The 121,896-nt window shown below is 39.8% G+C and overlaps 1 protein-coding gene across 6 annotated transcripts; it reads left to right on the plus strand.

The window, feature by feature from the left end:
- Nucleotides 1-24,504: 24,504 nt before the first annotated feature.
- Nucleotides 24,505-119,216, plus strand: WARS2 (tryptophanyl tRNA synthetase 2, mitochondrial). Of its 6 annotated transcripts, XM_044944485.2 has the most exons (7): nt 24,512-24,621; nt 41,914-41,987; nt 68,662-68,919; nt 98,287-98,367; nt 102,206-102,291; nt 116,241-116,359; nt 118,540-119,216. In XM_044944485.2, exons 3-7 carry the CDS (start codon nt 68,854-68,856, stop codon nt 118,986-118,988), a joined length of 801 nt encoding a protein of 266 aa, XP_044800420.1. In that variant the 5' UTR covers nt 24,512-24,621; nt 41,914-41,987; nt 68,662-68,853; the 3' UTR covers nt 118,989-119,216. The 6 variants fall into 6 exon arrangements, with proteins under 6 accessions (XP_006049425.3, XP_044800421.1, XP_044800420.1 ...); XM_006049363.3 differs by lacking the exon at nt 41,914-41,987 and having other exon boundaries at nt 24,505-24,621; XM_025288013.2 differs by lacking the exon at nt 41,914-41,987 and having other exon boundaries at nt 24,514-24,621; nt 68,821-68,919.
- The last annotated feature ends 2,680 nt before the right edge of the window (nt 119,217-121,896 follow it).

Here is a 121,896-nt window from a genome sequence, read left to right on the forward strand (position 1 = left end):
CCAGAGCACCCATTATGTGTCTGTTCTTTCCCTCAGGTCTGAAGAACAGCAAGTGCTTTTCTTGGCAGGCCTGAGGGCGCTGGTAGGAGGCAGCTGGTCTACCTGTTTTTTAGATAACTAAAAAATTCTTTCAGGCTCAGGGTACAACGCACCAGGGAATCATTTGTTGGTGCCTACCAAAAGAGAGAAAAAAGAAAAAGAAAAAAGAGTAGAGAAAAGGAGGAGAGTGGCAATTTAAAACTCTATAAAAATACAGAGCTCTGTGGGTCCAAACCTGGTGCCTGAACATGGGGGTGAGCAGGAGGTCTCTTTTTCACCCAGGTAATGACTGTGTGAGCCCCATAAGGAGATGGTTAAATGAAACACCGTGATGGCTGCTCTTAAGAGGGGGAAAATATGTCAATCACAGTTTGCCTTTGACACAAGGAAATTCCTTGAAACTGAGAATGGAGAGTGGAAGGGAGGGAGAATGTCTCCTGATGTGGGTGGCCAGGAAACCGGGGGCCGGGAAAGCATGAGAGGAGAGAGGGAGAGAAAGAGAGAGAGAGACAGAGAGGGGAAAAAAACACAGGATTGAATTCTAATCAAAATGCTATGAGGCGTTCACACCAGGCCTTGAGAGAATATTAACAAGGTTACCCGAGGTGGGGGGGGGCCTTTAGCCCCAGGAATTATTAGTGAATATGGAATTATATTTGCACAAACATTACCAGATGCAAGGAGCTAAATGTCCTGCAGATGTGGAAGGAGTCAGTGTATGTTCCAAACTGGCGGCAGCTTTATTTGTTTTACCCTCCTTATGAGAGCCTGGGCAGCACGTTTCTGAGGGGTTACATTTCTGGGATGACCAGCACACCACTAGGCCCCTGCTTCCCAAATGCTGCTTGCACCAGCCTCAAAAATACCTCTGCCCAGGACTATGGGGAAGGGCCCTGAGGGAAGTTTGCAACCTTGCCAGCTTACCTCTACCACCACCAGGTATCACAGGGCTCCAAGGGGGTCATGGGCCTCCAAGAAGGGATTTTCAGAGATGAGAGAGTTGAGAGTCAGATAAATCATCACAAATTCAAAGAGGAGCTTTGAAATCAAATGTAACCAACTGAGGTAAGGGTGGAAAAAAAAACAGCAAAATCTAAGACAAAGAGCTCCTTCTGATGCGCCACCATCAGATTCTCGAGTCTCCGTTTAATTTGGATCCATCACTGCTGAAGGGGTCACATCTTGTCTCTGTGCCTGGACAAGTTGTTGCCTTCAGGAAGTCTCCTGAACTGGTTATTCCAAATCCCTGTCACCATCTTGCTCACTTCAAGCAAGACGTGCCAGTATGAGGGACGGAATTGTTCAACATGTTGATACAACACACAGGGGCTGGTGACCATGAAGCTAATGGCATGAGACCCCTCCAAGGCTCTCCTAGGGACTCTATCAGTATGTGGGCATGGTTATATGCTTTTATAAAGTTTACAAAATTAAGGTATTTAATACCAACTAGTCAATACTGCTCTGACTCCCCTTCTCCCTATCACACTTGCTTTTGTTAGATTAGCTTCGGAGCTGAGTTGAAAATACATTCAGCTTCAGTAAAGTGGGATGTATGATGCATGATACACATCACTTCTGTGTACAGTTGACCCTAGCCACCCAGTTGTAGGAATGGATTCCAGAAACACTCCGAACATTGTCTGTTCACCCAAGGAGCTGAGACCAAAATACATCATGCTGAACTGTGCATGTATCTTACAAAGCCCAGCTCCAAATATGATGATGGAACAAGATTTGACATGGATAGTCAGAAGCTAGTCCAGAAAGACTTATCTAAATTTTACTGTGCTTATATGAAAAACCTTCATAGAAGTTTTCCCAAATTTGACAACAGTTGTAAAATTCTGCCTGATAGCAGAAGCAACAAGTTGTGCTGAAAAAGGTTTCTTAAACTATCAGTAACTAAAAACAAATCTTGATAAGTCATATCAGACATACGTTGAAATGTTTCCATTCTAAGCAATATATTACAAAATTTTTGTCTTATGAAAAGGACATTGGACTATATACACACATATCAAATAGAAATATTTCAGGTAATTAATAAGTTAAAATATTATGTTGTGATGTTTGTGGATTCTGTGGTATTTGTGGGATTTATCGATTTGTTGGTTTTTTTTTTAAGAGCTTTGATGTTGGGTTTTTTTTTTAAGAGCTTTGTTGTTGGGTTTTTTTTTTTTTAAGAGCTTTGTTCTTTTCTCATTCTAAATAAATACCTGCTTTAAATTGATAACCAGAATTGCATATTCTTTTTCTTAAAGAAGATTTCCAATACTATATAAACTTCAGACCCAATATAACCCAGATTTGCCTCTGGTCCACGTACCATGTAAACACACTACTTTCTTGTCACTTATCAGCTCATAAGGTAGGCCTTGTTGGTACCATTTTGAAAAGGAGGAACCTGAGACTTTTAGTCGTGTAGTTTCTATATAGATTTGAATCCAGTCTGTCTTATGCCAAAGGAAGTAAATAAGTGCTATTTCTAACCATTTCCCCCACCCCAGGACACCCTGCTTCCTGAAGTCACCACTCTTTGTTTTATCTCGTCTGGTTTAAATGGATTCTACTGATACCCTGCTCCATGCCACCCCAATCCATCTGCCCTCTGAACCACCTCATTGTTAACAAATATGAAAGATCTCACTGTCGGAAAAACGTTTCTTCATTTCCTTTCCATTACTCTGAAATGTGCCCTGGTGGACCCCTTGGTTGATTTGTCCTTCTTGTGATATTTGACAATTTTTGGTCGTGTTTACACTTCATGGAAAGAAAGAAGAAAGATATTTCAAAGCATCTGGGCTGAAGGACAGAACATCTTTGAAATTTTTTTTAATTGAAATTCAAAACACACCCCCTCCAGGAAGCCCACTAGATTAATTCCAGGCAGCAAAATCCCCCTGCTGACCTCTCATGGTGCCTTTATAATTTATTATTGGCTATATGGAACCATACTAGATGTGTTTGCTTATATCTTTTCTTACTAGAAAACTCAAGATTAATGATGCCTTACAAACTTAAATTTAAATGCATATTTGGATCCCAATTTTTCTGTGGGAACTTAGTCAAATTTTCACAATATATTAGGTAAGGAAATAAAGCCTACTTTTGTCTTTGGCATTCCTCAGTATCCATCATGTTGCTTTCAAATTGAAAAACATGAAAATTCATTTTATGTAAAAACAGAAAACCGCACTTCTATGGTAGAACAAAAGTTCATCAAACTCCTAGTCTGGTTTTCCCAAATTCTAATATGTGGCTTTAGCTCTTTCAGGGTGTAATAGCGGCAAACAAAAATGCTTCAGTTTTTCTCTCTGTAAAATAAGAATTTTGTTATTTCTTTCCCATTTACTTCACAAAAGTCTCATGGGGAATAAGAGTTAAATGATTAATGACCGAAAGCTCTTGGACAAACACAAAATGCTTAATAAAAATAATCCTTCATTGCCACAGTGATAGGCACCAATGACATGATGCTAAACCTTGACCAAGATTGAAGGCAATTCAGATAAACCTTGGGCTCTGTCCATGAATCTAGGTTCCTTTTCCCCTTGTGAAGACAATTGGGGCTCATGTTCCTTGACTTCCTTCACAAAGAGGCCCTACCACGCTCAAACTCAACCCCCCAAGTAACCTGAAATCTTGCTTCCTGGTTGTGGAGAAGCAAAATGTGGGGAACTGTAAAATGCACCATCGTGAGGTCAATATAATTTTATCCTCCCTTTCTCAGGGAACATGCCTGCTCAGTCCATACCACAATATTATTAGGAAAACTATTTGAGATCAGAACTCAATTTTTCATCTAGTGCAAGCCCTTCCCGAGAGAAGCTTTTGCATAACTCTGCAAAGAGTCTCCAAGTGAAATAATGTTTCCTGTCATGACCGAAAGAACTGGGGTGTGCTTGAAGAGTAAATACATCTCTATTGATAGAAACTGCAAAAGTTATTTTAAAAGGGAACAAGGGATTCTGGCATTTCTTAGTTTATCATGTTTAATAACATAATCTCTCCCTGGTCTTCAGGGATAAAACAGCCACATGAAATCATCCAGGACTCAAATCTAATCCCTGAGAAATCCAGAAAACTCAAGATGCATATTTACTCAAACTGCCTTGTCCTAAAATGACTTTTCTTTTATTCCCTTCTTTAACAGGATGAAAGAAAAATAAGAGAAAAGAACCTGTTAAGTTCTTTCCCTTTTCGAGAAAAGAACCACTAAGCTTCGTTATGCATTATGGAATGGGACAATGCAGTACAAAAAGCTTGGGATTTGGAATCAGATAGAATTGAGTTTGGAATCTAAACAAGATCAGTTACTAGATGTGGGACCTTTAATAAAGTTTAACTCCCCTGAATCCATTTCCTTGTCTATTGTGCTCAGTTGCTTCAGTCCTGTCTGACTCTTTGCAACTCCATGGAGTATGTAGCCCACCAGGTTCCTCTGTCCATGGGTTTAGCCAGGTGAGAATACTAAAGTGAGTTGCCATACCCTTTTTCAGAGGATCTTCTCCACCCAGGGATCGAACCTGCGTCTCCTGCACTGCAGGCAGAATCTTTACCACTGAGCCACCAGGGAAGCCCTTTTTTGTCTATAAAAAGGGACTAAAAATCTCTATATCATAGAGCAATAGTGGAGACTGAATGAGATATTTTATAAAGTGCCTGGTAGAGTGCCTCACATAAACAGTCATACATCATAGCTAGTCATCATCATATTAGTGAAGACAATAATATATTCCTGGACTACCAACAAATCTATTATAACAAATCAATAAATTATTTTGAGAATCTACGTGCTGGGCACTACAAAGGAGGAAATAAAATGACTTACAAAATGAAACCTATCCTCAAAAATTTGACCATTCACTTTCAGTTTTGAAAATGTGAGTAAATTATCAGTGACTAGATTTACTTCGCTGTGTTTAAAAAAAAAGAAGAACAATAGCAACAAAAAGCTTAGACAAATATATGAATCAAACAACAGCTCTCAAGATATTGGAAATAACCAATGAAGACTAATGATCTCTGAGTGAGCCCTAGGGTTGCCTAGCTTACTGTCTGAAGAGTTTCCAGTCGGGTGACAGAGAGAGAAGAGTTGAGGAGATGAATTTGGGAGTCCTGGTAAGCTGACAAGGCTAGAATTCTCAGACAGAGAACAAGAGAGGAGAGAACTGCACAGAGAACTGAGAACTGCTGAAATTCCCTTTCAAACTTTCAGTAGGTAGCTGATTAAGCACGTCAGTGAGCAAACTACCTGAGACTAGGTAGTAAACCCGCCTTACGGAATAAGAGCAAACTATTCAGGGGTTCACACAGAGACAGGAAAGTGGCCATTCCCATCAGCCAGCATGGAAAATTTCTTAATTCCTGAGGCTGAGATTAGTAACAAGAAGTTTCTTGCCTCCGTAGTGGGGAAAAAGTAACCCAAGGCTAAATATTGTTGTGGTCCCACTAAACAAAGCCTAGAAGCAAGACCCAAAAGTATCAAACTGTTTCCAAATAGTTTAACCACATCTCAGAACAAAGTGGGATGATATTTTTAAGAGTACAAAAATGTCTGACTTCCCACAAGATAAAAATTCATAATGTTGGGCATCTAATAAAAAATCGCCAAATACGCAAAAAAAAAAAAAAAAGAAAGAAAAAGAAAACCCATAATGAAGGGGAAAACCAACCAATCAAAATATACTAACAATTACATAGATGATAGCACTAATAAAGGACAGTAAAACATTTATGATAACTCTATTCCATTGTTCAATAAAAACCAAAAGAAAGATTGAACAAGTAAAGACAGGGAACATTTTTTTTAGCTGAACCTCTATAGATGAAAACTAAAATGTCTAAAATAAGAAATACCCTAGACAGGATTAACAGCATATTAGGTATCAAGGAAGAAAAGTAGGTGAATTTGGAGACATACCAATAGTAACTATCTATCGATAAAATGAAGCACAGAATTTTTTAAAAGAAAAGAACAAGAGAAAAATAAACCACTCAGGTTACAGTGTTCAAAAGTTACCTTAATTCTTTTTAGCTGCATGGTTATCAACTTGATAAAGGGTTAGGTTTATTTTTTCTGATTGTATTCAATTTGAGGGTTTGCTACTTTCAGTCTTTTCAAATTAATTTATTTTTGAATTTGTAAAACATCAATGTATATTCAAAAATCCAAACTACATTACAGACTTCCCTGGTGGTAGAGTGGTTAAGAATCTGCCTGCCAATGCAGGGAATATAGGTTCAATTCCTGGTCCATGAAGATCCCACATGGCACAGGGCAACGAAGCCCATGCTCCACAACTACTGAAGTCTGAATGCCCTAGAGCCTATGCCCTGCAACAAGAGAAGCCATCGCAATGAAAAGCCCATGCACCATAACGAGAGAGTAGTCCACGCTCGCTGCCACTACAGAAAGCCCACCCACAGCAGGAAAGACCTAGTGCAGTCCAAAATAAATGAATTAATTAGGCTAAGACTACACTAAATATATACTCAGGGAAACCACACTCCCGTCTCTATCTTAATGAGCTCATTACCTACCCCTTACCCTACATCGGGTACCACTGTCATTTTTTATTTTTACTCTCTGTGTCTATTTTGTGCAAAAATAAGCAAAGACACACATGTTTTTATTTTTCCTTCCTTCTAACACAAAACATAATATACTACATATACTTTGTAGCATCTTGCTCTTTTTTGTGTTGTTTTGTTTTTTTTTTTTCACATAACAGGATGTCCTGGAAATCATTTCATAGCAGTTCACAGAGGTCTTCCTCACTGTCCATCATGGCTGCATCAAACTCCATTGAGTGGATATACCATAGCTTACCAATCTCTTGTGGAAGGAAATTATGATTTTTCTGCTTTTTTGCTATCACAAATATTATCACAATGAACAATTTTAATTATACATTGTTTCATTTTTTGTGGCAGAAATATACTGAGTATATATGTATATATCCAAGAGTGTATTAGTCAGCTAGGGTTGCCATAAAAAAATACTACTGACTAGGTAGCTTAATGGAGAAGGCAATGGCATCCCACTCCAGTACTCTTGCCTGGAAAATCCCATGGATGGAGGAGCCTGGTAGGCTGTAGTCCATGGGATCGCTAAGAGTCAGACATGATTGAGCGACTTTACTTTCACTTTTCACTTTCATGCATTGGAGAAGGAAATGGCAACCCACTCCAGTGTTCTTGCCTGGAGAATCCCAAGGACAGGGGAGCCTGCTTGGCTGCCGTCTATGGGGTCACACAGAGTCGGACACAACTGAAGTGACTTAGCAGTAGCAGGTAGCTTAAACAACAGAAATTAATTTTTTCACAGTTGTGGGGGCTGGAAATCCAAGCTTGAGGTGTTGGTGAGTTTGATTTCTTCTGAGGCCTCTCCTTGGCTTGCAGATGGCCACTTTCTTGCTGTGTGCTCACATGGTCTTTCCTCTTTCTGTCTGTTGTCTGTGTCCTAGGATCTCCTTACATGGATAGCAGTTGTACTGGATTAGGGTCTACCTTGTTGTTCAGTTGCTAAATTGTGTCCAACTCTCTGTGATCCCAGGGACTGTAGCCCACCAGGCTCCTCTCTCCATAGGATTCTCCAGGCAAGAATGCTGGAGTGGTTGCCATTTCCTTCTCCAGGGGATCTTCCCAATCCAGGGATCAAACCCATGTCTCCTGTGTCTCTTGCATTGCAGGCGGATTCTTTACCACTGAACCACCTGGGAAGCCCAGGTAGCACCTATATAACCTAACCTCATTTGCCTTAATTATTTCTTAAAAGATCTTATTTGCAAACACAGTCAAATTCTGAAGTACTGGGGGTAAGAATTCAAATATATGAATCCGGAAGGGGACAGTTTCCGGCCCCAAATCAATGCTCAGTCAGTTCAGTTCAGTCGCTCAGTCGTGTCCGACTCTTTGCGACCCCATGAATTGCAGCACGCCAGGCCTCTCTGTCCATCACCAACTCCCGGAGTTCACTCAGACTCAAGTCCATCGAGTCAGTGATGCCATCCAGCCATCTCATCCTCTGTCATCCCCTTCTCCTCCTGCCCCCAATCCCTCCCAGCATCAGAGTCTTTTCCAATGAGTCAACTCTTCCCATGAAGTGGCCAAAGTACTGGAGTTTCAGCTTTAGCATCATTCCTTCCAAAGAAATCCCAGGGCTGATCTCCTTCAGAATGGACTGGGTGGATCTTCTTGCAGTCCAAGGGACTCTCAAGAGTCTTCTCCAACACCACAGTTTAAAAGCATCAATTCTTCTTTGCTCAGCTTTCTTTATAGTCCAACTTTCACATCCGTACATAACCACTGGAAAAACCATAGCCTTGACTAGATAGACCTTCGTTGGCAAAGTAATGTCTCTGCTTTTGAATATGCTATCTAGGTTGGTCATAACTTTCCTTCCAAGGAGTGTCTTTTAATTTCATGGCTGCAATCACCATCTGTAGTGATTTTGGAGCCCAAAAAAATAAAGTCTGACACTGTTTCCACTGTTTCCCCACCTATTTCACATGAAGTGATGGGACCGGATGCCATGATCTTCATTTTCTGAATGTTGAGCTTTAAGACAACTTTGTCACTCTCCTCTTTCGCCTTCATCAAGAGGCTTTTTAGTTCCTCTTCACTTTCTGCCATAAGTGGTGTTATCTACATATCTGAGGTTATTGATATTTCTTCTGGCAATCTTGATTCCAGCTTGTGCTTCTTCCAGTCCAGCGTTTCTCGTGACATACTCTGCATAGAAGTTAAATAAGCAGGGTGACAATATACAGCCTTGACATACTCCTTTTCCTATTTGGAACCAGTCTGTTGTTCCATGTCCAGTTCTACCTGTTGCTTCCTGACCTGCATATAGGTTTCTCAAGAGGCAGGTCAGGTGGTCTGGTATTCCCATCTCTTTAAGAATTTTCCACAGTTTAGCAAGAAGAGATAAGAAAGCCTTCCTCAGCGATCAATGCAAAGAAATAGAGGAAACAACAGAATGGGAAAGACTAGAGATCTCTTCAAGAAAATTAGAGATACCAAGGGAACATTTCATGCAAAGATGGGCTCAATAAAGGACAGAAATGGTATGGACCTAACAGAAGCAGAAAATGTTAAAAAGAGGTGGCAAGAATACACAGAAGAACTGTACAAAAAAGAGCTTCATGACCAAGATAATCATGATGGTACAATCACTCACCTAGAGCCAGACATCCTGGAATGTGAAGTCAAGTGGGCCTTAGAAAGAATCACTACGAACAAAGCTGGTGGAGGTGATGGAATTCCAGTTGACCTATTTCAAATCCTGAAAGATGATGCTGTGAAAGTGCTGCACTCAATACGCCAGCCAATTTGGAAAACTCAGCAGTGGCCACAGGTCTGGAAAAGGTCAGTTTTCATTTCAATCCCAAAGAAAGGCAATGCCAAAGAATGCTCAAACTACCGCACAATTGCACTCATCTCACACGCTAGTAAAGTAATGCTCAAAATTCTCCAAGCCAGGCTTCAGCAATACGTGAACCGTGAACTTCCAGATGTTCAAGCTGTTTTCAGAAAAGGCAGAGGAACCAGAGATCAAATTGCCAACATCCGCTGGATCATGGAAAAAGCAAGAGAGTTCCAGAAAAACATCTATTTCTGCTTTATTAACTATGCCAAAGCCTTTGACTGTGTGGATGACAATAAATTGTGGAAATCAATGCTAGGTACTGTTAAATTCCACTTCATCAGTTTATACAATTTGTGCTACCACCAGCAATCAAGCACTTATTTTTAAATTTCTTAAAGTACAGCTGAAAGAACTATTGCTTAGCCATAGCCACACTAAAGTTTGTTCCTTTCATACTGAAGGTTACAATTTTCTTCCAGCTACTCTAGCTCTCCTTATCTAGGAAAGTCAAGTTTCAGTTCCACTAATCCCAAGTTATTTTCTTATTTACCAAATGCATATGAGATACCTGACATTGTAGAAACATCTTTTGTAGCAGACCAGATTGGACTTTAAACTGTTATGACACAGACGTTTTATCCTGAATTTGGATATTGTTTTACAAAGAATTCTTGCCCTGAAAAAAAAACCTCTTCTACTACAGTAGTGATTCTAAGAGTAGGACATGTGGGTTTTCTCAACTAAAGAAAATGTATAAAGCTGGGGATAGATCCAAGTTTTCCAGTCTATGTGAGGGAAAAGGAACTGAGCAGACTTTATTCCCAAAGAACTTAAAATAAGAAACATAGATTGTACTGTCCTTAAGCTTGTCCTTTGCATTTTACTTGTAGCTTATAAAAAATTTTACAGTAAGCCCTATTCTATGGATAACGACCTCATGGGAAAAAAGCAACACTGCAAGAGATTTACAGCTATCTCTGGGCTCCTGCATCTGGGTACCACAGGTTATCTCCTCCAGTTCTCACAGGTGAGTAGCCTATAAGGTGTATTCCTTTCCCCTCCTTCAGCCTACCTGTATTAGACAAAATTCTGCCTCCGACTTCTCCCTCCCAAATGTCTTCTTTTGAGAATGGTCTCATACTCTGGGCTTTACAAGTGAAATCTTATCCCCAAATGGTTACAAACAAGTATTTGGAAACTTTAATCTTTTTTTAATTACAAAAGAAAACATTGTCACTGTATCAAATATAGTACAGACATGTATGAAAGCAAAAGGTGTAACCCATGAGAGTGTTTATATGTTGTTATTTATAAAAACAAATTTCTAGTGATGAGAGCAGGCGGGAAACATACTTTCATGCCCTGTTGCTGGATGTACACCTAGGTTACCATCTTTGGAGACAAATGAGATAGTTTTCAAGATGCAAATACACATAATTTCAGAATTAGTCATTTTAGTTTTTGAAATTCACCTTGTAGATATTAGATTTATTTTTTATATGTACAAACATGCATTTATAAAGGTGTTCACTGAATCACTGTTTGCAATAGTAACAATCTAAAAGCAATCCAAATGTCTACCAAAAAGAGATTGTATAAACAAATAAAGATAACTCTCATTCAAAGGAAAACTATGAAGCATGTCGTTTTCGTTAAAACTGAGTTATAAGTGTTTACTGATATGTTAAGATGCTTGCGACACAATAAGGGAAAAGATGAAGTTGTGGAGCTTGCAGGGAAAGAAAACACGTGGGTGTTGTGACATCTTTATCCTTTGCATAGAATATTTTCAGAAGGATGCATGACAAATGGCTAATACTTCTTTGGGCAGCAGGATTCAGGATCTCAGACAGGATATTGGAAAAGAGAACTTTTTGCTCTTGTTTTGTATTTTTCTTACAATTTGAATTATTTTTGTTTACCTTTTAAAACTGAAAAAAACCCCAGATATTTCCAAGAAGCCATTTCCATGTTCTTGGGCATGCCTCTTACTCACAGTCCCAAGTTAAGTAAATCATAATGCATTTGTTTCTCATTTTTCCCTGAAAGCTTTTTTTTTCTACAACCTTCCTTTTCAGTAGCCATTCTACATAATGTTAGAAAATGGTTGAGTTTTGTCTAAGATATAGTAGGAGTGGAAGGGGAAAGAAAAGCAAGTTGGGTTTTGTCTTACATAATTCTTTTCTGTGTTATAATAACACGTCTAAACTCCCAGGCAACACACCAAGATATGCTTAAATAAAGAGAGCAAGAAATTTGAGGTGGAGAGCTTGGGATGGAGATACACAGAACATCTGCTTCCCCAACCATGATTCTAAGACTCCTAATTATTTGTTAAATGTTTACTAACTAGATCTTGGAGACCAGGAAATAGTTTTCTCATACTAAAATTACATTACAGCTGTAAAATGTGGATGCTTATTTTGTTATTGGAAAATATCTGACCAGTATTTATTTGAGAAAGATTAAGAACTGCTAGAACTCATTAGAATAAGACTTTATGAAATAGATCTGACCATCTTGAACCTACAAAATTTTTTTTACAGCCCCACAGAAAGATAAATATTGGCTAAACCTCACAGTTGGCCAAGGTGAAAATCAATGCTGTACCATAGGACTATCAGCATCTTATTCTGAGGACTCACAGCTGTATGTCAGAATTGAAACATACACTGGCTGGCCATGTCATTCCACAGTATTAACATCTCCTAAAAGTACTGGATGGCATATGTAAATTAAAATAGAATGAATATTTAATTTCACTTCTAGAATATTTAAAAGTATTTTGCAATTCCCCTGGAGAACTGCAGTCTCTCTGGACTGTTGCAAAGCCAGGACTAGCAATCCCTGCCAGGGAAGACAACTGGCGCCAACTGCTTCTGAGAAGTCAGGGATGGTATGAAATGGCACCAAGACATGTCACCGTCACTTGTTTGATTGGAATTTTAAAAAAATGAATCAAGCAGTTGACCTTTCCAAGTAGGTACCTGAACAGTGTTATTGTTCAAAGATTTCTTAAAAGCCTGCATTGCCAATTCAGTGAAAGCACAGCCTAAGCGCTTCCCCCACCAATTCCAGCAATGGAAAACCATCTGCATTCTGGCTAAGCCCAGAACAATTGAATTCTCTGTGCAGAAACTATCCATTCCTCCCCATTCCTGTATCCCATCCAAACACTGATGTCTGCTTCAGTCTGCAAGGGAATGAGTGCACAGAGGCAGTTTGTTTCAGTTGTGTGAAACATAAACCAAAGTCTGCAGCCCACTTGAGAGTTCTCAAAGCATTTTCCCCTCATATATCCTGTGTTCCTTCTTTACATACAACCACAAATTAGAGGGCAATTAAAATATAATTTTCTATCACGTGTACAACCGACCTTTCCTCCTCAATCTCTCAAATCAGGCTGAAAATTTCATCAGTCCATATTAACTTGAGAATTAGGTGAATATTTTTATGTTTCCTTAGAAATAAAAAGGGCTTCCCAGATAGCATGGTGGTAAAGAATCCACCTGCCCATGCAGGAGGTGCAAGACACAAGTTCGATCCCTGGGTGATAAAGATCCCCTGGAGAAGGAAATGGCAACCTACTCTAGTATTCTTGCCTGGAGAGTTCCATGGACAGAGGAGCCTGGTAGGCTAACAGTCCATGAGGTCTTGAAGAATTGGACATAACTGAGCACACAAAAATAATAAATTAAAATTGAAAGTGATTTGTCAGCCATCCAAAATGAGAATTTGACTTCAGATGTTTCAAAATTTGCCCAAATTAGCATCTACATTGTTTTATAGTATTTAATGCAACTAAGCAATCGTTTACTGAGCATTGCCTGCATGCAAGGCCTGTGCCATACAACCTCAGGAAAACCGGTGGCTGCTCTAGAAAGATCTTGGGAGTCCACAGAGAACACAGACAGTCATTGTGTTGAGACAGAGTGTGAGTGACCCTCTAAGATATGGGAGCATAGGGCACTGAAGGGAGCACCAACTGGCATGCTAACCCCACCTTTGGGAGGAAAACATGTCTCATGGGGCTTTAAAATAGATGGTCACCACATCTTCACAGTATGTTAAGGAGAAACATACTGCTTGGATTATGGGAAATGGTATGAAAGCATCCTGTTTGGTGAAAGCAAATGAAAACATGCATATTTCCTCCTTGACTTTGTCCACGTTCATCATGTTTTTTTCCCAAATCCCTCCCATATCTCATCATGAGCTGTAGTTCCTTTTGAGCCGCACAGGGTGCTGGCTGTAAATAAATTCCCGGGAATAGGGCCTGAAAATGTCTGTGTCGTGCCAGGGAATGGGAGGCAGGGAGTGGAGGGACCAAGGAGGGACAGTCAGACAGCGGGGAGAAGGCACCCACAAAACAGCTGACTCTGGTTAGCAAAACACCCGAGGCCAGGGACAGGCAAACTTGATAAGGATCAGACCACTGAATTGAGATATTACTTTTGGGATTCTCCAATAGCTACCCCTCCATCCCAGTGCTGTCCTCCAGGCAGGGTTAGATTTCCCCCTCTGGGCCTCCACCAAAAGCTTGCTTTCCTCCCTGGTGACACTTGCTTGAGGAGGGACAATCTGATTCTCTGTTCATTTGTTACCCCTAGAAAGCTCTAAGTGTATGTAGTTAAAGAATTTTCTTTTATCTCTAGGATCTACCATAGTATGTGGCTCAGAGTACCTCTCAGAAAATTAATTATTTTTATGGGCTTCCCTGGTAGCTCAGTGGTAAAGAATCTGCCTGTCAGTGCAGGAGATGTGGGTTCAATTACTGGATCGGGAAGATTCCCTGGAGAAGGAAATGGCAACCCACTCCAGTATTCTTGCCCGGCAGTCTCATGAACAGAGGAGCCTGATGGCTACAGTCCATGGGGGGTCGCAAAAGAGTTGGATATGACTAAACAACGAAAACAACAATCTTTTAAGTTAAAAAACACTAGAAATCCACAAATTGAAGCAGAACAAACACACATACTTAATCCCACAGCTCAAAAAAAAAAAAAAAATTACATAGAGATCTAAAAATTCCCTTTTCATATCCTTCTTTTTTCTTTTGCTAAAATAGATTTATATATATATATATATATATATATATATATATATATATAGTAAATGTCGGTTGAGTGAATAAATAAATCTAATAGAGTGGAAGAACCTGAGGGAAGGAATGTCAGATGTTAAGCCAACAATCCAAAGGATCATCTCCCCATCTCAAGATCCTTAATTTCATCACATCTGTAAAGGCCCTTTTGCCACTTTTCTTGGCTTTAGGGTGTAGACGTCTCTGGAGTCTATTATTCTGTCTGGCATAGAGCTTAGGGGGCAGAGAGACAGAAGATTTAAGTCTTACTGTGTCCAGCCTCTCCTTTTAAGGAGCACTCTGACCTCACACACTTTCCCTCTTTTGATCTTAATTTCTTAATCCATAAATAGAGAAATTCATCTAATAAGTGTGTTGCTAGCCACACACTTTCTAAATTTTAGATATAGAATAAAACAGACAAAAGTCCCAGCTCTTATGATGCTTGCATTCTAAAGAATGAGAAAGTAAACTAGAATATGTTAGATGGTGATACACACTGAGGCCTGTTGAGGAGACCAGCGTGTCCAGGGTAGAGCCAGGTGAAAGGAAGGCAATGGGCCCAGAGGCCAGAAAGGGAGGCTGGGAAGAAGAAAGTGGACCATGGGGGCCTTATAGGTCTTGGCAGAGCCTTGGGTTCTTTCCAAATGACATGAGAAGCTACTGGAGGGTTTTGAACAGAGTGGCCATGATTGAACACAATTTTAAAGGCTTACTCTGGCTGCTGGTTGAGAATAAACTGAAGAGGACAAGAATGGATGCAGGGAGACATGTTAGTACCTTATTCTCCTATCTTCACTCCTCTGTTCACCTTTACATGAAGGACACCTTCCCTGTCCTTCATTTGCATATCCATGCTTCCATCACGTGGTTATCCCTCCTAAAGGCATCCAGCTCCTCTTTCCAATTTGAAGTTCCACTTAGTTCCTCCTTCATGAGCCAGCTCAGCACTCATCTCAGAGCTGTAAGGGCACTCAGGAACTCATTATCTTTGGGTGAAGAGAGTGGGGTAAATACCCTGAGGCTGCCTGTCCAAGGTCATAACAAATAGTAGGTAGTGGACCCAGGACTGTCCCTAAAGAAAATTTAAAGATCTTCTTGATGCGAAGATATTTTCCCTGAAGTTGTTTGTGTTTGCAGTTCCCTTCATTAAACTATGAACTGGAAGAGCATCGACACTATCTTATTCATTTTTGTGTACTTACGGCTTAGCATGGTGGCTGGCATAGGCTAGACACCCAGTAAGTTTTTGATAGATGAATAAGTAACAGAATGTCAAACCCTGAAGAATGTGTTTTAGCATCATGTTGTCAAATTTCACCCCACTGTCTCCTGGCATTAACTGTCAGACAACTTTAAGGGTCTAAGAATCTCTGAGACCTAGGTTGAGTGTTCTAGGAAAAGGGGCCTTATTATTTAACAAGTGGAGCTGCAACAGGATTGGGGCAGGATCTTCCTGACACAGTAAAGATCAGAGCTAGAGAACCCTTTCTTTACCTTCCCTCCTTGATTCCCAAGTGGTTCTAAGACAACAGGAATAAAATAAGCAGTAATAAAATAAGCTCTAATGGAGTGTTAGTCTCTGAGGAGAACCCACAGATCTTCTGTGCCTTAGGCATGTGGATTTTGTGTTTATTTAGATGTTTGTAGTTGTCAGTCTATTACAGCTACACTACTCAGTCGTGTCTGACTCTTTACCACCCCATGAACTGCAGCACCCTAGCCTTCCCTGTCCTTCACCATCTCCCGACTACAGTGATAATAGAATTGATCAGTGTAGCTGGGGCTGGCATAAGAGCTGTGCGTGTCGACCAGGAGAGATGTCCCAAGAAGTGCATCTTTGTTCTGTCAAGGGCTTTGGGGACTCATATTTAGTGATCTGGTTGCTAATATTTTAGAAATTGTGGTATCTGAGAATGGTGCCTATGCTATTGTATTTTAACAAGTTTATAAGTAGTCTTCCCTGTAATACTCAGCTTCTCCATGGTGGAATCCATGTCCTGATACTCTGCAGATCCCCAGCGTTTCAGACAGTCTCAGGTTAACAGTAGGTGGTCAACAAGTATGACAAGGAAGTAGGAAGGAAGGATGGGAGAGAGGCAAGAAAGAATGCTGGCTTTCCAAGTCCTTTTGTTTCTGAGGTTTCAGAGTGGGAACCAGAAAACTAGAGCCAAACAAAGGAGGTGATACATATGATAAAATACAAGAAGTATCACATGGTACTTGTAGGGATAGAAAGATTATATTCTTAGTACTTTAGTTTTATGGAGTATGTATGCAGCAGGCACATATTAAATGATTTTTGAAGGCATGAATAGTATGAATCAATAAAAGTAATAGTGCATTTGTCAAACAACTTTACAGCTAAATGGTTCTCCTATCTCCTCCAGTTCTTACTCTGCCTCCAGGCTCTCTCCCTGGCACCAGCTCCCAAACACTACTTCCCCCTAACCCAGTGCATGTGATAATATTAGAAGACTGGTTTGTTAGAAGATATTAGGCAAAAATATTAGAAAATATTTGTTAGAAAATATTAGAAGACTTTGTTTTTAATTTATTATCTAATGATGTTCTCACTGCCAACACTCTCTTCAAGTTAGTCACAACTTGGTTCGATGCCTCCAACACAGTACTCAAGACACAGTTCCTAGATCTTTCATAGACTTACAATGAAATGATTATAGAGTCACTGACGTCCCAGTGGGACTATCTGTCAAAATGGGAAGACAGTTCAGCCTACTGGCCTGTAGATGTATTTGCAAAGCACTAGGAGACCTCTGCAGAGAAGGCAATGGCACCCCACTCCAGTACTCTTGCCTGGAAAATCCCATGGGCGGAGGAGCCCGGTAGGCGGCAGTCCATGGGGTCGTGAAGAGTCGGACACGACTGAGCGACTTCACATTCACTTTTCACTTTCATGCACTGGAGAAGGAAATGGCAACCCACTCCAGTGTTCTTGCCTGGAGAATCCCAGGGACGGGGAAGCCTGGTGGGCTGCTGTCTATGGGGTCACACAGAGTTGGACACGACTGAAGTGACTTAGCAGGAGACCTCTGGGTTGAACATGTAACACCTGCATGAGTATAAGCTTATATAGTTAAGGGCTGGAAGGAGTTTTGAACACGATCTGGTTCAACCACTCCCATTTTTCAAATAAAAAGCAAGCTGAGAGGTTAAGGACTTTCTAATGTCACTATGCTAGTTATGGCAGAGTTGGGACTGGTAATAAAATCCATTCAGTACTCTCATCACTTCCTGGAACAGTCTCTTCTCATACAGTCTCTCCTCTCTTGCTTCCCATTGCTTCCCACCCTCCTGATCGAAGTTTATCCTCTAAGATGCAAAACTGATATGAACAAATCCTTAAAAAGAGATGCTGGCAAACAGAGAACTTGATGATAAATAGGGAGATGATGCAAGCACAAGAGCTGAATCCAGAAATAAATCATATCTTCACATAGTGTTTACTGAAATTGCATTCTGAATAATTTCCATAGAAATTATTTTACCCACCGCAGGAATGTTACTCCATCCCACGGGGATCTGACCAAACAGAAAGAGAAGCAGAATGGAGGAAAAGAAGTAATTGAGATTTATATATAAAACATTAGTTGGAATCTGAGTAATAAGCCTCAACTAATCAGAATATTTTATGCATTCTGCCTTTTAGTGGAAAAAGTGAACCACAAGAAAGAAAGTATATATTAGAGACTTAAAAAATGCTTCCAGGACTTATTTTAGGCTTTACATTTTTTCCCCCAATTCCCTGCACTGTCTCTTTAAACTACCCCACTGGACACTCCCCCTCCTCCTTCTCACAAGTGTTCATTTATTCATTTAATTAATCTGCCAATATTTATGGAACCCTCTCTGATGTCCCAGGTATTAGAGATGAAAACATGGTTTTCCCTCAAGTTTAATGCCCAATTAAATGTTATCCTAAGAAGACTGGGATTTTTTTTCACTTTTTAAAGTTATATTTCTAGTTCTATAAATGGATTGTTCTGTATTGAGCATTTAATTTGGCCTTCCAGATCTATACTGTACCATTCTGCAACATGTTCTGTGCTTCTTGGGGAGTAGGTACCTTCGTGTCCTTTTGCCTTGGAGTTCGAAGAATGACAGAAACCAACAGATCAGAAGATAAGAATGTGGGAGGAGAGACAGGCAAGGCTATTCTCATTCCTCACGCCTGCCAAGCTGTGGGTGTACAGTGGCTACATCCCTCTCCTAAAGATAACAGCACCTGCTAGGTAACCCTCTCCTAAAACTCTTGGATTAGCAGCTGTCCTATAAATCACTGACATAAATATAGTTCTGATCAATATCAAAAAGCAATGTAGTTGGGAGCTAAGTGAACTGCTACCTAAAGTCACAGATCAAGATACTCTGCCTGCCTACCCTCTGAAAAGAGATCTTTGCAAAGCCACTTCATGTTCACAGTTGGGTGTGAAAAGTTTCATATTCTGCTTTTCATAAAGATAACCCTCCCAAACCAGGATGACAAGTAGGCCCAATTTTATTTGGGTGAGAGTAGCTGCCTGGGGCACAGTCCTGAAAAAGTTTTGAGGCCTGTTCTCAATATCTGTATCTCAGTATCATCCATGGATATGGGTCAGGGCATATGCTCTGAAATGCAGATCCTGACTGTATCTGATCTGGGACAATTAGATTCTCTGACAGAAACCAGTTCCTAGAATTCCAAGAGTTACAATGTGGGTCATTTAGCTCTCCTATTTTTTTTATTCATTTTACTTAAGGAAAAAGAGGCACATGATGATTAAATGGTTCACTGAGATCAGTAATGGAACTGCCATGCAAATTTTCTCCAAATTCATGCTCAGTTCTACTTACTGAGGACAAAAAGTGAAAAAAAAAAAAATAGCTGATTTTTAGAGAAATTCGGGTATCTTTTGAGGTTGTTTTTAGAAAGACCAAAACCTAAGAGTTATGTCTAACTTTCTGTGCTCACAGCTAGGATCCTGGAATCACACCAGATAGGTACAGTGTGGGAAGGAATATGATGTAGTTTGATTACACAGACAAAATAGAAAAGAACCTATCTAAAGACACTCCAGGAAGCTTTTGGGGGCCTTGCTATAGTTCTTTTTGTAAAACATAAATTTAGAAGAAGGAAGCCTATTCACCCTAGTGATGAAGTAGCTAAGAGCAAAGTGTGGCGATTTAAAGGAAGAATGACTGTACATATTACATATAGAGCTTGTCTTTGGGGCCACACCACTTGGAAAAGATATGACATGCAAAAACAGACAGCAAAGTAAGATGTTCCTTCAAAACTTTAATTTGCTCATTTCTAAGCTCCATTTCCTGCAAGGAACGTATGTCCTACAATTGTGGGTAAACAGTAGGGGTGGGAAACATTGAAAAAAATCTTACATTTCTCCAAAATTATTCTCACCATTCTCAACCCACTTAATTAAGGAAATTAAGGAAGCAATTCTCTATCTTCTCTGAAAATCTGTATTCTAATATTGAAAAGGCAGTTTGAAAAAGAATATGGAGAGAAAATATAGAAAATGAACAGGAATCCCAGGGCCTGTAACACCCTCATATAAAGAGTCTTCCAGTATTGCACACAAAGAATTCTACAGGTAATGCAGTCAGTTGTCCAAAGATCAATAAATTAATCACTTATGTCTGCTCTGGCTTTCCTATCCTTACCACCTTCTCCCAATCCTGCTCAAAATGTCTTCATTGTTGTGCACTAAGAAAGAGTCCTTAAGGTAAGAAGTTGCATCTGAAAAAGACTATGACCTTGATCCTTAAACTTAAGAAAAAGATACTTTGAGAAAAATTCTACTTTCCAATCCACATCACCTAGCCTCTCCCTTGATTTTTACTAGATGACATCTTCCAGGAAAAAAGTGATAGTACTGCACCCTTAAAACCCTAGCTTTCCTAAAGACCAGATAAGCCTCCTAATTACTACCTTCACTCAAAGAAGATGCTACAACTTGCACTTCCCCCAAAAAACTACTAGGGAAAAACAGCATCTTTGAATGTTAGGGAAGGAAAGATGAGCCCATCAACCCTCTAAGATTCAGCCATTTATTTACTATGAGTTTGAAGTATGACAAGGATGTGCCCTTAGGTAAAACTATCCCCTGCTTGGACCAGCATCAGTCTTAGCTCCTTTAGCTTCACAGTGGTGTCACTTAAACTAGAGCACTCAACTGGAGAACAAATTCTTCCTATTTCTGCTCTTATCTGTTGTGTGATTTTCAGCAAGGTACTGAGTATCTCCGGACCAGTTTCATTAGATATAAAATGAGGTATAGAACTAGAATTAAACCAAAAGTATAAAAGAACATTGTCCAAATCACTGTTATTATTTCCCACGTATTTTAGTGACTCTCGGAAGCTATCTCACTCTAAGGCAGACTCTGCCTCAATTCGATTTAGATCATAATAAAATGAGTCCAGCAAAAGATGGTATGGCCAGAGAACTGCGGTTGTCTCTCCAGATCACGAAGAAAAAGGTTTGCCTTCATTGTGCAATCTCTCCCTTTGTATTTGAAAAACATATTCCATATAAATGAAAGGTCAGAGGTGAATGGACTGCGCTTCAAGTAAGTTTTGAACATAGATGCCATCTAGTCTTTGCATTCTGCAAAATTCTTCTTTAAGTGAATAAATGTGTAGGGTAACTCTCCATTACCTTGATCAGCATCTAATACCAACCTGACACTTAGAATTAAATTAGAGAAAACAAAATTGGATACTTTGAGACTTGAGGGCTTATTACACTACAAGAGCTAAGACTGGACTTAAACTCTTTCCTTATCCCATTTAAATCTAACAAGATATAAACTCTCCATTACTGAGGAATAGAGGTGTGTCTACAGAGGTGGAGGTTTCCCCTTGATGTTCTTGGACAAGGAAACCTAATCCTTTCTTCTGACACACATGGTTGCAATAGAAAGCCTTCCCCAACCGCCAGTCTGGTTTTAATCTATTGTTTCAAGCAAGATGGGATTTGCGGGGAATGTTAAGGAAAGAGCAAAATTACCAGAACTTACTATAAAAGTGTTGATGAGAAATCAAATTTTAAACAAGCACTCAAAAGTGTAAGCATGAACATATGTAGACGTACAGTGCACACTACAACTGTTAGACAATAAAAGGTTTTAATTGTAAGTATATCTGAAGTCTGCTTTTAATACATTTATATCTCATTTTACTAAAGCCCTTTGGCTTACCAAACGATAACCATGGTAAAATAATGCCAATAAATATAGTGGCACCTCATTTAAAAAACACTGTTGAACAATGCAATACTCTGTAAGAGAACTTCCCATGTAATCAAACTAACCCTGCCTTATACAAACCTTTAAAATGTTAACCATTTTACAGAGAAACTTTTCCAAAAGTTACAAATTTTTCTTTAAAAGAGACACTGAATAACAAATCCTTCCCTGAAGATTCAGGATTAAGGTTTAAAATACTTATTAAAATATGCTGAATATACAGCACTTCTTAGAAGAGCAGAAGATGGTGAGCTTTCTGGTGACACTTTCACCAACACCAAAAGGTTTCAGAATGCCATTGTGAAAAAGTGTAAAAGCAAACAAAATTAGCTTGCTTTCAATAGTGTCTTTTCTGCTGTCAGTTGTCCCTTCTGTCTAAAAGTATATCAACCTATCAATTATTTGCTTGTCTCCTTTGTCAAACTAAAATTTATATTTAAAAGGTGTGCCTACTCTGTGCAAGGTATTACATACTAGATGCTAAGGAAATTTAAGAAATACAAAAGGAATCACCATGCTGGTTGAGTGACCTGAGTTACCAGGTCACCACTCTGGTGGGTAACACGATTTATTCTGTGTTTGAAAAGAACTTTTTTTTTTTTTTTTTTGAGGTATAGTTGATTTATAATGTTAATTTCAGGAGTACAGCAAAATGGTTGGGATATATATATATGTGTGTATATATTCTATGCACATACATATATGATATATATATATATGTATACTAGTTGCTCAGTTGTGTCTGACTCATTGCAACCCCATGGACTGTAGTCTGCCAGGCTTCTCTGTCCATGGAATTCTCCAGGCAAGAATAACTGGAGTGGGTTGCCATTCCCTTCTCCAAGGGATCTTCCTAAGTCAGGGATTGAAGCCAGGTCTCCTGCATTGCAGGCAGATTCTTTACCATCTGAGCTACCTGGGAAGCCCCTATACACACACACACACACACACACACACACACACACACACATTTTTTAGAAGATTTTTTTTTCCCTTGTAGTTATTACAAAAGATTCAGCACCCTGTGCTATACAGTAGGTCCTTAAGAAAAGAACTTACTTTTAAAAAATATATACTGAAGTGATTACACTGCTGCTGTCCTGACAGACCTTCTTCAATGGAAGTACGTCTTGGAAATATGTCCCATGAAAATATCATCAGTCATGTTGAGTCTCCAGAGATAAAAGACTAAACTTAACTGTTTGAGGAAGTAGAGTGGGCAGGTCCTGTGACAGCTTTCTGCCAAAACCCTCCTCTTCAACTGTTAGGCATTATCTTATAATCCAGAGGGCTGAGCATGTTAGAAGTTTAATTTTACTAATTCCTAGGGTCATTAAATCTAATTAATAATATACCAGTTAAAAAAAAAACTGTGTTTTATAATGTTAATGCTTTACTGTACACATGAGTATAAAACATCAAGGCATTTATAAAACTGCATGTTTATAAGTTTACATCTTTATAAAGTTCAATCATCACTTCTGCTGGCAAGGTCTCTTTCCTGGGTTTCAGTAATATCACATTTGGGGGACTTTTAAACATATTTTGGCAACTCCCTTCAATTTCTATCATCTGACTACTTTTATTCCACAAACTCTACCTCCTAGTCTCAAAGGTTTTCTTGGATTCAATTACCATCTGTTTTGTAGCTCAGACCTCTTTCCTGAGGTCCAGACCTATCTATCTAATTGGTGCCATATTTTCAAGTACTACAAGCACCTCATATTTAACAGAGACAACCAAACAGATTAGTTCTGTCGAAGAATGAGACTTGATTTCCTTAGTGTTTTTGTTTGTTCTTTTTGCCCTCATTCCTATGATTCCTTCTCTGCTTACTTCTGAATTACATTAATTATGCTTGAACTTCACCAGTACTCTGTACCTCTCTTACGAAATTTTTACTGTATGGTTTTAGTTGAATAGTTTTGTCTTACTTTGTTAATTTCAGTTCCATTAAGTGTATCGGTATCCTTTTATCTCCTGCATTTATCTCCTACCTCTCCCTAATGAATAAATATAACAAAACACATAAATGAATTCTAATGAATCTTTCCCAATATTTTTACTGACAGATTTTGGGGTGCATTAACAGAGGTAGGAGTACCCTGTTAACTCTTCTCATAATTTAAGCTAAAACTCAAAACACTTTCTTCTATCAAGTATCTCCTTCCTTCTGAAGTCTTCTTTAGGGGAGGCTGAAGCACCGCAGTCTTTTACCATCCCACTTTCCCAATGTTGGCATTTACTTCTTTAACACCTAAAACTGCATCATTTATCTGCTACCCCATACACTACTTGAAGGCAAGATCTGTCTTTACACTTTCAATACCTAGCAGACGGCCGGGTTCAGCAAATGTTTGCAGATCAAATGCATTAACGAGGCCACATTGGCCTCAAAAAACCACCTGCTGCCTTCTAAGAGGATTAGGGAGGTCCCACTGCCAGAGAAACTTCTTAAATGCTTGCCTCAGGACGGTTAGGATCCGAAAGGCTTTTTGACTTTCTTCCAGTTTAAAACGCTGTTACTAATATCCCGTCCTTCGAGAAACCTGCGCAAATACTAGGTCTCCATGGCATATACTAAAGTCAAGACACATCCGGTTCCTAACTCACATCTGCTCTGCGAAGGCCGGACTCCCCCAGACACCAGCTCAGAGGACGGCCCCGAGAGCAAGGGCGCATGCGCAGCAAGCAAACGCGCTGCGAATCTGGGATTTCCTCTAACCAGATGTCACTCAAGACAAGACGGCTCCGCCCTTTTCAAGATGGCGCTGCACTCAATGCGGAAAGCGCGTGAGTGCTGGAACTTCATCCGGGCACTTCATCAAGGACCCGACGCTGCTCCCGTTCCCCAGGTAACCAATGCTAGCCCTTCTTCCGCCGGTTTCCCATCTCGCTAGGTCCTTCTCGCCCCTTTCCTCCCTCCTTTTGCTTCACCCTCCCCGTTTTCTCTGGAGAGTACCGAGCTCTTCCGTTCCTAAGGTTGATTCACCTAAGACTGCCTTCCTACTCGGAACGTGAGGACGTTGCAAGGATACGCGTGACGTAACGCGCCCCTGGTGGGAGGTGCGCGCCGCCGCTTGCCCACTTGGCCTTAGTACCTTAGTCTCTGGGCGCCGTAGCTCCACTGTTGCTGGGCAACCCAGGAAGCTCTTTCCTGTGTGACGTTGTCAGACACCAGAGCGCTAGTCCATCCGGCACTGCCCTAGTCCTGATGTTGCTGTTTTTACTTTCCTTTCCCTAACAGTAAGCCAAGGTACCTGGCGGAGAAATTGGAGAAGACACCTCATTAGTAATTACTGTTAAGGAGGTGCACCCTCTTGGCATCCTCTCTCTGGCAGTGCGATACTTGAACAATGTCAATGTACCTTCCACTCTTTATTTCTCCCCATTGTCCGGAAGCAGACCTGTATCTAGAAGGTTCTATGAAGGAATTTAAGCAAGCTTTCCAAAGGTGTGGTCCTGTCTTGGTAGCACTGCTGTTACCAGGCTCCTCTGTCCATGGAATTCTCTAGGCAAGAATATTGGAGTGGGTTGCCATGCTCTCCTCCAGGGTATCTTCACAACCCAGGAACTGAACCCAAGGCTCCCGTATTGCAGGCGGATTCTTTACCATCTGAGCCACCAAGGAAGTGTGACATGACAAATCACGTTATCTCTCTGGACTTCCTTTCTTCAGCAAAATGGGTGGAGGAAGGGTTAGACTGATGACTGTTACTTCACGCTTTGAAAAATGAGTGGCTCCACGATAACGAAGCCAGAGTAAAGCAGTGATATTAATTATCAAAACCCAGATATAAATTCAACTTGCTTTTCTAATCATCCCATAATTACTTAACTTTCTGTACTTAAGTGTTCATAGATATTGGCCTAACCAGATCATTCTGCTGGCTGCTGCTGCTAAGTCGCTTCAGTCGTGTCCGACTCTGTGTGACGGCTCCCCCATCCCTGGGATTCTCCAGGCAAGAACACTGGAGTGGGTTGCCATTTCCTTCTCCAGTGCATGGAAGTAAAAAATGAAAGTGAAGTCACTCAGTCGTGTCTGACTCGTAGCAACCCCATGAACTGCAGCCTACCAGGCTCCTCCATCCATGGGATTTTCCAGGCAAGAGTACTGGAGTGGGGTGCCATTGCCTTCTCCGAGATTATTCTAAGAATAGAGTATATTACACAGGAAAGTTATTTATCAGAACAGTTTTCTAAATATTGTTTTAAATTGCAGGTGGCATAGTTAAGTAAGAATTGATTGCGAATTAGATAAATACAGCAAATATCCCTCTCTTTGAAGTTTGGAGATATGATTCTGTAGTGCCAGAATTGGTTGATTACTGGGAATTGTTGGCGGTCCGGTGGTTAGGACTCTGAGGTGTCACTGCTGAGGGTGTGGGTTCAATCCCTGGTGGGAGAACTAAGATCCCACAAGCAGAGGGTGCAGGGAGATTTGGTTGATTACTATAGTTATATACTATATTTCTAGGTAATAGTAGCATAATAAAACCTGTGAATCCAAAGTTACTAAATCTTAGACCCAAACTTCCTCTCATAACAAACTCAAGAGTTGTGAATGTCATTAGAAACAGAATCAAAGAGAAAAGAAAAACAAACTACAGTCTGCTAATGCTTGTCCCAGGAAGTTTAGGGCATTAAATCATTATAAACGCTAAATAATAGAATTTGAAATCTCTACTATTGTTTCAGTGGCATTTATGAATACAGTTATCTTAATCAACTGTTAATCTAGATTGTTTCAAGATGTAGATTCTTCGAAATAGTGTTCTCAAACCTTTAATTTAGCTTTTGGTAGAATACAAATTAAATATAGGAATGAGCACTTCTTAAAACATAATTCTACATGTAAATTTTAAAATTCTTTTTCAGATTCTTTTCCATTATGGCTTATTGCTGCATATGGGATGTAGTTCCCTGTGCTATACAGTAGGACCGTGTTGTTTATGTGTTTTATATATAGTAGTCTGTATTTGCTAATTCCAAATTCCTAATTTAGCCCTCCACTGCCTCCTATAATTTTCAGTCATTAAAAATGATGGTTTGAAGGACTAGTGCGGTCTTTTGAAAGACCAATTGAGAAAAGATACAAAATTACATTCACAGTGTCATTGTAATATTATATTTGCAAATAAATATTTATGTGAGTATCTATGTACAGGAAAAAGGACTAGAAAGAAACAACTGTTCTTAAATTTTTTGCTTTCTCTTTGGTCTTCCTAAGTAATGGATTAAAAGTGATTTAAGTGTTCTTCTTTAAGCTTTCTGTAGTTTTCACATGTTCTAAATTGAAGAGATACCACTCTCAGACCCAGAAAAAAGTCTTAAAACATAAATCTTCAGATGAATGCATAGCCATTATATCATCTGTGCTATTGTAGATCTCTGAGGGAGAGTTTGTGGGACAGTACTTGTCCCACAGTGCTGTTATTTAAAATGGCCTTAGAAAAGTTAGTAAAATGGCTTTAGAAAATGAAAAATTTATGGCCGTTTTTCCTGTATGTATCTTCTTTTTCACTTGAAAAGCTTCCTTTGAAGTCAAAGAGATTTTGTGAACAGATGCAGAAATATGTGAAGGAAGAATTGGATTCTTAAACCAGATGCATTAGACACTTTTATGATATCTCATAACCTTTGTAGAAAACAAAAATTATTTTGCAGGGCTATAATATAATGGAAAGAAACATATATTTATCACATGAATGATTCTATCAACAAGTAAGAAATAGCAATTTGCTTCTTATTAGTTTTGGCTGTACAGTTACTTCCTGAGGTGAGAAGCAAAAGTGGATGAACCATGGCAGTACTTTGCCAGTGTATTGAGATTCGTAGGTTGTTTTAATGATTTCCTATGAAAGCAAAATCTTGGTTAATAACCATGGCATTGGGGACCTTTAGTTATCTCAAGAGGAGGCTTTTGCCCTTCAAGGCTAAATGTAGAATCAAGTTTAAAATGAAAGCTAGAGAGAAAACAGAAATAATAGTGTATCAAGCCTTACTCATTATGAATGTCTACAATTTATATGAAAGCGGTTTATTTTGCCAGGTGTTATCTGACAGAAAACCATTGAAGTCTGACAAGATGAGAGTAGTTTCGGAGTCAGAGGAATGAAGATCTGACATTTTATGTTTAAACACTGATGGCATTAGGTAAATTTAAGCCTGTCATCTTTGACCAAACCCAGAATCCACACTTACTTAAGCACTAACTTATGATTGTATTGTGCAAAGAGTGAAATATTGACGGTTAGTAGACTTTTGCAAGAATAGTTGTGATCATTCAGGTGAAGTATAAAATGTCCACATTTTATCACTGTTGAACAACACACTTCTTATTAGCTGTCCCATCCTGGACTTGGCCCAGATTAACATACTGTTTCTACTGTTTATGGTCACTAAATGTGACCTATGGTTATTCAATGAAGGAATCATGCCTGCCAAAAAATAGGCAATGTATTAGATTTTTGATCTTGTGTTTAGTTCTTACAACAAGTCTTTTTTTTAAATCGCTCTTTTTTAAAAAGCATTAAAAAAAAAATCATTTGGGATAGAGTCGCAAAATTAGTACAGAGCATTCCTGTATATGCTTCACCAAGCAGCTTCATCTTGCATAATATACTTACCAAAGCCAAGAAATTAACATGGGACAATTGCAGATTTCACCGATTTTTCCACTAGTCTCCTGGCTTAGGATCAAATCTGGGATCCCATACTGCATTTAGTTGTCATGCCTCCCCCAGTCTATGGCACTTCCTCAGTTTTTCATGACCTTGGCCTTTTTGAAGAGAATTGGTTAATTATTTTGTAGAATGTCTCTCAGTTTGGGTTTGTCTGATATTTTTCTCATTAGACTGAGGTTAGACAAGAATCCTCTAGAATACTTCATAACAAGGCTTTAAGATAGGTATTAACACCTTATTTTAAGCATCCAGAAGTAGACTTTAGTTAAGTAACTTGCCTAATGTCACAAAGCTAATTAATTATGGAATTAGGATGGTAAAATTGACTGTTAGCATTTCATTCCAAATTTTGCAATTAGTATTTGTTGTTAGAGATTTCTGTGATCTTAATGGCATTATATTGGGATAGTGTCCCCAGTGACTCTTCCCTTTAGCTTTTCTCTGCCTTGTCCATTGTCTAACCGGCAACATGAACTAATCAGCCTGGAAAGCTGTCAGGACTGCTACGACCCTCTGGAAATTGTGCTAGCTGCTCACTGTGCCAGTTTGATTTGGCTACCTCCTCTCTGTGCTTTTCTTAAATAAGGATGTTGCATGGATGCACTCTAAAGTTCCTTTTAAGCTCAGTCTATGAGTCCATTTGGTTTTTTTTTTTTGGCTGTGGTGGGTCTTCATTAACTACACGTGGGCTTTTCTCTAGCTGCGGTGAGCAGAGGCTCCTCTTCTCTGTGCTGCCTGTGGCTTCTCTTGATGCAGAGGACGGGGCTCTGGATGCATGGGTTTAGTTACCCTGCACCATGTGGAATCCTTCTGGATCAAGGATCAAACCTGTATCCCCTGCATTGGCAGGCAGATTCTTAACCACTGGACCACCAGGGAAGTTCCGAGTCCATTTGTTTAAAATGCTATCTAGGTTAATTTTCCACGTGAACTGACTTAGCTTATTCAAAACAATAGTATTTAAAAATCTTTAAAAATCTCTTTGAGTAGCTGATGAAAACTGAGGATAACTGCTGAATATACAGAGGAGAAAGTGTGAATCAATGCTGAGCATTTATGCTAGCAGCCACAGTCAGGAAATGCTGAAGAGGGTGAGGCTGCTGACTGCCAGAATCTTTCTCAGTATATCTATTGCATGTCTACAGGTTACAGAACTGTCTGTGGAGGCTTATGCAAATGTGTGTGTATGTGTGAGAGCACGTGCATGCTAAGTTGCTTCAGTGGTGTCCAACTCTTTGCAACCCTATGGATCGTAGCCCATCAGGCTCCTCTGTCCATTGGATTCTCCAGGCAAGAGTACTGGAATGGGTTGCCATGCCCTCCTCCAGGGGATCTTCTCAACCAAGGGATCAAACCTGCATCTCTTACATCTCCTGCATTGGCAGGCAGGTTCTTTACCACTAACGCCAACTGGGAAGTCTCTTTCTATATATATCTGTACACACACACACACACACACACACATCTATTTGTATATTTAAGCATATATGTATGCATATCCTTATATCTTTCAGAGAGGGAACTAACAGTTAGCTAAGGCTTGTTATGTGCTAAGCCTTCTTACTATGTACTATACAGCTTTATCTTATTTACTTCTCACAAAAATCCTGTAAATATTATTCTATCCATTTTGTAAAACTGGAAACTAAGGTTTAAAGAGGTTAGGAAATATTCCCATCAGAGAGCTGGTAAATGGCAGTGCCAGGATTCCCACCCAGCCTTCCCTGAGCTCTTCCCACTTGACCAGTGATCTCTTATCAAATAAAATCCTATATGAATCCCTCTTAGATAAAGCAGATAAAAGTAGAGCATTTTTCTCAGAATGGGTGAAAATAATTGCAAATGAAGCAATTGACAAAGGACTAATCTCCAAAATATATTACTACAAGCAGCTCATGCAGCTCAATATCAGAAAAAGAAACAATGCGATCAAAAATGGGAGAAGACCTAAACAGACATTTCTCCAAAGAAGACATTCAGATGGCCAGTAAACACAAACAGTGCTCAACATTGCTCAGTATTAGAGAAATGCCAATCAAAACTACGATGAGGTATTACCTCCTACCAGTCAGAACAGACATCATCAAAAAATGTACAAGCAATAAATGCTGAAGAGGATGTGGAGAAAAGGGAACCGTCTGGCACAGTTGGTGGAAATGTAAACTGATGCAGCCACAGTGGAGAATAGTATGGAGATTTCTTTAAAAAATATAAGGATAAAACTACCATATGACCCAGCAGTCCCACAACTTGGGTTACACCCAGAGAAAGCCATAATTCAAAAAGACACAGTACCACAGTGTTCATTGCAGCACTACTTACTATTTGCAGCAGCTAGGCCATGGAAGCAGTCTAGGTACCCATCGACAAATGAATGGATAAACAAATTGGGGTACATATGTACAATGGAATATTACTCGGCCATAAAAAGGAATGAATTAGAGTCAGTTCTAGTGAGGTGGATGAACCTAGAGCCTGTTATACAGAGTGATGTGAATCAGAAAGAGAAAAATACTGTGTCTTAGTGAATATATATGAAATCTAGGGAAAATGGTAATGATGAACCTGTCTAAAGGGCAGAAATAGAGACAGAGAGAGCAGAAGACACAGAGGGTTGGACAAATTGAGACAGTAGCATTGGAACATATACATTACCATGTGTGAAATAGACAGCCAGTGGGAAATTGCTCTTATAACACAGGGAACTCAGCCCAGTGCTCTGTGACAACCTAGGAGAGTAGGAAGAAGGTTCAAGAGGGAGGGTACATATGTATACTTATGACTGAGTCACGTTGTCATATGTCAAAAACTAGCACAACATTGTAAAGCAATTATGCTCCAATTAAAAATGAGAAGAACTTTTCTGACTTAAGAAATACTAAAGTAGCTATGGCCCCACTTGCTTGGCCCCTCCTTCCCTCCACATACAGCCAGGGACTGCTAAGACAGTGCCACAGTGTCTTGGATTTCTTAAGATAAAGTTTGAAAAATACTTCATCTTCCTTAAATATCCAATTGAGTTTGTTGGCTTAGGACCACATATGATGGATGGATTTTTAAGGAGCTGCTCTATAAATGAGTTGATATGTATGTATTTTATTAATAAAATGCAACCTTTCTCCATTTATCTTAAGCTAGAGTATTTGAGATAATAGCAGTCAGTTTTCTTTCCTTTCTTCTTTCTTTTGTAGCTTCTTTCTTTCATCCAAACACAGTTTGCTTCTGCATAATATGCAGGTCTTATGCACAACCTAGCCTCTGTGCATGCATGCTACGTTGCTTCAGCTGTGTCTGACTCTATGTGAGCCTGTGGATTGTAGCCCGCCAGGCTTCTCTGTCCATGGGATTCTCCAGTCAAGAATACTGGAGTGGGTTGCCATGCCTTCCTCCAGGGGATCTTCCCCACCCAGGGATCGAGCCCAGATCTCTTATGTCTCCTGCACTGGCAGGCAAGTTGTTCACCACTCACCTGGCCTCTAGCCACCTCCCAAAGAGTACTTTCTTCAGCTCTGCTCTTGATCCTGTTTTACCACCGCCTATCAGGGGTTCAGGAATCTCTCTTCTATCAGCATGAGGCCTAAGCCTTCCTCCTGAATTTCCACAGGATAAATGTACAGGCTTACAATAGAAGCTGCTCTGCCCATGTGAGGCACTAGATGCAGAAAGATGATTTATAGGCACAGAGGTGATACATTGACTCCAGCATGACTGAATTTAACCCTGCTCAGGCATTAACAGTTTTCTCTCTATATCATTTCTTAGCAGTGAAAGTGAAGTGTCCGACTCTTTGCAACCCCATCAACTGTAGCCTACCAGGCTCCTCTGTCCACGGAATTTTCCAGGCAAGAGTACTGGAGTGGGTTGCCATTTCCTTCTCTAGGGGATCTTCCCAACCCAGGGATCAAACCCAGGTCTCCTGCATTATAGGCAGATGCTTTACCGTCTCAGCCACCAGGGAAGTCATACCCTACCTCTTATTCCCAGTCAGAAGCTTACACTTTTTCTTAACTACCCTGCTTACTGAGCAAAGCAGGGTCATATCTAGGTTCATCCCAACCCATCATCTGACTGTTTATGGTCTTGTAATCATTTACCAAAATTCATCTACAGCTCTATTTTTTCTTTGGCACAGTCTTCCTTGCATTGAGCCTACTTCTGGTTAGCTAAGAACTGCATTGTCGACTTTGCTTTTGTCTCTTCAAAAGCAGTTGACCACCCTGATTTCTAACCCACAGAGGTTCTCTCAATTTCCACTTTTACATTCCCTGCCCTCTAGGCTGGGACACCAACCAGTGGACAAACAGAGATGTCAGTTTCTCCTTTGCATTCCTGTCCTGGTGTTCTAGTGAAATTCTTCAGTCCCAGGTAACTCCACTGTGGATGGAGCCCCTAATGACCTTGGTTACACTGCTTCTTGTTTAAGGTTCTTGGGATAATGATTGTAGATTTTTCATCAGTGCTTTCAGAAACATAATATAACATAGCATATCACAAATAACAATTTTCAAGTGGAATCTGTTATTTTCATTAATAATATTCTGCTCTAATATAACACTTTGTAGTTTTCAGAATGCTTCCCATATTCTCCTTTAATCTTGAGGACAACATGCAATGTTTTGTTATTTAGCTATCTAAAATTTTTACTTATTGATTAAATTTTCATTGTATCTTCCCATTTTTTTATTATCATCATCATTTATTGTTAGAAGAATCCACTGTATATTTATTTGCCTTTCTCTAAAAAATAAGACAAAAAATTAGCTTCTATGGAACAACACATGGCCTTTTTAAACAGTCAGTTCTACATGTATTTCAGCAGGTGGGAAAACTTTTTAAAACAAAAGTATCCATGTTCTTTCAGTTATCCAAAATCTTGGAATTGTGGAGGCAAGCTTCAAGTGTGTTTCCTTGTAATATATATCCAAAGGAGGGTATGACTTTACAAATGCGTTCTTTAGTAACTAATAGTACATATATTAGTATGTACTAATATATGATATTGAGCATATTTAGTAACTAATAGTACATATATTAGTATGTACTAATATATGATATAGAGCATAATAAATTGAGCATCAGTGCATGCTCAATTTAGGATGATAAAAATAACTGGAACCAAATCAGCACAATATGAAGCTGTCCTGAGGTTGAATGTAACAATTCCCAGAAAAGAAGCCTGGCGATATTGACAGTTTCAATGATGAAATTTTCACTTCCCAGCAGCGGGGGTTTCTTGGAACTGTTTACATATTCAGTATTAGGACATTGCTAAAAAAGATAAACTGAGACACAGGATGGAGTCACCTTTGACCTGAGGCTCAGGCTGAGGACACAGAGGGGACCTGGCCATTCTCTGGAGCTCTCAACCAGCCGGGCCCAACTTTGAGCTGAAGCACAGGGAACTCCTGAGCAGTAGGGCTATTAAAAGCCACACAGCTCTTCTATGCTTGTCCTTTGTTTCTTCTTGGAAAGACTTTGTTCACTCTAGATATACATGTTTCTAGAGCAAAGAATGTTCAGAATTTTGCTTGGCCCTCAAAGAATTTTATTTATTTTTTACCAGTTCTGTAACTATGATGAATTAAATAAGTAAATGTCAGTATGCTTTAAAGTTTTAGTTCAATAGGTATTATTTTCTTATTTGTACTAAAATTAATTCAATGTTTAATTCATTCTGGGACCCTGGTCTGATGGGACTGTGACCATTTCAGTTATTACGGAATATGATGAGAAGGGAAATGATACCAGCACACTTTTATTGAGTGTTTACCATGTACCATACATTGTTTGAAGCACTTGACACGCATTAGCTTGTTTAATCCTAACAATGCAATGAGATCGTTGTTAATATTAGCCCCATTTTATAGATGAAGCTACTGAGAGGTTAAGTAGCTCACCCAAGGTCACATAGCAAGTGTCAGACCCAAGATGGTAACCCTAGGCAGTACTAATTCCAAATTCTGTGTACTAAATGTATTAAATGACGTTAAATTCTGAAGCAAATTACCCGTGTTAATACGCTGATAACTGCCATGCAAACTTTTAAATCTGTTCTGTGAAAGTCACTTATATATCTTGCCATGATAACATGCAGAGTAGAAATTGTAAATCATCCTCTGTTGTTGCTGAACTTACAGTCTTGTTTGGCTCAATGAGTTATGAGAAAGGAGCAAAGCTGTCTTATAAATTTATCTCCGTGTCTCTCTTTGGCTACTGCCACTAGGATTACCCTGTGTAAAATAAGGGCTTTTAACACATAAGTCCCTAGGTGCATGTAGGAAGTTGTGTTTATACACAGTCTATAGCTGCAAGGTCAACCTGTGCACAGCCCTGCAGGCAGAGGGGAGGTGGTGAGTGCTGAAGCTTATGGATGGCCAGGGGACCACTGTCTAGGGTCTAGTTGGGATTTATGGCTAGAATACTTTCTTCAAAAATAACAGAGGTGCAAAGTGAGAAGATGGGAAAGATTAAAGTAATTAGTGTTGTGGGGCATTTCTACAAGGAATGAGTAAGAATTTGATTCAAAAAATTCTCATTCCAAAACGTTCTTAGAGTCTATTATAAATTGAAGTGTTATTACTAATTAGTATATTAGTTGGGATGCTGTTGAGGCTTCACAATTAGCAACATTGAATAGAATTTATTTTACACACCAGACAAAGGGCTTCTCATGAACATTTCCTTATAACTCCCACAAATAGAAACTTTGCATGGACCATTCTATTTTATATTCATTCAGCCTCACTCTTTACTCTAATAGTTTGAGCCCCTTTTGGGGAGCAGGAGAATGTAATTGTGAAGGGAAATGGAGCTGTTTACTTAAATCCCTGATTTGGATTCCTGTCCTCCCAGGGGGAGAATGGTCTGAGCAGCCAGTTCATAAATTTACTGAAAGAGAAAAGAGCCTCTTGGGTTGGGGGTAAGTGTGCAGCGTGAAGGTGGAGTCCCAAGGGAGATGTTAAGGGCCAGATGATGTGGAGCCCTTGCCAATTCTGGGGAGAGAGCCAGGTTGGCCCTCCGTGGATACTGGTTACCTGGCCATCTTGGTTGTGAAGGAAATTCCTTCTGTGCAGGCAATATTGGCTTCTCCCATGGCTGGCATGTTTCCAGGCACCCCCATGCTGCCAAGCTGTGAAACTCAGTAACCCAGAGAAGCCAGTGTCTAGAGACTCAACAGCCATACAAACATTACACTTGTCATCTTAAACTTGACTGACCCCTCACGAAGAGGAAGTGTGGTAAAGCAGAAAGGACACGACTTTCGGGATCAGTCAGATTACATGCTAACTGTGTGATGTCAGGCAAGTTATGCAATCTCACTATACCTCAGTTTCCTCATCTGAAAAGTATTAATAGTAATACTCACATGGTAAAACTTTTATGTGGATTCAAAATTCTATCATATGTGTAAAGTCCCTTGGCCAGTGCACAGCACCTGGTGGGTCCTCTGTGCTTTATGATGGTTATGTCTTCAATAATATATAATTCTTCTCACCTACTTTGCTCTCCTTTACCTCTTACCAATCTTAAGAACCTTGTGATTCTTCTCATCTCCACACTATCCTTCCCCTTCAGTTCAGTTCAGTCGCTCAGTCGTGTCCGACTCTTTGCGACCCCATGAATCGCAGCACGCCAGGCCTCCCTGTCCATCACCAACTCCCAGAGTTCACCCAGACTCACGTCCATCGAGTCGGTGATGCCATCCAGCCATCTCATCCTCTGTCATCCCCTTCTCCTCCTGCCCCCAATCCCTCCCAGCATCAGAGTCTTTTCCAATGAGTCAACTCTTCGCATGAGGTGGCCAAAGTATTGGAATTTCAGCTTTAGCATCAGTCCTTCCAAAGAACACGCAGGACTGATCTCCTTCAGAATGGACTGGTTGGATCTCCTTGCAGTCCAAGGGACTCTCAAGAGTCTTCTCCAACACCACAGTTCAAAAGCATCAATTCTTCGGCGCTCAGCTTTCTTCACAGTCCAACTTTCACATCCATACATGACCACTGGAAAAACCATAGCCTTGACTAGACAGACCTTTGTTGGCAAAGTAATGTCTCTGCTTTTCAATATGCTATCTAGGTTGGTCATAACTTTTCCTTCCAAGGAGTAAGCGTCTTTTAATTTCATGGCTGCAATCACCATCTGCAGTGATTTTGGAGCCCCCCAAAAATAAAGTCTGACACTGTTCCCACTGTTTCCCCATCTATTTCCCATGAAGTGATGGGACCAGATGCCATGATCTTAGTTTTCTGAATGTTGAGCTTTAAGCCAACTTTTTCACTCTCCTCTTTCACTTTCATCAAGAGGCTTTTTAGTTCCTCTTCACTTTCTGCCATAAGGGTCAATCTGACTAGATTAACCTCCCCAAAGCAGTGTGCTAATGATGTTGTTCCCTTGTTCAGAAATCTTTGAGGGCTTCTCATAAAGTTTAGACTCCTTATAACCCCTCATTCCGACCTTCCTTTCACAGTCCAGATCCAAAACACTTCCCCAGGTCATTGCTGTCCTACCTACATGGATCCTCTGCCCTGGAGTTAATAGAATTTCCAGGTTTGCTCAGAGCTATTTCCTTTGACTTCTTTGTTAATGTCACTATCTCTCCTTGTAAAAACCTTTCTTCCCATTTAAATTTGTATGTACCATCAATCTTTAAAGAGTGGTGATTCTTTAAAATAAAAAACAAGCAAACAACAAAAACATAACTCATGTATGGAAAACTGTCCTTTAGCTGGAAATGATTGCTCCCATTTTGAAATTTTATAGGACTTTGTACCTTTCTTATAGAAATTAACAAATCCTTCCTTATATACTCTCTCTTCTTATGGACATTTGCTTTAAGACAGATGGAAAGCTTGATTTGGAGAAGGGGTTGTTTTTTATTCAGACTTTTTTGTGAACACTCCACCAGGAAACAGTTTATGATATATACATTATTTCACAGGTGCAGCTTCCGTTTTTCATAACTGTATCTAATTATACTGGGGTTTGCTACCTCTGTAAATTATACTAAAGTTTGTTACCTTTGTATATAGAAAAGCATAGACAAACTGAGAATTAAGATGAGAAGGTTTTATTTTGAGTGTAGTTTTGCCTCAAGAGACTGTCTAGTTCAATAAGCATGCATATTATCTATATAACAAATGACATCATGCTTTGTAGTATTAAAAGTATGCTTTCAACTCCTGAAGGAAGTAAAATGTTCATTTATTATGTCAGCATTGATACAATACAATTTTTCTTAATCATTCATTGTAAGTTCCTTTAAAGCAACCTGTGAAGGCATGCCTTAGGACCTTTGCTCTACAGATCTTGGTATGCTCTGCAGAGATACAGAAAACAGCCCTAAGTCTCATTGTACCGTTACACTGTGTAGACAATAAGGCCATTTGTAAGTGTCCCACCTGGGGGAGGAAATGGCAACCCATACCAGGAATCTTGCTGGGAAATCCCATGGATAGAGGAGTGTAGGTTACAGTCCATGGGGTTGCAAAAAACAGGCATGACTTAAGTGACTAAACAGCAGTAACAAGCTTCCCATCCAGTGCTATTCCATTTTTCTTTGGACCATGATAGAGTACAGTGGGGCTTCCCAGGTGGCTCAATGGTAAAGAATCTGCCTGCCAATGCAGGAAACTTGGGTTTGATCCCTGGGTTGGGAAGATCCCCTGGAGAAGTGAATGGTAATCCACTCTAGTATTCTTGCCTGGGGAATCCCATGGACAGAGGAACCTGGTGGACTATAGACCATGGGGTCATAAAGAGTCAGACACAACTGAGTGACTGAGCACGCACACACACACACACACACACGAGAGTACAGTAGTATGGTTCAAGAAGAATTTATATCTACATTACAAAGAACTTATGTTTTCTTCTTTTAAAATGGCCTATTGACATTTTAGTAGTTGTTAAGGAAAGCTTATTGTTATACTTCCTTACCAATTTATCATTTACATGTTTAATAAAACCCCAAATCAACCTAGCATAATCACAGAACTGTTTTATGATAGGATGTCTTGTCTGTTAGATGGGGTTTAGTTGCAGCATCTTCCTGATAAGTTCGTGACTACAGTGGCCAAACATCTTGTTAAACCCAGGATGAGTTGTACCCATCAATCTTTAAAATGTCTTGGAAATTCCAATGTTTCAGCATCCACATGACATCTCCCACATTGTTTTTCACATTCTAAAATAGAACAGAAATGCTTTAGCAGACCATGTGTCCTTAATTTTGATTGGGAATATATTAACATATCTATGACTCAAACAGAGACACAGCTTTCCCCTCATCTTATTTTTCTGTTTAAATAGCAGACTTTTGGTCAGTGTTCCGTGACTCCTGTCTTCCTGAAAGTCAAATGCCTGCCTTCACACTGACTGTAGAGAGAGGGTCATCCAGCTTCCATGTGGACCACATGTAAGAAGGAAGGGGGAGAGAAAAAAGGGACTCTTCCAAAAAAAAAAAAATAACAAAGCCAAGATCCCTGACAAGATAGCTGTCAGCTGAGTAGCACTTTAAATTATGTGTTTAGAGAGATCATCAAGAAAAGCACATAAAGTAGGAAAAATAATTTTCAAAAATATAGCAGTTTTTAACCCTTCATAGTGTTAAACTGAGAGAGAGAGACCAGAGTTGAAAAATCCAACAGAGATATGAGAGAAGAATCATTAAATTGTGGGTCAAAGGATTCCAAGAGTGTAGAGAATTTCAAAGGAAAAATGAAGAGCAAAATAGTGCTATAGTATGATACAAACTAAAAATTACCTCTCAGGGTTTATAATTGGTGTATCACTAATGATATTAGCAACAACAACAGCTTTAGAAGTTATTGGTGCAAATTAATGAGATGAGAGGTGAGGAAGTTGGGACTGCTCTTGTGAGGAGCCTAAATGAGAATGACGTGCCAGAGAGGGAGAATGGAGCTTTAAAGAATGGTCTGACCAAGAGAATTGTTTGGAGGTAAGGTCTTTGGGGATGGTGGAGACTTGAGCATGATTGCAGGAGCCAGTAAAGATGGAGAGATTGCAGATACAGGAAAGAGATGGAAAGAAATGCACTCCAGAGCAAATGATTGAACATCAGGAGAAACAGATAAACTCTGAGGCTGGGAGAAAGGGGGTAGAGATGACTGTGGGTCTAGATGAGTTTGGGGTGGGGAATTCAGGAACCCTAAAACCTGATGGGTATAAATTCCCTCAGGGAGCTTCAGTCCTGAGATAATGGAATCAGGTAGTGGTTTAGTGGATAAGCACTGAAAGTCAGACTGCCTGGGTTCAAAGTCAAGTTCTATTTGGTAATTGGAAGTCTTTGGGCAAGTTACTGACATCTATTCCTCATTTTCCTCATCTGCAAGATGAGTTAAAAGCTTGAACTCCATAGGCAGACTGCCAGAGTTTGGAGCTAGTAAGCTTTCCTTCCAGCTAGCAATATGTACTTGGCAAGTTGTTTAACTTTTCTATACCTTAACTTCTTCATCTGTAAAATGGAGACAATAAAAATGTCTACCTCCCAGAATTACTGTGAGGATTAAGTGAGTTAATATTTATGTGTCTGGAGCAGTACCAGGCACATCGTTAATACTACGTACGTTTTTAAAAATGGTTCATTAAGCAGTGTTGAGAATCTAGGGCCTAAGAAACTGTAATTTAAATTTATGGGTAGATTCTACATTGTTTTAAGATTTCTCACCAAAAGTGCTCAGCTACCAAAATATGTAAGTGAAGAATGAGCTTTTTAGCCTTGACCCAGGATTGGAGTTTCTGCATGGCTGTCAGGACATAATGGAGGTATGAAATCAGATGGCTAACAGGAAGGTGGACGTGGGGAAGACAATTGTATCTTAGAAGCAATTATAAAGACTTTGTCTTTTATTAGGATTGAGTTGCAAAGCCATTGGAAGGCTTTGTTTGGAGGAAGGAAGGCTGACACAGGTTTTTAAACTTACCCTGGCTGTTATGTTAAAAATAGAAGAGCAAGATGAAAGTAAGACCAATCAGAGGCCAGTACAAGATCTGCATAAGGGATGACAGTGGCTTGGACAAGGATGTAATAGAAATGTGCTTGTGTGTTTAGTCACTTAGTCGTGTCCAACTCTTTGCAACCCCATGGATTGTAACCCACCAGGCTCCTCTGTCCATGGGATTTCCCAGGCAAAAATACTGGAGTGGATAGCCATTCCCTTCTCCAGTGATCTTCCTGACCCAGAGATCAAACCTGGGTCTCCTACATTGCAGGTGGTTTCTTTACCATCTGAGCCACCAGAGAAGCTCAGTAAGAAGATTTCATCAAAGATGAGAAGTGGTCAGATTCTTGACATTTATTTTAGAGAATGTACAATCAACAAGGTTTTTTTGTTTATTTGTTTTTTACTGATTATCTGATCAGTACAAGGAGAAGAAGGAATCAAGATTGATTCCAAGGTTTTTGGCTAGAGCAACTATAGGAATGAATTTGCCACTTGCTAAGATGGTAAAAACAGCAAGAGGAATAAGACTTTGGGGATTGGGTTGAAGATCAGGAGTTGAGTTTTAGACATCAGGAGTTTAGATGAATAGTTTAGATCAGGAGTTTAGATGACTAGTTAACATTTGAATGGAGATGTCAGATAGACAGTTGAATATATGAGACCCAACCTCAAGAGAGACATCTAGATGCAGACATAAATTTGTAAGTCTTCAGCATATACTGTGCTTAAAGCTATGAGATTGGGTGTGATATTTAGGCAGTGTTTTTAGAAAGAGAAGAGGTCTAAGTACTGAAGCTGTGAGCATTTCAACTTTAAGAGATTGGAATGATGAGAAGAACTAGCCAAGATAGTAGTAGCCAGGTAGGTAGGAGTCCAGCTCACGTGCATCTGTGCATTTGCACAGTACACACACACAGGCCACACGCAAGTTTTTGCACATGCATACGTGCACACAACATATCCTATATGAAGACAGAATGATCAGGGGTACCAGCTACTTTTCTTTATGGATTACTTGCAGGAAAATTTAATTTCTCTACTTGTAGGAAAAATTAATTGGGAAACCAGGTGATTAAATAAGGTAGCTTGATGGGTGTGGAATCAGAACAAGGTGTGTGTGTGTGGTGGGGGGTGGTCTTTGGGTCACCTCACTGGCGATTGTAATTAAGCTGTGATAACCCAAAACGCCGCCCTCACTTTGGAGCATACATGCTTCTTGGACAACATATTCCTGACTGGTGTCATAGCACCATTTCCCTTGGACGTGGCTTTAAAACAGATGGCCAAAGTTTTCCCAAAGGAGCTGCTTTTTCTAAGCTTCCACCCCTCCAGGAGGCATATTCTTTCCTTAGATATGTTAATGTACCTCATCTTGTTTCCATTAAGTCTTGTCCTCAGAGTTATACTTTGGGGGGTGGGGGGCGTGTCACTATTTCCTAAAATACGGACCTTCTACCTAGAAAAATATGTACATAAACTCTCAAAATTTTGTGTACAGTTTTACAAGTCCATGAATCCAGCTGAAGAACTCCTACTTGAAGTTGACCTTTCTGTTTTGTTGGCTTGTGGAAGGTAAACTTATTCCTTTCTTTGAAAGCCCCCTTTATTGTTGTCTCCTGTACCACTTACTACTTACAAAGCTGGTCTTATGAGCTACACCATAGGATTTTTATGTGACATTATTTAATAATGAAGTAGTCCTGGCACTTCAGTGAGTGAAATCTTTTGTCCGAAGAAGGAGGTAGACTGTCATACCATATGCCTTCAAAAGGACTCAGTGAAGTTCTAGTGTGTGCGTATACAATAACACAAATGTGCAAGGCTCATGCTCACCAGTTCTGAAATTCAGCCTTTAGTAAGTGGTGTGTGAATCTTACTATAAAATGCTGCTGCCTAAACATTTAAGAATATATATATATATATATATATATATAATTAAAGTTTGGAGGAAACAGAGGAAGATTGAAAATATTTGCTTAAAAGGTGAAAAAAAAAAGCTGTCCAGAATATTAAGAGCAACACCCATCTGAACTTCACAGAAAGTGTCATGAGAGTGCCAGTGATTAGAACTGATCAGGTATTTGGCTGTCCTTTTCAACCAGAAGATGGATTTGAACCAGATTACTACATCCATGGTTTAGTTTTGAAGAGAGAGGGGGGAAAATAAAGTCAATTATTTGTCTCTTTGTTCAAAGGCCTTTTTTGTATTGTAGATCCCTGAAAAGCTGGTGGAGAAGCCAGCCTTTCACATCCATTAAGGTTAGCTCTGAAACTGTTGAATTTGATCTCTTCCATTTGCCATCTGGATACAGTAGAGAAAAAGCTATTCTGCATTGGGTTGCTGGACACCATCCAGAAAATAATATGTCAGGGGCATCAAAGGCTTGAGGCACTTGGTCCAGTCTGTCTAATGATCACAGGCAGGGTCTGCTCTCCAGTTTTGTAGTATGTTTTATTTTTGCAGTGACAATATATATCCCAGTAAAATAGATCACAAGGATTACTGCCAACTTGTCAAAGCTTGGATTCTTCCATCATACACTTCAAAAAAAGCGGCCAGATTTTAATTGGGCAAAGCTTGACTCCCCAAACTGAGGAAGCTTCATCTCATCACAACCTGTACCCTTTCTTAAGGAGAGCACTTAATACAAGGAGGATTTTAATTCCTAAGATTGTTTCATCTCACATCCAAATGCCATATTTTTAAAATCTCCTTAAAACTGACCTCATTTAAAGTTGTATTCCTTACCCTCTTTATAAGTGGGCCCAGTATCTGGACAGCTAATGACCAAGCTGGCAGCTTTCCAGGATTCTGACAACCACATCTCATTATTCACACCAACTGGAGCCAATTGTGGCTGGATTTTTTTTTTTTTTCCGTTCTATTCTGTTATTTAAAAATGTGGATAGGAAGCAACAGCAAGCAATGGCATGTCATTTGGTATCCTCTGGGATTGGGAGGAGCCTTGCATAATAGGTCCTGTAATATCAGGGGCATATGGCTGTGTTTTAAGGTAGCTGGAGGCCATCTAACTCTAAGCTCTGATAAAGCAAGATTAGTTTGGGTCTTTGCAAATTGTATTTAGGGATTAATTTATAGTTTCTGCAATAGGTATAATCATAGGGCAGTTGCTGTTCTGTCTCTTATGCTGGTAGGGGGTAGCAGGAAGAGTTGCCAAGCCCTAATCATGGACATTACTTTTCTTTGTGGACAGGAATGGTTGCCAAGCAACTCCCAAGTCTCCCATGCTGACCTCGGAAGCTGGAGAAACCCTGGCTGGGTTCTGGCCAGCTTACTGAAAGGGGTGTCATGGACAGTAGCACTCTGGTTGCATGCCTTGTTCAGGTTATCCAGTAGATGGTGGTGGTGGTTTAGTCGCTAAGTCATGTCTGTACTTGGGACCCCATGGACTGTAGCCTGTGAGGCTCATCTGTCCATGGGATCCACCAGGCAAGAATATCGGAGTGGGTCGCCCTTTCCTTCTCCAGGGGATCTTCCCAACCCAGGAATCGAATCTGGATCTCCTGCAGTGCAGGCAGATTCTTTACTGAGCTATTATTCTGCTCCAAAATGGTACCGTCCACACTCTCATTGTTTAGGACTTTATTCTCAGAATCTTCCTGTTCTTTTCCATTTAGATACTGCATTGAAAACAACAAATACTTCTCCTCCATGAAGAAACACAAGTGAAATCTCCAAACCATACATCAAGCAAAGCAGCATTATCCCCACTAAGCTCTGTGCACATGCTCACAGCTTCTGTTTGGTTACTACCAGGATAGACTGGGGGCTTCCCTGGTGGTTCAGTGGGTAAAGAATCCGCATACAATGGAGGAGACCCAGGAGACTCGGGTTCGATCCCTGTGTCGGGAAGATTCCCCAAAGAATGAATATGGCAACCCACTCCAGTATTCTTGCCTGGAGAATGGACAGAGGAGCCTGGCAGGCTACAATCCAAAGGATCGCAAGAGTCAGATATGACTAAGCACGCACACACTCATGCAGGCTGGACTAACCCTTTCTGTAGTTGGCGAGTTGTTTTTTCTATAGTTTTTACCTGCTCTCAGATCCCCTCCCTGGCTTAAAAATAAAGGGAAGGCGGTGATGTCAAGTCATTATTAGAGTTAGACTTCCTGGCCCAGCCACCTCCTTCCCAGGGGACTTACCCTCTCCTCTCTGTGCCTTAGTCACCTTACCTGTGAAATGGGACTAGTTGTAGCACCTACTGTTTTGTTATAGGTTTGTTCCAACAGTTGAGCAGCAATGTGAAGAAAGAGCCTGGCATACCACAGTGCTCAATATAAATTTGCTACTGTTGTTATTATTTGATGTACTTTAATACGAATGGATTTCATTATTTTCACTTCAACCAAATATTTAGCATTTTGAGCCCTTTATTATTCATTGAACATGAAAAAGATTTTGAGTTCTGCTAAAAGAATTTCAGGGATGCGCAAGCAGGAAAGATTGGAGCAAGGGCGGTCCTTCAGATCACACTATTGCCCTGCTGGCTCTGAAGCTGCAGCGGAACACAGTGAGTTGGAGGAGCTGAGTGGCCCCATCGCTTATATTAAGTCCCTATAGCTGGGGGCTTGTCCTGGGGCTCAGCGGGAAAGAATCTGCCTGCAATGCAGGAGTCACAGGTTCAGGCCCTTTGCTGGGAAGGACCCCTGGAGGACGAAATGGCAACCCACTCCAGTGTTCTTGCCTGGAAGATTCCATGGACAAAGGAGCCTGGCGGGCTATAGTCCATAGGGTTGCAAAGAGCCAGACACAGCTGAAGCAGCTTAGCATGCATGCTCAGCTCACTGGAAGATAAGCTCCAGAAATGCAGGGATTACATCTTTTCCTTCACCTTTGTTTTACCAGTGTCTAGAACTGAGCCTGATCTCAGCTCAGCCCCTCACAGACTCCTATGATTTTTTTTTTTTATATATACTTATTTATTTGGCTGTGTTGGGTCCCAGCTGCAGCACTCAGGATCTTCCACTGCATGTGGGATCTTAGTTCCCTGACTTGGGATCAAACCCAAGTCCCCTGCATTGCAAGGGGATTCTTAACCACTGGACCACCAGGGAGTCCCTCTTTAAAAGATATTTATTTACTTTTGTCCTTTAAAAAAATTTTTATTTAGTGACATTATCTGTTTGGACCCCTTCTTAGTTTTAAAGAATCCCCTCTGTGTGAGTTTTGCTGGGTATGGTGGCCTATGAGAATTAAACTACTGTTTTATCATCAATTTAGCATGGGCCTGATACCCTAAAGTGTAGCTCTGATAAACTTGATTAGGCCAGAGACTCTTTACCTAAACCCAGACCCAAATGTTGGGATGTGAATTACCAGCAGCCTGAGATAGAGGGTGCAAGAGATCAACCTGACCTCTTAATAAGGGAAGAGGGGAGTCTAGGGAGCCTGGCTCCAGGCAGGCTCATAGGGATGGCAGAAAGGGCAGGATTCACCTGATAACAAACAGGACCCAGGCGTGGTCCTTGAAACTGATGAATTCAATAAGCCATTCTTTGACCCAAGTGGGGAGCAAGAGAAGGAGAAGAAGGGAGTCTCGTCCTTCAGTGAGCTTTATCTGTCACAGAAGAACAAAGGTAAAAACAGCTGCTGTGGCGTAGGACCCCGTTTAGCAAGTAAGAATGGAAAATCGGGAGCCAACAGACAAAATTGGAGATACCAGGTAGACAGAAATACAAGCAACACAGTGTAGTTTTGTGGAAATCAAGGAGAGGGTTTTGAAGTATGATAATAAAGAGTGTCAGCTGTTAGATTCAAAGAGGTCTTTGAGGAACAACCAGGCAGATGAGGCTGTTGGAGTGAAGGATTAAGGAACCATTATTGATTTAGAAAAGCTGTAGTAACTTGGTGGTTGAGAAACCAGTTTATGGGGCGTTAAGAGTGGTGGTGGCAAGTACAAGGTTCTCATGGTGATTTTGGGGAAGAGTAGAAAAGGAAGAAATAACTCCATATAGGGCTAGACCTCTTTCTGTACTTCTACACAATGGGAAAGAATGTAGAAAGAGGTAAGATTTAAGATGGAAGAAAGCAAAAGAAAACTTGATGGAGAAATATTCTTAACACAAGAAGGTATAAAATCGGTAGCACCGTGGGAAAAGATTAATCTTAGATTTTCCTCTCTAAAACAGAAGAGGAAAGAAGATGGTTATCTAATGGAAATATTTGGCAGTACAGAGTAGGGAAGCTGATGCTACATACTGAACTCAGTAAAAATGGACTAGAGTCATCTAATAAGAGGGGAGTTCCTGGGTCTTAAGTAGACTAGAGATTTTAAATTAGCTATAAATAAAATGGACCAGTGAATTGCTAGGCATGGCACAATAGTCGTTGAGCTACAGAATTCTCAAGGGCAGGGATCAGGTATAGCTCTTGTATCCCCACTGATACAAGAACACAGTGTTTGTACCACGGTTAGTCCTCAATAAGTATTTGAATGGATAGGTGGAAGGATGGGTGGATGGATGGATAAACGGATGGGAAAAAGGAAAGAAGAAAGGAAGGGAGGAAGGAAGGAAGGAAAGCAGGTTGGTGGATGGTCTGTTACCTACATGTGCGTATTGAAAGTTTATTTTAATTGAATTAAACTATTCTTGACCCTAAATGAGGGCCTAGGTGAAATCAAGTATAGTCATTAGACTAAGCCCTTAACAGTTTGCAGTTTGGAAACAGGACTTAATATATGACACCTTTTGTCTAAACCCTCAGTTTTTGTTCACTTTCCTTAGGATGAGGGATGGCAGTGGTATTTTGGCAATGCTGGCGGATTGAGTCGTTAGATCTAGCACATGTTATTCTGCTGCTTATAGCTTCTGGCCCAGGTTCAGAAATGTCATTTTGGGGCCCCTATTTGCAATTTCAGGGTCCCCCAAAGAACCTGTACCTTCCTGCTTTTGCCTCCTCATCTGAGTTACTAAATTCTGGTAACTTAGATAATTCAGATGTCCTTACTTAAAGCTGAATGACTGGCTTGTGTGTGAGACTTGGAACCCATGTTAGGAATTCTGTATCAGATGTAATAAGTGAAGATCCAGATTTCAGATTTAATGGCTTGTTTTACAAGTAAAAAGTAAAAGATGTAAGGGAAAGGACGGCAAGGACAGACAGTGCTTGAAAAAGAAAAGGAAAAAGACTTCTAGTCTTTTATTTTTCTAAGAGAAGAAACTGGTGATGACACTCTCCTTTAGTCAGTAATTATAGTTGGAGCACCTGTGGTATACAGAAGCATGAGACTAGTAAAGTGTAACTTTTTCACTGGGAAGACTGTTTTATTATCCTTTATTTAAAAAATAGCATGGGCTTGTTTATATTTTAAATCAGTGAACTGATATTCCAAATCAGTTGTTTCCTAGTGAGGGGAAGTTGAAATAATTCTGATACTAAAAGATACATTCTGCTCAACTTGCCAGTTAATGTCAGGAGTTTGCTGTTTCATTACCACCAGGGACACTGGTAGGACCAAAGCATTTTCCTCCAGGTTGCTTTTGGTTGTTTGGAAATGTCACAGTGGAAGCCCTGGCCCCTTGAACCAGAGCAACAGCAGGTGAGCAAAGGAGGAACTGGATTTCAAAATATTTTGTTTTAAGAGGTTATTTGTTATGTTGAAGTCATCACACAACATCTGATGTTGATTTTGAGATTGTTAATGTATCCTTTTTAAGCATTCAGATTAAAAAACATAAACACATTTCCACTCAGTTTTCCCATAAATCCCATCCCCTCACTCAACTCAAAACATCCTGACCTGCAGTGTTCTGTTGTGCTTCTGCCCTTGCTGGATTAGGCGTGCTCCTGGGTTCCTTGGGGGCGGGGCAAGGGCGGGGGCCAGGGGGTTGGGGGTGGGAGCAGTGCACGCTGTGCTTGTCTTCCAGAAAAAGGAAATAGTGCTGTATTGTAGGGTAGACACACTCTACCTAAGGGCAGAACTAGTCAAAAGTCAAATTGAGTTTACACTACAAGCTCTTTGTATACTTGCAAATTGCAAATTGCCTTCCAACTGTACCTAGTTAAAATAAAATCAGGAAATTATCACATAAAATCCATCCTGAACCTTAAAGTAAGATTGCTTACATTTTGAGCAGAGTTGAACAACTTTATCAAGGGTTCGTAAAAATAGTTTTTTCAGCACATTTTATTCTAATAGTGTGTTGTTGTAGATTCAGCTAAGATTGAAATACAGGGACTTCCTTGGCAGTCCAGAGGTTAAGACTTCTCCTTCCAGTGCAGGGGGTGCAGGTTCGATTCCTGGTCAAGGAGTGAAGATCCCATATGCCCTGGGGCCAGAAAACAGAAACAAGAATGTAACAAATTAAAGAATCAAAAAAATCTTACAAAGATTGCCATACATTAAGAATTTGGAAAGGTGTTCTGATAGTTGTAGGTGCTGTTGATAAAAGATGCAAAGGTAACCCGGCACAGGATAGTTTGAAAATGTCCTTCTAGTCTTGTGAACATCCTTCCCTCATTCTCTTCCCTGGGGATGCTGAGTAAGATAAGACCAGGCTTCCAGCTCCTGCACTGTGGAAGTGTCATACGGTTAGTATGCATTTCTACCTCACTTATGTACATATATTAAACCTCCGCTCTGTTGATGTTAAGAATGTTAAGAAACATGGATCTTGCCCATGAGAATGTCACTGGCTGGTGAGGGTAGCAGACTTGCTGGAAAAGTAAATTACAGCCCAATCAAATGCTGTACCAGAGGGAGAACAAAGCATTGTGGGTACTTAAAGGAGCAAGTAACCCAACCTAAACCTAGGGAAGCTGGGGAAGACTTCATAAATGTGGTGACAACTGAACTGAGTCTTAAAAGATAAACTGAAATTTGGCAGGTGAAAGGCACACCAGGCAGAGAGAAGTGAATGTGCAGAGGGTTCAATTTTGGAAAGAATATGGCTTCTTCAGGTAACTAAAAGAAGTAGACAATTCATGGAGTAAGGCAGTGAGGAAAAAAAAGGCTGAAAAAATACACTTAACTTCTTAAGTCTTCTTGAGTCTTCTTACCTCATCAGTGCTGGTGGGATAGGAACCAGCAAAATTGCTAGAAACACAAGAGAACTTGCAAAATACTTTGTTATGTAATTCTTCTAATAGGTCATTGGGCTATTTATTCTCCAACAGTGCTTTTTAAAAAAAAATTGTTATCAAGATGGAAAATAAAAAAAGAAAATCATCTATATATTATACTTTGGTATAACTCAACTGATGACATTTCAATAGCATCATTTTTACACAGCTGGGGTTCTGCCTGTCCTCACAAAACAGCTTTGTTTTACTTGGTACATACGTTCCTCACTCTTCATTATTTGATGGTTACGACACAAACATCTGCAGTTACTTTCAAAATAACTATGATTATTTAATAGTAATATAAAAAATAAGTTGGTGTTATTTTTCACAAAAATGTCCAAGAACTGAGGCAAGCGCTGGTGTCGTTTGTGGTACCAAGTATTTCATCATTAATCATTATTCAGTATATAGTAATTTGTCATCTAAGTAGTTGAAAAATAAGGTACTACTTTCAAGATGTACTTTCAAGCCATCTGATTGAAACTGTTGAAGATGGGAATATTCTGTTACTTACACTAATTATTTTACTAATATTTAGTCATAAAACAGAATTATGTGCAACAAAAAAAAATTTCCAGTTGAAGAGGAAAGGGTCTCAAAAATGCCAAGGGAAATTGTATTTAAAATCATTACAATTTGAATGTGAGTGCTGCTGTGTGGTGAAGTTGTTGAAAATTTTTCATTTTTGACTCAAAGTATGTTTATAAAAATAGAATATGCTCATACAGATACATAAACTATGTAAAAATAGTCAGATTTGGAAATTTATTGGAAAACAGTGTTTACTTCAAAAGGGACATGATAAATATTCATTGATGAATAAAGGGAGGTTTTTGGAATTGAAAATCAAACTAAAATATGAAGGAGAATAATTATTTTGGTTTCTATTTTACAACTTGATCAGCACCAAAATGCACAAATTCCAAATAAAGTAATTGGAATCAGAGAAATGAAACTATGATACTGCATTACTTTATAAATGAGATAAATGTTTCTTCAGCTTAGTCAATGATAAATGATGAGACAATTTAAAGCAGAATGAAAAAATGTCATCAATTTGTATAAACAATCAGAAAAAACAAGTCTCCCTTAATTAAAGAAATATTCTTGAATTTCATTAGGCACAATGAGACAACTGACTAAGGAATGCAGAGTTATTTTGTACATGTATACACACACAGTGAGTGCAAATCAGAACTATGACATTTCCATTAAACATAAATAGAAAATTGAATGTGGGGTGGTGAAGTTTTAGAGGAAGGGCTAAAAACTCAACTGTGAAAAATTCTAAGGTTTATTAACAAGAGTGGGGCTTCTCTGATGGCTCAGTGGTAAAGAATCTGCCTGCAATACAGGAGATGTGAGTTCGATTTCTGGGTCAGGAAGATTCTTCTGGAGAAGGAAACGGCTACTCACTCCAGTATTCTTGCCTGGGAAATCCCATGGACAGAGGAACCTGGCGGGCTACGGTCCATGCGGTTGCAGAAAAGTCAGACACGCATTAATAAGTTTAAAGAATTGGAAACTCTGAAATGACCTCTATGCTGACACTTCTTTGACAACAGAGCCTCTGGATCTGCATAAGTTGCCAGATTTTTCAAAACTTTTATATAAGAGGCTCAACAATGTGACAAGCAGGAAACTCTGGCATGCTGAAAATATGTTGGATTATTTGTTCTTCAGCATTATGGGCTATCATTGATAACTTCCTGAGATCTTTCAAATATAAAGAGGGATGGTGAATTAATGATCAGCTGACACTGGTTTCCAAATGTGAATTTTACCCTTCCCCCCCCCAAGTTTATTTCATATAAAGCTTTATAAGAATTCTTTCTAGGAAATTCCCTAGTGGTTCAATGGTTAGGGCTCCACATTTTCACTGCTGAAGCCCAGGTTCAACCCCCGGTTGGGGAACTAAGATCCCACAAGCCACATGGCACAGCCAAAAAAAAAAATCTTTCTAAAGAGCTTCAAAGAAAGATTATAGATGTGTTTTCTTAGTTTTTAAGAGAAATAGTTCACTGTTTATTATCTAAGAAAACCTGTATCTCAAAATGATTTGGGCTGAGGTCATTATGCCAAAAAATAATCTCTAAGGTTTCAAAGAAAAAAAAGCCCTTTCAGGGGAGAACAGCAGTGTTTCTTATTGTTATTCAGTCGCCAAGTCATGTCTGATTCTTTGCAACCCCATGAACTGTAGCACACCAGGCTTCCCTGTCCTTCACTATCTCCCTGAGTTTCCTCAAACTCACGTCCATTGAGTCAGTGATGCCATCTATCCATCTCATCCTCTTTTTCCTTTCTCCTCTTGCCCTCAATCTTTCCAGCATCAGGGTCTTTTCCAAAGAGTTGGCTGTTTGCATCAGGTGGCCAAAATATTGGAGCTCCAGCTTCAGCATCAGTCCTTCCAATGGATATTCAGGGTTGATTTCCTTTAGGATTGATTAGTTTGATCTCCTTGTTGTCCAAGGGACTCTCCAAAGTCTTCTCCAGCACCACAGTTCTAAAGCACCAAATCTTCAGCCCTCAGCCTTCTTTATAGCCCAACTCTCACATCCATACAAGACTACTGGGAAAACCATAGCTTTGACTATATGGACCTTTGTTTGCAACATGACGTCTCTACTTTTTTTACATGCTGTCTAGGTTTGTCATAGCTTTTCTTCAAATAGTACATATCATACTGCTTCATCAGAAGAGGTGCACAATCAATATTTTTTGGACCAGAGGAAATGGTATTTGCTAAGAGTAAGTTTACATTTTCTGAGTTATTATAGTGTGAGGAAATTTCAGATCTGCTGTTTAAATGGACAGAATAAATGGAGCAAAGCTAACTATATACAGTAATTTTGTAGAAGCAATGCAGATATGATCCTAGACCTTTGATTTTTCCCAAAACAAAGTAACAGCAACTCATTACATCCCTGTCATTGATCTTAGCTATTTGTTTATTTGATGTAGGCTGGATGGGATCACCAACTCAATGGACATGGGTTTGGGTAGACTGTGGGAGTTGGTGATGGACAGGGAGGCCTGGCGTGCTGTGATTCATGGGATCGCAAAGAGTCGGACACGACTGAGCGACTGAACTGAACCTAATAAAAATGCTTCCTGACCTCAGCACCACTACCTGCGTATGTGTGGTTGTGGTCTGGCCAGTCACGATAGCCAATGCAGAATGCTTGTGTTCTAGTCTGCCTGGCCCCAGCATGGGCTTGGGCAGCTCTGGAGAAGAAGCTCAGTGTCCTAACAGACTGGCCCTGAAAGACTCATCCTATTAGTTTACCACATTATCCAAGTGTATTATTCTTTAAGGCTGTGTTAACTGTGTCACAAACCAGATGGCTTAAAACAACAGAAATGTATCGTGTCACATGCCTGGTGGCTCAGAGTCTGAAATCAAGGTGTCAGCAGGGCCATGCTGTTCTGCAGGGGCTTTAGGGAAGAATCCTTCCTGGACTCTTTTCTAGATTCTGGTGACTTGTTGCAAACACGGGTGTTTCTTGACTAGCAGCTACATCACTGCCATCTCTGTCTCCTTTGGTGCATGACCTTTCCCCTCTGTATCTTTATGTGTTGTCTCCTCTCCTTATAAGGACAGTAGTCATTGGATTTATGTCCGACTCTGATCTGGTATGACCTCATCTTAGTTAATTACATCTGCAAAGACCCTACTTCCCTGTAAGGTCACATTCTGAAGTTCTAGATAGAATGAATTTGGTGGAGGGGCATACTCAACCCACTACACCCAGCAATGGAAATTCTCTAAATTTAATCTGACCTAGAATAATATCAGCTGGCATATAAATATTTTGTACATTTGGGTTTTAAATTATAGATCCTGAAGATTGCTCTTGTGGTTTTAATTGAATACAATATTGGCTCTGATGCTAAGGATGATTAATGAAAAATAGCATGTTATAAAATATTAACTATAAATCATTAACCTGGAGTTTCTAATGAGACTTCTCAGTTGCTTAATTAGGGTTCATTCAGGGAGCTACTTGCCCCTGCCAGGTCTGTTATCTGTATGTGTGTGAAGTCAGATTATGAAGGATTTTATACACTAACTTGAGGGGTTTAGACTTAACTCTGTAGAAAAGGACAAACCAGTGGAGAGTCACTTTTAAAAAGATAGTTCAGATAGTGATATGGTGGATATAGATGCTAGATAGAAGCCACTGAAACAGCACAGGTGAAGTGATTGGAGATTAGACTGTTGATGGAGAGGGAGTAGTGAAATTGTGTTGGAAACTGTCCCTGAAGATTTAGCAATTGGTTAGGTAATGTTAATAATAACAGCTGATTTTTTCCAGCTTAAGATATATTTGACATATTGTATGTTTAAGGTGAACAACAAGATGGTTTGTTACCCATATTATTGTGAAGTGGTTACTGCAATGAAGTTAGTTAACACATCCATCACCTCATGTAATTTTATGTATATAAATGCAGTGAGCACATTTAAGATCAGTCATTGCTAATATTTATTGAGTACTTTCTTTGTGCCAGGCACTTTCCTAAGCACTTTTTATTTACTCATATATTTAATTCTTATAATAACCCTATGAAGTAGTATTAATACCATTAAAATGTTGGTTCAGAGGAAGAAACTGAGTCACAAATATTGGGTCGGTTGGCCAAAAAAGTTCATTAGGGTTTTTCTATACACTGTTTCAGAAAAACCCAGATGAACTTTTTGGTCAACCCAATACTCACCAAAGATTACGTATCTAGCGATTGAAGGAGTCAGGATTTTAACCCACAGAATCTGGTGAAGGAAACGAAAGAATCTGGTGGCTGCTACCTTTGGGAGACTGAGTGGATGGTTCTGTCATTAGCCACGATTGAAAATACAGAAGAGCAGGTTTGTGGGCAGTTTACTGGAAGATTATGAGCCAGTAGATTTAATTTTGGATATCATATTAAGTTTGAAGAGCTGCTGGTGGGAAAGCCTAATGAATATACCTTGTAAATAGTTGATACTAAGTACTAGAAATAATATTTGGTATTTGAATTCATCTTTTCTCAAAAAGAGTACTGTGTTTTAGTACATACATTATGTAGCTGTGGTAAAACATGACAAATTGATGACACCGTCTCTCAGCTCTAAAAAACTAAATGAGTGCCTTCGTTGGGGCGAAAAGTCTTTGTGGGTATATTCCTATGTCCTCTTTACATGGTTAGGTAAGTAAATATCTTACCCAGAACTTTATGACATTTTTCAGCCAAACAGACAGAGGAAAGGAATTCATTCATTATGATTTGTACCCAGTGATCACAAGTGAATTTAATTCATTACAAACTCCCCTTATACCCTCACCCTTTGCTCCACACATTCCACCAAATACACCCCTGCCTTGCTGTAACCGCGGGGTATTCCAGTTCAAACCCAGCTGTTTATGGGAACTGCTTTTGTTGAAATCATTAAAGAAAGAAAGGCCTGTGAATTCTCCTTCCGAAGCACCGCCTGTTTTCTGTGTCATTTCAGTCTCATTAATCAGCGTGGCCGCAAGGTAGACGTTGCGCTGTGTATTTTACTGTCCCCAGCACAGCAGCTCCTGCGTCTCTGCCCCCAGGCCGACGCACTGGGGAGAAAGAGAGAGGGAAACCATCAATCTTGCCAGTTGCACATGTCAGCAGTGATTCCTTCCCCCTTCCTGTTGGCTGTCTCTCTCACCACCTGTGTTTAGAATTAGCACCGAAGCTGCTGCCCAGATGAATAAGAACCACTGTCCCTGTCACCTGCCCTGTACTGGCCACCACTTCTAAAGGAAAACAAGAAGTACACAGGGCGATTATCTTTACTGTGTGCAGTGCAAGAGAGAGAATCACACATCCCCACAGAAGTTCATTACATGAACATAAAATTACAGCAGATTTGAGGTTGTACAGTCTAGGAGGTAGCATCATTTATTGAAGCAGAGGGATAAAAGCAAATAATTTATTGAGTGCTTTGTTGTATTCTCATACACTCCTTCTGAAGTATCTACAGAGAGTCTAGTCTCACAGGGAGGCTTGCTGATGGTTCCAGGAGTCCACTCTGTCCTGCAGTGGGTCCCTCCCCTTCATGTGTGTGCCCCAAGTCTCTGGACTAAGTGAAGCATGTATAGCTGAATTTGATCTGCTTCTGTTCAGGCCCTGACTCCACTATTTATTAGATATTCACTGCTCACTGAACCCCTCTGTGCCTCAGTTTCCTCACCTGTAAAACAGAGTTGATAATACTACCTACCTCATAAGGCTTTTTGTAAGGATTAAATGAGATAATGCATTCATAGCTCTTGCTAGAGTATTTGTACATAGTAAGCACACAACAAATATTAGCCATTATTATTATTAACCTCATTGTTCAGATTATCAAACTGAAGTTCAGAGAGATTAAAGAATTTGTACAAAGTGCTGGGATATGTAGAAGCAATTGAACCTGATACAGGACTGTCTGATCCCCAAAATCTGTTTTCTATTACATTATGTTGTTTCTGTTCTAGTTCCATCTTACAAATAACTTCATGTGTGAGCTTAATCAATCACTTCACTTTATTCATGTCTTTATTTCCCATTATGTAAAATGAAAATGATAATACCTGACATTTCTGTTGGTATGAGACTCTTGTAATTATATGTAAATTAATCATCATCAGGCCATATGCAGTAAAACCAGGCATTTATTTTTTTTAATTTGGCTACAAAAAATGTTCATGCCCTTAAAAAGAGTTAAATAAATACAAGAGTGTCAAAAAGGTAATCATTGCGTATTCCCACTCTTTGAGATAACCACTGTTAAGTTAAATGTGTATTCGCCTTCCTTGTCAAAGGCAATGTTACCCCACTCCAGTACTCTTGCTTGGAAAATCCCATGGACGGAGGAGCCTGTTAGGCTGCAGTCCATGGGGTCGCTAAGAGTCGGACACGACTGAGCGACTTCCCTTTCACTTTTCACTTTTATGCATTAGAGAAGGAAATGGCAACCCACTCCAGTGTTCTTGCCTGGAGAATCCCAGGGACGGGGGAGCCTGGTGGGATGCCGTCTATGGGGTCGCACAGAGTCGGACATGACTGAAGTGATTTATCATAGCATATAGAACCTCTGTGGGCTAAGCATTGTTCTCAGGCCTTGAGGAGGGTGCTATTATTACACCCATTTTACAGATGAGAAAGTTCGGTGACTTGCACAAGGAAACACAGCTAGTGTGTAGAGAGCTGGTATTGGATTTGGCCCTTTGACTCCAGAGTTGGGCTTCTTCACCTCCACTCTGTGCTCTTAGTACTTACATTCTTCTTATCCGTTGCATGGTACTCCATCATTTAAAAATAAAACTACTGTTTATTTAGTATGTTCCCTAATGGACATTTAGTTGCTTGTAGTCATTTTGTCATTACTCATATAGGGAATGCCAGGTAGACTTACATTCTAATATGAGTATTTCTGTAGGGCACATTTCTGTATGTTGGATGCGTATATGCATGCTAAATCACTTCAGTCATGTCCAACTCTTAGTGACCCTATGGACTGAAGCCCGCCAGGCTCCTCTGCCCGTGGGATTCTCTAGGAAGGAATACTGGAGTGGGTTGCCATGCCCTCCTCCAGGGGATCTTCCCGATCCAGGGATCAAACCCGTTACTCTTGTGTCTCCTGCATTAGCAGGTGTGTTCTTTACCACTAGCGCCACCTGGGAAGCCCTACTGTTGGATGGTTGGGTGAAAATATTTAAACACTTAAAAATTTGACCTCCATCAATGATCAGGTAACTTCTGGAGAGCTTACTCCCTGCCAGGCACTAAGCACTTTACACTAATAAACTCATCACTAATAAAGTCATCTACCCTGTGAGTCTGGTATATTATTATCCCATTTTGTAGGTGTTTAAGACCGTATCAGTAATAGAGCCAGGACTTAGCCCAGGCAGTGTGGTGCTAAAGCCTACTGCTTAACCATGATAAATAAACAGACAAGTTATCACGGTCCTCATATTTTACTGCTTGAGTTTGTCATTTTTCTAACTTATTCTAAAGTTAACAGAATGAGCCAACAGAAGGGTCTGAACTGAAACAAATACTGTTCAAACAACCCTGGGAATTGTATCAGTCTACAGGTTGGATGATGAGAAAGGGAGCCATGGGTCCTGCAAAATAAGACTTCTTTCACCTAGTAGTATTTAGGATAGTCAAAGAGTTTTTTTGGTGAAATATTTTTATACCAAGAAAATAACTTCAGAATTTTTTTTTCTCTGTTTGTAGTATTGTGTGTATGTGTGTGCTCAGCTGCTCAGTTGTGTCCACCTCTTTGCGATCCCATGGACTGAAGTCTGCCAGGCTCCTCTGTCCGTGGAATTCTCCAGGCAAAAATACTGGAGTGGGTAGCCATTTCCTTCTCCAGGGGATCTTACTGACCCTGGGATCAAACTTGGGTCTCCTGCATTGCAGGCAGATTCTTTACTGTCTGAGTCACTAGGGAACCCTGCAAGATATTCATGCTGTCTCTCAAAGTTTCAGAACACCGAGGTCATGGAGTTCCTTCATTTGTTGGATATAAAAATTTCTGGCATCTTGGTTTCACTTATCCAAGGCCACCAGTGGTTAGTTCAGGTTTTCCTCAACTGACTGAGCTGACCATGAAACCCAGCTACAACTGCCTGAGTTTTGAATTCAGACTCTGTAGGGGTTAGAGGAAGTTAGAGAATTTTTCACACAGGGAAATAGGTAGAAAAGAGCATTCTATACAGTGATAATTTTGTATTCTATCCATTACAATTCTGATATCAAAATCTTAGTGGGATTATTTTCTTGTCAATGTCTGGGCTATACGTGCTTCTTGAATCCCTCCTTGCTAAGTCACTTGAGTCGTGTCTGACTCTTTATGACCCTATGGACTGTAGCCCGCCAGGCTCCTCTGTCCATGGGATGCTCCAGACAAGAATACTGGAGTGGGTTGTCGTGCCCTCCTCCAGGGGATCCGACCCAGGGATTGAACCCGCATCTCATGTCTCCTGCATTGGCAGGTGGGTTCTTTACCACAAGTGCCAGCTGGGAAGCTTCTTGAATCCTGAGCCATAAGGATTTATGAGACTGGGCGTTATCAAGTAAGTTTACCTAATGGTGGAAGGTAGTGTGCTCACTTGGTCTTTTCTCACCAATGTAGGGACTCTAGCCACACCTTCATAATCTGTTGACCATAATTTGCTGAACTTCTGCCTGAAGCCAAAGGGATCCTTGACTGTGGATTAATGCATAAATGCTCAGGGATTTTATTACCTTGAAATGTAGATTATAAGCAAGTGAACTTTTCACATTTTTGTAGTCCATTTGTATGCTCATGTGTGTGTATGTGTTTGTTTATGTGTGTGTATTTCTATGTTTCCAATCAGGTTGGCAGTTTTGGAGAGTAATTATGTAGTAGTTGGCTAGGAATAGTGGTTTTTCAATCTTGGACACACATTAGAATCACCCAGGGAACTTTTAAAAATTCCCTATGCTCATGCCAAATCTCAAACTGATTAAATCAAAATCTCTGAGGATGGGACCCAGGCACTGGTATTTTTCAAATCTTCCAGGTGATCACTGTGTAGACAAGACTGAGAACTGGTAGCTTAAAAAGGTATCTTCTGTCTTTTATTCAAATGTTTTCATTTGTACCTCATTTTATGTAGTTGAAGTGAATTTTAAGACTACATATGAGTGCCCCCAAAGCCCCTCTCAAATGAGGGCATCAGAGTCACCTGGAAGGCTTGTCAAAGCACAGCTTGCATAACTCTTTAAGTTTTCTCCTGGAATAAGCCCACCTTTGGTAGGTCTGGATTGGAGCCCAGGTATCTGCATTCCTAAAAGGTCCCTATTCAGGTGATATTGCAGGTACAGAGACATAGGGTGGGAACCTCTGCTCCAGCGCCTGCCTTCCACCTTCTGAACTTTCTTCTCAACAGTGGCAGCCAGGGCAGCCACCTCCAGGACAGACCATATACGCACAATATCAGTGTTAGGTAAGCTGCTAATGCTGAAGGAAGCTCCCACATGTTGCTCCACCTCCAGTTCAGTTCAGTTCAGTCGCTCAGTTGTGTCCAACTCTTTGTCACCCCATGGGCTGCAGCATGCCAGGCCTCCCTGTCCATTGCCAACTCCCGGAGTTTACTCAAATTTATGTCCATTGAGTCAGTGATGCCATCCAACCATTTCATCCTCTGTCGTCCCCTCCACCTCCAAATAATCGTAAATCTAATCTCAAAAGTCTGTATGCAAGTACAGCCTGCCCTTCCTACCAGATTGCTCCTCTTAAGTGCTTTCTGCTCTGAAGTCAGAGCCACCACTGGGTAGGTAGTTCTTGGGTGTCCCAAAATAGAACTTGGATTTCACTTTCCCACAGAAACAATTTTATGAATGGTGTTTAGGTGCAGCTGAAATACTGTTGTTAAAAACCATCCTTCAGGAGTACTGTGGGTTCAATGAGGCTTCCAGGGGCTGCCTCCCAGGAGTTTAACTGCCTTTGAAAGAATTGAGTTTCTGAGTTTCAGAAAACCAGTTTTCAAACATGAACATAATTTGTTTAGGAACTACCTATAACTGGAACATTCGGTTCATTCTGTGTGTAGTTATTTTGCCCTTTACATGGAGCCAGAGTCAGGGGTAGGAGTGGGAGATTTGTCATTTATTCCACTAACACTTAGTAGATGCTCACAATGTGCCTGGCGCTGCTATGTACTAGGGATATAAAGATGAAAAAGACAGCCCCAGCCCTGGAGAGCTCATATTCTAGGTGGGAAAATATTTACTAAGCAAATAAGAAAATATTTACCAAGTTACCAGGCTGATATGTGCAATAATGAAGAGCTGATGAAAGAAGGATCTGTTCTGCTTGGAGAGAGTGACTGTGTGTGTGTGTGTGTTTGGTAGGGAGAAGGTATATTTAGCAAGTTTAAAATGAGGGAAAGATTGTTTGGCCTTGAAGACTATGGAGGGGTTCTCCAGGCAGAGACGAGGACGAAGGATATCCAGGCTGAGGGAAGAGTCTGAGGGCAGAGGGGAACGAGCAATACAAGAGTGGCAAGTAACCAGGTCAACTTCTCATGGAAGATAATGGAGGACGACGGGGAAAGGGATTAGTGGTCACATAATGTCCGAGCCTTACCCCAGAGGAAGAAAGGAAAAGATGTATACATACAGCTAAGTCTGTGTATGTGGTATTTACATTTTTGTCCCAGCCTTTTTTGTGTGAAAACTCTCTTTTCTGTATATTTTCTGTTACCCTGAGGAGGAATATTTTTTTCAACAACATATTAATATTTCGAAAATATACTGAATCAAGCTGTTTGCAAACCTGTGCTCTAGGAAGCTCCTCATGAGGCTGGCTGGGGTGAAGGCAGAAGAGCCCACCGGGGCTTCTTCACTGACTCTACTGTTGTCTATACACCAAGCTTTTCTTTGGACTTTTCTACATGTTGGGCATATCTAGTAAGAATATTACATTTGAAAATGAGACTCGGGTTCTATCCCTGGGTCAGGAAGATCCCCTGAAGGAGGAAATGGCAACCCACTTCAGTATTCTTGCCTGGAAAATCCCATGGATGGAAGAGCCTGGTGGGCTACAGTCCATAGGGTCACAAAGAATTGAACATGGCCAAGCATACACGCATAAGCCTGTATTTTACCAAAAAAGGCAATGATAAAAAAAAAAAATTCTTGTATCTTTCTAGGCAATGATTTCTCTAACACTTTGAGATCAATGTTCAAATTTTCTTATGGGGAAAAACTAATATTTTCTTAAGCATTTCAGATCATTCTTTATACTTAAAAATTTTTAGTATTCTTGATCTCTTGCCTGTATTTACTGTTCTATTCAATGTAAAAATAAATTATGTAGTGGTGGTTAAGATGTTTATGTCAAGAATTTGACCCTGGCTCATTTGGTTTAGGAAGCAGTATTATTGTTAGAAATTAAAAGTGTTTCTCACTACATATCATGTTATAATTATTTATGTTGTGTTTAGATAATATATTTGAGTCACTCTTCCAATAAAAACTAAAAGGACTTGCCAGATTATTCCATACCTACATAGAAGCTTTGCATTTCAACATAGCTTAGCTTCCCTTGGGTGACAGTGCATTCTCTCCTAGGAGCCAGAGTCCCTAGATTTTATGTTTCATCATCTGATGGGGAGACATTGACTGAGGTACTATTCACTGATGTGTAAGAAAGAAAACAGAAAAGAAAGGCGTGAGGAAAATAAGCCCAAAGATATGCTGAGCTACAAAAGAAACAGCTGCAGGAGAAAAGAATGTGATAAATATGAATACAAAAGCATCAGGTGGTCTGGTGAGCCTAGCTCTGGAGGTCTGGATTCTGGTCCCAGCTGTGCCACCAGCGGTTACCTGGGCCTCTCAGGAAACATCTCCTTCCCTTTCTGAGAAGCACACCTTCCCTTTTGGAGAAGCATGTGTGTGGAGAGGGGAGCTGTGGGTGGGAGTGAAGGTAGTTAAAGTTCAGGCCAACCTTGAAGTCAAGAAGTTCTAACCTGGACGCAGACCAATGAGAAGGTGGGCGAGTCCAGTTCTGAGAGCTGAGATTCAGATCTGACCACCTGCCTGTGATCTTGTGCAGGTTACTTAACCTTCCAGTGTCCTTCCTGGAAAGTAAGGCCAGTAATTCCTGCCTCTGTCACATGCAGTGAAGCCCATGCAAGTGCCAGGGAATCTTTCTGATTGCTCGAGTCCAGCACAAGAATGAAAAATACATCTGTGAAAGCATTCTGCTGTGTGATGGAAGGACAGCACAGTGCGTGGGGTGGGAGACAGATGCACAGCTCTTAAAATTTGGAGGTGGCTTAAAAAAGCTTATAGAAAACTGTTTTAAAAACTCAAGTTTATTCCTTTCAAACTGCTTCCCTGGCCTAACAATATGTGGTAAGTGCTTCTCGTCTGTGCCCTTATGGAACTCGCAGTCTAATGGATTAGTCACTCCTCTTTTTATCTTTTTGATAATGATTTTTTCCTACAGGTTTAATTGCTGGCCTACATATTCCTTCTGGTTTGAAGGTGACAAGACCTGCTTTCTCTTATATTGAATTAATATTTACTATATTGATTCCCAGGTCTGAGCATCTGGTTTCATTTCTAAGCAGAAACGAACCCTTTTTTTTTTTTTTTTTTCTTCCCGATTGGTGCTGAGTCAGCATTTTCTCACCAGACTCCTGGCTCTCTGTGCTTCTGAAAGAAAGCGCTGACTGTGGCAGAACAATGCTGAGCCGTGGCCAAAGAAAGCTTCAGAGAAGCACCTGGATCCTCCCAGCCAGGATGGAAGTGCTATTTTTCTATGCTGGGTCTCCTATGTTTCAGCTCTTAAATCACTAGTTGATGGTAGAGACATTTTCAAGGAAGTGTTGAAAATTATATGCAAGGGGCCTAGATATACGTGATAGGGTGATATACATGATAGAATTGAGAATCCCTAGCAGAGAGCTCCTTAAGCTGTATTTTTTATTTAGCAGAGTAAAGACTTACAAAAAGAGATTTGTAACCTAATTAGTTGATAATGCTGATTCCTTTCTAATCACAGTCTGTGATAACATGCTTTTCATGGAACCAGGTAGACACGATGGTTGTTCCGCCAAGTTTTTGGTCTACCATTGACTATAGTTAAAACAGGTATGATGCATACACAATTGATGCCCCAGCTGGACACAAGCAGGACTTTGTAATAAGAATCTTGAAATCTAGTCAAAGTCTTTGGTTGCCACCTCCATACCAAAGTTGAAAGTGTTTCTAAGCTTGTAGGCAGGCTTTTTTGGATGTATATTATGCACTTGGGAATAAAATCAGAAGCTCTCTTTAGTTGATTAGAAAAATTATCTTTTGCTATAATTAGCAGCTTGGGATTTTTCAACTGCTTTTGGATGCAATCACTGAAGTTATGATAATTACAAATTTGGAATGTGCTCAGTCCCTTATAACAGGAATGATTTGAGCTACATCTGTCAGATTGATAAATTTGTTCTCCCTCTGATTCAAATTCAAACTCCCATCCTCTTTTCTGGAATATATCAAATCTCAGCGCTGAAGCTACCCATTGGTGATACTAATTCTGTTACAAAATGAGCCAAGGCCTGCATTGACTGTAAGTGGCCTTTGTTAAAGAAATACATCTGAAATAAAAATGAAGACCTATTTTGTAAAACGGACCTTCTTTTTAGTCTCTGTGTTGATGCTCCAGCCTGCCTGAGGAGTGAATGCCTGTGGGCTGGTCTTGAAGCTGTTTTCTTTGTGGTTTGCCTCCCATCCACTGGGAAGCCCATGCTCCTTTCATTTTCATTCTTTTCCAGCTCTCCTGCTTTTGAACACAGAACCCCCATCCTCCCACCACCCAAACGCCACATTCCAGCCCCATGATTTCATGGTACCAGGCGTATCTCCCCTGCCATGCCGTCAGGCTGCCTGCTGACTCTTGCAGGGGGAACAGACGGGAACATAAACTCACCACCGAAGAGCAAGACACTCTCTGTATATTTTTAAGGCCAGGAATCCAGTTCTCATTTAGAGCCTGTATTTTCTTAATAGCTCCTTGAAAATTGAACAAACCATTTCTTGTTGCTCTTACTTCTTGATAACATCATTCCCTCTGCCTGGATATATAGAATCACAGAAACTAGAGAATGAAAAAGATGTATTAGATCATGTCTAGTTCGTTCCCACTGGTCACAATTCTTTTTTTCCCACAGTCTGTCCTCTAGTGCTTTTCTCTTCTAGTTTTCTCAAGAATTAGTGTCTCCATTTGTCCTGGGGGATAATTCCTGAACATGGAGGAATTTGTGTGGAAATATTCTTTTTTTTTCCCCAGCTTGATAGTCCTGGTCCTTACAATCTTTTATATGACCATAAACAGTCCCTTTCATCCTAGTTCAAGCGTTTCTGGATGGTATTTTTTTTTTCTTTCCATTTATAAAGTTCAGAGCTTGTTTTTCTGCTTTGCATTGTCTCTTCATCAATCAGTCCCTAAAGCCCATTAATCATTTTTAACCTCACTGAAAGCTCCTTTACTTATTCCCATATCAGGAACCCAGGGCTTACTATGGTCCTAAGGTACTAGAGAAAGCTTCACTGATAGGTACTTATTCTGTGCTAACTCTCTCTCTCCCTTTCTTTTCTTTCTCCCCTTCTTCCTCTCCAGCCCCCACCTCTGTCCCTCAGCCTCAGTTCTCATCTACCAACTATTTTTAAAATAATGTCTCTAAATTATGATTTCAGGAGTTAGTCATTGAGGGCGTCGTGTATGTGTGTGTGTGTACATGTGTATGATTCTAAGTGCAAATCATATTTGTTCTCGGTTACTTAAAAGGTATTTTTCATATTCTCAGAGCCACAAATCTTTTAGGTCTCCTGAGTGCTTGGATCAAGCACAATTCTGGATCGTGGAACTATGATGTAGCATTCTATTTTATAGCTGTCATCTGAAGAATAAAGAGGAAAATAAGCAGACATGGGGAAAATAGACTGTATTTGTAGGATTTTAAATTCTAGGGAATAGGAAAAGGCAAAATTTAAGTAGTCTTAGCACTCACATATCTGAAGTAGATTAGCTCTTAGGAGCTAATATTATATATAAAGTCTGTGGTAAATGTTACATTCTTTTTAAAAAAATTACAGCTTTGTTGATATATATCAACAAATAAATTGTAAGATATTTAAAGTGCACATATACCTTGGTAATCTGATATATATTGTGCAAAGATCCCCCTTTGTGATAATCTGGAGGAGTGGGATGGGGTGGGAGATGGGAAGGAGGCTCATGAGGGAGGGGACGTATGTATAGCTATGGCTGATCCATGTTGATATATGGCAGAAACCAACACAATATTATAATTATTCTTCAAGTAAAAGTAAATAAATTAAGGAAAAAAAGATCCCCCATCAAGCTCATTATTACCACAACCAACACCTTACATATTTGTGTGTATGAGAGGGAGAACATTTAAGTTCTACTCGGTTAGGAAATTTCAATTATACAACACAGTGTTATCAACTATAGTCATCATGTTCTGCATTAATTCTCTTTTGCTATATGGTTTTCAAGGTTGGAGGACCCAGTATTATAAAGATGTTGGTTCTCCCCAAAGCAATCTATGGACTCAATGTAATCCTAATCAAAAATCCCAACAGGTTTTTTTTCTCTTGGAACTTGACAAGATGACTCTAAAATGCATTGAGAAGTGTAAAAGACCAAGGGTGAGTTGGATACTACTGAAGAATAAGGCAGAAAGACTTGCTCCACCAGGTCCCAAGACTTATTAAAAAGACAACTGTAATAGTGTGGAAATAGACAAAGGGACCGGTGAACCAATGAGACCGAATAGAAAGACCAGGTACAGACTCAGACATATAGAGATATTTGATTTATGCTGAAGTGGAATTCTACAGCAGTGGGGAAAGACAATCTTTGCAATAAATGGTGCTAGAATAATTAGGTATCCACATAGGGAAAAATTAAAAGGAGAGAAAATAAAGCAGATGCTTGTCTCACACCATATGTAGAAATCTCCAAATTGATACAGGCTTAAATGTGAAAGATAAAACCTTAAAGCATGCACATACATACATGTTTTATATATGTATACACATATCTTCATAAACTTGGAATTTTGGAAGATTTGTTCTATGACATAAAAATCTGTAATCAAGATTACATATTTGGTAAAATTAGGAACATCTCTTTTATCAAAAGATAACAAAAAAGCAAATAGCCACAAAAGGAGAGAATATATTGGCCACACATGTAACTAACAAAATAGTAGGATCCAGACTATACAAAAATTCTTAAATCAATAAAAACATTTTCCAACTTCAGAAAAATAGGCAAAATAACCTGAATAGGCTCTCCACAGGGGAGAGCAATATGGTTCTTAAAATAGCAATAACCATAAGAGTTCTCAGCTTCTCTAATAAATAATCAAAGAAATGCAATTAAACTGTAATGAGATTCTACCTTATATCACCAGTTAGCTAAAATTAAAACTACTGGCAAAGTGTTGGTGAGGGTGTGGACCAACAGGAATTGGTGGTAGAAGCTGCACACTTAGGGACAGTTCAGCACACTGTAGTACAATTGAAAATACATATGCATACCTTGAAGAACTGACTCACTAGAAAAGACCCTTGATGCTGGGAAAGATTGAAGGCGGGAGGAGAAGGGGATGACAGAGGATGAGATGGTTGGATGGCATCACTGACTCGATGGACATGAGTTTGAGCAAGCTCCAGGAGGTGGTGATGGACAGGGAAGCCTGGCGTGCTGCAGTCCATGGGGTCGCAAAAAGAGTCCAACACAACTGAGCGACTGAACTGAACTGAATGCATACCTTGAATTGAAGTGAAGTGAAAGTCGCTCAGTCGTGTCTGACTCTTTGCGACCCCGTGGACTATAGAGTCCATGGAATTCTCCAGGCCAGAATACTGGAGTTGGGTAGCCTTTCCCTTCTCCAGGGGATCTTCCCAATCCAGGGATCGAACCCAGTCTCCTGCACTGCAGACAGATTCTTTACTGGCTAAACCATATGACCCAGCAGTTCACCTCCTAACTATGTATACTAGAGAAACGTGTACACAAGTAAACATAAGAATATTCTTTTTCACCCATAACTTTTTTTTTTGGTGACAGAGAAGTTGCAAAATAATACAATGAATGTAAAACGTGTGAATAGTTGGTGGCTAAGCAAAACATGATAGCCAGTGGAAGGAGCATACATGAGCTCTGAAGTCAGTGATACTTGGCTTGAAATTGCAGTCTCATGTATGAATTGTGTGACCATGGTCAATATCTTAATATCTTTGAACCTCAGTTTTCTCGTCTGCAAATTGGAGGTAATCATATGCCTACCATATTGTGTATTATAAGGGATAAATGCATGAATGCATATAAAGCATTGAGCATAAATACCAGCAACATAGTAGTTGTCCAGTAAATTGTGGCTATCATTAGTAATATTTTTAGTATTGTTAAAAATGATAAGGATGCATTGTATTTTTTCAGAGCCTTTTAGTTATAGCACATTTATTTATATACATTCATTTTTGGTTTTTCACTATAGAATGCAAAATGATTAAAAGGAAACATGACATTTTTTCACTCTGTGTTAGGGACAGAAAATATATTTTGAAAAAAATTTGCAGGGGAATTCCCTGGCAGTCCAATGGTTAGGATTCCATGCTTCCACCACAGGGGGCACAGGTTCAATCCCTGGTTGGGGAACTAAGATCCCACAGGCCACATGGTATGGCAAAAAAATTTTTTTTGCATTCATAGTCTTTCAAATACAGAGGCACATTTTTTCCCCCACTTCTATTATGGCTTCAATAACAGCAAATTAGGTCAGTGAGAAAGCATGTCAAAAATGATTTTATAATTTAAAAATTATGCAAAATTAAAAACTTCTTTTGAAGAAATAAAAAAAAAAAACAAGTATGATTTTATCAAAAGTCAAAGGAAACCAAAACGTGAAAATGTTAAATAACTTTATCAAGAAGTAATATCAGAAATGAAGTATAGGTTTCCTAAATTTTAACCCAAGATTCTGCACATTGAATTATATCAGCAATTATTTTTAAAGAAAACTGAATTAAGTAGTAGTAACCTTTAGCCCTAATGCTGTGGCCTTCATTGCCTTACCTGCACAATGAGTGAATCATGTCATAACAAACCCTTGGAGTGCCTTTAACCTACAGTGAAATTTCACTTGTATGTCTGAAGTCTTTGTAATGACCACCAGAACCACAGTCATCTTTTGCTCTTGGGCATTCCGGCCTGTACCCCACTATTTATCTTTCCAAACGGGTTATGACTGTGTTGTCATGTTGTATTGTTCCTTTTATTTCCATAAGCGTATCTTCTATCTCCAATTAGATTGGAGATGCAGACCTTTCCTTACATGCCTTTGCATTTGTAAGGTTTTGGGTGCAAAAAGAAAAAAATATATATTACCATCTTCTGTCCCCTAATAGCACCTAACATAGTGTTTGCACCAAGTAGGAACAAAATAAATGCATAAGGATGATGAGTGTCAGATTTCATTAAAAAAAAAAAAAAAATAGGGGTAGCCATCATAGCTGTGGTACCATGGGCATCAGATTCATGGATTCTGCTTCAAAAGCAATTTTGTTTGTTCTCCTTTGTTCTAGAAAGATGCCGTGAAGCGAATATTCTCGGGCATTCAGCCTACAGGAATCCCCCACCTCGGCAACTATCTGGGAGCCATTGAGAGCTGGGTGAGGTTACAGGACGAGCACGACTCTGTGCTGTACAGTATTGTTGACCTGCATTCCATCACTGTCCCCCAGGACCCAACCATCCTCCGGCAGAGCATCTTGGACATGACTGCTGCCCTTCTCGCTTGTGGCATCAACCCAGAGAAGAGCATCCTTTTCCAGCAATCTCAGGTCAGCTTCTCAGATTAGAACTGAGAAAACTTTTATTTTCAGATTATTTGAGGAAAAAATTCAATGGTTTATATAGCTCCTGTTTGTGATTTTTTTTTTTTTTTGACCATTCAAAGGTGACTTCATCAAATGTAACTGTTTCATTTTCATTTTTCCCTGTATTCATATCATTGAGTATTATTATAATGCAATAATATTTTCAGCTATTTCCTGAACTGTACTTGGTAAGTTTATAATGCTTCATATACCAAAAAATTTTATCCTATTATTACTTCTAACTCAAGAATTGTTTTTCTATATTGGGTTGCATTCAAACTGATGAATTCATGCTGTTGACTAGTTTCCTGGTGATGAGGGATAGAATTTAGCAACTGATGGTTTTACGTAACTCCAATGTTGCTTTGCTGGGTATTGCATTTGGAAGGTCTGTTGGATAATTCCTATTGTTCATTCTTTGTATAATAACTTTTGAGAAGATTTGAAAGAGCTAGCTGGGAAATTGGAAGACGATGTCCAGTGTATTGAGTCCAAGCCAAGAAAGGCCTCAGAACAAAGCCAGAATTTGACTCATATCTTTACTATGGATGAATCAGTTTGCTCTTGGACAGGCAGATAACCTGGCCTAGAGACAGAGCACTTAAGAGACTCCCTAGCAAAGAAGATGAGAGTTTTAACTGAATCATGCTTTACATTACATGTTTTCTTTAACCTGATGATAAGCCCCAGCCAAGGAATAGTATGTTATACATGTTTTGGCACAATTTAACATGTATGCAAGTGTGGTACGTGTTATACATGTGTACAACTCCTTTCTTGATCATAAACTTCTGATACTCATTATTTTTATGCATATTTAATCACCCACAGAACTTAATATAATGATTCACACACAGCAACCATTTAAAAATATGTAATGAATGAGAAGACTATCTTCAAAAAAATAAATGCAGTTATCAACTTAAACTTGTTGCCAGCTTAAAGGTAATCTGAAAGAATAACAGGATCTAATCATTAACATGACTTTTAAAGGCAGTTTACCTCAATTTCCTTTTTCACTAAGGAAAGTCAGGAAGGCTTTCTTTACATATGACTTTACAGATTGAATCTTGGACAGATCTAATTGTTATCAAGAACTTGCTTATGTTGAACAAACATCTGCCTTCCTGTAATTTTCAGCCACTCATTTAACTTCTCTCTGAAAATACGTAAAAAATAAACTCTGTCTTCCACATGACTGCTATTCCAATACTTGGAGGTATTGCTTGTGCATCATCCTTACCCTCCAGGTCCTTGTTCCATGGACTTAACCTTCTTCATACTAGCTGTCCTTAGATGTCTCACCCTCCTGGTTGTCCTACCTCGGAAGCATTCCTACCTTTTCTCTGAAAAGATGGTGCCTCTCATATTTCATGAAACAATGTCTATCCAAACTCTTCACACCCCCCTCTCACATTATATTATCAGAGGCAGTCTAATAATTATCAGAGCCAGTTTTTGAGTCACCTAATGCATTTTCCAAGGCATACCATCTTCACTCCATCTTAGCTGTTTTTGATATAACCTCTCTTTTGATCCTTATGTGATACTCTTTTATTAAAGAATTTATTTTTAATTAGAAGATAATTACTTTATAATACTGTGATGGTTTCTGCCATGAATCAATGTGAATGAGCCATAGATATACATATGTCCCCTCCCTCTTGAACCTCCCTCTTACCTCTGTCCCCATTCCACCCCTCTAGGTTGTCGCAAAGCACTGGCTTTGGGTTCCCTGTGTCATACAGCAAATTCCCACTGGCTATTTATTTTGCATATGGTATTGCATATGTTTCAATGCTACTCTCTCAAATCATCCCACCCTGTCCTTCCCCACTGTGTCCAAAAGTCTGTTCTTTAAGTCGGAGTCTCCTTTGCTGCCCTGCAAGTAGGATCATCAGTACTGTCTTTCTAGATTCCATCAGTTCAGTTCAGTCACTCAGATGTGTATGACTTTTTGTGACCCTATGGACTGCAGTACACCAGGCCTCCCTGTCCATCACCAACTCCTGGAGTTTACTCAAACTTATTTCGATTGAGTTGGTGATGCCATCCAACCATCTCATCCTCTGTCATCCCCTTCTCCTCCCACCTTCAATCTTTTCCAGCATCAGGGTCTTTTCAAATGAGTCAGCTCTTCACATCAGGTGGCCAAAGTATTGGAGTTTCATCTTCAACATCAGTCCTTCAAATGAATATTAAAGACTGATTTCCTTTAGGGTGGACTGGTTTGATCTCCTTGCAGTCCAAGGGACTCTCAAGAGTCCTCTCCAACACCATAGTTGAAAAGCATCAATTCTTCTGCCGTCAGCTTTCTTTATAGTCCAACTCTCACATCCATACATGACTACTGGAAAAACCATAGCCTTGACTAGACGGACCTTTGTTGGCAAAGTAATGCTGGCTTTTCAATATGCTATCTAGGTTAGTCATAACTTTTCTCCCAAGGAGTAAACGTTTTTTAATTTCATGGCTACAGTCACCATCTGCAGTGATTTTTGGAACCCAAAAAAGTAAAGTCTGCCACTGTTTCCACTGTTTCCCCATCTATTTCCCATGAAGTGATGGGACTGGATGCCATGATCTTTGTTTTCTGAATGCTGAGCTTTAAGCCAACTTTTTCACTCTCCTGAAAGAGGAGGGTGAAAAAGAGCCTCTTTCATCAAGAGGCTCTTTAGTTCTTCTTCACTTTCTGCCATAAGGGTGGTGTCATCTGCATATCTGAAGTTATTGATATTTCTCCAGGCAATCTTGATTCCAGCCTGTGCTTCATCCAGCCCTGCATTTTTCATGATGTACTCTGCATATAAGTTAAATAAGCAGGGTGACAATATACAGCCTTGACATACTCCTTTCCCTATCTGGAACCAGCGTATTGTTCCATGTCCAGTTCTGTTGCTTCCTGACCTGCATACAGATTTCTCAAGAGGCAGGTCAAGTGATCTGCTATTCCCATCTTTTTCAGAATTTTCCACAGTTTGTTATGATCCACAAAGTCAAAGGCTTTGACGTAGTCAATAAAGCAGAAATAGATATTTTTCTGGAACTCTCTTGCTTTTTCAATGATCCAGCAGATGTTGGCAAGTTAATCTCTGGTTCCTCTGCCTTTTCTAAAACCAGCTTGAACTCTGGAAGTTCACGGTTCACATATTGTTGAAGCCTGGCTTGGAGAATTTTGAGCGTTACTTTACTAGCGTGTGAGATGAGTGCAATTGTGTGGTAGTTTGAGCATTCTTTGGCATTGCCTTTCTTAGGGATTAGAATGAAAACTGACCTTTTCCAGTCCTGTGGCCACTGCTGAGTTTTCCAAATTTGCTGGCATATTGAGTGCAGTACTTTCACAGCATCATCTTTCAGGATTTGAAATAGCTCAACTGGAATTCCATCACCTCCACTAGCTTTGTTCGTAGTGGTGCTTCCTAAGGCCCACTTGACTTCACATTCCAGGATGTCTGGCTCTAGGTCCGTGATCACACCATTGTGATTATCTGGGTCGTGAAGATCTTTTTTGTACAGTTCTTCTGTGTATTCTTGCCACCTCTTCATAATATCTTCTGCTTGTGTTAGGTCCATACCATTTCTGTCCTTTATTGAGCCCATCTTTACATGAAATGTTCCCTTGTATCTTTAATTTTCTTGAAGAGATCGCTAGTCTTCCCCATTCTATTGTTTTCCTCTATTTCTTTGCATTGATCGCTGAGGAAGGCTTTCTTATCGCTCCTTGCTATTCTTTGGAACTCTGCATTCAGATGCTTATATCTTTCCTTTTCTCCTTTGATTTTTGCTTCTCTTCTTTTCTCAGCTATTTGTAAGGCCTCCTCAGACAGCCATTTTGCTTTTTTACATTTCTTTTTCTTGGGGCTGGTCTTGCTCCCTGTCTCCTGTACATTGTCACAAATCTTCATCCATACTTCATCAGGAACTCTGTCTATCAGATCTAGTCCCTTAAATCTAAATTTCACTTCCACTGTATAATCGTTAGGGATTTGATTTAGATCATACCTGAATGCTCTAGTGGTTTTCCCTACTTTCTTCAATTTAAGTCTGAATTTGGCCATAAGGAGTTCATGATCTGAGCCACAGTCTCCCAGTCTTGTTTTTGCTGATGGTATAGAGCTTCTCCATCTTTGGATGCAAAGAATATAATCAATCTGATTTTGGTGTTGACTATCTGGTGATGTCCATGTGTAGAGTCTTCTCTTGTGTTGTTGGAAGAGGGTGTTTGCCATGACCAGTGCGTTCTCCTTTTGAAACTCTGTTAGCCTTTGCCTTGCTTCATTCTGTACTCCGAGGACAAATCTGCCTGTTACTCCAGGTGTTTCTTGACTTCCCATTTTTGCATTCCAGTCCCCTATAATGAAAAGGACACCTTTTTGGGGTGTTAGTTCTAGAAGGTCTTGTAGGTCTTCATAGAACTGTTCAACGTCAGCTTCTTCAGCATTCCTGGTCGGGGCATAGACTTGGATCACTGTACTACTGAATGGTTTGCCTTGGAAACTAACAGAGATCATATATACATGTTAATATATGTATATATAGATTCCATATATATATATGTTAATATATGACATTCATTTCTTTTCTTTCTTTTTACTTCACTCTATATAATGACTCTAGTTTAATCCACCTTATTAGAACTGATTTAAATATGCTCTTTTTTTTAGCTGAGTAGTATTCCATTGTGTATATGTACTGCAACTTCTTTATCCATTCATCTGTCAATGGACATCGAGGTTGCTTCCATGTCCTAGCTATTGTAAACAGTGCTGCAATGAGCATGGGGGTACATGTGTCCTTTTCAATTATGGTTTCCTCAGGGTATATGCCCAGTAGTAGGATTGTTGGATCATATGGTAGTTTTATTCCTAGTTTTTTGAAAGAAATCTCCTCACTGGTCTCCATAGTGGTTGCATCAATTTTAAAAATTATATTCTATTTCCATAATTATTCTAGGTGAAAATGTCTAATCTCCACAAAACAACTTATAAAATTAAAGGCTTATGTACAACTGCATCCAGTACTTGCACTTTGAGCTCATAGCCCCAGAAGGAACTACTCTATTTTAAATATGTTCTCTGTTGTAAAGGGTTTTTGGCAGTGACCTCCATAAATATATAAAAATTTGCAATTATTGACATATCTTCTTCCACATGGTATATTATTGTTCAAAATAGCAATTGAAAGAGTAATCCACAATATGGCGAGCTTTGTAAGAACTCTTTCGTAAGTGAGGGATAATAAAATTCACCTTCCCTTTGGTTTTTTATGTTACACAGTGAGCTCTCTGTTTCCCCAACTGATTGTAGGTCTAGGTCAGAGAGTAGAGGCAACTGGGGCTGCCTGTTTCCTCGGTGACCTCTAAACTGTCTCACAGGTCCCCTCTTACCATCCCTGACTTCAGCTCCCTTGGGGGAATTTCGATAGTTTGTCAGGTAAAATTTGAGAAGAGTACTCATCAGCCCATATTCCACAATTTGTCACACAAAGACAGTATGAAAGACTTCCTCAGATATCTTTCTGTCCTCAAGACATGCTTGGTCTGGGCCATTTCCTTCTTTAACTCAGGCAACCAACATTATTACAGCTTAGTGGGTAGACTGGTTATTGTATCAGATTTTCTTTCCTGTTTAAAATATTTAGTGAAGAAAACTTGAAATATATGTAGAAGAGTAGGAGAATAGTATACTTTACCCCCATCATTTATTAACATTTTGTGATTTGTCTCTCCAGTTTTGTTTTCTTTTTTTTTTTAAATATACTTCTTCGTGGTTATCTTTGCCAATTTTATTTATTTATTTATTTGGCTATGCTGGATCTTCACTGTGGCCTACACAGGCTTCTAGTTGCTGCATGCGGGCTTAGTTGCCCTGAGGCATGTGGGATCTTAGTTCCTGGACCAGGGATTGAACCCACATCCCCTGTATTGGAAGGCAGATTCCTAATCAGTGGACTACCATGGAAGATCCCATGTTGTTTTCTTTGTTGAAGTATTTTATAGCAGATATCACACATCATGGCATTTCATGCCCTAAATATTTCAGCCTGCCTTTCTAAAAACTCAGGAAGATTTCTTACATAACCACAATAATATCATCAGAATTAACAAAGTTAATGATAATCCCATATTATCATCTAATACCCAGTCCATGTTCAAACTATGCTGGTTCTCCCAAAATGTGTTTTGTAGTTGGCTTATTGAAATGACGATTCAACCAAGGTCTACAAATAACATTTGATTATGGATCTTAAGTCTTTTGTTTTTCATGCCTTTTGATTTGTTGATCGTTTTATTTCTGTAAAGTTAATCTTTCCTCATTTAAAACTTTGGTTTTTGTGCTACCACTTTTTTTATCCCTTTAATATGTTAATCAGCTTTTCTTTACTCACTAGAAAATTAGCCTTTCTGGGCATAAACATGAACCTTAATTTTCTTCCTAAGGCACTACTTTTGCAAGTTATATAGACAGTTTCTGACTTATAGTGGTTAAACTTATGATGCTTTGAAAGCTATATACATTCAGTAGAAACTGTACTTTGAATTTTAGATTTTGATCTTTTCCCAGGCTGATAATATGTAGAAAGATACTCTCTTATGATACTGGGCAGCTCCAAGTCAGCCACAAGATCATCAGGGTAAATGATCAAGACATAACCAATCTGTTTTCCACTTTGAGTACAGTGCTCAATAAATTACATGAGATATTCAACACTTTATTATAGTATAGGCTTTGTGTTAGAGCCCCTGAAGAAGGAAATGGCAATTCACTTCAGTATTCTTGCTTGGTAAATTGCATGGACAGAGGCGGCTGATAGGCTACAGTCCATGGGGTCACAAGAGTCGGACACGACTTAGTGGCTGAACCACCACCACCACCACCAGGGCTGATGTAAGTGTTCTGAACATGGTTAAGCTATGATGTTGGGAAGGTTAGGTATATTGTATGTATTTTCGACTTGGGATATTTCCAACTTAATGGTGCGTTTATCAAGACATGACTCCATTGTAAGTTGAGTACTCTTGGAGAGAGAACTTTATTCTGTCTCCCACCATGCCTTTGCCTCAGGAGCTGATGGCAGAGAGGCAGTACAGAGCCAGAGCTGGCCTCCAGGCCCTGGACTACTAAATTACCCTTTCACTCCTGCCTCAGTCTTACCATTCGATGGTCCATTCCCCACATTGTAGCCATGTGCTCTTTCTACTTAAAATAAACCAGCACCTCTCTCCTACCCTCAAGGCAAAAATCTAAACTCAGTTTCTAGAAAACCCTTCAATCATAAAGTCCCTGAGAACATCAGGTCAGTGTTTCTTCCACTCCACAACTTTTTATCACAAGTTATTTTGTGTTCAAATGATCTGATTAACTTTTATCAAGAATTCTTTAAAGCAGAAGTTAAAATATTTTCTTGTTTTATTTTGAGAAAACTTGATAAATCAATTCTTAACTTATAAACAGATAAATTAGAGATCAGTTATGTAATTATAACAAGGTTTTTTTTTAATATTGGTAATTTTGTAGTGCTTTTAAGCATTTAGTTGATCATAAAATATGATAGGAATTTAGAAAACAAAATATTGGGAGCCAATGCTAGTTAAAATTGGTTATTCTTGCATTTGCACACACACAATTATTTACAAATAAAATGAAGAATTTTTGAAATTGTGAGTTAGAAAAAGTTTTTTTTTTACATTATGTAAGTGTTCTTTTCATGTTCATCCACTGTGTTAAGCAAAGTACTTAACGGATAAATATAGAGGCCAGTTCCCTGGGCTACTGTTGTCTACCAGAGTAAGTTCTAGTAATTGTTTGAAATAGGGAAAGAATTTAGCTATGTTGGGATGCTGATTTTATCAATTATTTTTATCTCCAGTCCTTTGCATTCTTTCTCAGCAGTCTGACTGGAACGATTGAGACTTATTGAAGATTTTTCTCATTATTTTCTTTTTCTTTCTTTCCCACTGGCCTCTAGTCATGGTGCTTCCCCTAAAATATGTTTGCCATATGTGGGGAATTTTTCAGAGCCTCTCCTCTAAAAGGTGTGCCTATGTGCATGCATGTGTGTGTGTGTGTGAGTGAGAGAGGGAGAGAGAAGACGCCTGCCTGTGTGTGTGCTTGGCAGAGCTTTCCATCCAAATGCCAAAGTCAGTGGTCTTTTATTTCTAGCAGGCTTGAGTGCAGATTCAATCTGATTCCCACAGCTGTCTCTGAGGTGCATGTCTCCACGTCTTTAGTTGTTACTTTGCTTGGGATTGAGTCACCCTGCAGATGGAAGATAAAAGCTGGAGTTCATAGCTTTAGACATTGGCTTTCTGCCAAGGCTAAGAGAAAAGGACAACTCTGACCATCAGACCTCCTGTTACAGAGGGTCCGAAACAGTACAGCGAAGAGTCCACGGCAAAGAATGAAATCTGCAGCTTCAGAATGTGACCTCATTCTCTAATTAGAGTGAGGTTTGGTTTCTCAGGAAACAAAAATCAATAATAGTAATACAGGAAGGGGGACTATGAAGGAACCCATTTCCGAATGAGGGCCAACGGAGCTGACTACATGAATCTTGGCTCAGTAAATACAAACAAAAGTACCTGACCCATGGTGCTTGTCTTAAAGATACAAAGCCAAATCCTAAACTAGGACCGGGAATCTCTTGTGTTTTCATTTATCCTCATAATTTTGGAATCGTGTTTAAGTATGTATTTATATTTATTAAACTCTCAAGTTGTTAGGCTACTGACAACAGGTATACGTTCAACTCATAAAGGAAGCAAACAAACCTCTATATAAGTTAATGGTCTTGAGGAATCTATTTGTAAAATTGGCATCACTTCCAGAGTTTCCAGGGAGAGGCAGAGGTTCTAAATGTCCCATGGAATAAATAATAAAGAGAAGTTAGGAAAATTATTAAAATACCCAAACTTCTCATGTTATTTCCTTCTCTAAAAGGTTTCTGCTAGTACCACTTCCTTGCCTACATCTATACTCATGTGTGATTCGATGAGAAGCTATTGTATTTGTGTTGCTTCTATCCTGGAGCACAGAGTTAGGTCATATCTTAATTACACCTCCAAGAAGAGCTTTTTTACTATCAGGGCAATGAGTATGGGCTCTGAAGCCAGATACAGTTTGAATCTCACTGTGATCTCCTCTCGTTGTGACATACTAGGCAAGTTACTGAAGCTCTTTGAACCCCCTTTATAATGTCTACAATAAGGATATTTAAACAATATGATGTATACATATGATTCCTGACAGATGTTAACTTTCTCTCTCACCTTACCTCACCACACACACACTGTCCCCAATCCAGGCTTCTTGATTTAAGGATGGAGTGCATTTGTAAGATGAAGATCAAATTAGTGACTGTGCCTCTCTTCATTCCCAATGACAAAATATTTTCACAAGAGTTTGTTATCGAGAAATATTTCAAACATTGAGAAGAGTATGAGTATGGATGGCTGCTCTTTGAAATGCTAACATTTTGGCATACCTGCTGCATGCAGTTTTTGTTTTTTAAGAAGTAAAACATTACAAATATAGTCAAAACTTTTTAGCTCTCTCTGGTCTCATTCTGCTTTCTGCCTCCCCAGAAAATATGTGTGAAAGTGTTATTCACTCGGTCATGTCCAGCTCTTTGTGACACCATGGACTGTAGCCCACCAGGCTCTTCTGTCCATGGAATTCTCCAAGTAAGAATACTGGAATGGGTTGCCATTTTCTTCTCCAGGGGATCTTCCCGACCCAGGAATTGAACCTGGGTCTCCCTCGTTGCAGGCAGGAAATTTAATCATTTTGACTGCTGTATGATATTCCATTGTCTGGCTCTATCACAATTTATATATCTATTGTTGTTTGCCTGGCTAAAGATATTTAGATTTTTTCCAACTTTTTGTTACTGTGAATATTATTACAATGGGCACACTTACATATGCTTTTTGTGCACCTCTGAAAGCCTCTCCAGAGGGAACTACTATGCTGAATTTAATACTCATCATTCCCAAGTACCTGTTTACATTTTTATTGCATATGATTTGGCCATAACAATCCATATTATTTATTTTGTATGTTTTAGAACTTTACATAAATAGCCTTATGCTGCACATATCTTCCTGAATCTATATTTTTGTATGCAGCATTAATTATGTGTTTGAGATTTAATCATTTTGATGGCTGTATGATATTCCATTGTCTGGCTGTATCACAATTTGTTTAATCTATTGTTATTTTCCTGGCAAAAGATATTAAGATTTCTTCTTACTTTTTGTTACTGTGAATAATACTACAGTGGACATACTTACATATGCTTTTTGTTCACCTCTGAAAGGCTTTTCTAGGTGTACATACCCAAGAGTGGAATCATGAGGATATATGACATCAATGTTAGTGAATTATTGCCAGCTCAGTTCAGTTCAGTCACTCAGTAGTGACTGACTCTTGGCGGGCCCATGGACTGCAGCACGCCATGCTTCCTTGTCCATCAGATTCTCAAACTCATGTCCATCAAGTCGGTGATGCCATCCAATCATCTCATCCTCTGTCGTCCCCTTCTCCTTCTGTCTTCAGTCTTTTCCAGCATCAGGGTCTTTTCCAATGAGTCAGTTCTTAGCATCAGGTGGCCAAAGTATTGAAGTTTCAGCTTCAGCATCAGTCCTCCCAATGAATATTCAGGACTGTTTCCCTTTAGGATTGACTGGTTTGATCTCCTTGCAATCCAAGGAACTCTCAAGAGTCTTCTCCAATACCACAGTTCAAAAGCATCAATTCTTTGGCACTCAGCTTTCTTTGTTGCCCAACTCTCATATCTGTATGTGACTACTGGAAAAAATATTCCAAGGAGTATTGCCAGATTGCTCTCCAAACTGGCATTCCAACTTACGTTCCACCAAAAGAAGAGTTTCCTTTGGTCTATGGCAATATTTGGACTTCCCTGGTGGCTCAGACAGTAAAGCGTCTGCCTACAGTGTGGGAGACCCGGGTTCGATCCCTGGGTTGGGAAGATCTGGAGAAGGAAATGGCAACCCATTCCAGTATTCTTGCTTGGAAAATCCCATGGACGGAGAAGCCTGGTAGGCTACAGTCCATGGGGTCATAAAGAGTCAGACACGACTGAGAAACTTTACTTTCTTTCTTTCTTTCTATGGCAATATTTGGTATCAGTTCAGTTCAGTCGCTCAGTCATGTCCGACTCTTTGCGACCCCATGAATTGCAGCACACCAGGCCTCCCTGTCCATCACCAACTCCCAGAGTTCACTCAAACTCACATCCATCGAGTCCGTGATGCCATCCAGCCATCTCATCCTCTGTCGTCCCCTTCTCCTTTTGCCCCTAATCCCTCCCAGCATCAGTCTTTTCCAATGAGTCAACTCTTCGCATGAGGTGGCCAAAGTACTGGAGTTTCAGCTTTAGCATCATTCCCTCCAAAGAACACCCAGGGCTGATCTCCTTCAGAATGGACTGGTTGGATCTCCTTGCAGTCCAAGGGACTCTCAAGAGTCTTCTCCAACACCACAGTTCAAAAGCATCAATTCTTCAGCGCTCAGCTTTTTTCACAGTCCAACTCTTACATACATACATGACCACTGGAAAAACCATAGCCTTGACTAGACGGACCTTTGTTGGCAAAGTAATGTCTCTGCTTTTGAATATGCTATCTAGGTTGGTCATAACTTTCCTTCCAAGGAGTAAGCATCTTTTAATTTCATGGTTGCAATCACCATCTGCAGTGATTTAGAGCCCAAAAAACATAAAATCTGACACTTTTTCCACTGTTTCCCTATCTATTTGCCATGAAGTGATGGCACCAGATGCCATGATCTTCGTTTTCTGAATGTTGAGCTTTAAGCCAACTTTTTCACTCTCCTCTTTCACTTTCATCAAGAGGCTTTTGAGTTCCTCTTCACTTTCTGCCATAAGGGTGGTGTCATCTGCATATCTGAGGTTATTGATATTTCTCCTGGCAATCTTGATTCCAGCTTGTGCTTCTTCCAGCGCAGCGTTTCTCATGATGTACTCTGCATATAAGTTAAATAAGCAGGGTGATAGTATACAGCCTTTACGAACTCCTTTTCCTATTTGGAACCAGTCTGTTGTTCCATGTCCAGTTCTAACTGTTGCTTCCTGACCTGCATACAGATTTCTCAAGAGGCAGTTCAGGTGGTCTGGTATTCCCATCTCTTTCAGAATTTTCCACAGTTGATTGTGATCCACACAGTCAAAGGCTTTGGCATAGTAAATAAAGCAGAAATAGATGTTTTTCTGGAACTCTCTTGCTTTTTTGATGATCCAGCGGTATAATTAGACATTATTTTTGCCATTATAAAAGATGGAATATCTTATCTCATTGTTGTTTTAATTTGCATTTTCCTGATTACTGGTAAGGTTAAGGATTTTTTCATGTTTAAAACCTTTTGTTTTCTTCTGTGAATTACTTATTCACCCCTTTTTCCCAGTTAAAGAAATTGTATTTTTTTTATTGTTTATAGAAGTTATTTCTTTACATATCCTAAATATTAATCCTTTGTCTGTTTTACATTGCCTTTTTTCAGTCTATGGCTTGTCTTTTTAAATTTGTAAATGCTGTCTTTTATTATACGGAAGTGTTCATTTTAATGCAGTCAATTCAGCCTCTGCCTATGTGGTTTAGTGCTTCTGTTTGTCTTTTCAAGTAATTGTTCTCTGACCTAATGTCATACAGCTATTCTTTATGATTATTTTCTAAATGTTTTAAAGTTTTGCTTTTCCCATTTAAGTATTATCTACAAATAAATCTTACCATCTTTGGATTGTACACATTTTGACAGATTTTATTTGCATTATTTTTTAAAAACCACATTTGAAATTATCAGCACAGATCATATCAGTAGTGCCTTTAAGTACTGGGAAGATGTCTAGCACATGTAATGAATGCATATTTTCCAAAATTCTAACTTTTGCTTGAAATCTGACATTTTATCATTAGCAACACTTTTTGTGAATTGTTTTCCTTGAAATTCCCATCTTCACTTTTTTCCCTTGGTGACTTGCTAGAGGCTACTCTGTTAATCTTTCTGGAGCACAGATTTGGTTTTGTGAGACTCTATCATATCTTGGGCTTTCCAGGTGGACTAATCGTAAAGAACCTACCTCCCATTGCAGGAGATATAAGAGACACGGGTTTGATCCCTGGGTCAGGAAGATCCCCAGGAGGAGGGCATGGCAGTCCACTCCAGTATTCTTGTCTGGAGAATCTCAGAGACAAAGGAGTCTGGAGGGCTACCCTCTATAGGGTTGCAAAGAGTCGGACATGACCGAAGCAACTTAGCATGCATGCATGAGCTATTACATCTTTCTTTTCTATTTCCTTCATTTTGTTGTTTCCTCTCTTGCTTCCATTGTCTTTGATATTACTTTGTTGTTGTTTTTATTAAATGGACCTCATTAATTTTAGCCATTCTTATTTTCTAATATAAATTTAAATATTCATTTCCTTATAAGTACTGCTTTATCAGCATCCACAAAGTTGTGATATGTAGTATTTTCACCATAACTCATTTGTAAATGATTTCTAGCTTGTTATTTATTTGACCTGTGATTTATTTAGAAATAGGTGTTTTAATTTCCAAATACATGACTCTTTTTTTAAAACCATTTTACCCATTTGAATGACTAAAATTAAAAAATACTGATATGGCTAAGTTTTGATAAGGATGTAGAGCAGTGTGAGCTCATACATTGCTATTAAGAGTATAAAAAGTTAGTTTCTTATAAAATTAAGCATATACTTATCATGTGAAGTTGCTCAGTCATGTCTGACTCTTTGTGACCCCGTGGACTGTAGCCCACCAAGCTCCTCTGTCCATGGGATTCTCCAGGCAAGAATACTGGAGTGGGTTGCCATTTCCTTCTCCAGGGGATCTTCCCGACCCAGGTCTCCTGCATTGCAGGCAGATGCTTTAACGTCTGAGCCACCAGGGAAACCCACAATTCCCTAGGCATTTACCCAAGAGAAATGAAAACATTGTCAACAAAATGACTTGTGCTTCCCTTGTAGCTCAGTTGGTAAAGAATCTGCCTGCAATACAGAAGACCCAGGTTCAATTCCTGGGTTGGAAAGATCCCCTAGAGAAGGGAATGGCGACTCAGTCCAGTATTCTTGCCTAGAGAATCCCATGGACAGAGGAGCCTGGCAAGCTACAGTCCATGGGGTCACAAGAGTCGGACTTGACTTAGTGACTAAACCACCACATAAATGTTCATAATGTTTTTGCTCGCAGAAGGCAATGGCACCCCACTCCGGTACTCTTGCCTGGAAAATCCCATGGACGGAGGAGCCTGGTAGGCTGCAGTCCATGGGGTCGCTAGGAGTCGGACACGACTGAGAGATTCACTTTCACTTTTCACTTTCATGCACTGGAGAAGGAAATGGCAAGCCACTCCAGTGTTCTTGCCTGGAGAATCCCAGGGACGGGGGAGCCTGGTGGGCTGCCGTCTATGGGGTCACACAGAGTCAGACACGACTGAAGCGACTTAGCAGCAGCAGTAGCAGCAGCAGCAGTCCCAAAGTAAAAACAATACAAATGTCCATCAACAAATAAATGATTGTAGAATATTCAGTCAATGGACTGCTATTCAAAGTGAAAAGGAGTATGTAACAATATAAAGGAATAGCAGAAACATTATGCCAAGAGAAGCCTATGAGAGAATAATTCATATTATACAGTAACATTTATTTGATATTCTAGAACAGGCAGAACTAATCCATAATAACAAAGAGCAGATCAGTGGTTTCCAGGAGCAAGGGTGAGAAAGGGATGAAGAATTAACTGCAAAGTGGTATGAAGAAACTTTTGGGTGGCATTGAACTGCTCTGTATCTTGATTGGTGTGGTGGTTACACATGTGTATGGATTTATTAAAATTCCTAAGACTGAGCAGCTAAAATGGGTCCGTCTTACTCTTTGTACATTGTGCCTCACTAAGTTCAGTTCAGTTCAGTCTCTCAGTCGTGTCCAACTCTGTTAATATTAAAATGTTTTTATAATCAGTAGTCACTTAGAATATTGTATAAGTAAAAAGAAAAAAAAGAGAAAAACCCATGGAACTGTGTGAGAGCATTATAGATAGTTCAATGTATTTGTCTTTCAGACATGTAAAATGATAAAGGCAAAGTAAATATGGCATGAAAATGTCATGTGAACTTCAAGTCACCCACTCGCAATGTAAAAAACAACCTGCTCACAAATGTAGTCAGTAAACTAATAATTTGATATGTTGATGTAACATGCTCCCTAAACTTGTAAAACCAGCAAGAAGCACTGTGAAACCAAGTGTTGCAACTGTTGAGTCCACTCCAAGCAAAGTATTAAAGAAAGAAGCTTTGCCTGAGATAGTGCTTTGAATTAGACTGACAAGATCTTTTCTGCCAAGAATTTTAGGGAATTTCAGTCAAGAGATAAAAGAGTTTGAAAGAAGAATATGAAAATCATCTTATGATTTAAGACTTCCATCATTTTTGTTTGTTTTTAAATTATTTTTAATTCATGTTTTTCCTTGTTTAAATATTATTTATCCTAATCAAAACAGCAACAAATATATGTAGGAAGAGGTATCTTTTACAAACATATTTTGTACTTACTTGTTGTATATTACAAAATAAAGAACACAACTCAGTGTTTGTTTGTTGGTTTTTAATGAAGCACCTTGTGACCTCCAATTTACCTGCCCTTAGTCTTTTCTTCTTATATTTCTTTACTGCTCTGATTCTTTGATATATTGATTCCCTCATTCCTTTTAGGATTTTCTCTTGATCCCAATGTTAAGGCAGTAACTTTATTTTTCTTCTACTCTAATAGTTCATTTATTTCCTTTACTGATTCATCTTTAATCTCCAGAATTCTGTCCTGAAGTAGGTAGGTAGGTAGACAGATAGATCTGTTATATATATTCTGTCCTTGTGAAGTTTCATCTGCTTCTATAACTTTCAGCTATTTTCTCTCAAATTTTGTTTCTATCCTTCACCTTTCTTCCTAACTTCAGACATTTTTTGTGTGTGTTTCTAGCTATCTTCTAGGGGAGAAGAAAATGGCAACCCACTCCACTACTCTTGCTTGGGAAATCCCATGGACGGAGGAGCCTGGTAGGCTACAGTCCATGGGGTCGCAAAGAGTCGGACACGACTGAGTGACTTCACTTTCACATTTCACTTTTATGCACTGGAGAAGGAAATGACAACCCACTCCAGTATTCTTGCCTGGAGAATCCCAGGGACAGGAGCCTGGTGGGCTGCCATCTATGGGGTCACACAGAGTTGGACATAACTGATGTGACTTAGCAGCAGCAGCAGCAGCTATCTTCTAGACATCTCTCTTTGAGATCTTTCAGAAAATCTCAATGTGAACATATCTAAAACCACAGATTTGGCCTGTGAGCAGCAGTTTGCTAACCCCTACTGTATGAGGATTATATGTCCTCATCCACTGCCATGTGACCAGCAGGCGGTGCCTCAGATAGGAGAAACATCTGGTCATACTCTACTGATGTTGGGCTTGTCCACATGACTTGTTTTAGCCAATGGAAAGTGAGTGAGCATGATACACACCATGCCCAAGCAGAATCTTTACAAGCCACTCCATGTTTGTTCTAACTCTCTTGCTCTTTTTCCTTCCTCCTAACTCAATTTAGGTCCTATTTTGAGAAGGTAAATAAAGCAAACTTCCCAGGTGGGTTCCCAGGTGGCACCAGTGGTAAAGAATCCACCTGCCAAAGCTGGAGACACAAGAGATGCGAGTTTGTTCCCTGGGTTGGGAAGGTCCCTTGGAGGAGAAAATGGCAACCCACTCCAGTGTTCTTGCCTGGAAAATCATATAGGCAGAGCCTGGTGGGCTACAGTCCATAGGGTCACAAAGAGTCAGACATGACTGAGCACGCACGCACACGCACACACACACACGCCAGCCTACAGCTACTAATATGTGAAGTGAATGAAAAAGAAACCATTGCTGTGAGCCGCTTATTTAGGGCTGTTACCCAACATAAGCTAGAAAAAGCAGACTAATTCACTGCTATAGATAAAAAAAAAAAGTTTACACATACACATGTATAAATTAAGCAATAGAACTTAGAGGGAGGTGACTTTTCAGTCTGGAGTAGACTTAAATAGCTACTTATTTAGCTTTGGAAGTATTGGACTAAGAAAAAAGTATAGAAAGATCCAAATGCGTACAGACAGATATTCATTGGCAAACATAAGTACCAACAGGAGGCAGACCAGTTGAAGAAAGTGAATGAAAGTTTATTGATAAACTTTCTTTTAATTAAAATCAGAGTTCTTTTAATTAAAATCAGATCCCCAAACAAGGCCCCTGTTAAGGGGATTTGTGATGGGGATGATAAGAATCTAATAAAGATAACTCAGCATGAAATTGCTAGTTTTTGAGAGAAAATGATAAATGGGAATTTGTGTCTGAACAGTCTTACAAGTGCCCAAACCAAAACTTAAAAGTACCTGATTCCTGAGAAGATAACATTTATATGGGAAATAGTAAAATCCCAAGGGACACTTCGATGTTTGATCTAAGATTCATCGAATTAGCTAATTGCTTGAATGGATTTGATCAATACCTAGAAACTGTATTTTTTTTTTTTTTGTATCATGCTATGCTGTACTTGTTAAGAAAATGTTTTTGAAAAAATTTAAATTCAGCAAAACACAGGAAATAGTATAACAGACATTCATGTTCCCAACACCAAGGGTGAATATTGTTGACATTTTGTCATATTTGCTTCATCTCCTGTATTAAAGTTGAAGGACCTTTTCATTCTTTCCTTGCCCACTCCTCTCACCCCTCCTCCCTGCATCCCTTTTCTCTATCCCAGGCAATGAAATCTTGGACTTGGCCTGTATCAATCTAGCCAATTTGTCACACCTGTTTTCACGTGCAATCCCATGAGCAATATACAATAGTTTTAATTGTGTGGTTTAAAAAAAAAGATACAAGTGGTGCTGTATTGTAGAATCTTTTTACAATTTTCCTTTCCCACATAGCAGTATGTTTTTGTGATCTCATGTTAATTTTTTATATTTGGCTAGAGTGCCATTATACAAATATGCCACCTTTTATTTAGATATCACCCTGTTGACAAACCTTTAATGTTTTCATTTCATGTATTCATTTAACAAATATTTATTGAATACTTACCGTGTCCCAGATCCTGTGTCAGATACTCATATCAATGAAGAAAAGAGACAAAAATCTTTGCCACCATGGTAGTTATATTGTATTGGGATGACACAACATAAATAATGACTATAATAAATAAACCAAACAAAGTATATTAGAAGGTGATAGGTTATATAGAAAAAGGCTAAGCGGAATTGGGAGTGGTGTTGAGGGAAACACAGGTTGTTATTTTAGATAGCATGGCTGGGTAAGCCCCCTTTATAAGATAATATTACAGCAGAGACTTAATGTGAGGGAGTTAGTGAGGTGAGTATGTGGGGAAAAAGAATTGCTATCAGAGAAGAGTCAGTGCAAAGCCCCTAAGTGGGGAGTGTGTCTGGTATATTCAGGAAACACAAGGAGGTCAGCAAGGCTGGAGAAGGGGGAGCAAAGAGGGTATGGAGGAGGATTGGAATCCAGACATTATAGGGTTAAGTAGGAAGAGATGATCATGATAGACCATGGTAAGGACCATACCATTCACTCATTTAAAGTTTACAATGAAATGACTTTTAGTGTTCACAGAGTTGTGCATCCATCACCACAGTCAAATTTTGAACATTTTCATCAGTCCATGATGAAACCCAGTACCCATGAGCAGTCACTTCCTTTGCTCCTCTCCCCTCTCCATGGCAATCTCTAATTCCCTTTGTTTTCTATGACTTTGCCTGTTTTGAACATTTCATACAAGTGCATTTTGTGATTGGCTTCTTTCACTTAGCATCGTGTTTAAGGTTTGTCTATTTGGTAATATTTATCAGTACTTCATTTGTTTTTGTTGTTGAGTAATATTCCATTGTATGGATATACCACATTTTATTTATTCATTCATTAGTCAGTGAATTCATTACTCGGTATTTGGGTTGTTTCCACTTTTCCAGGGAGTGTCCTGGTGGCTCAGAGGTAAAGAATCCACCTGCCAATGCAGGAGATATGGGTTTGATCCCCGGGTTGGGAAGATCCCCTGGAGAAGGAAACGGCAACCCGGTGTTCCTGCCTGGAAAATCCCAGGCAGAGGAGCCTTGGAGGCTACAGTCTTGGGGTTTCAAAAGAGTAGGTAGCAGCAGAACATGCATGCACTTTTCCAGATATTTCCCATGTGAAAAATGCTACTCAGAAAATTTCTGTAAAGTGTTTTATAGTTGTATGTTTTAGTTATCTTGGTATAGATCTAGGAATGAGATTGCTGGGTGATACGGTAACTCTATATTTAACATCTTGGGGAACTGTTAAAAGTGTTTGGAAAGTGGCTACACTACTTGGTATGAGAGTTCTACCACCAATGTACCAAGGGTCCCCGACTTAGGGTTGTTCAACTTACAGTTTTTCAACTTTACAATGGTACAAAAGCAATAAGTACTGTAGCAGAAATGGTACTTTGAATTTAGAGTTTTGATGTTTTTCCCCCCAGGCTAGCAACTCTCATGATGCTGGGCGTCAGCAGCAAGCTACAGCTTCCAGGCAGCCCCATCATCATGGGGGTAGACAACTGACACACTTACGATTCCGTACCTACACAACCATTCTGCTCCTCACCTCAGTACAGTGTTCAGTAAATGACATGAAGCATTCAACACTGCATTATAAAATAGATTTTGTCCTAGATAATTTTGCCCAAATATAGCTAATGTAAATGTTCTGAGCATGTTTGAGGTAGGCTAGACTAAGCTATGATGTTCTATATGTTAGCTGTATTAAATGCATTTTCAACTTAGGATATTTTCAACTTGATGGATTTATCAGGAAGTAACCCCACTGTAAGTTGAGGAAGATCTGTAAAGGAGTCCAAATTCTTTATTTCTTCAAACATTTTTGTTGTCGGTCTTTTTTTTTTTTTAACTATCCTAATGAGTGTAGAGTGATAGCTCAATGTGTTATTTTTTTTCTCAGCGTGGTTTTGATTTGCATTTTCGTAAAACGAAGTTCATGGCATCTGGTCCCATCACTTCATGGGAAATAGATGGAGAAACAGTGGAAACAGTGTCAGACTTTATTTTGGGGGGCTCAAAAATCACTGCAGATGGTGACTGCAGCCATGACATTAAAAGACGCTTACTCCGTGGAAGGAAAGCTATGACCAACCTAGATAGCATATTCAAAAGCAGAGACATTACTTTGCCAACAAAGGTCCATCTAGTCAAAGCTATGGTTTTTCCAGTGGTCATGTATGGATGTGAGAGTTGGACTGTGAAGAAAGCTGAGTGCTGAAGAATTGATGCTTTTGAACTGTGGTGTTGGAGAAGACTCTTTAGAGTCCCTTGGACTGCAAGGAGATCCAACCAGTCCATTCTAAAGGAGATCAGTCCTGGGTGTTCTTTGGAAGGAATGATGCTAAAACTGAAACTCCAGTACTTTGGCCACCTCATGCGAAGAGTTGACTCATTGGAAAAGACTGATGCTGGGAGGGATTGGGGGCAGGAGGAGAAGGGGACGATGACAGAGGATGAGATGGCTGGATGGCATCACTGACTTGATGGACATAAGTTTGAATGAACTCCGGGAGTTGGTGATGGGCAGGGAGGCCTGGCACGCTGTGATTTATGGGGTCGCAAAGAGTCGGACAAGACTGAGTGACTGAACTGAACTGAATAGACTAATGATGTTGAAGAGTTTTTCACGTGCCTATTAGTCATTTGTGTATCTTCTTTGAAGAAGTGTCTTTTCAAATCCTTTGCCCATTTTACATTGGATTATCTGTCTTTTCATTGTTGAAGGATGAGTTTTTTACGTAGTCTGGATACAACTTTCTTATCAGACATGATTTGGAGGTAACTTCTTCTGTTTTGTAAATTGTCTTTTACTTTCTTGATGTTTCCTTTGAAACAGAACATTTTAAAATGTTGATGAAGACCAGTTTATCTTGTTTTTTTTTCTTTTGTTATTTGTGCTATTGGAGTCATGGACTAGCAAATCACTGATTAACACAAGGTCAAATAGGAAAATTTACTCCTATTTTTTTTTCCCAAGCAGTTTATACTTTTGGCTGTTACACTGAGGTCCCTGATCCATCTTGAGTTAAATTTTATGTATGGTGAGAAGTAGGGGCCCAGCATCGTTCTTTTGCATGTAGATATGTGTCTACAGATATTCAGTTGTCCTAGCATTATTTGTTGAAGAGACTATTCTTTCTGAACTCTCACTTCTTTTCCATTGATCTATCAGTTCAGTTCAGTCGCTCAGTCGTGTCTGACTCTTTGCAACTTCATGGACTGCAGCATGCCAGGCCTCCGTGTCCATCACCAGTTCCTGGAGTCCACTGTAACTCGTGTCCATCGAGTCAGTGATGCCATCCAACCATCTCATCCTCTGTCATCCCCTTCTCCTCCTGCCCCCAATCTTTCCCAGCATCAGGGTCTTTTCCAATGAGTCAGTTCTTCGCATCAGGTGGCTGAAGTATTGGAGTTTCAGCTTTAGCATCAGTCCTTCCAATGAATGCTCAGGACTGATTTCCTTTAGGATGGACTGGTTGGATCTCCTTCCTGTCCAAGGGACTCTCGAGTCTTCTCCAACACCATAGTTCAAAAGCATCAATTCTTCAGCACTCAACTTTCTTTATAGTCCAACTCTCACATCCATACATGACTACTGGAAAAACCATAGCTTTGACTAGACGGACCTTTGTTGGCAAAGTAATGTCTCTGCTGTTCAATATGCTGTCTAGGTTGGTCATAGTTTTTCTTCCAAGGAACAAGTGTCTTTTAATTTCATGGCTGCAGTCACCGTCTGCACTGATGTTCTATCTTTATACCAGTACTACATTTTCTAAATTTGTGTAGTACTACATTGATTGATTTTGGGGTGTTAAAGCAAGCTTGCATTTCTGGAATAAATCCCACTTGATTATGTTGTGTAATGCTTTATGTATGTTGCTGGATTTAATTTGCTAGTGTTTTGTTGAGGGCTTTTGCATCTGTATTCATGACATTGGTGTATAGTTTATTTTGTTATGATGCCTTTGCCTGGTTTTGGTTTCAATGTAATACAGGCCTCCTAGAATGAGTAAGGAAGTGTGCCCTCTTCTTTTATTTTTTTGGAAGAGATTGTGAAGAATTGGTATTAATTTTTTAATGTTTGTAGGAATTCACTAGTGAAATCTGCTCTCTACCCACCACCGAGGGTTCGTTTTATTGTTGTTGCTGTGTCTGCTTATTGACTTTTCTGCAGTAAATCTGTAAAGTCCATCTTCACAGTCCTGTCTGGTCGCCACAGTCTCTGCTGGGTTAGCTTAGTGTTTGGGTAAAGATTGAGCTTGTTGTTGTTGTTGTTTAGTCATGTCCAACTCGTTGTGACCCCATGGACTGTAGCCTGCCAGGCTCCTCTGTCCATGGAACTTCCCAGGATGGAGTGGGTTGCCATTTCCTTCTCCAGGGGATCTTCCCAACCCAGGGAATAAACTTGTGTCTCCTGCATTGACAGGCAGATTCTTACCACTGAGCCCACCAATGATGTCTAAATGTTTTGATCCTATATTTCAACCCTTAGCTGAAGGGCTTACACAGGGCCTCAAGATAAGCCAGATGTAAGAGATTGGGGTTTTCTCACGTTTTTCCTGGGCATGTGCACAGCCTTGCCAGAGGCCCAGGAACATGTCAGATCTTTTCAAAGCCCTCCATAAGCATATCGTTTGCCAGCTTTTCTCCGTAAGATTTTTTAGCCAGCATCTTGTTTTTCTCCTCCTGGTATCAGCCCCTCAGGCAGCAGTAATATTAAGTCATTGCTGGTGATTATTTCTGAAACATGTCCTAAGAAGAGGACTTCTCCGACTGAGTGAACTCTAAATCAGGTCTAATAATCACCAGCCCTGCAAATGAGGGACTTTTCCCCATTTCCCAAATGGACAGCTGTCAGGTTAAGTAGTGACAATTCTCTAGGGTTGAGTCTTTATGAGGAGCTCCAGGCCTCAACTTTCCCTACCATTGGCTGCTAGGCTGCTGTTTTCATGGCCACACAGACATGGGGAGAGACTGATGGGGATTAGGCAAGTTAAAATGCCACCAGGCTCTCTGTTCTTACTGAGACTGTGATGTTTTTCTTAATTATTCTTCAGATGATTGCAAGCCTTTGGTTAATTTTCTAGAGTTTTATAAAAGTTGACTTTGACAGTTTTTGCTTGTGTTCTCATTGTTTTTATGGAGGAGCAGATTTTCAGAGGTTGTTACTCTGTTGTTTCAGCAGTCTCTCTACCTTTTCTAAGCACCAGAAAAGTTTTCATTTTATTTTATTCAAGACCAAGTGTAGTTAGATTTACAAGCCTTTTGCCTATTTTCACAAGCTGAACACACCCATGTGCAGGTTACATGGGTAATTTGTATTGATCTTTATTCCCCCTTCCATTTACTAACCATCCCTTTCCCAAGATAACCTGTTTTTAAATTGAATATAATTTAGTACATACTCTTTTACATCTGGCTTCTTTCATTCAACATTATGTTTATGAGATCCGTTCATGTTGTTAAATGTAATTTAGTCTCCCCCATTGCTGTAGTAGTCCCTTGAGTGAGTATACCACAATATATGCATTCTGTGTAGGTGGACATTTGGATTACTTACAATATAGGGCTATTACAGTACATTCTTGCATGTATATTTTTGTGAACATATGTAAACATTTCTGTTAAGATATATACATAGAAATGGAATACCTGGGTCATATGTTATATGAATTCTGAGTATTAGTGGATACAGTCATCATTCAAAGGCGGTGGAACAGTGTTTACATTCCCACAGCACGGTATAAAGGGCTTCCTTGGTGACTCAGATGGTAAAGCATCTGCCTGCAATGCAGGAGACCAGGCTTCAATCCCTGGGTCAGAAAGATTCCTTGAAGAAGGGAATGGCAACCCACTCCAGTATTCTGCCTGGAGAATCCCATGGACTGAGGAGCCTGGCAGGCTACAGTCCATGGGGTTGCAAAGAGTCGAACACAACTGAACGACTTTCACTTCAAGTCAGCACAGTATAAGAGTTCTGTTTACTCAATATCCTGACCGTACTGGGTAGTATTTTGGGGTTTTCAGCTTAATCATTCTGGTGAGTGTGTAGTGGTATCACTAATTTGCACTTAGAACACTTGGTCGGTTTTCATAAGGTTATACTGCTTTTTTCTTATCAATTTGTAAGCGTCCTTTACATATTCTGTTTACCAATGTATTCTGTTTGCAAACATCTCTTCCCACTCTGTGACTTGCCTTTTTTTCCTCTTTTTTAAAAATAATTTTTATTTACTTATTTATTTTTATTTATTTATCTTATTTTTGGCTGTGCTGGGTCTTCACTGCTGCATGTGGGCTTCCTCTAGTTGCAGCGAGTGGGGACTGCTCTTCCTTGCAGTGCGCTGGCTTCTCACTGCAGTGGCTCCTCTTGTTGCGTGTCCCCCGCATTGACAGGTTGATTCCTAACCGCTGGACCACCAGGGAAGTCCCTTTTTCCCTCTTTAATGGTTCAGCAGACTTTGGCATCAGGTGAAGAAGGACAGGGAGTGATCCCTGAGAGATGGGAGACAACGGCTCCAATTTACTGCCTGGAAAGAATTCCCAAGCAAAGCACACAGTGTGAAAGTGTTAGTTGCTCAGTTGTGTCTGACTCTTTGCAACCCCAATGGAGTGAAGCCCGCCAGGCTCCTCTGTCCATGGAATTCTCCAGGCAAGAATACTGGAGTGGGTTGCCATTTTCTTCTCCAGGGGATCTTCCTAACCCAGTGATCGAACCCGGGTCTCCTGCATTGCAGGCAGACTCTTTACTATCTGAGCCACCAGGGAAGCCCCTTTTAATAGTGGTATTTGATAAAAATATGTTATTAATTTTAATGTAGTTTCAATTATCAAGATTTTTGCTCTCTGTTTAGTGCTTTTCAGATCCTATTTAAAAATTCTTACTGACCAAAGGAAATTAAAGATGCAATCAACTGGTTTATTTTTTCTACAAATTTTTTTAAATGTTTAGGCAAAAAATTTTAGCCAACCCTGAAGAATACCAGTGTTTCCTCATGAGTGTATTTTAAAGATGATTGTCCTCTTTCATTCACAAAAGCACCAGCAAAGAATCAAGTCTTATACAGCTCTATTCCAGAATGGTTTTTTTCCTTCCTATCAAGCCCAGCAATTCCATTGAGTATATTTCTTGGCCCATTTGTTTGTAATCCCCCTGTCTTCTGTTTTCAGATATAAAGGAGCCCATTAGAGTTGAAGTTCTCTCACTTTCTGCTCTCCACTGTTATCCCACAAAATAGATCCTCATCTGTATTTATTTCTCTTCCTCATGTTTCAGTGGAAGATGTAGGTTTATCCCACCTTAAAAAAAAAATTTTTTTTTTGTTCTCAATCCCTACCATTTACCTTTGTTTCTATCCTCCTTAAAAAAGAAATGTCTTACACACATGATAAAATTGCATGGAACTAAATACACCCGCACAATGAGTGCATGTAATACTGGTGAAATCTCAATAGGGTGGACGGATTGTATCAAATTCTGTTTCCTGATTGTGAGGTTGTATTGTATTTATGCAAGGTGTTGCCTTTGGGGGAAACTGAGTGAAGGGTATACTGGATCTCTCAGTAGTATTATTTCTTACAACTGTAAGTAAATCTATAATTATCTCAGCTTAAAAAGTTAAAAGATTCTTTCTGAAATTTCTATAATTATAATGACTGAATCGCAAGCTGGAATCAAGATTGCTGGGAGAAATAACAACCTCAGATATGCAGATAACACCACCCTAATGACAGAAAATGAAGAGGAACTAAAGAGCCTCTTGATGAGGTGAAAGAGGAGACTAAAAAAACTGGTTTGAAACTCAACATTCAAAAAACTAAGATCATGGCATATGGTGCCATCATTTCATGGCAAATAGAAGGAGAAAAAGTAAAAGCAGTGACAGATTTTATTTTCTTGGGCTCCAAAATCACTGTTGATGGTGACTGCAGCCATTAAGTTAAAAGATACCAGCTTCTTGAAAGAAAAGCTATGACAAACCTAAACAGTGTATTAAAAAGCAGACATCACTTTGCTAACAAAGGTCTGTATAGTCAAAGCTGTGGTTTTTCCAGTAGTCATGTAAGGACATGAGAGTTGGACCATAAAGAAGGCTGAGCGCCAAAGAATTGATGCTTTAGAATTGTGGTGCTAGAGAAGACTCTTGAGAGTCACTTGGACTGCAAGAAGATCAAACAAGTCAATCCTGAAGGAATTCAACTGTGAATATTCATTGGAAGGACTGATGCTGAAACTGAAGCTCCAATACTTTGGCCACCTGATGCAAAAAGCTGACTCATTGGAAAAGACCCTGATGCTGGGAAAGATTGAAGGCAAAAGGAGAAGAGGGCAGCAGAAGATGAGACGGTTAGATAGCATCACTGAACCAATGGACATGAATTTGAGCAAACGTCTGGAGATGGTAAACGACAGGAAAGCCTGGCGTGCTGCAGTCCATGGGGTCACAAAGAGTCAGAGACCACTTAGTGACTGAACAAAAACAGCAATCATTTATTGAGTGCTTACTGTATGCTAGGTACTCTACCAAGCACCGTCAGGTGAATACTGTTGTTAATCTCATTTAATACATGATAAAACTGAGGCACAGAGAGGTTAAGTCATTTATACAGGGCTACCCATCTAATGAATGGCAGAATTAGCATTCAGAAACCATGGCCTAACCTCAGAGACAGAACTCTTATGAACTCTGCTCTATTTCCTTTTTTTTCTTGTTCCATACTTAATGGATACTACTTTGACATTTCATATTTTCACAGGTGTTTGCCATACCTTTTGTTTAGTTACTCTTTTTTAAATTAATTTTTACTGGCATATAGTTGCCTTACATATACACTATCGATACTATATACAAAATAAATAACAAATGATACCATACTGTGTAGCACAAGGAACTCTACTTAATGCTTTACTTGTATATCTGTCTTTATATCTGTCTCCTGGTCACATTTCAACCACCGCTTTATAGTTCAGCATTCATCCCAGTCACTGCCCTGAAATTGCTTTTTGCCGGATTACCAAGGGATTCTTTTTGGTCCTAACCATTCTTTCTGCAGCCTTTGTTACTGTTCATACATTCAACAGATATTTATTGAGCACCTATAGTGTACCAGACTCTTGTTTTACAGCAGTGGACAGGGTAGGCAAAATGACTGTAACTGCAGAATACATGTCTTTACTCGTTACGATTAAGAGGTCAGAAATCTTAAATCACTGCTGACTTGTTTGTGGATGGTCAACAGACCACTTTATTGTTCCGTGTTTTTGTTTTTCTGTAGCTGAAACAGGTTATATTTTTATTTTGTTTGTGATTTCACAACAGAAGTCAGAATGTACTATATTTAATACCATTTTCATTTTCTCCAGATAGAAATCTGATCACTTCCAAGCCGTAGCCATGAATATGAATAAATTAAGCAAGCCAAATCCTAAAGTATAGTACCCTTCTGATGTACTTATTAATGATAAATTATGAAAATTATTTGCCTTTGACCAAAAAGTCTTACTGTTTTTCTATATAAGAATAATTGAATTAATTTTATGCCACATTATTTGGAAACACCAGGAAGATGTCTGCAGAATATTCAATAGGTCTCATTCCATATATCCAAATATAAAGCTACTCCAAGGAAAATACTTGACTTTATAGAGACGTCACGGTAGCTGTTTGCATATCAAAAGCTGAGCTCTTGAGCCCTAGTTGAAGGAAAGGGATCATCTTGTCTCTTTCCACATGTTCATGGTTATTTTCTGTGTTTTTATTCCTTTCCTAATTCAGTAAAGAAAAAAAAAATCTCTCCTAGTTTTTCATGTCAAAAAACAGCTCTTATTTTATTAGTTCAAGTGGGAATGTTTTTTGCTGGTGACTGGAAGCGACTATAATCCTCTTGCTTCCAGCCAGGGTTCCTGTTTGTCTGATAGCTGTTTGTTTACAGCAGCAGTTAGCAATTTGCATGGACAGTGCTGTCAAAGTCACTGCCCTCAATGAACCCCAAATGCCTCTTGGAAGAAAGATGACAGATTCAGCCCAGCAACTTGCAAAACTTTAAAAGTGATTCCTTGTCAAACATGTGAAAAACAACTCTTCCCTCCCCATGACTTGAGGGAAAAAAAAAAGAGAAACTATCTTATGCCAGATGGCGATTCCTTGCTAGTAAAATAGGCCTGGGCTGATTCAGCTTCATTCCTTTATGTTCCATTTGCAAAACCCACAAAGAACACATTTGGGGCCACTTTCCAGAGCTGGCAACCGTCTCTGCTTTTTAAGGAAATCAGATGGGCACACACACACAAAGCCACAATGGATGAAGGGCTCAGAATCCCCAGGGTCCTGAAACGGGATGCATAGGCCTTAAATTCTCAGTGACCAGTTAGAACTTGGCCCAGACCCAAGAATCATCCCAATTGTTGCCAGATTTGGTGACTTGATTTAATTTGGTTAAAACAGAAACAAATTGGGAGAAGGCTATATTTTCTTGTTGATTAAACCTCTTCTTAAAAAAAAAAAAAGGAAAAAATAGAAACTATAAAAACACGCTTTCAGATGATAAATTGACTCCTAAATTTCAAACTACTCTGGGTGTAAAGGACTCAGTCTTTAATTTTCAGTCCACTACCTTTTTTTGCCATGTAAGATATTACAGCTGCTTTCATATATTTAGAGGATTGGACCAGTGTGTATGCGTGTTTGTGTGTGTGCATGGGTATATCTTCTCTTTGGCTTTTATTTTTTTTTACATATAGTTGACTTATTATATTAGTTTCAGGTATATAGCATAGTGGTTCCATATTTTTATAGATTACACCCCATACAAAGTTATTATAAAATCCTAACCAGATCCCCTGTGCTGAAATAGATGGCTCAGGACATAATGAAGTCCCCTCACTGAAGATGCTAAAGCAATGTCTGGTCAGCTGCCGGCTAGGAATGTTGTGAAGAAGATTGAAATACTAGACTAGTAATGGTACTGGGTAGTTTTTAAGATGTCTTCTGCATCTAAAATTCTATGCATTATGAATTAACTCCCTTGATTTTTTAAATTACCATGACCTGGGATATTTTAGTCAAGGTAATACCTATTGTCCATTTCGTTTTGCCTTATATGCAAGATGATATTGACCACCTTTGTTAATGTTCTATTTTATTTCTTCAGGTGTCTGAGCACACACAATTAAGTTGGATCCTTACCTGCATGGTCAGATTACCTCGATTACAACATTTACACCAGTGGAAGGTAAATGCCATTGATCTGATTAATAAACAGAAAGAAGTTCAGTCCCCACTGCAGCTGTTTTTCCCCTCTCTGTTTATTTTTGTGTTAGGCTCTGGGAATCCTGAGTTTTCTGGCTTGCTATGCACTAGTGGCTAGCAAGACCAGTATCTTTAACCTCATCACCTCAGGGTATGAAAGAGAAAATAGAAGGATTCTCCAAGATTCTTCCGAACTAAAAAACTAGTTACAAATATCCAGCTTATTCATTATTTGATTTTATCTATGCATGGTCAGTCCTTAGTGACTGTTAGTTAGACTTGGTAAGACTTTGAATGTGCCACATTCTAAGTAACAAACAATCACCATTTCTGGATTACTAGACCCTGAGGTTGCCTCCACCAGAATTAACTGGCCATTAAGGCCTGAAGGTTATCATTGTGGGGAGAAGAGACTACATATTTTATTCCATATTTAAACAAATTGAGTCTAAGCAACAGTTCAAACTCACAGAAAAATTAAGTCTGTTCTTTTTCTAAGAAGTTCAACTGAGAAATATAAATTGGGTAATTCATAGTATTCCCATGTAATTTTGCAATTGGATCACACCTGAAGGTATGTAGCCCTCCAGGACATCAACACTAATTTTAGTTTCAAGCTTCTTTGTAGCATATTTTCAGGGCCACTAATTTCCTTAAAAGCTTGTTCAGAAGGCTGCACATACACTACAGAGAGAAACAGAGCTTTAAACTGACAGTACCTGAATAAGGCATACTGGTGGTGCTGTAGAATCATTACCTGCCAGGAGTTAGAAACAAAATTGATAATGTTCTCTATCATATGTTGGTTTGCGGCAAGACTTTCCCATTTTATCATAATATGGTAATGCTGAACTGAACACTGAAATACTTTTCAGTTCGGTTCAGTTCAGTCGCTCAGTCATGTCCGACTGTGACCCCATAAATCACAGCACGCCAGGCCTCCCTGTCCATCACCAACTCCTGGAGTTCACTCAGACTCACGTCCATCGAGTCAGTGATGCCATCCAGCCATCTCATCCTCTGTCATCCCCTTCTCCTCCTGCCCCCAATCCCTCCCAGCATCAGAGTCTTTTCCAATGAGTCAACTTTTCACATGAGGTGGCCAAAGTACTGGAGTTTCAGCTTTAGCATCATTCCTTCCAAAGAAATCCCAGGGCTGATCTCCTTCAGAATGGACTTGTTGGATCTCCTTGCAGTCCAAGGGAATCTCAAGAGTCTTCTCCAAAAGAACTGATTTAATGCAAAATGCTCCTACTTTAAAATAGTGTCTAAGAATCTCCTGGAACACGTTGCCAGTGTTACCAGGCAACGTGAATAAGCCTTCCACTAGTCTGTGATTTCTTATTTGTGAGGAAAATATGAATTTCAAAGCTAGTCTTACCCTGGAGCTTGGAAACTGCCTTCAAGGGTCATTCTTTCATTAACAAATACTGATGATGCCTTCTGCTAATCTCATAGCACGCTAAGTACTGGAGATATCATAGTCGCCAAGATGGATGGATGCAGCACCTTTCATGAGGTTTGTAGTCTATTTTGGAACAGATTCCCAGGTGGCACTAGTGGTAAAGAACCTGCCTGTCAGTGCAGGAGACTTAAGAGATGTGGGTTCGATCCCTGTGTCAGGGAGATCCCCAGGAGGAGAACGTGACAATCCAATCTGGTCTTCTTACCTGGAGAAGCCCATGGAGAGAAAAGCCTGGCAGGCTGCGGTCCATAGTGTTACACAAAGTCAGACACGACTGATGCAACTTAGCATGCATGCACAGTTAAACAAAAAATCAGAGTATGAAAAGTTTTAAGAGGACAAGGTTTCAATTCTATGGGAAGACCTAAGAACCCCTAGCTTGGTTTTGATTGGGGCAGTGAGGGGCAAAACAGTGGGGTAGAAGTATAGGATCAGCGCTGCTGAGGTCAGGGTTATTTGGAGGATTGATGAGATAACATAGGTGTGAGGCATCTGGGGCCCATAATGGGCATCCAATAAATATTAGAACTTCGGACATCTCCCCACTTCCTTTGTAGTTTCAAGATCTAGTATTCTAATATAAAAAGACTATAAATCTAATGCAGTAGCAATTTTTAAAAGTTGGGTTCTTTTCTCATTTGTTTGTTTCCAAATTAAATTTTTGCTAGAATTACCTGATAATCAGTGCAAACTGGCCTTTATCATGGACATTATAATAAGGAGATGTACTGAAGGAATTGTATGGTCAGCTTTCAAATTTCCTATGAACGCCCTGTAGCAGTAATAGTGCTGTAAGCCAGAAACTGGGCTTCCCTGGTGGTTCAGTGGTAAAGAATCCTCCTGCCGATGCAGGAGACGTAGGTTTGATCCCTGGGTTGGGAAGGTCCCCTGGAGAAGGAAATGGCAACCCCCTCCAATATTCTTGCCTTGGAAATCCCATAGACAAAGGAGCCTGGCCGGCTACAGTCCATAGGGTCGCAGAAGAGTTGGACATGACCTAGAGACTAAGCAACAAAAACAAGCCAAAAATTGCTGGAAGTAACCAGAAAAGCCTGTAACTAAATTATGGAACATTAAGACGACTAAAGGGAGAAACTATTGTATTCAGATCCAGCCTCAAAAGGTACGTCTGCATTTTGGTTTAGGAAGCCCAAATTGTGAGGGCATGTGTGAGCCTGATTCTCGGAATCATGCACGTTTATAAATTGAGTTGTTCATTTCACTCAGGAATCACTGGATTTCAGAGAAGTAATTCATATTAGATAAATAAAACTTATTTACACACCAAAATATCAATTTAACGTGCACACTTAGTTGTGTCCAACTCTTTGCGACCCCATGGACTGTAGCCCACCAGGGTCCTCTGTCCATGGGATTCTCCAGGCAAGAATACTGGAGTGGGTTTCCATTTCCTCCTCCAGGGGATCTTCCTGACCCAGGAATCGAACCCATGTCTCTCGTCTCCTGCATTGGCCAGCAGATTCTTTACTACTGTGCCTCATGGCAAGCCCCATTTATCAGTTTACACGTATGATATACCTAGACCTTGGAAGCAGTTACCAGTGAACTGCACACAATTGTCCCTGTTAATAAGCAACTCTACCCAGAAAGCCAAATTTCCTGTAGCAAGGGGGTTAGTACCACTAGGGCTGATGTTCGGGGTGTGCATACCAGTAGTTTATTATAGTCAGCACCCAGGACTCACCAGTTGCTAAATATTTCTAATATCACCTCCAGTGTTTCCATTAGCTTCCCTGTTAAGGAAATATTTTGGTTTTTACAACCTGTACTGTTCATTGGAATCACTTTACTCTCACTGCATTCCCACCTAAAGATCATGACAGATCATTAGAATTGGTAAGATGAAAATTTCTCTTAGTTTCATTGTTTTTTAACACCATGATTTTCAGGGGTTTGTTTTAATGTGATGTTAAGGGGGCATTACAGTTTTGTCAATAGCACAGTATGAGACTTCTGGAAAGTTTCCACAAACAGTTTGATGTTAACTAATATAATGTCATGGTGTTTTCCGACCTTCCCCATGAAATCTGGAATTTATCTGATTTGGAGTCTAGAAAATGTTAGACTTTTATTTTAATAAAATGGAAAAGAAATAGTGGCAGTGCAGGATTGTTTCAAGGGACAGTGGGGAAGCGGATTCACCTTATTCCTGCCTAAGCCGGGACTGTGGAGGCAAGCCAGCCAGAAGATGGCCAGATTTGCTAAAAGGGACTGAGTCAGGATGTTGTTACAGGTGGCTTCAGATCACCCTTTGCTTGCTTTTAAGATTTCTTAATTTAGCATTATAATTAGGTTCATGTCAGATTTGTTTCTCTCCTCTCTTTTCACCCTACAGGCAAAGACTGCCAAGGAGAAGCAGAATGGAACCGTGGGGCTGCTCACATACCCAGTGCTCCAGGCAGCTGACATTCTGCTGTACAAGTAAGGAGCAGAGTTCACCCCAGCCCTAAATGTAGTCATGCTGACAAGAGAGTGTCACCTGACTCTAGAAAATTTGGCCCACGGGGAAGGATGGTTACAGCAAGGGGCAGGCACATGAATCCATTTGCATCTATTCCCCAGTAATAATGCTAAATCAAACCAGTCAGTCCTAAATGAAATCAACCCTGAATAGTCTTTGGAAGGACTGATGCTGAAACTGAAGCTCTAATACTTTGGCCACCTCATTGGAAAAGATCCTGATGCTGGGAAAGATTGAGGGCAGGAGGAGAAGGGGACGACAGAGGATGAGACAGTCGGTTGGCATCACCAACTCACCAACTCAGTGGACATAAGTTAGAGCAAATTCTGGGAAATAGTGAGGGACAGAGAAGCCTGGCATTTTGCAGTCCATGGGGTCGCTAAGAGTCAGAGACGACTGAGCTACTGAACAACAACAAATAGAAGTATGTTTAAATGTGAAACTAATAATTTTAAGAAGTAGCGTTTAAATAGCACTTACTATGGGTTGCAAGCAGCCATAAGTAATTTATGCCTGGGGTTAGGTGATAACAAGGCCTGGACCTAGGATTTGTGTCTATAAAGTTTATGTACAGAGTCTGTGTTCTTAACAGTATGGGATATAGTGTTCACTTCAAGAGTTTTAAATATTGATTTCTCAGATAATCTAGCCTCCCAAGAAATGCAATTCCATAGCACTTGCTGCAGCTATGCAAATGCTCTCTATCTCCTCTAAGACCAGAGCCACTAGTCACGTGTGGCTGTTAACACTTGAAATGTTGACAGGAACTGAATTTCAGCTTTAATTTTAGTTGATTAAAGAGCTGCCTGTGGCCAGTGGCTACTGTATTGGACCGGAGAGCAAGTTTTTCAACATGCTATAAGGTGCCCTCACTTTTCTTGAACCCACAATCTATAAATCAGCTACTCCCGCCGCTTACAGGTCTCAAGACTATATAACCAGAGGATGCCAATGCCTTGCACTCTCTGTAGGACTGGCCAGGGCTTCTGACCCCATTCCTCTTCCAGTTCTTCCCTGCTATCCCCACATCACCTCCCTTGACGCCTATTTGGCCATTTAGAGATAAAGCCTCCCAGTCAGCAGTCGCTCATAGCCAAGCATTGTTATAGTGAAAGCTTCTGAGGAAAAAGATAAATTTGATGAGTGTTTTTTACTCCTTTCCTCTAAAGCCCTGACCCCAATAAAAGTGCCTCTTCTGTGGGAAAACTGGAATTCTTTGCATATAAATGTGATAATAGCATGGAGATGATAGTGTATGTTCCTTGTGACATGACCCCAGAGCCTTTGTGCAATGATGGTGGAAACAGCCAGAAAAATAGTTGCTCAGCCCTACATATAAGGAATGTCCATTAGTACATACAAGCTGTCTTCATTTCATTAAATTTAAGTTTGATTCACATTATGATTATGTGTCTGTTTGCTATTTTAACTTGAATGCTGGGCCCCTGATAGCATTTATTATTTATAATAAGTAACTTTGGACTTATCCTGGGAAATCTAGAACATTTTTCTCCAGAAGCTGCAAATCAAAGTCTAAGAAGGATCTAATAGTATAGTTTCCCACTGAAGTAGCATATTTACTTAGAAAGGTTCTACAAAGAACCTTGATTTTGTCACCTGTAAAGAACAGAAAAATCCTTCCTAAAGGATTATAATGAAATACGTCCCTTGTCTATGCTTGATGGTGATATCTCTGACTATCACAGTCTTATGTCTAGTTCCATTTTCAAGGGCTACTTCTACATAGAACCAGAGGCTGATTTTTCAGCACCAGGATTTGGAAGCACACAAGCACAGCAGATTTCTTTAACAGTTCAAGAGCTCTCATGGGAGAGTCCTCTGAACTCAGGGCTATGAAAAAAAAGCGAATTTGAACAAGAACGATTGACCTTTTTGTAATACCATGGAACAGAGAGTAGGAGGGAGCTCTAAAGGGCCTCTCCTCCAAATCCCTTGCTCTGCCGATGTGGCCCAGGCAGGCTAAGCAATCTGTCCAAAGCTGTGGAGCCAGACAATGGACAGAGCAGGCTCGGGGTGTGATCATGATCTCCTGAGGCCAGTGCTCACCCTCCTTAAGGAGCCAGTCATAAGTTATGTTAGGAGGCAAGATCATCACATGAATAACCAGAGCAGTATGAGGTCATCTATACCAAAGTGATGATGAATTTGTTTTCATCAGTTGCCCAAAAATATAATTGGCAGAATGATAAAAATCCTATAGTTTCTTGGTTAATGGTACATAGCTCAGGGACTTATTAAATTCTGTGTAAATTGAAATCACCTAGTATATACTCAATACAGAGATTTTAAGAGTACAAACAACAATTTAAAAGACTGACATTGGCAAAAGTAGCTCCTTAACATCCTCAAATTTTTCACATCATCTACCTTTCTTTCAACCCAAGTGTGAGGTTGAGAATGTCCTCTTTTCTTACATAAAACAATAGTTATTTCAGATGCGGCAGGTAAACACCAAGAGCTTTCTAGTAGCTTCCTGTCTGTCTCACTCTGCCCAACGTCAGCAGGTTCTCACAGTTGGTTAAGACTTAAAAATTAGTAGTTCTTTTCCACCCTCAATTATTCCCCTGTAGCAAAAAAAAAAAAAAATATTCCTTCTTTAACTCTTCCTGATCTATTTAGTGGTTGCTGCTGCTGCTGCTGCTAAGTCGCTTCAGTCATGTCCGACTCTGTGCGGCCCCACAGACGGCAGCCCGCCAGGCTCCGACATCCCTGGGATTCTCCAGGCAAGAACACCGGAGTGGGTTGCCATTTCCTTCTCCAGTGCATGAAAGTGGTTAGAATATACACTAAGAATGCCATCAGATTCCTTCATTTTTCCTGTTTTCTGAGAGGAAAATTATGGCGGCAGATTTTTGCCTATTCCTATCAGGATTCTGCTATATTAATTTGTTAAACGAAAGTATTTTTCCATACAACTAGGAACTGGAACTTCCCAGGTGGCCCAGTGGTTAAGACTCTGTGCTCCCCATTCAGGGGGGCCTGGGTTCCATCCCTGGTCAAGGAACTGGTACCCACATGCAGCAACCAAGAGTTTGCATGCCACAACTGAAAGACCTCGCGTGTCACAATGAAGATCGAAGATCTTGCCTGACACAGCTAAGACCCAGGGTAGCTAAAATAAATAAATAAATTTATTTTTTAATCCAAGGTAATTGTCTATATTCAAGATGATTATCTCCTACCTTAGCCTAGAAACCATCTACCTCTAACGCCACAATCAGATCAAAGATGTGGAGCTAGTAACTGCGTGCTCCTTTTCTTACGAGAAACAACCCTATGTTTCTGTCCTGTGTGGTCTCAGGCCAGACATCATGCTACCAGCCATGCATGCTCCAGCTCACAGCTCTGTTCCTTTGGATTTTTTTCTCCTGCCATCTTCCTTCAGACTATTCCCAGGAGTACTGTTGCCGCACTATGCACATCCCCCGTTTCCTGGGCATGTGTGTCCTTTGGGCCCCTGCAAAGTGTGCAGACAAGTGCAGTAAACTCAGCTCTGTTTACTACAGCATTTACTCTGCTGACATACATTTCTCATCTGTCTTACTGTGCTTCCTTCCAAAGTTTGCTGCTGCTGCTAAGTCGCTTCAGTCATGTCCGACTCGGTGCAACCCTATAGACGGCAGCCCACCAGGCTCCCCCGTCCCTGGGATTCTCCAGGCAAGAACACTGGAGTGGGTTGCCATTTCTTTCTCCAATGCATAAAAGTGAAAGTGAAGTCGCTCAGTCGTGTCCGACTCTTCGCGACCCCATGGACTGCAGCCTACCAGGCTCCTCCATCCATGGGATTTTCCAGGCAAGAGTACTGGAATAGTGTTCCAAAGTTTAGAAACTCCTAATTGCTTGATAATAAGTAGCAGAGGCAGAACTCATCCAGGTCTGATTTTTAGCCTGTACCATTGTTTTCCCTACAACACAGCTCAAGCACTTGGGGTATTTTTTGTTTGAGATATTTCTGAATTTTGAAAAATATGATAACTAGAATGTTTATGAATATATACATTATAAATATAAATAAATACAAAAATATATATATATACCAAAAAATTCATATTTTTTCTCACAAGAAATCTATATGTGGCCCCTCATAATATGTTGATGTGCAGAGCTATTATAGATTTCATGTTTCTTTTGTCAAAATCAGCATTAGGATGAGTGGCCCATGATGGGCTAGAGAATAAACATGAGGGAAGGCAGTGGAAGAGAGGCTTTCCAGATAACTGTATGAAAGATTTATGTAAGTGTTTTGGGGGAACTTGGTAAGGAACCCAAGAATGGAGGTTTTGAGACCATCTTAAGCTTGAGAAAGTGAAGTGAAACTATTAGTTTCTCAATCATGTTCAACTCTTTGTGACCTCATGGGCTGTAGCCTTCCAGGCTCCTCTGTCCGTGAGATTTCCCAGGCAAGAATACTAGAGTAGGTTGCCATTTCCTTCTCCATGGGATCTTCCCAACCCAGGGATCAAACCCTCATCCCATGCATTGGCAGGCAGATTCTTTACCATTGAGCCACCTGGGAAGCCCCAGACAATTCAGTGTACTCTCCTAAAAGCAGGGGGAAGGTATTTGTGCACTTTTAAGAACAGGGTGAAATGATCTGATTTATACTTTTAAAAGAGAATTGATTGATATGCAAAGGATGAGTCGTAGGGGCTCAGCCAAGGTCGGTAGGCTACTAAGAGGCTCTTTCATTAGTCTGTTTAGATCACGAAGGTGGCAGTGAAGATGAAGAGAAGAGACAAATTTAAAAGATTCTAGGATGCAAGATGGCTAAGACTTCATAATGGATTGGATGTGTATGAGAAAAAGCCATCAGGGATGTCCCCAGGTTTCTGACTTATACAGCAGGATTGATGATGGTGTTGCCATTCACTGAGATAGGGAATACTGTAGAAGGACTAGCCAGAAGAATTTATAACTTCATGTGGTGTTTTCTCTTCTCTTAGAAGCTTTAACTCCCTAGAAGTTAAAACCTTTATGTCTCTCATAGTCCTGACACCAGGCCTTGCACGTCATTGATCTTCAATAAATAATTGCTAAATTAAGGAGTCATTACCAGTGGTGGTGATTTCATCCCTTATAAAAGGACAAGCAGCACCAAACCCCTATTCCAGCCAGGTTGGTTAAAGGCAGCAGCACTGAAAATGCACAAATACAGCCAAAGAAGTAGGGGGAAAAAAAAAGGAACAAATTTCTGTGAGCAGTGATTATTCATCTGGACACTAATCCTGCCTGAGGGGTGGGGTGGATCCCAAGTGGATGTAGATGCAACAAGGAACTAAGCAAAAGAAACATGGTTTAGTCACCAAAGAAGATCAGACGCATTGTTGTGTGACAGAAGTTATAACAATCAAAATTATGAAAGACTTTTGTTTTATGTTGTGTCTAAGAAAGTACAGTCAGGGTAAGAAAAAAAGAAAATGGGGAAAAAGAGAAGACATTAATATGGAGATCATTATGTAGGGTATAAATTTTAAAAGAACAGCAGTAAATTATTTGAAGTGAAAGGAAGACTGCGAGGAGAGAGGTTGAAAATGTGAAGAGAATAAGCCCCATAAGTGGGCAGAATCAAAGACAGGCTGAATTAATGTAAAGTGTAAACTCAATGGATGCGAAGGAAGGGCCAAGATAAATTATAGGAGGTGAAAGGAGCAGCAGGAGCAGAGGGAGGAAAGACTAGAAACAAACAAACTAAAGTCAGATGAAAAAGCCAAGTGGAGCAATTGGTCCAGGTGAAAAAAATTAAAAAAAATTTTAATCCCTTTTTGTAAAAGCAAAACCTCTCAGGATTGTTAGCAAAGAGGCAAGGATCCGACAGAAGGCAAAGACTTATGCAGAGTCATTATGAAAACTAAATGTGTTTTCTGTTTAGTTTGGTTGCTTTGTGAATCTGGAACCATTTTGACATGTGGAAATATTCATTTTGATGTGCTTAAAGTGTATTGATTATGGTAATTGTTTTTTCTGTGTTAGTTGCAGTCCATTGTGATTTCCTATGGGCTACTGTAATTGCTTTTTAACCTACCCTGTTGGCTAATTTGGTTTGGGGCAGTCAAGATGACCTCTGCATGTCAGCCTTACTGTAATTACAAGGCAGGAGTGCAAAGTCCAGTCACAGAAGAGAAATTTAGGAAGGTGTGGTGAGTACATGTACACCTCAGAGAGGAGCATGTACAGGGTTGTGGATACTGCGGGAAACATAAAAAAGAAGATTTTTGTTTTCATTTCTCATCAAGTCAGTAACTTTCTGCTCCAGGCTGTGTGAAAGGAGATCACAGGACATGATTTTGTAGAATTTCCTAAATAAATCTACTGACCTTCGAAGAAGAGAAATGACTTCCTGACCCTTTGTCATGGTCCCTGGATTTTCCCTTTCCTTTCATTATCCTGTCCCTATTTTCCTTAAATTAAAAGACTCCTCAGAAGTCCTATATCATACCATTTATATTTGGGGATTACCTAATCAGATATATGAACTGCCAGTTTGTAATACGTTTTCTACCCAAATCAGGATTGCTGCCCAGGTCTGTGGCTGTCTCAGGGATTCTATGTTGATATTTATGTTTGTGGTATGAGTCTGCTATCAAAAAGGAAAATGGTCCTGGTTTGAAAAAAGTCACAACGTACCACACATCAAGGTCCCAATATTGTCATTCTTGTATGATTTTGTCCTTCATGCTGTCAGATTTAATGAGTTTACATTATACTAATAGCCCGTGTATATTGAGCCCTTACTATCAAGGACTATGCTTGATTAGCTTATCTAATCTTTGAAACAACAGTAAGAGGTCAGCACCATTATGATCCTCATTTTATAGAGGAAATGGAGGCTTTAGAACAGTAAGAAACTAGGCTATGATAACTCAATAGTAGCTAACGGAGCTATGATTTTAACTCATTCTGATTGTTCAGTTCAGTTCAGTTCAGTTCAGTCGCTCAGGCGTGTCCAACTCTTTGCGACCCCATGAATCGCAGCACGCCAGGCCTCCCTGTCCATCACCAACTCCTGGAGTTCACTCAAACTCATGTCCATCGAGTCAGTGATGCCATCCAGCCATCTCATCCTCTGTTGTCCCCTTCTCCTCCTGCCCCCAATCCCTCCCGGCATCAGAGTCTTTTCAAATGAGTCAACTCTTCGCATCAGGTGGCCAAAGTATTGGAGTTTCAGCTTTAACATCATTCCTTCCAAAGAACACCCAGGACTGATCTCCTTCAGAATGGACTGGTTGGATCTCCTTGCAGTCCAAGGGATTCTCAAGAGTCTTCTCCAACACCACAGTTCAAAAGCATCGATTCTTCGGCGCTCAGCTTTCTTCACAGTCCAACTCTCACATCCATACATGACCACAGGAAAAACTATAGCCTTGACTAAACGGACCTTTGTTTGCAAAGTAATGTCTCTACTCAAGGAGTAAGCATCTTTTAATTTCATGGCTGCAGTCACCATCTGCAGTGATTTTGGAGCCCAAAAAGATAAAGTCTGACACTGTTGGAAATAGATTGAAAAGCAAGACAAGGTCTCAAAAAGCTTATTTGCTAGCAGGAGAGAAAGCAAGATACAATTAAATAAGCAAACAAATGAAGTAAAATTATTAGACTAGGATTAACACTATAAAGAAAATAAATAAGATATTGTGAAAAAGAATAACAGGGAAGCTAACTTTGGAGAGTAGAGTTAGGGAAGTTTTCTGCAAAGAGGTGATATTTAAGCTTAGACCTGAAATCAAGGCACCAGTAAGAGTTAAGGGAGGAACATTCTAGTAGAATACAAGAGCAATACATTCAATAGATCCAGCGCCCTGCCTTAAATATTTGAATTATAAACTTTCCAGGATTCATCATCTTGTTTTCTGTCTTTATAGAGTTCAGTAGCAGGAGAGTCAAGTCTCTCACAAATTCATTTCGATGTTCTGATATAATTTAAGCATTCTATATTCAACCAGGAAAAAGTGAGAAATCACTTCTACTATTTCTATTCTTTTTAACATATTGGTACATTTCCCACAGGTGGTGTTAGTAGTAAAGAACCCACCTGCCAATGCAGGAGACACAAGTGATACAGGTTGAATCCCTGGTTCAGGAAGATCCCCTGGAGTAGGAAATGGTGACCTGCTCCAGTATTCTTGCCTGGAAAAATTCCATGGACAAGAGGAGTCTGGCGGGCTACAGTCCATGGGGTCGCAAAAAGTTGGACATGACTGAGCACATGCACACATGCACACAGACACACACACACACACACACACACACACACACACACGCCATTTCCTCCAAACCATATTTTGCAGCTAACATTCCTTGTTTGCACACTACATACCAGGCACCAACTATGAGCTTTGCATGCATTGTTTTACTCATTTCTCAAGCAACTCTGTGAGTAGGAACTATTATTAGTCAGCTTTAAAAATTTTTTTAAAGAGATTTAGTTTAAACAACTCACCCAGGGACACCCAGCTGCTGAGTGGCAGAGCAAGAACCTGATCCCAGCTTAACACCAGAGCACCCACTCTAACCACTATGGCCTCTTCTTTATCTGAATGCACATTATATATATTTTCCAAAAAGTTTGCATCCTGAGTGGGTTTTTTTGGTCTTATGTTTTACCACATCATTACATATTTTATGTTTTTAATGATTTTTATGTTTTCTTTGTTTTGGGCCTTTTGCTCTATAGAGAGATTGTGTTTTCTTTGCTTTTATCTATTCCAGTGATTTGGAAGGTGTGCTTTCTGGTTTTAATTCTAGTAGTGATCATCTTGAAACAAAGACCACCCGAATGAGAACAAATAGGCTTTCACAGCTTGCCACAGCAAGAGACCCAGCCACCATTACTTGTGTTCTGCAGCCAGGTGGGGGAGGAGAGAGGCTTTATAGGAAAGGAAGTCTTCAGGGATGCTCTGTTGAGAGATTGTTGCCATGGGGAAGTTGGAGGCTAACTAGAAATGGGGCATCTTATGTGATTGGTTTGGGAAATATATTTGACTTTCTCTGGTTGGTCCTAAGTTGGACAAAGAATTGGGATGTTGGCAGTTATTAACCACATCTTGACCATGCTGGGTCCATTCCTGCAGAGACTGGTTTGTCTTCCTTGGTTGGTTGCTCCAGAGGTTTTGGGTCAGAGATTTTTGGTCATAGAATGTCTGACCATTGTCCATTTGTATACCAGTTTGTCTCTTTTTGAAAATATATTTTTGAGTCTTTCATTAATCCTTTCAAGTAAAAAATGTTGTGATATTGTGTGGTTAAGATGGGTTATTCATTACACTTGCAGATCCTGAGGCTATACTCAAACTTGCTTTTGATTTTGTAAACTAACCTAGGATTTTCAATGGACTGATGTTACATAAATGACTTGACTTCAGACTACATCATTTTCTATTTCAAATTGTAACCAAAATTTAGACTTTATGTTCTTAGTCTTTTTTAGCCAGTCCTTCTATCTCAGCATCTCCATTTCTGAGTTCTTTAGTCCATAGATTTACTTCAACTTTTTTTCCAGTCCTTTACAATTTTTCTTCCAGCCTGGGAATTTCTTTCTGTTCAGCTTACCTCATCTGTAAAATTGATTTACATACAATAAGAATGCATTAAAAGTGCTTAGCAAAATGTGCAGCATATAGGAAGTGTTCAATAGCTAGCTATCAGTCACTTTATCATCATCATCATCATCATTATTATTATTATGAAAGTGTTAGTTGCTGAGCTGTGTCCAGCTCTTTGCAACTCCATGGACTGTAGCCCACCAGGCTCCTCTGCCCATGGGATTTTCCAGGCAAGAATACTGGAGTGGGTAGCCATTCCCTTTTCCAGGGGATCTTCCCAAACCAGGGATTGAACCTGGGTCTCTTGCATTGAGGCAGATTCTTTACCATCTGAGCCACCAGGAAAGCCCAATTATTAGTATGAAAGTGAAAATGAAGTCGCTCAGTCATGTCCAGCTCTTTGCGACCCCATGGACTGTAGCCTACCAGGTTCTTCCATCCATGGGATTTTCCAGGCAAGAGTACTGGAGTGGGTTGCCATTTCCTTCTCTAGGGGATCTTCCTGACCCAGGGCTCAAACCCGGGTGTCCCACATTGTAGGCAGATGCTTTACCATCTGAGCCACCAGGGAAGTCCTCAATTATTATTAGTATAGTTCACATATAAAACACAGCTTGGCTAGGTTTTTTAATACTTTTTTCTCACAACCCTGTAAACATGGTTTCAATGTTGTATTATCAATCTTATTTCTGTCTTTATTTCTAACTATTGGCTTATAGGATTTTTCTTTAAGTTTATAATTTAAAATTTTTTTCTGGATTGTGTTTTGGTGTGATTCTCTAGGATTTTTTTCCCTTTTTTGCCACACCAGGCATGCGGGATCTTCTGTGACCAGGGATCAAACCCATGCCTGATGCACTGGGAATGTGGAGTCTTAACCACTGGACCACCAGGGAAGTCCCAGGTTTTTTTTTAATATAATTGAAACTTGCTGTGTTCCTTCAGTAAGTATACTCATTTTTGTTTGCTTACTTCTTTGTTCTTAATTCATTAACCCCTCCTTCTGTTTTAGGTTATTTCTTCTGTTCACATGGTCCTGATGTCCTCCTGAGGAGGACCATACTCTAGGTCCAAGGATGGCCCTCCAGCCTGTCATTTGTGTGTCATACTTTTCTCTTTCTCCTTTTCCTCTGAGTTCTTGAAGAGCTTCAGGTTTCTTTTCCAGATCACAGATACATCCTGTCCTTAGGATTCTGCTCCTACTGCTCCTGATTCTTCTGTTATCTGTTTGGTTTCCTTCATCATTTTACTTTCTCTTCATTGAATTGTTTTCTGTCACCACCTATGTTTGTTTTTCGTCTATTGTGATTTCTTGCTCATGTGTAATAACAGCCATGCCCTTCTGAATCCTATTGAGGTTACACAGAAGTTTTCTTTAAAAAAAAAAAGAAAACAACACACAGTTGTTTCTTGTAAAAGCTCATTTTCAAATGTTTGACCTTGCTCAGGCTCTGAAGGGTAAAGTTCCCTTTCCTTCGTTCCATGATATTTTTCATAAGCCTTGTGTTGGGGTCTTTCACTTGTTTGTTTGATTGACTGATTTCTTTCTTTTTTGGGGGCGTGCTGAACTGGGTCTTTGTTGCTGCACAGGCTTTTCTCTAGTTGTGGGGAGCAGAGTCTAGTTCTCTAGTTGTGGTGTGCGGGCTTAGTTGCCCCTCAGCATGTGGGATCTGCCTCGATCAGGGATCGAACCCATGTCCCCTGCATTGGCAGGCAGATTCTTAACCACTGGGCCACCAGGGAAGTCCTCATAGATTCATTTTTATGTGTTGGGTTTTTAAAATCCATATCAGAACAAGAAAACTATATTCAAATAGTGTTTTGCCAGCAGACAAAAATCTGTAAAGGCCCCTGTGTCTGCCATCTGTCTACTAGGATGCTAGTTGAATTCCCTGCTCAGAATTCAGCAGGAGGGCAGAATCGTGTGCTGCGCCCCAGCCCAATTGCTTGTGATGCTCAACTAGGTTAGTATTGGTGCCTTAGATAGATTTTCTCCTATTGCCTTCCTGGCTCCTTCATTCTCTGAGCAGATGTATTACATGAAAAAGAACAGTCACCAGGATGCCTGCTCCCAGGTTTCATCCTGCTTCTGTCTCTCGCCTTCAGCACTTTATTTTTAATTCATTCACACAGAAGCCTGTTAGTTCGGTGCCATCTCATTTTTTTGCTCTTGCTGTCCTTCCCTGTGGAGTCAGATCCAAAATAAATTTCCCTAAGACCAATGTCAAGGAGATCACCACCTATGTTTTCTTCTGGGAATTTTATGGTTCCAGGTCATACATTCAAGGTTTTAATCCATCTTGAGTTAATTTTTGAATATGATATAAGATACCAGTCCAGTTTGGTTCTTTTACATGTAGTTGTCCATTTTCCCCAACACCATTTATTGAAGAGAGTGTTTTTTCTCGATTGTGTATTCTTGCCTCCTTTGTCATAGATGAGTTGACTGTACATGCACTTGCTTATTTCTGGACTCTGCTCTGCGTTGATCTGTGTGTCTGTTTTTGTGCCAGTACGATATTGTTTTGATTGCTGTAGCTTTGTAATATAGCTTTAAATCAGGGATAAAGTACCTAGTCTTTATGCTAGTCAAAACTGCCTTCACTTCCTCATACTCTAGACAGTTTTTTCAAATAAACCAGTAGCCTATGGACAGTAATGCACAAAAAAATTTTCCAGTTTTTCAGGGACCACTAATTAACCACAAGGCTAATAGATTCTCTCTGTAACAAAGTACCATAGTTTTCTAGCAGTTTTTCTTTTCTGTGGCTGTTTTGAAAAGTTGTTATTTTTCCACTCATATGTACAATTGTCATTTAAATATTCAAGTGTACTCTAAGGCTGATGCTTCCACAGGCAGAATATTAAACGTCCTTGATCAAGAAACTACAACACTTTATTAGCTGTAAATGTCAACACCTAGCCCAACACTACATACTTAAAATCACCTGTCTCCTTCCTTAGTAATATTTCAGTATGTTTTCCCCGTCAGGACTTCTCTATAATGGTTCATCTTTCTTTGTTTGATATACCTCTTCATGTTCCAACACAGCAAACTTTATATATGGGATTAAAATCATTATAAACATTGTCTTTATATGTTGATAATTTTCATCTTACATCTTCTTCTTTTTTTTTTTTTTTTGGCTACACCATGAAACATGTGGGATCTTAGTTCCACCACCAGGTATCAAACCTGCACCTCCTGCATTGGAAGGGCAGAATTTTAACCACTGGACTTCCAGGGAAAGTCCCATCTTCATTTTTTAATAAAACAAAATATTGCAGGGACTTCCCTGGTGGTCCAATGGTTGGGAATCTGTCCTCTCAATGCAGGGGGCCCGGGTTCGATCCCTGGTCTGTGAACTAAATCTCCCATGCCACACACAACCTAGAGTTCACATGTCACACACACACACAAAAAAGATCCTGCATGCTGCAGCAAAGATCAAAGATCCCACATGCTGTAACTAAAACATGGTGCAATCAAATAAATTATTTTTAAAAAATAAATAAAAATAAAATATTGCTGATAGAATCAAGATCTCCTTTGTTCCTTTCCCCAGACCCTTTCTCTTTCCTTCTTTAGAAGCAGCTATGATCATGAATCTTTGGAGAAGCTTCCAGTATGTTTTTATATTTATATATGCATCTATAACCAATACGTAATATTGTCATATGTACTTTTAAGATAAATGTCAGTGTACTCTACACATCTCCTGCGACTTGCTTTTTTCATTCAACATTGTTTTTGAGATCCGTCTACATTGTACTAATAGATTTTGTTCAAGTTCCCTTAGCATGTTGATTGTTCTATGGTTGCAATTTACATAAGAGCAGACAATATTCCAAAAAAAGACTTTGAGTCACTCCCTGTGTGACAGGGAGGAAAACTCTTGCCTGAAGAACTTTCTGCCATCTTTGATTTGAAGAGTCAGGTGGAGTGTCTTTCTAGTGTGAGTGCAAGCCCTGAAGTAAAAAGCATCTGGTCAAAGCTAGGATAATATGTGCTGACTGGGTGAGGGAAAGAGGAGTGGTTTAAAATACAATTATGCTTGGAGCACATGCTCTTTAGGATACTATTTCTCCCTCCCAGCAAGATCCTGTCACGCTGGTGTTGAAGTCTGTATTCTTCAGATATGGAAGACATACAACTAGAGTAGACAAACATCTCCTTGGCATCTGTCTGATACACAGATAAAGACTTGGGTCTCAACATTCCCTCTGTAGCTGGTGAACATTTGTTGAACACCAACAGTGACATAGGCACAGGGAATGCAGCTGCTTGCAATATCATTTCATTATAAGCAGGAGCCTTGCTGAGTTCTTCTGTCTGTCTTTTATTAAAGGTCCACACACGTTCCTGTTGGGGAGGATCAAGTCCAGCACATGGAGCTAGTTCAGGATCTAGCACAGAGTTTTAACAAGAAGTATGGGGAGTTCTTCCCAGTACCCAAGTCCATTCTGAGTAAGTAGCAAATATGAGACTGTCAAATCAGGTTGCGTTTTGAAGAGAGAGGATTGGATGATGGAGTAAGAGATTTGGAACTTTCTTGGGACTATATTTGGCTTTGTCATGAACAGGCTGCAAGATCTGTAATAAGAATCCCATCTTTTTCTAGTACTTTTTCTAGTACTTTTTACTAGTAATGTAGGACTAGTAGGCCTTATTGGATTATTGAATAAAATAACCAAGAAAGTTTGAAAAGTATAAGAGAGACTAGAAACTGTAAATAATCATTTTCATTATAAAATAGCATACATATATACACATTGGTGTGTGTGTGTGTGTACTCAGTCGTGTCTGATTATTTTGCAACCCCATGGATTACAGCCCACCAGGCTCTTCTGTCCATAGGGTTTTCCAGGCAAGAATACCTCAGTGGGTTGCCATTTCCTTCTCCAGGGGATCTTCCCAACCCAGGGATTGAACCTGTGTCTCTTGCATCTCCTGCATTGGCGGGTAGATTCTTTACCACTGGTACCACTTGGGAAGCCATATATATATATATGTATACATATATATATATACACACATACACACACACACACACACCACACACACACATACATATATATGTATTTCTAAACACATCTTATTTGGTAGAGCAGGTATCTTTCCCTATCTTGTGGATGAGGAAACTGAGGTTTGGCAAGGCTGGCTTTGTGCCCAAGTCATGTTTCTAGCTCATTGCGAAGCTGGACCCTACACCAAGCTCTTCTTGTTCCAAAGCCAGCTGACCTTGCCTTCTCTGTTCACAGTAGAACAAAAGTACTAAGAGTGAGAACCACTGGATCATAATCTAGATAAACCAAGAGGGCGCTGATAATCCTCGTACTTTGCCTTCTTATACACAATGCACAACTGAGATGGAGTATACAGTTCTACCTACTGAGTCCAAAACCTCACCTGTGGCTTGCAAGGCTATATTAGTCTGGAATCTTATCGAGGTATCAATATTTTGGTAGCAGTGTTAACTTACGGCAGGATCAGAGATTACTGAACCTAAACTCTGCCCCTCTTTATTAAGCTGACCACATTTTAAAGAATATAACATGTGCCTAGTATCAATTTAGAAGCAGAAGGTGGATATAAATTCCTAAGGTATTCCAACAGTTCACACAAATATATTTAGGGCCCCCCATGCATTGAAATCAACCTTCTTTTAGCAATAAGGACTATTTTCATGCTTTGGTCAATTTTACTTTATCTATATAAACTTTATATGTTTCTGTAATAGCCATAAATTAGGCAATTATTAATAATACTGGTTTTATAAAGCACAGCATAACATTTTTATTCTATCAGAGCAATAAAGTCACTTCTCTCACTCTCATGTGTGTGCGCATGCTTGTGTGTTTGTGTGTGTGTTGGTAATTGCTTACCTAATTAATGGTAAAGAAATGGAAAGATGCCATAGGTTGTGAAAACTGGCATGGGGGTAGGAAGGGCAGGAGTTGTAGGCAGGGGGTGATTAGCCAATAGGGAAGAGCACAGAGGAAAGAAACAGGATACTTTTTAAACTGTGCATGGCACAACAGTATAGTTGATACAAATTCACTTGTATAAAATTATATGTTTTTATGTGTATATATACATTAAAAGATGCATGAAAATATGATCAAAATATTAACATTTTATTACATGCTGCTAAGTCACTTCAGTCATGTCCGACTCTGTGCGACCCCATAGACGGCAGCCCACCAGGCTCCGCCATCCCTGGGATTCTCCAGGCAAGAGCACTGGAGTGGGTTGCCATTTCCTTCTCCAATGGATGAAAGTGAAAAGTGAAAATGAAGTCGCTCAGTCGTGTCCGACTTCAGATAGGATAAGTCGTATCTTAGCGACCCCATAGACTGCAGCCTACCAGGCTCCTCCATCCATGGGATTTTCCAGGCAAGAGTACTGGAGTGGGGTGCCATTGCCTTCTCTGATTATAGTACACCTTTACTTTCATGCTTGCTCCAATTGCTTGAATTTTTTACAATGAATGTTTGTTATTTATTTAATCAGATAAAAATAATGAAGCTATTTGATGTTCTCACTGCTTTTTAAGATGTAGACACTGACATTCCTATTGGTGTTTTGTTATTTTGTTTACATCTTTTTTTTTCCCCCCTGGGATGTGTGTTGGTGTTTCTACCTAGCATCAATGAAGAAGGTCAAGTCCCTGCGTGATCCCTCTGCCAAAATGTCGAAATCAGACCCTGATAAACTGGCCACTGTCAGAATAACCGACAGCCCAGAGGAGATAGTGCAGAAGTTCCGCAAGGCTATGACGGACTTCACCTCGGAGGTCACCTACGAGCCTGCCAGCCGAGGAGGCGTGTCCAACCTGGTGGCCATTCACGCAGCGGTGGCTGGGCTCCCCGTGGAGGAGGTGGTCCGCCGCAGCGCTGGGATGGACACTGCTCGATACAAGCTGGTGGTGGCAGATGCTGTGATTGAGAAATTTGCTCCAATTAAGAGTGAGATTGAAAAACTGAAGATGAACAAGGACCACTTAGAGAAAGTTTTGCAAGTTGGGTCGGCAAAAGCCAAAGAATTAGCATATCCCGTGTGCCAGGAGGTGAAGAAATTGGTGGGCTTTCTGTAAGAAGTTTCAGTGAGTCACAAAAAGACTTTTCTATCTTGTGGTCTGTGCACTCCGATAAAGGCAGCTTTTCTCATAAGCAAACAATTAGAGTTTAGCAACACATAATTTGGTACATCTGATCATTGGTTTCATTTGATGAATAATGATTTGTAGGTTTCAAATAAAGCAGTGTTCTGAAACCCAAATTCTCTAGCAAAAAAAAAAAAAAGAAATAACACCCAGAAGGCATAACTATCTGAATCCTCAGTTATTTGATGCATGCTCATTGGCCTTGATTTATTGACACAAATATGATTGAGGTAAGTAGTAGTTAATTTGGCCAATGGGTGTTTCATTTTTCTGTCTCTCTGGAGTCCTTACCATCACAGGTGCTCCCTATATCTATCCCAACCTTTTTTAAAAGCAATGTGTAGAAGTCTTAGACTTATAATCCTTGGGATGCCATTTGGACCAATTTGTGTTCAGATCTCATATCAGAGCTCATAAAAATAAGTCATTTGTCACTGAGATGATCCCTGCTTTATTGTATTTAATCTGCTTATTTCCCAAGAGACCACACTGATTTTTCTAGAAAGTATTATTATTATATTTTTTATTCAGAGATACATGATATAACCTTCTGAGAAGGTTGAATTATTTCAACTTGATTTATTTATTGTACTAAAGCCCAGGTCCATGGATTATGTTCTTGATATGTATTTCCTTGCATTTGTCCCTCAATTTAATGTCATTAACCCATCATGAAATCTATAGGAGAGGAATTGCCATTTTATGTCTGAGGAACATGAGGCTCAGAGAGTACTGTTAGCTTGTACAGTATCTCTCCATAAGTAAGAAGCAAATCCAAGATCAAAACCTTTACTCCTTATTCCTAAGTAGTGCTTTTTTCAACAACACACAGAGAGCATGTTTGAGACCCCAAGCATATTTGAAACCCCAGCATGTTTGAGACCCCAAGCATGTTTGAAACCCCAGCATGTTTGAGACCCCAAGCATTCTTATTTTGAAGATGAGTACAGATTGAACTGAACTGAACTGAACTAGAAATATAGGACTTCCCAGGTGGCTCAGTGGTAAAGAACCCTCTTGCCTAGGAAATCCCATGGAAAAAAGAACATGGTGGGCTACAGTCCTTGGGGTCAAAAAAGAGCTGGACACAACTTAGTGAATAAACAACAACTGGAAATACAGACCTGAACTACTGATACTGTTTATATCAGCAAATCAACTAATAGCTGCTAGATTTAAATCTGGATTCAGCCAAACTTGATCACATTTGCTACTCAGAATCCCCAAGGCAGGTCCCAAGTTTTGTCTCCTTATGCTGACCTCAGAAATACTTCAAAGTATATTCTGCCTGACTACAAGAGTAGTTGGCCTGAGAATTCCCTGGCAGTCCAGTGGTTGACTCCAAGCTTTCACTGCAGGGGTCACAGTTTCGATCCCTGGTTGGGGAACTAAGACCCCATGTGCTATGCTGCTGCTGCTAAGTCGCTTTAGTTGTATCCGACTCTGTGCGACCCCATGGACGGCAGCCCACCAGGCTCCCCCATCCCTGGGATTCTCCAGGCAAGAACACTGGAGTGGGTTGCCATTTCCTTCTCCAATGCATGAAAGTGAAAAGTGAAAGTGAAGTCGCTCAGTCGTGTCCGACTCTAGCGACCACACGGACTGCAGCCCACCAAGCTCCTCCGCCCATGGGATTTTCCAGGCAAGAGTACTGGAGTGGGGTGCCATTGCCTTCTCCAATGTGCTATGTGGCATAACCAAAAAAAGAGTAGTTGGCCCGATGAGTTGGATTTTCCTATTAAGTGGAAGCTTCTCATCTCACATCTGCTTCAGTCTAAGTAGTAGCAAGTCGCTCTAAAACCTAGCTTCTCTGCACTTCCCTTTCCCACATCTGAAAATGGAAATGATAATTGTGATTCACCACACCAGGGCCTGATTGATTTTGTAACAGAAATTGCTTGTAAGTTTTTTGTCAGTGAGTACCATGATCACCATTTACACATGAGAAATGAGCATGCTGGGCAAAGAATCTTTACTCGCGTTTCTTAAAGAGAAGGAAATAGAGTAGTCTTTTTATCGGAGTAGATATTAATACACCTAACACTGCCTCCCAGAATCCGAATTAAAAGATCCTTTTTGCATCTTTACTTGAAAAGGGGTGTCTAGAGTCTTACAGCCTCCTGGCATATTTATCCAAGGCTCTTTTTTTTTTTTTTTTTTTTTTTTTTTGCCTTTAAAAGAAATCCTAGTATGAATCCTGAAAAATGACTAAATTAAAGGTGGATCTGTCAAACTGTCTGTGTTTTTGTTTTTTTTTTAACCACCTTAACACACCTTTTATCTAAAGAACTAAAGGCACCATGGAAAGAATCTCAGAGGAGAAAAACTAGAAGACTTGTGATAACTTCTAAGGAGCAAATCCTTGTGCAGATGAGGTTGGGCTCGGGAGAATCCTGTTGTTATTCTTTGAAAGTGACCTGAGGACTCATCACATCTAATAGCCAAATCCATAATGATTGAGAGAGGTGACCCCTTGATTTCAGTAAGTTGATAAAGGAGCCAAGGCTAGAACCTGGATTTATTTTCACATCCCTTCCACTTAGCATTTATGGGCTTCCACATAATCTTTTTATCAAGATGAAAAATTAGAGCGAAATCCAACTTGTGGCTTCTCTCAGAAGGTGATTTTAATTGTTTTTCCTGTATGTTTTGTGGAGAGTTGAAATGATGAAAAATATTTAGATGGTGGTGATAATGTTCAGGTAACTTAGTGCTCTGTAGCTCTGCCCCCTGACAAGCCCTACTTCCAGTCCATGTTGAGGGACTGTCATTCAGAATACAGTGGATGTATCTTGCCTTTTGTAGGTGCCTGGTAAACATCTATCCAAATAATGTCAGA

The sequence above is a fragment of the Bubalus bubalis genome, chromosome 6 (genome assembly GCF_019923935.1).
Source record: "Bubalus bubalis isolate 160015118507 breed Murrah chromosome 6, NDDB_SH_1, whole genome shotgun sequence".
Lineage (NCBI taxonomy): Eukaryota > Metazoa > Chordata > Mammalia > Artiodactyla > Bovidae > Bubalus > Bubalus bubalis.

Coding starts and splice junctions, on each gene's coding strand:
- WARS2 (XM_044944483.2), top strand. CDS start 45,915: ATGAATTCAATAAGCCATTCTTTGACCCAAGTGGGGAGCAAGAGAAGG. Junction 46,017..68,661: donor TCTGTCACAGAAGAACAAAG/GTAAAAACAGCT, acceptor CCTTTGTTCTAG/AAAGATGCCGTGAAGCGAAT. Junction 116,360..118,539: donor AGTACCCAAGTCCATTCTGA/GTAAGTAGCAAA, acceptor GTTTCTACCTAG/CATCAATGAAGAAGGTCAAG.